At 39.7% G+C, this 144,179-nt stretch overlaps 7 protein-coding genes across 11 annotated transcripts; 5 read left to right on the forward strand and 2 right to left on the reverse strand.

The window, feature by feature from the left end:
• The first annotated feature begins 8,090 nt into the window (after positions 1–8,090).
• s1pr2 (sphingosine-1-phosphate receptor 2) lies at positions 8,091–32,931 on the forward strand. The gene is made up of 2 exons (XM_072443075.1): positions 8,091–8,194; positions 30,168–32,931. Exon 2 carries the CDS (start codon positions 30,283–30,285, stop codon positions 31,399–31,401), a length of 1,119 nt encoding a protein of 372 aa, XP_072299176.1. The 5' UTR covers positions 8,091–8,194; positions 30,168–30,282; the 3' UTR covers positions 31,402–32,931.
• A 1,829-nt stretch (positions 32,932–34,760) lies between these two features.
• Positions 34,761–49,978, forward strand: dnmt1 (DNA (cytosine-5-)-methyltransferase 1). 2 transcript variants are annotated; one of them, XM_072443116.1, is made up of 35 exons: positions 34,761–34,968; positions 35,316–35,352; positions 35,818–35,925; positions 36,155–36,389; positions 36,464–36,536; positions 36,599–36,680; positions 36,750–36,790; positions 36,888–36,942; positions 37,029–37,112; positions 37,193–37,302; positions 37,375–37,493; positions 38,215–38,307; positions 38,381–38,532; positions 38,611–38,798; positions 38,899–38,913; positions 42,067–42,247; positions 42,336–42,433; positions 42,511–42,658; positions 42,815–42,930; positions 43,244–43,445; positions 44,399–44,532; positions 44,611–44,787; positions 44,872–45,096; positions 45,316–45,508; positions 45,595–45,685; positions 45,759–45,899; positions 46,076–46,358; positions 46,596–46,737; positions 46,825–46,991; positions 47,340–47,517; positions 48,479–48,674; positions 48,886–49,049; positions 49,396–49,512; positions 49,582–49,675; positions 49,746–49,978. In XM_072443116.1, the coding sequence occupies exons 1-35, from the start codon at positions 34,922–34,924 to the stop codon at positions 49,781–49,783; spliced, it is 4,524 nt and encodes a 1,507-aa protein (XP_072299217.1). In that variant the 5' UTR covers positions 34,761–34,921; the 3' UTR covers positions 49,784–49,978. The 2 variants fall into 2 exon arrangements, with proteins under 2 accessions (XP_072299217.1, XP_072299218.1); XM_072443117.1 differs by lacking the exon at positions 38,899–38,913.
• Positions 49,979–52,821: 2,843 nt separating this feature from the next.
• eif3g (eukaryotic translation initiation factor 3, subunit G) lies at positions 52,822–54,916 on the reverse strand. Its single transcript, XM_072443076.1, has 10 exons — positions 54,793–54,916; positions 54,665–54,711; positions 54,196–54,281; positions 53,999–54,058; positions 53,832–53,936; positions 53,573–53,768; positions 53,392–53,502; positions 53,178–53,314; positions 52,987–53,093; positions 52,822–52,917 (listed from the first exon to the last, which is right to left on the reverse strand). The coding sequence occupies exons 1-10, from the start codon at positions 54,813–54,815 to the stop codon at positions 52,902–52,904; spliced, it is 888 nt and encodes a 295-aa protein (XP_072299177.1). The 5' UTR covers positions 54,816–54,916; the 3' UTR covers positions 52,822–52,901.
• Positions 54,917–56,504: 1,588 nt separating this feature from the next.
• On the reverse strand, positions 56,505–62,206 carry LOC140358799 (uncharacterized). The gene is made up of 13 exons (XM_072443847.1): positions 62,023–62,206; positions 61,720–61,890; positions 61,548–61,649; positions 61,418–61,468; positions 61,064–61,234; positions 60,808–60,884; positions 60,517–60,624; positions 60,325–60,448; positions 60,122–60,200; positions 59,812–59,941; positions 59,581–59,735; positions 59,097–59,495; positions 56,505–57,649 (listed from the first exon to the last, which is right to left on the reverse strand). Exons 1-13 carry the CDS (start codon positions 62,035–62,037, stop codon positions 56,724–56,726), a joined length of 2,508 nt encoding a protein of 835 aa, XP_072299948.1. The 5' UTR covers positions 62,038–62,206; the 3' UTR covers positions 56,505–56,723.
• Positions 62,207–64,801: 2,595 nt separating this feature from the next.
• On the forward strand, positions 64,802–73,021 carry angptl6 (angiopoietin-like 6). The gene is made up of 6 exons (XM_072443078.1): positions 64,802–65,233; positions 65,590–65,727; positions 65,798–66,011; positions 67,543–67,736; positions 71,814–72,084; positions 72,789–73,021. The coding sequence occupies exons 1-6, from the start codon at positions 64,802–64,804 to the stop codon at positions 72,971–72,973; spliced, it is 1,434 nt and encodes a 477-aa protein (XP_072299179.1). The 3' UTR covers positions 72,974–73,021.
• Positions 73,022–74,370: 1,349 nt separating this feature from the next.
• Positions 74,371–79,986, forward strand: LOC140358800 (neural cell adhesion molecule 2). Its single transcript, XM_072443848.1, has 10 exons — positions 74,371–74,434; positions 74,653–74,913; positions 75,174–75,470; positions 77,074–77,172; positions 77,255–77,506; positions 78,270–78,566; positions 78,644–78,880; positions 78,974–79,201; positions 79,285–79,539; positions 79,630–79,986. The coding sequence occupies exons 1-10, from the start codon at positions 74,386–74,388 to the stop codon at positions 79,800–79,802; spliced, it is 2,148 nt and encodes a 715-aa protein (XP_072299949.1). The 5' UTR covers positions 74,371–74,385; the 3' UTR covers positions 79,803–79,986.
• Positions 79,987–80,568: 582 nt separating this feature from the next.
• trip10a (thyroid hormone receptor interactor 10a) lies at positions 80,569–93,624 on the forward strand. Of its 4 annotated transcripts, XM_072443079.1 has the most exons (16): positions 80,569–80,750; positions 85,209–85,324; positions 86,145–86,201; positions 86,569–86,716; positions 87,120–87,182; positions 87,322–87,426; positions 87,510–87,638; positions 87,715–87,861; positions 87,961–88,149; positions 89,947–90,108; positions 90,333–90,356; positions 90,820–90,929; positions 91,111–91,243; positions 91,400–91,488; positions 91,563–91,696; positions 92,423–93,624. In XM_072443079.1, exons 1-16 carry the CDS (start codon positions 80,727–80,729, stop codon positions 92,572–92,574), a joined length of 1,782 nt encoding a protein of 593 aa, XP_072299180.1. In that variant the 5' UTR covers positions 80,569–80,726; the 3' UTR covers positions 92,575–93,624. The 4 variants fall into 4 exon arrangements, with proteins under 4 accessions (XP_072299180.1, XP_072299181.1, XP_072299182.1 ...); XM_072443080.1 differs by lacking the exon at positions 90,333–90,356; XM_072443081.1 differs by lacking the exon at positions 89,947–90,108.
• Positions 93,625–144,179: the final 50,555 nt, after the last annotated feature.

Here is a 144,179-nt window from a genome sequence, read left to right on the forward strand (position 1 = left end):
GAACAATATATTGGAAAAAATATATATATATTGAGCAAACAGGTTTGATTTGATGTAACTGCATATGGGCTATTTTAGCGTCCAGCCTTAGTCCGTGGGGGTCATGAGAGAGTCTAGTCCCAACAGCCTGGATTAAACGAATGGCCTGCCTCTTAAAGGTCATCTTATCAGATGACCTTTAAGATTGACCTACGTGACCCAATGCCAGTTCACAATAACACGAGGGCTTTGAACAAATACATACGCTTGATGCATTGTCACAAAGTCTCTTATCCAAACAAACTGCACTGACAGCGCCTTCAGGAAAAATACACGCATCCTCTCCTGTCACTTTGTACCTGTCAAAGCAAAAAAAAAAATCGACCCTTGACCGCTTTACGGAAAAGTTGCACGCTTGACCTGGTTACCGTGGGCTTATTTTACCCTCCGTTAGTTACGTTTACTTCCTGTACAATCATCCTCCTTCCTATTTCCTTCTTCGACTCCTTTGCCGACGTGCTTCATTGACTCATTGGCTCGTAAAACGCTCTCAGATCCTGCACGCACGGACAAAGGACGGACCGCTCTGGGTTTTTTTGTGCGCCGGTGTTGAGTGATTATGGCGTGACATCTGGGCTAATTCTCTCGCTTACCTCTGCGACACGTGTAGAAGTCGGTGAAAAAGAGCAGATGTCGCATGCGTTTGACAAATGTAGGAAAGAATATCTCATGCACACATTATCCGACTAGAATATGGCTTGAAATGTAATTAAGCTAATCATAGTATGGGTTCAACCTCATTTCTGTTCCTTTAGTTTACCCCGCTCACACAGCAAAAAACAGTAACCTTTTGAACTTATTTTATGGTTAATGAATTAGCTACAAATGCTAGTGTAGGGTTACTTTTTTCAGTCAGAAGAGGAGACACTGATGGCTGCCATATGGTTCCAGGTCAAAACAACAGATTTTTCTTTTTCTCTTTTGCGTTGGCCTTATGTGCAGGTTAGTGCAGATTAAATGTCGAGGACGCTCTGCTCAATTGAAGACCACAGCATGACAGTTTGACCACAAATTTCACAGAAGTCACATCACTTGTGACTCCAGGAAAGTCTTCTTTGCATCATTCTAAAGAAAATAACATTACACCTATTTGCTTAGTAGTTTAAAATGTCCAGATCAACTAAACACAGGGGCTAAAAATGTCTTGTGAAGTTTTTTCTTTCAGGTTTAAGCCCATAAACTTCAAAGAAAAGAAAAAACATGTTTAAACTCATCTGTACTTGTTAATGATACATTATACAGATGTTGTAACTCACCCTTGTTATACAGATGTTTTAACTTACTGATTAATTTAAGTATTGTGTAATTATTGCCTATAGTCCTGTATAGTCAATTATTAAATGTTCTTGTTTTAATTGTATTGATGTAAGAATAGACCATTTAGATATTCAAATACTGTTCAATTTCACCTTCTTTTAAGATTTTAAACAATTCCAAGTACCCATGGGGTCCCTGTAACCCTGGTTGGGAAACACTGGCCCACACAATGAAACTACAGTATGGGTCTAAACTTGCCATGGTTTCTATAAGTTGCTACGAACTCAAATATACTTTAAGTTTACAAAGTTTGAGACCATTCTTTCCTTCATTTATTTAATTAAATGTTCTGTTTTAAAACGTATTAAACTCTAGCAGTAATAATCCTGTGAGGACAAATATCAACATAATGGGGCTTGTGGCTTCGGTGATGTTTTGCTTTGGCTACTTTAGCAAAGCTCTATAAACACTGGCCTAATCTGGCGGAAGTCATGACTCCCCCAAATGACGAGGACCCCCCTCAACGCTGAAGTATCATCTAACTCTTCTCTATTTATGAATTATACTTTTGCTTTGTAGTGATACCCTGGTTTGCAGAATTCGATCATGGGAACAGAACAGGCCTGGCACCCAGAGTAACACGAACCTGCGCTTGTTTAAGAAACACTGAAGTAAATGGAGGAACTTTAAACAGAGAAGAATCGTGTTATGTTGCATTTTTGTGGAAGTTTGTGAAATAAAATTAGATCAATATTTCACAAGTGGTCTATTGTGTGTTATATGTTTGCTTATATGTGTTACTGAGATAAGCTTGGGCCTTGGGGAAGTAAATGCAGGAAGGATTTGTAAAACCTGTGAACAGCAGACACCAGCCTCACATAAGCCCCATGTTTGGAGTGCAAAGACAGATAAGATTTACTGACTACAACGCAAAGTCATTTTGTCCCTTTGCTTTGTCTAATAATAAGTGACATTTTGGGACGATCAAGCCCCAGAGGATTGCTGTCTGTTCACTGTTTACTCTGCTAAAATTAACAGTCTAACTCAGGACATCAAACTCTCCTGACCAAAATAAACAAGAACATATTGTGAACTATAAATACATTGTACATGCTGTTGATTCCAAAATATAATCAAACATTAGTTATGAGATACTTTGTAGATGGTGTGATGTTCAAAATCTATGATTTGACTCTAAACATTTCTTCCTACTTTATGTTTCACGTTTTTGTTAATTAGAGGCAAAATTGCCTTCCAGTTTTGTTTAGTTGATTACTACAGCTTTTTGACAATATGATTCCAATTTTGGTGACACTTCATAATAAAGATAGTTTTATCAGCCTTAATAAAGCATGAACAAAGACTTTATTCATAATGAACAAATAGATTATTATTCAGGTTTAGTAACTACTTTATTAAGGGGTTAGATTAATTATGTAATAACTTAGCCTAAATCATTGCTAAACTATTCGTTCATTATGAATTGAGTCTTTGCTCTTTAAGGTTATAAAAGGTGTAGTTATTATGAAGTGGTACTCCAACTTTTGAATTGTAAAATGAATTCCACAAGTTGTTTTATTTTTGGAAGCCACAATAGGATTTCATCATTTGCATTTCATATTCTCATAATATTTTGCTACTTTTTATTATATGTAATTATAAACAAACAGGTAGTTTGTTCTTTATCTGATGCACCTTATCCAGTGTCACTTTTTTGCTATGAATCTGGTGCGGGTTTTCATATTGCAAACTGTGCAAAATAGAGGCTCATTTGACAAGTTTATGCAGAAGCAGTAGATGAGACTGATAAACGGAGTGAAGTTCCGAAACAAAAGTCTATATATAACTGCTCTATATCAATACAAGGAGAGCCGTTTTATAGTCTACGAAGATTGTGTTGCCTTTTTTGGTTTCTGCTAAAGTACACGACGCTGCAAATCATCGCAGACACTTCTTCAATATGCTACGTCTGCTGATGCCAGAACTTTTCATTTTAGTTCAGGCCAAGGTCACACCACCACAGTTTGGTTAAAAGCGGTTAAAAGCGCTCTGCAAAGAACACAACCTTTCATTTGTAGAAAGCTCATAGTGATACCTGGTGAGAAGCCGGCGCAAATGCGAAAACGACACGACGGTTAAATGTTTACGTGGGAAAACAATGTGCAGTGTCTTCATGTGGTTTGATTCTGCAGACACCAGAGTCCTGAGAAGGATCATCTGACGCTGACAAAACAAGGCCGACCATAATCACTACAACCTTAAGAGAACATGTGACAACCAGGGGTGAAAAGTGCATCCAGTTACACAAGCGACTGATTTAAAGTATATGCTTGTTATTGTTTTAAAGAATTGTTGGATTTATAGTGGTATTTAACTGTAACAACCAGCAGACTTTCAATGATGTGTTTTTATTACTGTCAAGGTGAAATATGACATTTTCCTGCTATATTTATGACTCAAAGTCTACATTTTTCGAATGATCACAAGTAAGCACTGGAAAGTCTGCAGAACAATACAGGATTATTCAAACATGCATGAATCAATAAATCAAACAATGTTGAGTAAGATAATGATGAGTGAACACTGTTATGTTTAAAAGGTCAAAAGGTTTATTTTATACATGTCCTTTTCAATGATCATTATGTTCAAATAGATGTATTTTGTATAGTGATTGTGATTGCTGAGACGGTAGAAGAGCAATAGAATATTAAATTACCTGAAGTAGTGCTTATAGATTTAGTAGTGGCTGAAAATGTATTAATAGTAACTGTAGTAATGTTTTTCGTAATAAAGTAAGATTGTACTTGTAGAGTTAAAAGTATTTTGCACAGATTTTTATAACTTCATGAGAGGATCTTAAAAAAATGTCCTGATTTTTTTTGGTTAACAAATTTCTCAATGATTCTATACTTTTTATATGTTTATGTTTGTTTGCTCAAAGCCAAATTGTGATCTCAAAACCTTTAGGCAGAATGTCACCTAAACATGCAAAAATATTGTCCATGTAGAAAGCACTTTTTACTTATCAGTCCAGTTAAAAACAAGGTAGACTGAGTACAGATACCTTTTCTTAAACATAGTGAAGTACAATTTAAAAGCATCCACTGTAAAAATAACTTAAAGTACTTTAGATATCTGTTCTTTACTTAACTTTTGTACTAACACTCCTGTAAATCTGTAAAACTGTGACACCTTTAGAAAAGCCAAACCTCTAAATTATAGTCAGAAAGTATAGTCAAGTAAATAAGTCCATATGTCCACATGTAATGATGTATTTATATTTTAGAATGGTTGTTACAGTACAGTGGAGCACAATATCTATTATGTTGAACAATTGAAACAGATGTCTACCTGACGAGCCTTAAATTCACAAATAAACCCACGCATTGTTTGTGGACTGATGCATTGTGGTCCATATGCATTGTAGTTTTCCTCAGAGGCTGCAGTGGGGAACAGGGTACACAGAAGGCTTTGGTAATAACCGCGTCCAGATGTGCAACAGCGTCCCATGAGCCTGTGCACATTCTCACAGACAATGGAATGCTTGTGAGGAGCCCCAACAGGAAGTGAGGTCACAGCTCTTGACCCCTCCCCATTCTGCGGCCTTCTCTCTCACTCTTTCTTTGGGGGGCAACGGCGGCGATAAAACAACTTCTCTCAAAGTGGGGCCATCATAAAGTCGCTGACAGTGGGCAGTCCATAAAAGACAGTCTCTTACGCGTCCATAAAAATGAGTACTTCAGTGGACGGTAAACAAAGCAGACGAGAGCATCCTTTGAATAAGTGCTTCACACCAGGCGAGTGGCACCATAAGATACTGGACTCTCAGCGTACAATAGCGGAAGAAGACATATTATGCTTTTTATTTATTTATTTGATATGGACATTGTAGTTGCATTGGATGAACTGGGTGCATAATTTCAAGTGTTATAGCAAAAAAAGCAAATCTTCAACACCTGCTCATTGGAGGCTTTTAGAACAATTCAATGGAAAAAACATGATACATTAGCAGAGTAAGTAAACAGTATTAAAATAACGACCTGAATTTCACTCAGAATTATCATGTGTGCGACTGCCCTGATTTCAGCCACAGTTTCAGACGTTTATTAAAGATATTCAGCTTAGTCTGCGGTTTAAGGTCGATGGAAAGAAAGATCCACAGGCTGGATCCATAAGAGGAGAAACTGTCCAAAGGATGTTCTGAACTTTGGAACTCCACAGTCTCCACTGATTGTTGAAAAATGGCACTGAATTATTGATGTATTTATTTATGAACCCTTTACATGTATGACCCCGAGTCTGAATTGTTTGAATAAGCACAAATAAGTCCAGAGCAGTGGGTGGAGATGGGGGTGTAGGTGAAAACAGACATTTTCTAAGCACTCAAGCCTCAAATTCAGGACAATACAGGATTACTCAAACCTACCAATCAATCAGAATGCAAACTAATGATAAGGAAACACGTTATAATAAGGGTAAAAGCACATTAAAGCTATTTTTACTTCACATGTCCCCTTTAAAAAAAATGCATTGAGCATTATTGATTAAACTCACATAGACCAATTATTGATCAGGACTGAGACTGGACTAAACACAAGGACAAACAATACGGGACTCCAGATGATGTATGTCTAAAATAATGGGTAACTAAAGGAGTTTGGCAGGACCAGGTCTAATGTAAGTAAATCAGGGCCAAATCAAGTAGAATAATGGAAACGGATGCAGTGACTAAACTAGGAAATAAACTGAAGCTCCACAAATGAATGGAAGCTAGAAAAGAGAAAAGACAAAGTTTTACTCTAAACCGGAACTACAACATTCTCATAATGAAAGCACTCAAAGCCTACGTACGACTCCACCACCTAAGGAAAACTCAATCTTTATACGAAAATCCTCCCCACTGAACTGATTTAGAAGCAAAAGTAAAACGGTATCTGTATTTCCTCATAACAGCTGTTGCGGGGGCTGAGACTAATGTGGTGAGAGTGGGCTGTATTGCACAATAGAGTCTGGCTGCACTTATGCGTGAGTCAAAAACTTGTAAAAGTACAGAGGGAAACTTAAACTTATACATTTCCACTGGCTTTGATTTGAGCGTAAGGTGTGAAGAGTTTCATCCACGCAGAATGTCTGATTCACTCATTTTGCTTGGTAACAAAACAACAAAAAGCCCATGAAGAGTGACGGAAACGAGATGAAAGTTTTTTACTTTGTGCATAATATACTCTTAACTATACACACGTATACACACTTAATCATTGACCTGATTTAAAGATGTATCACCTTTTTCCATTTAGTTTATGCTTAAAGAATTTAACAATTTTAACTTGACAATCGAACAAATTTGCTTTGGATCAACATAAAATAATTACACATAAAAGGCGACATAATACATTTAAACAGACTGTACATTTGGCTTTAAAATAGTCTGATATTTGTTAATGTAAACTTTTTTCCCATCTAATTGTTTTATGTTGATGATGTGCGTGTTTGTTTTTAAAAAAGTCTAAAAGTCTTTGGCCTCTCTGCTGCATCTGTGGTCCGTCTATCACTCCTCAGATTCCATAAGCACTATTTTGTCCATTCCAAAAACGCACTTGGGTAAGTATCTTATCTCCCCTTTCAGAAGCCGGGGACACCCTGAATGTTTAAAGATAACCAACACTAAAACAACATTTGCAGGTTCCCGTGCTTCTCATCACAGACGCTGACTTCATGGCCACTTGGGATGACTCTGACTTTCAATGCAATGACTGTGAAGACATTATTATTACGTCCTCTGGGGATACAAGCTCCTCCACTGATGAGGGAGCACCTGCCCGGGCTTATGCAGCTGACATGTGTCGAGGCGGAGAGGTTTGGATGACTAACAAGCCCTGACTTACCTGCACGTCACCTCCCGTGTGACACCTATGCACCTGGGGAAATGGAGAAATTAAACATGAATCACTTCAGACAAAATAATGGGATCATGGGGTGGACTATAGTTTGAAGTGGGTGAGCTGCAGACATGTCAGCTCTCATCCAACTGCTATGATACTGTAATTAATTTGTTTTTTAAAAAGTTAACAGGTATTACAGATAAAATATAGCTTCTATTTGTGCATGTGACCACCTAAACTGCATACTTTAGCCTTACATTCTTACATTGTTTACTGCTGTCAATTGTTGAGGATTATGTAAGTAGAAGGCACAATAAGACAAAGGGGAATATGCATGAGATCCAACAATAGTCTTAAGGGAAACCGAGGCAGAATGAGCTGAAAAGGCTGAGGACTCTAGTTCACGCTGGGAGGAAGTGAGGAGGAGGAACATCTGGACTTCATTTGCGCGTTCTAGACTGAGCAAAGACTCCAGAAATAGGCTTAACAGTATTTTTCCCCTACTATTAATTGCGGTGCACGTGATCTGCATTATCAGTGAAGGGGCTCGCGGCTCGTTCTGCGCCGTGTGACGTGCGCTGCCGCGGCCGTGCGCGTGTGATGAGACTGTGGGTGTGTGCTTAGTGCGCGTCCACAGCCCCGTGTGGAGCTGTTGTTCCCTCAGACCGCCAGAAGCAGGACAATCGGACAGACCGCGGGGATTAGGGCTTCGACAAAGGAGAAAGTGCTGCCTTTTTTTTTTTTTAACGTGAAATACAAGTTTCTCCGGGCGTTTCGTTTGAATGAGATCGCGGGGCCGCTCGTCTGACGCGGCAGAATGGATTTACCAGTGACGGGACAAGACGCGCCGCCGTGAAGTCCTCCAGCAAAGTTGTGATTGTCACCGCCGCTGCCTCTCGACCCCCGGGAGCCGGAGGACAGTGCGCTGAAGTTTGTGGGGGGCCCCCGCGCACGTGAAGCACTGGGAGACCGGCCGGAGCGTCACTTTTGCCGCTTTTAAAGACACGATTGATGGGGTGAGTATTTATTCTGTTCTGCACGGGCGCGACAAAAGTCATTTAGAAAGTATTGTAACCAACAGTTTGCTTTTCTAGTTTTTGGTCTAGACGGTTACAACTGACTCATATAATAACACATGTGACAACGGCAGAAGTGGTGGAATATTAACCAGAGCAGACTTGCAGGGGGGAGTTGGGGTGTGGTGAACCGAGTAGTACATCTAGGTTATAGCAGTGATGCTCCCACAGCCACCGAGGACCCCCCTCTCTGACCCTCCGATGCTGCTGGGGCTTGTTCATCCGTCACTCTGTAAGAAAGCATTGTTGAGAGGCTGTATTAATTAGACAAAAGGCCATATTATCCCTTTGTGCAGGAGTTAATCTTGCGGGCTTTACACGGGGTTTGCAGCAGCACCAGCGAATAAACTATTGGTGTAGTTTATGCATTTTACCATAATGAGAAGAGCCTACTCTATTCCCACAACGTGCAGAAAGGATGTGCAGGTGTTGGCCAGCTCATCAGAGGCATCCTACTGCAGCTGGACTCTAAAATCACACTCAGATAAGATGATAAGGAGGAGGAACTCATGTTTATTGTCCAGATAAAAGCTTCCATCCATCAAGCTTTATCCTGTGGTCTCTCTCTCTCTTAGTCTATACAGTCATTGCTCATTAGCACTGTGGGAATAGCAGACAAGAAATGTATACAGAGAGGATGGAAACCGGCCTGTTAAACCGGGATGTGCAAACAACTTGATGCAACTGCCACATGGGCCGGGGTGTAAATGAAGTAGCCCGCTTGGCAGCTTTCGGAGAAGACTATCAAGCGTTGGAAGATGCTGTCAGCAGGTTCATTGATGGTGGTGTTGGTCCAGGGTAGCTTGGTTTGTTTTGGGCAAGCCTGTTTATTTGTCCAGCCCTCTCCCGGCAGGGTTAGGGTTAGGAACATTAAGAGTGGCTGGAGAGGAGGCAGACAGAGGATGATGTAGCCAGCTTGCAATCTGTCTTTTCGGACCATATGATCGCATGGGTCATTGCACCAGAACAACGCCAAATTAAATTCAAGCTCACCAAGCCTGATCGCTGCCAGGCGTCTTTCACTCAAAGGAACTGTTTACTTGCCATTACCACCCACAAGTTAATAACCCGACTGAGAAACTTGGAAGGAGATGGGGGCGATTTGATATTGCATGGATAACGGCGGTTGCCACATCTGATTGGCAAGCAGTCAACTTATGGTTAATGTGAAATTGTGCAAAAGCAAGCAAAGTTTTACGGTAACTAGATATTTTTAAAAAAAAGGAAGGAAAAAGAAGAAGAAGTAGGGCGATAGTAAAAAGTGTAAATCATTTGTGAATTAAATCGTTGATGTACCTAGGAATGGGAGACAAAAATGAATATGTCATTAATATTTTGGAGTAACGATATTCAGCTGATATGTCAATCCAACAGAAACATATTATTTGAGGTTTAATTTATGTGAAATGCCTGGAAAATGAATCACAAACGTGCTTAATTTTACACCATTACTCGAACAAGATTTTAATTTTGTAGCTTTTTGTTTTTATTATAAACAAAATACTCGATATTCAAATTGTGCATATGCTCAAAACAAAACACACAATAATATCTGCTTTTTTATATCTGCCCATCACCAGAAGTACTACAATACATTTTCTGAAAGCTCATTCTATCTTTATTTTCTGGCATTACATTTTACAGCGCTACATTCAAGCCCTTTGGTGACGCGAATGTCATCCGTGCATTTCATTTGGATAAAGACCAGGACCATTACACATTTATGATGCATTGCCCCATATACTGTCGAGCAGAATGAAAGTTTACACTATGTGCAGTATTTGGCCTGTACAGTATCTCTCATAGCCAGTGACATCACCAGCCTCAAACCTTTGTGTCAGTGAACCAGCTCCCGCTCTCCTCTTCATGAAATCTTAGCTCTTCCCGTGGATGCTATAGCGTGAGAAACGGAGACAAACTGACGAGCAGGATAAATAAATGCGGCTCAGAAGTTCACCGCGAGTAAATAAATGAATGGTGATTTAGGATTGGGATTTGTGGGACTTTTTTAATAGGTCACAGGGGGTTGAGAGGAAAGCTGGGCTGGGTGGCGGTGGCGATGATGGTTGGTGGGTGTTGTCGCTCCCTCAAGGATGCTCGGGTTTCAGCAGAAGCCTGGGAGCGGTCCACTGATAGGACACGGCGAGGAGGCCTTTTCCTATGGGACGTTTTCTTCTCTTTTGTTGACGATAGACACAGCACTTTATTCAGATCAAGCTGTTTAGGGAGACGCACTACGACACATCAAAGGGGCGTCCAGCTAAAGGTAATGGGCCCGTTCTGTTTAAGGTTAAGTGAAACCAGTTTAAAGAATAGAAAGCAGTGGGTGACAATGCACTTTTTTAGTACCATGTTTTACTCCTACGTGTGTAATATAGTACACAGTGTAACAGTACTCTTATAAAGTAATGGTTTTTGTTACTCTACTCCTCCCACTGTGATAAGTGACGGTATTCATTTTGAACATTTGTGTTTCTTGCATTTGTCCTTCAGATATAGTTTAGTCTTTGAAAATATCTGAATGTTTTGCTGTTTGTTTTGTCCTTTCATTAAACTTCAAATCATAAATGAGATGTTACATATAGACAATTACTCTTACAATTACTTTTACCTGTGTAGTAGCTTTTGTGAATACTTTTTACTCTCCCTTTAGTAATGTCTTGGGCAAATATGTGTAACATTATTTTGAAGTGACAGTACTCTTACTTGAGTAAATGTTGAGGTTACTCTGCCCACTTCTGCTAGTGCATCTTAATTACAGGGTCACACGATAGTAAAAACGTGAATTCGATACTAAGGAATAGACTCAATACCAATTTTGATATCACATTGATAATTTAAAAAAAAAACATTTAAAACATTTTCCTTTACGTTAGTGTGGTGTCTTGCACTTGTAGTTCTGATAATAATCACACACTCATCATGAAACTGGTGGGAAGGTAAAAGACATTTTGTTTTCTTTGAGTATTTAGTTGCAATATTAATTACTATCTGATTTTCAATACTTTTAATAACCCTTGGCCTTGGAAAAAGTGTGCCATGTGAAATTATGCCTATTATTTATCATTTATTCTGGTTACCCCAATCGGCAAAGCAATGCTCACAACTAATTTAAGTCTTCCTGGTCATATTATAGTATTATGCTATCACGCTAACATAACATACAATTTGTGCTAGTCCCAAACCGTCATAAATGGAAAGATTATAATCAGACAGGACATAAGACTATGACTATAGCGAGACGGGGGAGAAGAAGAGCAGTGTCCTAACACCGACATCTGGGATCCACTGCGTGCTCAGACTTTTTGAGACCGAAAAACACTTTCATTGGGGTGTGGCAGCTGGAGCAAAATAAACGCCTTCTGTGCGCAAGCTGCCCAAGTACAAGTCGCAACACACAGCTGACGGCACAGAGCTCAGTGATTCACAGGAAACTTCGGGGAGTGTCTTGGATCAGACAGATGAATATGATCGTCTTCACGCACAGCTAATATTGTAAACACAGTTGAAATCCTTCCTTTTAAAGCACTGTTAGGAAGATGCCATTAGTCCTTTTGTGGTGATTATATAAACATTTACAGTATACTGCTCAGAATTCAAGTCAAATATGAACAACGTAAGTGTTTGGAGAGTTGTATGCTATTGCTTTGGTCCTATCTCATTAAGGTAAAGTGCTGCAGTTCAGTGTTTTTTTCCATACAGGCCTCCAATGAGAATCACAATACTTAATTGTCGTTAAATCAATTATCGCTGGAACAGTATTTTGTGAGGCTCATTATATATCCTGTATACACAAGTGGAGATTTCTTTGGAGTAAGATGTAAGTTTGAGCTGTAGCAGGTCGAATGAGTGACTTCTATGACTAATTACTACTGAATAAGTACTTAAGTGTTTCATTCTGCTATATATTACTGCAGCTTATGTTTTTGCAACGGTTTACAGGGATGATCTGACTTTCGGGTTAATGAGTCAATAACATAAGTAGTTTCAATATTTGTTTTTTATTGTGGCCTAATAGTATCTCTCAATGACAAAACATTGCTATTATCTGTACTTTTTGTAACATGCAAAAAAAAATCAACTTTATCACATGATGCCATTTAAAATCACACACACTTGGGCCTAAGCTATAAAATAACACTGTTTATTGTTCATAACTGAAAAAAAAATTCAATGTTTTTTATTGCAAAGACAAAAATAGTACAAAGCTTGTATGAAAAACACAATTTCGTCTAAATTCTGATTTATTTTCCACTTAAAGTATTTCTTTGCCAGTGAATCCATTTGTTGCATTCCTTCTCCACTTGAGGGACTTGGACAAACTTTGGACCCCGCATGACGAGCCTGTAGCAGCACGCCAGGATTTTCTGACACTTCTTTGGAAACTGATAAGGCCCTTTCTTTTTGGTCGCACACAACCCACAATTCAGCTCTTAAATGGTTCTGCCAGACCTTTTACTGCGCACTAACACTCATAAGGCCCTAAGTAGTTTTTGGAGACTGCAATAAGAGGTTTGCGGTTGCTGCCGTGATCTGAATCGTAGCTCGTCTTTAAGGTTGATTTACAGCGGAGATCGGAGCTGTTTCGTCGGCTTAATCATTGCGGTCGTGTTGTGGTTTTTAAATCAAATCCTGGCCATTCCTTGCGCTCGGTCTCGGAGCAGGTACATATATGAGGCTGATGTGGTTTGCAGATGCCCTGTTGCTTCTCTTTTCTTCCAAGTCACTCTTGGAAGCCTTTGTCATTCACTCAGCTTTGTTTGTGCAGCTGGAAATCTCGCCAGGATTACCTCAACACCCCACCTCCCCATATCCAGGAGTAAACGGCTGGAGACCTTTTTCTTGGATTTCTTGAATTGTCCCGTGCAGCCAGTGGGAGCTTTTTGTGTCAGGAATCCAAGCTGAACCATTCATTTTGTCCGCAATGGAAAGTTGTCTCCTCCCTTTACGAGCACTTTCACACTTAAAGACTGACATTTAATACCCGATGATGAGGGACATGTGCGACATTTCTGTAATTATAGCCATGTGATAAGATAAACATCAATCACTTCACCCTAGGATTATGTTTGATTTAATTTGTCGAAGATAAAGGTGCATCGGCGTAGTTATTTTTGTCAGACATATGCAAGCTGCTTTTCAACCTTTAATATTAAACATATCGATCTCCATCCACAGTAATAAACACTCATATTGAATAAATGCTGAACTTTGGAGCATTTCAAGCAAAGCAAAATTATCTCCATGGAGACAAGAAGGTGCCACCCCTAGTAAATCTTTAACTTTTTTTTTTTTTTTGTATTATATTTAAGTAGAAAAAATTAGAAGATGCCAGTCCTAGATTAATTGCATTTGTTACAGTCGCATGAAAGCTTAAAACAACATACTCCTTTCCCTTTTCTTTAAGCTTATAGACTTTGTTTACACTGTTACGTTTCACATGACTGAATTAACCTCCAGCGATATACATAAGGGGGAGGGTCATTGAGGCCAGACCGTTTCAATTAGAGGAGGACAGATTGAGAGAAAATAGATGCTGTTTACTTGTAACTTTTATGACATGTGCTGCTGCTGCTGCTACACGTCTTGTTTGAGAGAACAAGTCGAGGTCAAAGTCAAGTAACTGCTGTCTCAAGTACGTGTACAAGGCCAAAGCAGCTTTCTTAACTGTGAAACACGCTGTCCAAGCTTTGAATGTGAAGTTGCAAATGAGCAATCTATGGAGACTGTTGGTTTTGAAATTCAAACTTGCCTAATTTGGCTAACGAAATAAAATAGAGGCACAGCATGTGATCCAACTGAAACGTTAAATGCCCCAGGGCCTCTTGTTGGTTCAAATGCAACTCCTAACTATTAAGGCCTTAAGCAAACATTATGAAAATTAACAGTCGCAGCCACCTATAATTTTTAATTCTATAAAATGCTATGGAAACACTTCTAGACTCTGTGGACACAACAGTATTCCCTCTCCAGGCAACAGTGTTTTTCTTCCATGCGGTGGCCATGTTTTAGGGGTCTGTGTTTGCCAGAGTCTAGGCTTGTTTTCTCTACTTTGGACCAGAAGTCGCTGTGGAGACCCTCCATCAATTCATCATCTTATCATGGTCAGTAAGCACAGTGCGCACAAGCAATCAGGGAGGCTTTACTAAAGCCCCCTGCGGAGACGAGAACGTATCATTTACTAGTTTGCCAAACTATCTTTAAAACTGTGTAATGAACACTTGGCACAAGGATGCATTCTTTATAGCAAGTGAAAAATGAAATTAGTAGTTAATCTCACTTAAGTTAGTGTTGCTTTCAAGAAAAAGAAGGAAAATGCTTTGTCATAGCCATGATGAATGATGATGGTAGATGAAGAACCAATGTTAATAATCGTGGCAACAGTAAAAGTACAGTACAGCAGAGTGTCTATGCATTTGTAAAAAAAACTAAACAAAAGCGTTAGAACTCAAGTGGAATTTACATTATTTTTGCATACTTGTATATGAGTAATACTGCCGTTGACTGCTTTCACTCCATCATACTTCCTCTGCAGTGTTGTCATGTTGGGAGAACTTCACAGTTTGGTGTGAGACTGTGGATTCCCTCATTTTCTTTGAAGGCATCAAATAATCTCTCACGACATCCTCACAGATTAGCCATAACATAGCATAACATGAGATGGGGTGGAGTTCAAGGTCTGGCAGAGCTGGAGAATAGGATCAGGACAAAGAGGGTTCAAAGCCTTTCATTAGGGGCGAGTGCTGTAAAGACAGAGCATGGGAAGGTGTGAAGAGGCCGATCTGCAGTGAAACTTTAGCACTCCTCATGGTCTGTGCACTTCTGTGTGTGCACATGTGGTTAACATTTAACTATGTATGCATCTATGCGCGCAGTTATATATATTTGTGGCAAACCAGCGGGCCCTATTCAATTTAGTTCTGATGCAGTGCAAATCAGTTTCAGTGAAACTGTGGAGTGAAGTCTTGAGGAATAAACTTACCTGTGACCCCTTAAGGCCTTATTCATTCCAGCTGTTATTCTTGAACAAAGGTTTCCATCATGTTTTATAATTTGATCTGAACTCTATGGAAGTATTAAAGAAAATCCAGTAATGTTTAAGTTTATCATCATTGTTTTTTTTAGATTGGCTTCACACAATTGCCATTTTAATGTTAACTTGTAGAGGGCTGCTCTTTTCAACATTAAATAACTAATATTTAACAGCCAACAAAGCCAGAAAAGGGGTCACTGTGCACACAACCATTAAATATTTGACATAAATCTACCTATTTTAAATGATATTTTAGGTGTGAGACTTTTCCCTAGTTCTCCATAGAAATGAATGGAATTCCTGCTTAACCGGAAATGCCAACACCAACAAAAATGCAGATTAGTAGTAAAAGTGGGTGGACTAATGTGAATAATGGAACCCAGTTTTGAGACTATTATGCAAATAATATTTAGCATTTGTTCTTTTTTGCCGACCGAGTTGAACATTTTTATTTCGTGTGGATAGGCCCAGTAATTACAGAGCAATGAACCATTAACCAGGTTAACAGTTAACAGCATACACCACCCTCAAATTCTGACCAGCTCATTTATAAACTACAGGGTTTTTAAATTGTTGTAATTTCACTTGAAACCAGCTAGAATCAAATTTGACCTGCATTCAAGAACAGGCGTCTTGACTTCTTTATTGCTGGAGGATTAAGACCTGTTGCTATAATGAACTCCTTAATGGCATCCCATGCTTGTTGCAGAGAAGACACTTAGAGCATAAATCTCGCTTGATGTGCTTTTAATCACCTCTTCGTGGGCTATTCCTTTTGATCTTTGTGGTAAAGTTTAAAGTATACGAGAGGAGGAGGTGGTGGGGCCAGAACGCTGCGGTTTCTCTAGCTTAGGAAGGCGAAATATGCAAAAAGAGAGCTTGAAACATGAATAATTTGCGTGACTTAACTTGACAGTGGTATTACAGTAATTGCATCTCAAACACCCTCCTTTTTGGATTTCCCCCACCCCCTTTCAACGGAGCAGACATGGGAGGAGGGCGAGCGGGGGTGTATGTCTGCTGGTCGTGTGGGTTACGGCTCCTCCAGCTCTTTCTATTACATTCTGGCTCTTTTCACGCTGCCGCACTAAAAGTACACCTCAAAACACCCACTATAAGTAACACTGCGAGAAGTGTGAAGATTTGAACAACAAAAAAAACTAGACAAGAAGTCACCACGATGTACAGAGACGTCAGACAAAGCCGGGACAGGAAACAGACCAGATGCTGAACAAGACGCTGAACCCAGGCTGTCGCCAATGTCTGGGGTAATCCTTTAATTATGTGATGGAGTGTGCGAGTATCGGGGCCACTTGAACCAACATCTCATGGCTTATGCAAGGAAATACTATTATAGAGTTATGAATATGTATGAGATTATTAGAAGCAACTCGGTATAGTTAAGGGTAGAGATGCGCTCTATACGGTATATGTATATATAAATATCTCTTTGCTTTGAAGATATACTCGATAATCAAATGTTGCATGTACTTAACATATGTATATATAAAAAGCTAATTAACAATAAAAATGAATAAAAAGATTTATGTTGTAAGCTTTCAAATAAGTATATACAGTGATTTTTGTGATTTACAGACTTGTTTTGGCATGTTTTTGTTGGACCGGCATAATATCGTCTGACTACCGATATCGGGATACGCCAATGATATTGAATATATACATTTTTGTCAATATTGTCTACCCCTTGTTTTTGGGCAAACCCTTTTTCTGTCTTCCCACTAACACTGTATCTCAAAACCTATTTAAAACTGTACTTCACAGATCACTGCAAATGTATTTTAGGGAACTCCTGATGATAACACGTTAAATGTCACTCAATTAAACTTTGGCACAGCATTGTAAACGTGAAAATAAAGAACAGGATAGGGGAACTTATAATCCAGACACCAACTGTTATGAGACACGATTTATCTGGATGTTTTGGCACCAAATTGGTTTTGTTTTGCCTAACTTCCCTATGTGAAACTGAAATAAAACAGCTCTGTTCTGCTCTTGCTCATGAGAAGTTTTTTATTCTCACTTCCATTTGCCAACTACAGCAATTACTACTCTTAATTTCTGTAACAGGATCCTCAAAGACAGCTGCCTTGGGCTATGTATTTACATGTGTTTTATCTTCAAACTTCATTACATTCTAATTCACCATCTTTGGTTATTTTGGGTAGATTTTTGGGGAAGTTGCGGACTTTCTGGTGCCACTTTGATCCTTTACCTACATGACAATAAATGAAACAGCCTGATGAATAAAAATAGTAATAATAATAATAATAATAACGAATGCAAATTATTATTGAATGCTACTGTTTGTGCCCATATGTTCTGTCTGCCCAAGGTCTTTTAAAGGACATGACGTTACTCTCATGTCATTGTCGCGAAAACGTTTGATTTTTCCTGACAATTGACTCTGACAAATCGATACAAATGTCCCCATGTAGCCGTGGGGCACAGTGACGGTGGAAAACAGCACGACAGCGTGAGACTTTACCACCTGCTGTAACAGTCATTCAGTTTGAGCCTGTGTTCTTTGCTACCGTGCATGACGCTTCTGAGGGCAAGGGAAAGCGTGTCTGCCAGAGGCTTGTTGGATCATGCTAAGACGACAGCGTAAACACAAATGAGCCAAGTCTGACAAGTTATTACACCAAACAAAGCAGGACGAACACTCCGGGATCGTGTCTTCGGTGTAGGTTATGTCACGTTAGGCCACCATTGCAGATCAGGTCTGCTCGATTAGGGCAAAACACATAATCACGAGAAACAATTAAACTTCTATAGGGTCAAACTACACCTGTAGAAAAAAGTATAGTATAATGTATTAGTCATGTTAGTAATAACTAGACAAGACACGTGGCTTCAGGTTTTGCAGGGTAGAACGACCGCACAGAAGTCAAGTAATTGTATTTTCGTTTACAGCATTTTTGTAATTCAATAGAACCCCAATTTAAATCAGAATCGTACATTTTATTAATTGTCCAGCTCTGGCAGATCATGAATAACATGTGTCCTGTTCAAAATAATGTACGTTCATTGTTATTATTAGCACATGATCTTGTATCCATGTCATATCATACTAAATACTGTAATTACTATGTTACAATCCCTTATAAAGAGATTTATACTGTTCATTTTCTTACAGTAATGTGCATATGCTTCGTTTGGATATAATATTGATTAATTTTTTTCATCCATATTCCGGCTTGGGACCAGTACACCAGCAGACAAAGTTAATTAAATCTACCACATGTCCCAATATTTATTTTGTTAAAGCCACACGTTGTATAAAACATTTGTCCTTGTGTCTTGTCTCGTACTGTACAGGCCTGTGGCAGAAGTTCGCATTAGCTGTGCTTTCTCCTCTGTGGTCGACATGTCAACACTTGACTATAGAGGAAACCTTCTGACTTTCTCTGGTGTGCTTTGCATGTGGAATTTTCCTCAGAGGAGCTTCAGTGAGTCTCCACTATGCAGACACCTCACAGTTTACTTAGGTGACTGGAAACATTTGAGTGTGTCTAGAAGGGCACAGAGTGATAGGATCTGCCAGATGGCTCCATTAGTATTAATCTTTGTCAGCCCGGACACTATTAGAGGAACAAGGGGCCTTTCACGCACATATTTGTCAACCACTGATAGTCCTAACAGCCGAGAAGCAGGAAAGAGCAAATCAGAGCATCAAAGCGTAGTATTGGTGACGGATTGCTTTGCAGACATAGGCGCTTTCTGGAGCAAGATTAGGTCGGCGTGGACAAGATGCTGAGTGGAGTCGATTAAAGTGAGAGATGCTGATGATCATCATCATGAATCATATCCTGCTTCCGAAGAGTGCACACGCTTTTTTGCTCGCTCCGCTTGCTATCGCTGCTTTCCTTATTTATTTTGCTTTTTAATCAGTTTTTGTCTTCCAAAAATTTTTGCTTTAGACTTTTTCAAGTAAACCAAGGATTGTAAGAAAATTTTTCCAGTTTTAACGACATATCTGACGCCAGCGACATGTCCGGGAGAAGAAGGGAGAACTGTGAACGCTGTCGGAAATATCAACAAGAAATTAATGAGCTGAAAACACGGATATTTGTTTTGGAATCTGAAAAAGTTCTTCATGATACCATTCCTGTGTCAACCGACGGTAAGAAGAGCACACTTTTTACAAGAAAAACTGCTACTTTCAACCTAAACCGCAGTGACTGTGTCGTTTCCAAAACTGTCTAAAAACCAGAAAGACCAGGCTGTTTCTTGGAACAAACTTGGAGCAAAGCCTAAACGATACAAAGATAACGTGCGGTCACCTAAAATACAGCTCACCAACAGATTTTTACCACTTTCAGAGATGGAATTAAATGAAAAAATGAAAGATGACGTGGCCAAAATACAGCGAGGAGGATCTGTGCCAGGAGCCAAGGTCACGCAGATTGTTTTGGTTGGGGACGGCGCGATAAGTCACGTGACGCATGAAAAGATAAACACACATTCTTTTCCAAGCGCCACTGTGTCTGAGATAACGTCACTCCTTCCAAATATTATGGCTAAGCATGGAGGAGCTAAACAGCTGATTGTGCATGTGGGTGCAGTGGACATGCGGCGGGAACAGACTGAAGTTTTGAAAAAAGACTTCTTGAAGTTATTCGACGTGCTTGATAAAATGGAAATCAAAACATTCATAAGTGGACCTCTTCCAAACATCGACAGGAGGATAAACAAGTTTAGCCGGCTTCTTCAGCTGAACACATGGCTGTCCAAAGAGTGTTCCCCGAGAGGACTACACTACATTGAGAACTTCTATCTATTCTGGAAACGAGAGGACCTGTTTAAGAGAAATGGCCCCCACCTATGCAGAGGTGGAGTGAGGGTGCTGACAGAGAACCTGCTCCACGCTCTGAGGCATTGGACTGGGCCTGGACAGGGTCCTGAGCAGATAGTTAGAGAAGAGAGGAATGAGAGAAGAATTCCTGCTCCATCAGCCAGAGACCGAGCCAATGTTTCAACATCAAAAGCACCACAACCTCAGCCTCCACCAAAGGATTCATCAGCAGCTGCTCCACCACCACCAGCAAAGGATTCAGCTCCAGCTGCTCCACATTCACCTCCACCGCCTCCAGCAAAGGAACAATCTTCAAAGGCCTTGGACCCATCTGTGACAAGCCCAACAACATCCCTGTCATCGCCCCTGCCTTCACACCAGCCCTGGGTTCCCCCTGCAACATCTACTCCCACTAAAGATTCATCATTCTCCTTCTCATCTCCACTCTCACCCATGGGCCTTCCCAGCCATTTTGAAAGTCTGATCAAATCAGGCATTAAGATGGCTCCACTCACGCCCAATATAGCAAGGGCTATGCCAATCAACTCTTCACTGCACAAGCCGACTACACCAATAAAAGCCCCACCACCCATCCCCCCTCGCCTCTCACCTGGTCCCAAACTCTCCTTGGCTACAAAAGCCCCACCACCCATCCAACCTCGCCTTTCACCTGGTATCTCCCATAGCTAGGATGCACTGGGTCTCAGCGTTGCCGGGACTTATTGTCACATTAAAAATCAAACCAACCCGGGGCCCTATGTAAAAAGAGCCCCCCCTAGTGCTATTTCTGTAGTCACATCATCACACAGATGGAAAAACAAAATGCGAGTCAGGCCCAATCTGAGAAATGTGATTCATATTCCCTGTGAAAAGATAAAGCCCAGTCTCACTGAAACTAGTCTGAAACTTGCTGTGCTAAATGTCAGATCCTTATGTAACAAATCTCTCTTAATTAATAATTTTATTTCTTCTTTTAATCTTGATTTTATGTTTTTAACTGAAACATGGCTTGACAAAAACACAGGAAATGTAGTTCTGATAGAATCTGCTCCACCCAACTTTAAGTTTGAATCTGAAACACGGGAAAACAAAAAAGGGGGTGGAGTCTGTGCTGTCTTTAGAGCTTTAGAGATGAAATAATTACCCGCAGGTTGTCTTTTGGGGTGTTTCCATCATTTGAGTATGTATCCTTTAAAATGGAGCTAAAACGGTCTCCATCCATTCTCTTCATTGTTTTATACAAGCCTCCCCAGCACTGCCAAAGTTTTATTGATGATTTTACTGAGATGCTTTCAGTCATATGCACAGACTTTGATGGTTTGGTCATTACAGGTGATTTCAATGTGCATGTTGATAATATTTGTGACAGAAACGCTAAAGAGCTTGATGCTGTCCTTGAAACCTTCAGTCTTACTCAGCATGTGAGAGGCCCCACCCACAGCAGAGGGCACACTCTAGATCTCATAATTACAAAAGGGGTAAATATTTCAAATGTTAATGTGATCGATGTTGCTCTGTCTGATCATTTCTGTGTCTTCTTTGACCTGTCTGTTTCTCCCCAACCTCCGGTTGGTCCTGCAGTTGTTCAGAGGAGACACATAAGTGATGGCACAGGTGCACTGTTTATGGAAATGATAAACTTTGAAAATGTCTCATGTTCTAATGTAAATGATTTGTTGAACTCTGTTACATCTAGTGTTTTGAATGTTCTGGACACCATCGCCCCTATAAAGGCTAAAATGGTTAAAAATAAGCAGAAGGCTCCGTGGAGAAATGATGATTCGGTCAGGGCACAGAAAAGGGAGTGCCGCAGGGCCGAACGGAAATGGCGCAAGTCAAAGCTCCAGGTTCAAAAAGAGATTTACAAAGAAAAGCTGAACATGTACAACCTAATCTTATGTAGAACTAGGGAAAGATATTTTTCTGAAATAATTGGAACCTGCAGTAACAACTCGCGTGTCCTGTTTGCCACAGTAAACAGATTAACAAACCCTCCAGCTCAACTGCCGTTAGAACTCATTTCCACATCCAAGTGTAATGAGTTTGCATTATTCTTTAATGACAAAGTTCAGGCCATTAAAAATGCTATAAATCCCACAATGCAAAAAAATACCCTAAAACCACCAAGACACTTAGAGCTAACTCACTTTGCACCAGTAACTGACAAAACTGTCCATGAGATCATCACCAGTCTGAGTTCATCTACATGCTGCCTCGATGTGTTACCCACCAGATTTCTAAAGTCTGTGCTGAACAGTTTGTTAGCACCATTCACTCACATAGTTAACATGTCGCTTCAATCTGGAACATTCCCAATGTCTTTGAAAACTGCGGTCATAAAGCCTCTCCTAAAAAAGAGCAGTCTTGATGCCGCAGTACTGTGTCATTACCGGCCTATCTCTAATCTGCCATTTTGGGGCAAAGTCCTTGAAAAGGTTGTTTACCAACAGCTCACAGATTTCCTCTTAATAAACAACTCATTTGATGTTTTTCAGTCAGGTTTTAGACCTCATCACAGCACTGAGACTGCTCTTGTCAAGGGGACAAATGACATCCGCCTGAACACTGACACGGGCAAAGCCTCAGTCTTAATTCTGTTAGATCTGAGTGCTGCTTTTGACACTGTCGATCATGGGATCCTCTTACAGAGACTAGAGGACTGGGTGGGCATCACTGGCACTGCCCTAAACTGGTTAAGGTCCTATCTGGAAGACAGGAAGTACTTTGTTGAAATTGGTAGCTGTGTCTCAGACCACATGACCCTGACCTGTGGAGTGCCCCAAGGGTCAGTCCTGGGTCCCCTTCTGTTCAACCTCTACATGCTGCCGTTAGGTCAGCTGATACGCAGTGAAAATGTGTCCTATCACAATTATGCAGACGACACTCAGATCTATGTTTCACTATCGGCAGGTGACTATGGACCAGTAGATTCACTCTGTCACTGCATCCAACAGATCAGTGTGTGGATGCAAAACAACTTTCTCCAGCTGAACTCAAACAAGACTGAAATAATCGTTTTTGGCCCACAGAAACAAAGAGAAAGTGTTAGCGGTCACCTCCAGAGTCTCGCTCTAAAACCTACAAACCAAATTAGAAATCTGGGGGTAATAATGGACTCAGACTTGAACTTTAATAGCCACGTCAAATCAATAACATCAGCAGCTTTTTACCATCTAAAAAACATTGCCAAAATCAAAAATATAGTGTCAAAACCAGATTTAGAGAGACTTATCCATGCGTTTGTCTCCAGTAGATTAGACTACTGTAACGGCCTGCTCACTGGCCTCTCCAAACGAGTTGTAAAACAGCTGCAGTACATCCAGAACGCTGCTGCTCGGGTCCTGACTAGAACCAGGAAGTATGATCACATTAGTCCTGTTCTCAGGTCTCTGCACTGGCTCCCTGTGGCTCAGAGAATAGACTTTAAAGCAGCTCTGCTTGTGTACAAGTCTCTCCATGGCCTAACACCAAAGTACATCTTGGATATGTTAGTGCCATATGAACCATCTCGGACTCTGAGGACCTCAGGGACCGGCCTCCTGCTGGTGCCCAGAGACAGGACAAAACATGGGGAATCTGCGTTTCAGTTTTATGCAGCTAAAATCTGGAACAGTCTTCCTGAAGATGTGAGACAGGCTTCTACTCTGACAATGTTCAAATCTAAGCTAAGAACAGTTTTGTTTAGCTGCGCATATGACTGAAAGGATTTTTTCTTTGCACTCTTCTCTTTTGTTTGTGATTTTATTAGTTTAGAAAATCAGTTGGATTGATAATTTTTAATTTAGTTAATTTTATTGTATTTCTGTTTCTGTAATTTCTTTGTGATTTGAATGCATTTTTCCTGCTGTGTGAAGCACTTTGAATTGCCTTGTGTATGAAATGTGCTCTACAAATAAACTTGCCTTGCCTTGCCTTGCCATGATGGTGTGAAAAAGCTGTGAAATGCAGAAAGGTAGAAAATAAAACACCGGGACTGGTTCTGTCTTGTATATAGGGCTAAGTTAATCGTAACTGTTTATTGACATAATCGCCAACTACTTTAGAGATGGAATGATTGGGAACAGGTCTATACAAAGGTTCCAAAACATGAGAGAATTGACCCGCAGTTGCATGAAAATTACACAAAAAGTTGTACATTTTGTGTATTTGATATCTATAAATATGCTCCACCAGGATCTTCAAACGGCTTCACCTTCAGCTTCACATGGGTCAAGTATAGCAAAAATAATTGACTGATTTTTGTGTTCTAAACTACAAATCGACTAATCAAAAGAATAATCGTTACACTAATCGATTAGCAAAATGAGGTGTTAGTTGCAGCCCTACTTGTATAGTGCTGACACTTAAAGATGTAAACTATGTAACTTTCTGTTGGATGATCCGCCATGTTATTGTTTTGCCTGGAATGTTCCATGGTATGGCATTATTTTTATGGAGACAATAAGAATGTGAGCCCAGTCACAACGCTCCCCCCAAATACCCCCCCCCCCCCCCCCCCTTTATGTCACAATGTTTCAGAATCTTGGTTCCTTTTTTTCTGATTTCTTAATTGCAACAATCTCAATATTGTGCAATCTTTCTTTTGTTTTTTTATTTTTTATTTTCTTCAAACGATTTTTATTGGTCCATCGGCTTTTATTGGATTTAACAGTGTTGTGTGAAATGGGGATGAAATAGGGAAGGACATACAGCAGATTTGATCCACTTGACCACCGAGAAACACACATTGTTGTTTCTAAGTTTTTCTTCTTCTTTTATCAAAGCCCTCAAAGTGTTATATGAAACTGTTGCACTTTACTCAGTGTGGTACGAGAGGTTTCACAGGATGTCAGGCCACAAAATGGTGCTTGACAATGAAATATTCAGTAAAGAATGTACATAAAATAATGCTAGTTTCTTTTAAGTTGCATGTTCGTTGGGGTTTCTTACTGTGTCAGGGTTTACAGAACGTTTTTAAGTAGACCCATGTTGTTTTGTGTGCCAGGAGGCATTGTGGGATGTCATCACCGTGGTTTCTGCTGAACAAATACGCCTAATTGGGACTTATCAGGTTGTTTCTGGTAACAGCACCTCGTCCTTGTCTCTTTGAGGATTAGGAGAAAACAAAGTTCAGATTTCATCATTGGACTTTGAAAAATAATGCTGTTGTTTGTTGCTTTCAGCATTGTATTTCCTGTTATGTCATGTGGACAACGGTTGCCTTATGTCCCCAGTGATGTTTCGCACATATGCGACAGCTCTTTGCAAACTTTGACTTAGTGTAAGGGCCCAGAGGAAGTGTGTCTTTGTGCAAACAGAAACTTTCCATCAATCACTTATAGATTACACAATCTAGTGCCTAATGAAGGATGTTTGAACAATTTACATAGCAAAGTGTGAAAGTCATAGTAGAAAACCTGTCAGTCTCCTCAGTTGGAATGTTCAATCAATCAGATTTTACTCGAGCTTGAGATTTAGTCATTTTTAATTGTCAATTATATGCTTTTTTAATCAAGGTGTCCACAGCCAATCCTCTGTCAGTATAAACATGTGAGTTGTAGTAGAGATCAGACTTGAGAGGAAGAGATTCTACAATGTTTTGGGTTAAATGGCAATGATTAAAAGTCTATATTGTTTATGTGCAGGAAATTCATAATGGAAGCTATTAGACAAAACTTAAAAGTTTTATTGACCACTACAAGGATGTTTTCGTCATATTGCTCAGCCTAATACTCCTCAGGCAGTGTTATGTATTACAGGAGATGTATAATGTCACTTCGTGCATCATCATCTTGACAAACCTTTCACAAGGGAAATGACTTGATCGCAGGAGCGTAAGAACACACTAAGTGTTACAAGTATCTTGTGAGAACGATAAAAATATTCAAGATTTCCATCTTGAACGTTCCATGACAGTTGACATATGCACTATAAGGATGTTAAGAATATTAGGTTAATCAAAAATCATGATTATTCTGGTCACAATATAATCGTAAGAACCAAAACATAATAATCATGACAACTTTACAAGCAAAATCTGTTTTGTTTTTAATCAATATACAGCTTAAAACAAACATAGATGTAAATAACTTTTTTATTTGGCTGTTTTTGTCACATTTAACTTTATTTTGAGGAATAGTAACATGTTAGACCACAAAAATTAAAGAAAAAATGAAGATTTCACTGTTGCTTGGTCGCAGTCTCAATAATTGTGAATGATCGTTAAATTGGGATATTTTTTCTCACAATAATCGTAACACTAAAATATGATACCGTGACATCTTAGCACTATATCAGTTTTATTGTTAAAGTTCAATGTTGATGTTAGTTTATCCCTTAATCTCATCTTCAACCACCAAATCTGTAATGGTTTTCCTTCTGATTTGATTTATCATTTACTTGTTTATTGCCTTTACCAGTCTCACGTGTCTCCTCTTGTTCAACACTGTTATGATGTCATTTCTTTATGGACTTGCTCTGTCACTTGTCGCCGTGACATCTGGGTCGAACTGCGGGCACTGACTGGAGTTGTTAAAACGCAGCTTTCTTTTTGTCTCAGCCAGTCATAAATAATGACACAGAAGAAGAGATAGGTGCAAAGAGCGACACGCCAAAACCTGCCTGTCAGGTTTTCACTGGCAAATACACACACACACACACGACTTATACACACTAATATTGCTGCGGTGACAAAAGAACCTTGAAATGTCAACACAACTTACCATGACCTGAGAAAACCTAGCCAGAGAGAGTTGGAACCAAACAATCTGAGACGATTTTTCTTTGGCCGGAGACAGTGGAGGAAACACAGCTCTGGACAGTATCATCTGGCTTTTTTCAATTTTTAAAAATCATTACACGCCCCTTATGTAGCCTAACGTGATTACACATTGTGCAGCTTCTAGCATGTGCTCAACCTCAAGAACTATTCAATTCTATTACCTGAACAAGAGAGTGGGTCGAGGGGTAATAAATCAGGTTATTCATAGGTTATTCCACTTTACAATGAGCTACAGCAATTTTAAATGATTATTTATTTGTTCAGATGGTGTTGTTTACTGTTTATAATCTCAAGATTGTGTCACGATACTGATACCGATTTCGATACCACAGTGATGGTAAAAATAGAACATAAACACAAAATAAAAGTTGTTTCGTTAATTAATATTACCATGCAGGGTGGTACTAGTTATGATAAAGCTCAAGATAGTTCTAAAACGTTTCAGGAAAGGTTCAACGTTGTCCTCTTTATAAGGCTTTTCAGTAACAATATCAGTAGTTTTGATACTTGTTCTATCATCAATAATGTGGGTTTTGTTACTTTTTACAACCGTAGATCTGGATCCACATCAAAAGAAATGACTTTTTTTCTTGACTCATCTTATCTTTACTTATCCAACTAACACGTATCTTTGCGTTTGTGCTGTTGAAAGATAACAGTGGTATATCATTCAGTACAGACGAGCAGAAAAATGGAAGCGCTCTATCCAGTTATGAAGGAGACTATTGTTCCTTATTGCAGCTTCAGGAAACAGTGTGGCGGTTATTACAGAGCGCCATCAGCTGCAGCGTTGAAGAGAATATGTTTTGTCTCGGTCGTCATGTGAGGACACACTCAAGCATCTGTGTCAGCTCCGACGTCATGTCTCTCAATCCCGTTTTTGTATTGACATGCCATTCCACATGCTTGATCACTGGAGCGGATTGTCGAGCCGAAATAATGCTTTTGATTCATATAGCGACTTATGTTTGGACACTCGATCGCACTGTACATTACGTTATTTCGTCAACCGCCCGCACTTGTGCAGGGACGCATCAGTGGCCGAGGGTTGGACTGATGGAAGTGATGCTGCCTCAAAACGTCTCAAAACGTGCACTTTTCTGACAACTTATTGCAACTGCGATTCGATTTAAGATTCATGTTTTAATCGTAAGAGTCTGTTCCGGGAGAATCGGCTGAAATAGGCTCATGTGAACTGACAAACCAATAAAACAAGCGCATGTTTTAAGTCAGAGCGTGTTTGTACGGATTCAAACTGCATGGTTAGCAGCTTTTATGCAGAATAAGACAAGAATTTTTGTGTTTATTTGTTTGTAGAGGAAATTATTATTAAAAAAAATTGCAGCCCTTGCGATTTTATGATTGAGTCCATTCAATTTGCGATTTCGATTTGATTTCGATTCATCTCGCAGCCCTACCGCCAATCACAGACGCACACAACACATTTGAAAAGGCAAAGTGGGTGTAGTGTCTTGCCCAAGGACACAAAAACAGCAGCGACTGCTCAAAGCTTGGACATTTGTGTAGGAAAACAAAAACTCTTTGACCGCTGAGCCACTCAGTTTTGGAGTTTCACAGTTAATACACTTTATGGTGGCTCCAGAAGTTATCAAACTAGGTGAAGTTGTGCCCTTTGAAACTTTTTATTGCATCGCATATCAGTATCATAAATATCAAATGTCTTTTATAGCAGATTGATAGTTTCAAATAAGAGAAAAACAGCTGCATATTCTTGCAACAACAGTATAGTTCCTGCTTTGTAAAACACATCTCCATCTTTTGTCTCTCGAGTCAAACATTGTCAAACAAATGCAAAGTCCAGGCCCTTGTTTCCACTTCAGATTCTTCACTTTTAGCCGTAATGGTTGTTGTCGCATTTGCACAGCGAGTCGGGGCATCAGTGTTAGATTACCTCCAAGCGTTTAGCCAACAGCAGGGTCCTGTTACTGCACACAGGTTGGAGACATCGGCCCCTGAGCTTAATTAGATTTCCAGAGCCTTAAGTTTTCCTTTGTTTCCAGCTGATGCACATGATTTAGCCTTGTGCAGCAATTTGCCACTGCATTAAAGGTTCTCAAACTGTTACATTCTTTAGTTATTATAGAAATACCATCATGCATCATAACTGTCAAACTGTGCAGTATCTTTAAGAGTCAATACAAGTTTGTTTTCCGACTGACAATCTTGTTTTGAGTAGTTTTAACTTTATTTGACTTTGTTGAGATTGATTTAGTCTACAGAGATTTGCTTCAAGGTTCAATAACAACTCGTCTAATGTATGTATTTCAAGACAAATAGCATAAAACTGCACTGAAATTCATCAAAATAAATCATAAATCTTACTTAATGAGCAGATAATTTAACTTGAACCACAATACAAAATTGCTTAACCTACATTTAACCTACAAATTAAATAAATCAAACATAAATCAACACACAATCTCAAGGAAAGTCGTTGTCATATAATATTCCGTTTTTGCTGTGCACCAGAATCTATAGTGTCTGCTTTGATACACACTTACCTTTGTCCTTAAATGTCAGGGAAGACTCCCACCTTTTCCTCTTGCAATTGTTTATCTATGTTTATATTTAATTCAGTGTTGGCAATGTGAAGTGGCCAGACAGGAAGGTCATCATAGCGGGCCCGGCCTGCCCCACGAGCTATGCTGAAGTTTCAAGAGGTAGATCACTGGGGTGGAATGGTTTGGCTCCCTGCAACAATGCTGTGTGTTGACAAGAACAGAGGAATGTCCCCTTCAGTCTGTCAGTAAAGACTTTTGTGCCTGTATATGCCAGCACTCCGGCACAAAGCCTCTTTGTGCTACCTGAAGATAACCACCTTCCTGTGCGGAAAAAAAAGACATGCGATTCTTGCTTCGTCTGTCTGTTTGTTTGCATTGTTTAAGCAGACGATTGTACTCTGTGTAAGTCACTGGGTTATAATTGTCAACAGTTTAGAGTGTAGAGACAAGAGGTAACACTGTTTTGCTTTCAAACCACCTTCTGGCCTGGAGTGTTGTGTGCTTGGTGTCTTCATTTATATTTGTATATGTGGTATGATGTAAAAAGCAATTTAGTGTTTTTGCTGCAATATATTCTTTTGTTGAATTCCTTTTAGACAATAGATGGATTTTACTGAATCAGAAAAGGCTTTCTACTTTAGTCTCTGGTTCTGGTTGTTCCTTGTATTCTTTATTTGACTTTAGGAGTGGACAGTGGTTTTGTAAAGTGTATGTTCTGCCACAGTGTATTTCTCCAGTTAAACGACATGTGACTAACAGGGTTTCCTCTTGTGTCTCTGCAGGTGACCCACTCTGAGCCTCTGAAACTAAACTCTGGACATGGCCTGGACTTCCCTTGTGTCCTCTCCTATAGGACACTGCCCCACGCCATAGATGCTCCACATGAATCCAGAGTGAATGAATCTTAACGAAAACACAGCTGTGCTCTTCTACCCCACCACCATGAGGAGCAAATATTTGCAGTACTACGACAAGAACCTGGTCAAGTGCTACTATGTCTACGCCAAGAACATGACTGATCTGGAGGTGGACGAGCGCACCTCACAGAAAAATACTGGGTTGAGTACGTTAAACATTGTCATTGTGATACTTTGCACCATTATTATTTTGGAAAATCTCCTGGTGCTTATTGCAGTCTTTCGCAACAAGAAGTTTCACTCAGCAATGTTTTTCTTCATTGGGAACCTGGCATTCTCAGACCTCCTGGCTGGTTCTGCCTTTATAGCTAATATTTTTCTTTCAGGGGCAAAGACATTTGACCTGTTACCTGTACAATGGTTCATCCGGGAAGGAACCGCATTCATAGCTTTGACTGCCTCAGTCTTCAGTCTGTTGGCAATAGCCATTGAGCGCTACATTGCAATCACTAAAGTAAAGGTGTATGGCTCCACTAAAACGTGCCGCATGTTCCTGCTGATAGGGGCATGCTGGGTCACCTCTATCCTGCTCGGAGGACTCCCCATCCTTGGCTGGAATTGCATTGACAATCTGCAGGACTGCTCCGCGGTTTTGCCGCTCTACTCCAAGAAATACATCCTATGTGTTGTCACTGTCTTCAGCATTATTCTGCTTTCTATTGTGATCTTGTACGTGCGGATATATTTGATTGTACGGTCAAGCCACCAAGAGGCCACGAACTCACAGGCCTATGCCCTATTAAAGACAGTGACTATTGTGTTAGGAGTGTTCATCATGTGTTGGCTGCCAGCGTTCACAATCCTCCTACTGGACTCATCCTGCAAGATACAGTTCTGTCCAATCCTAAACAAAGCAGAAATGTTCTTTGGCTTTGCCACTCTAAACTCAGCACTTAACCCCATCATCTACACTCTGCGCAGCAAAGACATGAGGAAGGAGTTCCTGCGCGTGTTGTGCTGCTGGGGTGTGCTTCAAAGTGGACGTCCCTCTGACCGCTGCCTGGTCCCCCTAAAGAGCTCCAGCTCTCTGGAGCACTGCACCCACAAACATGAACACCAGACCACACCCATCATGCAGGACTGCACCACCTGCGTCTAAATCAGTGCACTCATCACAGAAAGTGTTTTTGGGTGAATAAGTATGAGACGATGCACAGTGTGCACAGAGACCAATGGGCTGCTTTTCAGTGCAACAGAGACTGGTCAGAGGCCTGTTAATGTGTGAACAAAGTTGGCTGTTGATTAAGTTATGTCAGCTGTTGAGGCCTATGTACCAAACTGAGAGTAAATCCAAGGTATGGAAGTAAAAGGATCCTCTTGTTAATGGAGTTAAAAGCCATTTCTAGTATAAACTTGTCATCTTATCTTTCTAACATAAACTAATTAACAATAAGTAACAATACAAATGTAACATGCATCCTCTCCATATTTAAGTGGGTTGCTACAGGGTTGCAAATTCACACTTTGTTAATGTGTTTTGCCATTCGGTTAAGACTTTACTTGTAAAATGGCCCAATCATTAATCTCATACTATATTAATCTGGAGCAAAGCAGTGAATTGAAGCCAATTGTGTTGCTCCTTCAACAAACCAGGGCTATATATCCCCATATAACTGCTTGAACTATTTGATTAACCACAGCATACTTACATATTGTGCCTATATGTAATGCATGAATTCTAATTCAATTCTATTGGTGTGTAATGTGTATTCCACTTAAATTTCACCACTAACGGTCTTCCCCTTCTTAAACCTGTAACATGTCCCTGTTGCTTTAACTGTAGTCTTTGTACCTTGACTGTTTCCTTTGAGGAAGGCCTTATCAGAAAGTACATTTCCTTGAATAAGTGGCACTGATCAATTTCACTTAAATTGAGCTGTCCAGCAGCGCTGGTCAATAGGGCTGATGCATTATAAACTGTGTAGCAACTGCAATGTACTGTCGGTGTTGCCTTCCTTTAGGGAAATAAGGCTGAATGTATGTATGAAGTGTTTGGGGCAGGTGCTCCATTGATGACAGTATTATTGTTAATTATCACTGACAAGTTTACTCTCACTGTGAAAAATAACACAAACTTCATAATAACCACTCCTGTCCAAGGCATCTATGTTTCTGTTGTGACCCCATAACCCTCCATTGGAGCAAATCAGTTTTTAAAGACACACAGGGATGTGCTCTTTAGAGGTCACTTTGCTCGCCATCCTCTGCCTACAACACTTCCTTTGACCCGAGGAAGTCCTGTTAAACACTGTCCGGTTCCTGTTTGGGGTTCACTTGACCTCTTCCTCTGGCTTCCTCAGTGTTTTAATTAAAGTAACATTTCAAACTTGCATTTAGAATGATAAAAAGCACTTTGGCAGCTCCAAATATTTGCTTTCCAACAACACAGAAAATTTGATTTCAATGTGTTGCTCAACTTTGTTTTGCCATAAATATGTACTGTTGTACCGTCTTACAGTGTGTGATTGTGTTGTATATTATGTCTTGTGTGCAATAGCCTTGTATGTAGTAGTAGCACGCTGCCTTTGTTAAACTGGTACAATCTGAAACACTAACGTAGGTACATGAATTGTGTTAATTACATTCCGTTTGTTTGCTTTTTTAAATAAAATGAACAAAACATTTTTAATCTTGTGCTACATTATTTGATTTTGTGAGAAAACTGATTTGAGGTGTGCCTGAATCGGAGGAGTCTTCAAAACACAGCCAAAACCAACATGCTCTGACAAAGTCAGAAAATGCCAGCTTCAACATGAAATCCGGAAGTCATCTATGCAAATCCCACTGTTAATCATTATATGTTGACTAATCTAGAAACTCTTTTAAAATATAAACTCTTTTAAGGCTGAGATTTTTAGACGAGTTTGCGGTAACATCTCGAGTAGCCTACAAGTTAAATCAGTACAAGGTCTGTGAAATATTTTGTCCGAAATAAGCATTGAGACAGTCCCCAAGAGAGGCTTTTGCACCGGGGGGAGACTTGGGGTGAAGGGAAAGGATGCCTACAAGTGGCCTTGGGAAAGTTGGGTCTGTTTCCTGTCAGACATCCAGGATTCCTGGGTGGGAACATGGCTGAACCAGCCCCAGGAGGCTGCACTGCTGGGACCCAAGCCAGGCCTCCTCTCCAGAGCACTGCAGGACGTGACAGAGGCTCAGAAATCTGAACGTGTCCATATACAAATCTTTAGGTCTTATAGCACCTAACATGATCATTTTCTACACATCAAACAGGCCTAGATCACATCCCCATCCACAGGCTAATTTAAACGGTTATTTATACAGCTGAAGTAAGAGGTGGCCTTGATTATTGAATGATGGTGATGTGATGGGCCCCATCTGTATAGAAAAAACTCCCCCCTCTGTTAATCTGGAGTTGTTGAGACTCCTCCTGGTGCTGCCCTGAGAAAGTTGTAGCGTCACATATCTTCTGGACAAGGGCGCCCTCGTGTGGTGAAATGTACGCCATTGCGGGTGTGATCGTTCTGTAAAATACCCCAGCAACAGAGCAAGCGAATTGATTTGTGACATTGAAGATTTTCAACACAATCATACTGAATCGTACTGTCCCTTTTGTTTGCAAACACATGACCAGCTGCTCTCTCCTCTGTTCTGGTTCTGCTTTTCAAAACGACAAAACTAGTTAAGATAAGATAAGATATTCCTTTATTATCTCACACATCGGACAATCCACATACAGTCAAAGTAGAGGTTTTCTGGAATTAGGCCTCAAAAAAGTACCTTCTTTAAGTAGCATTTTGTGTAAGCATAAGGAGCATTTAAGTGATTAGCTGTACAAGTGCTCACATAAAATGCTACATGCAGAGATGTTGTTTTGGCTATTATTCACAGAGAGAGACATACGTTAGGGTTGTAGAATAAAAACAAAACAGGAGAGGTTTTTTTTTTAAACAACAACCACAACAAAGGAAAAAGTAAATGCCAACAAATAGCTAGAAAAACAAAACCAATACATTTGAGCCGCACTTTTTATTCAATGTATTCAATATATGGTGCTCGTGAATATGGACTTAAATAAAAATACATTTTAATTAATCGATTTAAGACCACATAGTTCGTCAACTATTTCGTTCGTCGCAGGCTTGCATTCGAAAACAAAAAGTAACTTCATGTTCATATTTCAAATAAACTATTCTTTAGAAATATTTGATGTTTTGCTGGATATTTGCTGACGAAAGAGCTGTCCATTTGTAAACAACACTGTCAAATTAACTACTTCCGCTTTGAACATCAGCGGCAACATACGGGGAAGTACCTTTAGATTTGGACCATTTTATTAAAAATGTATTACATATAACGTTTCATTAATACATGAGGCATTCTAATTAGGTAGCATTGTGAAATGTGTAGCGGTTAGAGTTGAACAACTTGATTAAAGTATGTTTTAATAGTTCAATGTGAAATGGTCTCCCCCTAAAATGGTTCGGTCCACAACACCCGGGAAAAGACGGCCCGCGCCAGAGCGCTTTTAGCATCCATTGTACCAGACGTCAGGACTCATTCAGGCTCGCTGCACGATCTGAGACTCCGCCTGTGGTTTTAACTTTGTTTTTACCCCTTTTATACCGTCTTAGCAGTTTGTCTCTGTGCAATTGTGTACAATGCCAGCCAGCACTTCCTTGTCACTGCCAGAGGATGTCAGGAAAAGGTAACGCTCATTTTGAGGACGTAAATAAAGCTTTCTATGATTCCCGTCGTCACGAGCACATATTTGCTGAAGTTTTAAAGCCGTCTAATGATTTATGTTTATCAGTACATTTGCCTCTGTTTGCCATGTCCCGCTAGCTTTAGCCCGTTCCATGCAGTTAGCCTTCATAACTGTTAGCATGTAGCCTGTCAAAGGAGAAAACGGCGTGGTGGATTTGGCGCCACTCAAGTTGAACTGTTTTGTTGTCAATGGGCAGGAGCGACAATCCGTTTCAGTTCTTAAAATGGCTAATACACGGTGTCTGCTTTCATTCTATCACACTAATTAATTGGTTTCTTTGTCCGCAGGCTACAGGTGCTGGATGAGGATGGAGTTTCAGATGAGGTGTGTTTTGTGCACGTCTTTACTCAGTAAAGTGGTGTAACATGAATCACTGGACTGCAACCTGTTGTATTTCTGATCATTCCAAGCACATTTAAGTTTCACCTTTTTTGTTGTCTGTTCATTGCAGTGTTTCCCGCAATTGAAGTGACATTCATTTTTTAAAAAAAATACATTTTCGGATTTAACTTTTCAGTCTGGGACCCCCTAAATAACTAAACCAACCAAAAGTGGGCTTAAATGTATTTTACTGGTTTATTGTTGCTTGACTCAGTGTCAGTAAAACTTGAATTTAAACTAGTTTTCAATTAAAATGGGGATTAAATACTCAATGGTCCCGACCCCCATTTTGGGAACCACTGTTGTAGACCACTAGGGCAAAAGTTAGACCATCGGGGACAACCGTAGTCTCCATTAATGATAAACTATGCATTTTTAAAGACTTTTTAAATGTATTTTAATTTGTAGGATCAAGTGAAGGAGAAGTTGAGCTTGTTGCAGGACTTTCTGAATGCCAGTGTTTTGGATAAGCTCGAGAACCTGAAGGAGAGAATGACTAGTTCAGAGATCACAAAGGTGAGTGTCAATAAGAAACACTAAAGGCATAACTTATGTCAACGTAAACCTGACCTCAGATGCTTTATTTATATACAAGACGTTACGCACATGTAGTACATTTTTTTCCCTTATGTGAATAAACTACAGGGCAAGTTTCATATTTATTTAAATTGAGATTTTCTCCCTTTCACCTGCAATGTCTCGCCTTGAGGATTTAGATCTAACCTTCTCTTTCCTGGGTCTTTAGGAGGTGTATCTCTCTAAAGTGAAAGCTGTGTTGGGAAAGGAGCTTTCTCCTGAAAATGGCTCTCGAACTGATTGTCTGGAGCAAAATGGAAAATCCAATGGCCTCACAAATGGTTCTCATAAAAATGAAAACAGTGATGCAGCTATGGAGGAAGATGACTCTGAGTCGCTCAAATCTCCCGGAGCTCCCAAAGGAAAGGGTGGCCGCAAGAGCAAGGCAAACTCTGACTCTAAAAGTTTGTATTTTCAGTTAAAAGTATTTTACAATCAAGTCGAAGCCAATTGGTCTCAAAGTGGTTTATATTTGTAGAGTCTCCAGCAAGTTCCAGAGTTACAAGAAATGGCGGCAAACAACCGACAATTATGTCTATGTTTTCTAAAGTGTAAGTATCTGTCATTATAAAAACACCTGCTCTGTCCTTGAATTCTAAAATGTGATCTTTAGTCAAAAACGCAAGTCTGAAGACTTGAATGACGGAGCTGTCAATGGTCATGAAGAAGAAAAGAAGGATGATGATGTTGAAGAGGTGAAGTACATGGGACTATTGTGACGAAAGTTAATGTTTGGGATTAACTTTGATCCTTTTTGGTTTTAGGTTCGTGAGGAAAAGCGGCTCAAAGTGGACATTGATCCAAAGTAAGTTTTTTTTATTTTTATTTTTTTATTTTTTTTAAGTTAAATTTGACTAAATCAAAACATTGTTCCGTTGTATAAATAACACTTGCAAATGCAGAGCAATCCAAGAAGAATCAAAGCCTGATGTTACAAAATCTGTTGCTACTGCAAAGGTAACAAAGTAAATTGGTGCGTTACGAAAAGTAGATGAGACTTTATTTCCATTGAGTTTTGTTTTGTTTTTTTCTTCAATTTTCAGACTCCGCCACCAAAGTGCACAGACTGTCGGCAATACCTGGATGACCCTGATCTGAAATTCTTCCAAGGGGATCCAGACACTGCGGTAAGTGTTTAAATTGAAATTTTTTTTTTTTTATATATATATAAATGGGTGTTTAGTGAATTAAAACTCTGTATTTTTAGCTGGATGAACCAGAAATGTTGACTGATGAAAGACTTTCTCTCTTTGACTCAAATGAGGATGGATTTGAAAGCTACGAGGATCTGCCACAGCACAAAATCACCAATTTCAGGTGTGTGGCCACATATGTTCTTTTGGTGATAAGGAATGTTAACATTTGATCTATAAACTGTTTCCCTTTTAGTGTGTATGACAAGCGAGGCCACCTTTGCCCATTTGACTCTGGATTAATCGAGAAGAATGTGGAGCTCTACTTCAGCTGTGTGGTCAAACCCATCTATGATGACAATCCATGCATGGACGGTGAGACGCCACACAAAGGGATCTCAATGGGTTGAAGCTGAAAAGACTTAATATTCATCTACATTTCGTCTTTTTGTTGCTTCAATACATCGTGGCAATTGTTTTGAAATGCTAAACTCTCACAGCCACGAGCACTAGGCCAACATTAGGCGGCGAGCGCGTACGGGGAGCGCGGGGAGAGGGCGTTGCCGTCAACACAGCTGGTGCAGAAAAGTTGGAAAAGCTTTTTTGCACCAAGACGCAGTGCAGAAAATGATCAAGAGATTTGGCTCTAGTAACGTGCTACGCACTGACCGGAAGAAGGAAACAAAATTAACCCGCATGAGATTTCGGCCAATCACAGAAGACGTGAGTCTTTCAGACGAAGGCGCGTGTACTGCTTCTGTCATTCTGACATGTCTAAGGTCTAAACTCGGGCAATTGGCAATTACAGGTTTTGACAAGAAACACTAGTTTCTCACTCTCTCATCCTCTTGAGACTATCTCAATGTGGTCATCTCAGTTTCGGTTGAAACTTACCAAAGGATGTTCACTAGAGGTGAGCAGGGTCTATCAAGCTACTATCGTTTTATCAACGCATAAAATAGTATGTGAAGCCAGACAAGGTCTTTTGGGAGGGGGTCCAGAGAGACGAGAAATTAAGTCTTTTCAGCTTCAACCCATTTTGAGATGATCCTAAGTGTTTAGTATTTCAGTGTACTGAATTTGATTGCACCTTCAGGTGGTGTTCCAGCTAAAAAACTTGGACCCATCAATTCCTGGTGGATCACAGGCTTTGATGGGGGAGAGAAGGCTCTTATTGGTTTTACCACAGGTATTTTATAAATGGGCTATATTTATTAAGGTATTCTGTAACTTATAATGACACACTATCTTTTTAAATCCAGCTTTTGCTGATTACATCCTCATGCATCCCAGTGAAGAGTATGGCCCCATCTTTGCCGTGATGCAGGAGAAGATCTACATGAGCAAGATAGTTGTGGAATTCCTTCAGAAAAACCCTGATGTCTCTTATGAGGACCTTCTCAACAAGATTGAAGTAAGATTTGTCCTGTATCATGCAGCATGTGGTTTGAATCATCAGTTGATCCTGATTTAACGTTCCATTTGTCCTCAGACCACTGTGCCACCTGCAGGGCTGAACTTTAACTGCTTCACAGAGGACACGCTGCTCCGTCATGCACAGTTTGTGGTGGAGCAGGTGGAAAGTTACGATGAGGCTGGAGACTCTGATGAACAGCCCATCATCGTCACTCCGTGCATGAGGGACCTCATCAAGCTCGCTGGAGTCACTCTGGGGAAAAGGTGGGTCTTTTCGCACATTTTAAATCTGATTTGAACTGAAGTTTCTCTTGAGTAAAGTTGTCTCTTGCTTTACTCTGCTTCTCTAACATTTCCTATGCAGCATGCTGCTGTACTGGTAGGTTTGTCTTGCTACAATTGCTGTTTGTGTGAAGCACGTTACTCTTCATGCAACATGTTTTCTGATGTACGTTATCATTTGTAATCCCGGTCCCATGTTTGTCTTCACATCAGATAAACATGAATGGTCACATTCATAGTGCATGTTGCTCTTAAACTTGACAGTTGATGTAAGTAGGGGCTGGGTACAAGAGGTGTGAATCTTTCAGTTACTGACAATTGGATTCCGTTAAATTAGTATGTGATTTCTTTGGCTGAGATTAAGAAATCTTTAAGGCCATTACTGTCTTACTGTAATTAAAAGTATGTAGGCCTATTTGGCAAAGTAAACTATAATCTGCTTATTGACGAATGGCCCTTAACACTGACCATGTTGTGGCTGTATTTGGCTCATCAGCTTTCCTCCACTGCTGACGACACAATGGTACAAACCATGGAGTAAAGTGATTAAACGTAGCACTGTCATTGCTGCCATTCCTCCGCCTGTGTGTGGAGAGAGAATCCAGCGGCACAAAGCGTTTTGATGAAGTGTTACTGATGGTCGATGACTCGTATGAATGTGTTACACACTATTGCTCTATTGTGCCATCTGGTGGTCTAAAATGGTAGGCCTGCATGTGCCGACGAGTTGAGACAACACTGAGTTCCTAATGAAAAAAGTTTATGTGACAGATGTGTTGGTCACTTGACTTAAAAGAATGAAGTTCTTATCTTAGTGACAAAGCTCAACCCGTGTGTCGGCACCTTGACTCTTTGGTTCATCACTACGAGGTGAAGGTAAAACTGTTAGTAAAATCCTATTTATGTGAAACGCGTGTTTAAAAGGCATTTTACTGTGGCTGATGGTATATGCAGCAGAAACTCTGACTTCATTAAAAATTGATTTTTGGAAAATTTGGAATCAAATGTTTAAGACTCAACTCTCCACTCCCTTTACCGGGTGCATATTCTAATGCCTGGTTATTGAATAAGTAATGTTAAGGAATTTTAATAAGACTAAGTTTAATTTAATGACCAGATTTCTACAAGATCACTTCCATTATGTATCCTCTGTATACATTATTCTGAAATAACTGAACTTTCTCAATCCACAAAGCCCTGCTTTATACCAGCTGAGCCCTATTCTGAATCTTGGTAGTACTTTCCTCGTTAAATAAAGGATTACATACTGAAGGCGCTGATTAATGATTGGCTGAAAGTGCAGAGATTTTGGTTTGAGTTGTGGGATTTGGCCCAAAATATGTGCATTCAGCCTTCTGATATATTTCACTTGAGTATGAAATAGAGCTTTCACTGATTCTTAAAACTATTTAATGCATAACTAAATTATTATTAGTGTTTTTAAATGACTGGTTACATGACACGGTAAATCCTTTAATTAAAGCAACTTTTAAAACATGATTTGGTAAATCTTTTGACAAAAGGTTTTTAAACCAACATTTAAAAAAAAATATTTGAGTTATGAAAAGTAGATTTTAGTAAAATTTCTTTCTGAATTTACAAATGCTTTTAGGAAACCCATTTGCTTCATATTAGCTTTCCTGTGGCTCTCCTGCTAAAGTGACTGATGAATGTGAACTAGTAAAGACCTGATTTGTTAAAGCAACATCTGAGTGTTAATGGTTCTCTTTTTGTAATGTTAGTTTAGCCAGAGGACCTCAGTGACGCTAATTACAGTCATACAAACTGCAAGAATTTGGAAATTAGTTTTTAAAATTTAAATAGATGAGTAAACTTGTTTTAATATAACCTTCAGTTTAAAAAAGACTAGTGTTTATTAAATCTGTTTTTAATTAAAACGTTTGCAAATGTAATAAATTGTCTTTATTAAATCTCGTAATAATTTGAACTTAGCTTGGCGCGCAGGTCCTCCATATTTAAATTTAAACTTTTACATTATAGGCTATTTTTTTGCAAGATTGCAGTTTATCGTTTAACAGTCTAGGTACAGATGATTGAATTAAATTAAACACAAACCCTGTAGTTGGACCAGTAGCGTCTCAAACGTTAGAAGTATTCTTTTATTCTTTTGTCTAAATGATTGCAGACTTTTGTTTTTATTTGGTAGTTGTGCAGCTGCAGATTCCTAGTCACGTGTCAGAGCACGTGACTTAAGTTTCACTTTCATTTTAAAGGGTGCAGTTCAACAAAGACTGCGCGGCACATGTTTGGGAATTATGCTTTAATCTGGACAGAGATGATTATAGCAAAGTTTGGCTCGCGTCCGATTGGCTGCATCTTTGTGAGAAAATACTCCTTTATTAACCACGGCACCCGCGCGCTGCCCACTCTGTGCTGTTTGGGACAGACTCGGCCCGGGGCATGTTCACTCAGCTCTTCTGTTCACCGGTAAGACGCATGTTTAAACTTGTCTTTGTGCAGAGTGCAGTCAAACAAGACATTTTATAGATTTGTACCACATTTAGAATTGGCAAGTGTTTACTATAACCACCTCTAAAAGCTTTGATCCTGCACTTGCAGTCGCTGGATTTGTGTTTTTTAATCATGGATTTTCTAAACATGAAGCAAAAAAGCATGTGAAGAAGCTTGATTTTATTTTGCCTGGTAAGAACTGAACTACTTGACTGTTGCACTGAATAAGGACTCCTTTTCTACAGCTTGTTCTCATTTAGGGTCGTGGGTGACAAGCACCTGTCCCAGTGACTTTCACATTCACTCACTAGTGTTAATTTAGAGTTTGCAATTGTGCATAATTTAAAGTCTTGGATCTGGTTTAAATAACTTGTCTGCATGTTTAAAATCACAAAACAAATTTGGAACCACAAAGACGCCTGTGCTTTTATCACACAGAGCATTGTTATTTGGACAATCATCTAATACTACTTGTTGACGACACGTCTGCTCTTGTTTGAAACTCTCACTTTAGCCAGCAGCAGATTTTAATTCATTTACAAACTTGTGCCTAAATTGCAACGCTGCCAAATGCGGTGCCAAACGATGCTGGTGCCTTTTCAGATGGTGCCCAGCCCTTTGTCAGCTGTGCACAATGACTTAACCTGATCATTTGCACATGTACTGCTTCACTGTGTTGAGTCGCTTGTTTCTTTTTTGCATGTCCCCGTGTGTTGACTCGCTTCATCGAAATGCACCCGAAAGCAACTGAAATGTTTGTGCTGTTTTTTAAACACAGGAGAGCCGCGAGAAGACAAGCCATCCGACACCCCACAAAGATCGAGAAGGACAAAGGCCCGACTAGAGCCACGACCACTAAGCTCGTGTACCAGATCTTCGACACGTTCTTCTCCGACCAGATCGACCAGAATGAAAAGGAGAACGGCACTGCTAAACGTCAGCGCTGCGGCGTCTGCGAGGTTTGTAACTCTTGACGTAATGTAACGAATAATGCTGTTATCGTACATTAACGGCGCTTAAAACACTGGATGGTTCGTGCGTTTTCAGGTTTGCCAGTCGGCCGATTGTGGAAAGTGTCTCGCCTGCAAAGACATGATCAAGTTCGGAGGAAGTGGCAAGAGCAAGCAAGCGTGCAAGCAAAGACGGTGCGTTTGCAGGCTTTTTAAAACATTCTGCGCCGGTAGGCCAAATATTGACTCTGCCTCGAATCTCTGTGATGCAGGTGCCCTAATCTGGCTGTTAAAGAAGCTGAGGATGATGAAACCATCGAGGAGGAGGATGTTCCTGTGGAGAAGGCCAAAAAGCCCTCTACGTCAAAGAGGAAGAAGCAAAGCCAGTCGAAGCTTTCGTGGATTGGCGAGCCCATCAAGGTTTGCATTTAAATGACCAGATTGCTTCGGTGAACACACCTAATGCATAATGTAACGAGTAGTTTATCCGTGAATCGATGATTGTCAATGAGGATTGTGTAAGTAATTTTTGCCTCTGAAGTCCCATAAACCTGTGCATTTCTTTTTGGCGTTCAGACGGAAGGGAAAAAGCAGTACTACAGGAAGGTCTGTGTGAACGAGGAGGAGCTCGAGGTCGGAGACTGCGTTTCAGTTCTGTCAGAAGACTCGTCCACTCCTCAGTTTCTGGCCAGGTAAGTGCGAGTAAAGCGGCAGACAAAGATGTGTATCTGTGAAAGATGTTACTGTTTGGTTCATCATAGGAATCGCAAGAGTATTCAACTGTTTGTCGCAATATAATTAAACTGAAAAGGCTAATAAAATCACTTACCTGGCAACAAAACCTGCTCCAAAGAAGTGCCCCTAAATGTAAAGTTGTCCGGTCATTTAGCCATTTATTTAAAGACCGTTTTAATAATTGTGTTTATTCTCACAAATCTTAACCTTAAAAAATGAGACTTCCCTTGTAGTTGCTCATAATGAAAGCATCGGACACTGTATTTCCAGGATTACGTCGCTGTGGGAGGCGAACGGGGAGAAGATGTTCCATGCTCACTGGTTTTATCGCGGCACCAACACTGTGCTGGGAGAATCCTCGGACCCTCTGGAGCTGGTCATCGTGGACGAGTGTGAAGACATGCAGCTCAGTTACATCCAGGGCAAAGTCGACGTCATGTACAAGGCGCCGTCTGAGAACTGGTTCATGGAGGTAAACTTCTCAAGGGCTCGGCAGTGGAGGCTGTAGAACTGGAATGTTGCAGTGTTTGCCAGATCATTTAATTATTCCTGGTCAGATACTATAAACTTTTGTAAGATTATAATTTGGGCTTTTCTTCAAACTTGAGGTGGGAAATGTTTGAACAAGCTCATCACTGCGCTTTCTCTCCTGATCAGTGTTCAGTTTTTGTGATGTATTCCAGGTTTGGGATGTCAGGATCATGCGCTTAATCATGATTTATAGAATTACAGAAACCTAACCAGTGATTTCTTGGGATGAACAGTATCCGTCACAGATAATGTGGAAACTGAGGGAATTGCTGTATTTTGAGTTTTTGTTCAGATCTAATCATCTGGACAAACATAGTTAGTCCCTCTGCAGACTTTTACGCTTTGGGGAAAGCTCCGCGAAACCGCTTTGAACCAGCCCCACGACTGTAACGTGAGAAGCCTGTGCTGCCAAAGAAATCCCCCAATAGTTTCACCACCACATTGACTGAAAACACGCAGCCCGTGGTATAAAGTATAGAGTTTGCAGTCACGTTATTTTATACTGTCCAATCACAAAAGCAGTTAAGTGTCATTTATATATTGTTTTAATGCTTCAATGAGCCCAGATAATGCATATAGTCACATTTTAGGCCAAAAACTTTTATATAAATTTGTTTTGTCTAGACTTTTAAATCTGGTTCATTTTGAATTTCTTTTTTTTTTAATTCCATAACAAACCTCTAGATTGGATTGAAATTACTATTGATGCGCCATTATTTTCTACCGATACACTCTATATGTAAAGCTGATATCTTGATTCCATTTAGCTGGTCACATGCTGGAAGAATTGTAATGCATTTGAAATCCTTAGTCGTACGTCACTTTTGATGCTCATAAATCATTGCAGAATCTTAAGATCACTAAAGTTGTATATTGTGACTTGTCCGTTTTCAGGGTGGGATGGATGACGAGATCAAGGTCATTGACGACGACGGCAAGAGTTTCTTTTACCAGTTTTGGTACGACACAGACTTCGCCCGCTTTGAGACTCCTCCCACCGCGGTTCCCTCAGAAGACTCCAAGTTCAAGTAGGGACTGATATTGAAGTTGTACCTGGTTTGTCAACGTTTTGGTCTCTAATGGGAATGTGCATAATGTTTGGCCAGGTTCTGCAGCAGCTGCATAAGAAATAAAGAGAAGGAAGAGCAACAGACGCCACGCCCATTTGAGCCTTTGGATAAGGACGACGACACGAAAGCCTTTTACACTCTGGCCCGCTTTAAAGGAGAGCAGTTCAAAGTGGGAGATGGCGTTTACCTCCCGCCAGACGCTTTTAACTTCAGGTAAGCGAATCAACACTGCTCTGTAAAGAGAAACTTGCACTGAGACCAACTATTAAACCCTCCATTTTTTTTTGCATTTGGCAGTGTGAAACCAGCCAGTCCAGTGAAGCGCTCGCACAGGAAAGAGGACGTGGATGAGGACCTGTACCCGGAGTATTACAGGAAGTCTTCAGATTACATCAAGGGCTCAAACCAGGACGCACCTGCGCCTTTCCGCATCGGGCGCATCAAGGAGATCTTCTGTCACCGGCGCAGCAACGGCAAACCGGACAGTACAGAGGTCAAACTTCGACTTTACAAACTCTACAGGTACATGCTTTAAAACTGGAGCTTCTCACTAGTAGCACAAATTAAATCAGACTTAGTAGTATATTATAAAAGTAAAATGGGAAGAAGAAAAATAACTCTGATTGCCATTTGAATAAAACTAATACGATTTCGAGGGTTTTAGAGCTTCAATGCTCTTAAGGTATTGTAAATTGAGAGTTTTGTAGTTGCAGCTTATGTAATGACTCGGTCTTTGTCCAGGCCTGAGAACACTCACAAAGGAGTGAAGGGCAGCTACCACACGGACATAAACCAGCTGTACTGGAGCGACGAGGAGGTGACCGTCAGCATGTCGGAGGTGCTCGGCCGCTGTCAGGTGGAGTACGGAGAGGACCTCACAGAGTCTGTGCAGGACTTCTCCAGCGCAGGGCCCGACCGCTTCTACTTCCTCGAGGTAAACACGATATGAGGAATTAATGTTGTATTTTAGAACCAGCTCTAGCAAAGGGGATATGTTTTTAAATGACGTGTGTTTTTCAGGCCTATAATGCCAAAACTAAAAGCTATGAAGACCCACCTAATCATGCCCGATCTGCTGTTAACAAAGGAAAAGGGAAGGGCAAAGGAAAAGGTAAGTTGCGTTACGTTTGTTTTTTTGAGAATTTCAGTCCTTGTGCACACGTGTAATTTGTCATCTGCTTCAGGTAAAGGTAAAGTAAAGGTGGCTGCAGCACAAGAGACACAAGAGTCTCAGAGTGGACCACAGGAGATCAAGCTGGCCAAATACCGCACCCTGGACGTGTTCTCTGGATGTGGGGGCCTGTCTGAGGGCTTCCATCAAGCAGGTAATGCAGCTGCTCCAATACAAGGTTTCTACAGAGTCCATCAACGCTATCATTTTGCATATAAAATGACTTGACACTGATGCACTTGAACAGAGCCACTTCATGATCACGTCTCAAACTCTCAGTAAAGCTCTCGCAGTGAAAGAACGCTGTAAAACGATGGCCTCTCTCCGCAGGGATCTCTGAGACCATGTGGGCCATAGAGATGTGGGAGCCTGCAGCTCAGGCCTTCAGGCTCAATAACCCGGGCACCACAGTCTTCACCGAGGACTGTAACGTTTTACTGAAGCTGGTCATGTCGGGAGAAAAGACCAACTCTCTGGGCCAGAGGCTGCCGCAGAAGGGGGACGTGGAGATGCTCTGTGGAGGGCCGCCGTGCCAAGGCTTCAGTGGCATGAACCGCTTCAACTCCCGCACCTACTCCAAATTCAAGAACTCTCTCGTCGTCTCCTATCTGAGGTGAGGTGCAGTGCAGTCTACTTAGCCATGGATGGTCCAATTCTTGTTCGGCCCTTATTTATCAACCGTTTTGTAAGTCCTGTGCATGGACTGCTTTTATATTTTAATATTGTCGCCTTTTTCTTAAAATCATAACTTTGAAATTTTACTGTGCAATAACATTTTGGCAGCCGACAGTTATGCTTCAAGTAAGAATTTCATTATGACTCAAACTCTAGGGACGTTCTTGTTTTGCAGTTACTGCGACTACTACAGACCCAGGTTTTTCCTTCTCGAGAACGTGAGAAACTTTGTCTCCTTCAAAAGCTCCATGGTGCTCAAACTGACGCTTCGGTGCCTGGTGCGAATGGGATATCAGTGCACTTTTGGGGTTCTCCAGGTTTGTCTTCAAAACAAATGGACTACACAAAATGTTCCAAAAATATTTAAATCCATGTCTGATTTGTGGCGTGTCTTTGGTGCTCAGGCCGGTCAGTACGGCGTGTCCCAGACTCGTAGAAGGGCCATCATTTTGGCCGCTGCTCCTGGAGAGAAGCTTCCGCGCTACCCCGAGCCGCTGCACGTGTTCGCCCCCAGAGCATGCGCCCTCAATGTGGTCGTGGATGAGAAGAGATATGTCAGCAATGTCACACGGTGAGGTTTTTAAAAGGTAATACAGGCTAGATGCAACATGAAGACAATATAACTTAAGTTTACAGAACTAGTTGAAAAACACCAAATTGAATAATTCTAAAACTAGATTGAATCTTTATATTTTGCATTTTTTACAGGGTTATTGCAATTACTAAGTGTCCAACGTTTGAAAGAGATGGAATGCATTATTGTAATTGTCCATTCGAGTAACTACAATAATGCCTTTGCTTAAATAATGTAGCCACTTTTTCTTTATGTGAAAGGCACTGTTCAAAAAATAAAAACTGATCCAAATGTCTGGATTTTAGCAGAAATCCACAAATGTTACCGTGCCTTGTCTTTTTCCAGGGGTAATGGTGGAATCTACAGAACCATCACGGTGAGGGACGCCATGTCAGATCTGCCAGAGATCAGAAATGGAGCGGCTTCGCTGGAGATCTCCTACAACGGCGAGCCCCAGTCCTGGTTCCAGAGGCAGATCCGAGGCACGCAGTATCAGCCCATCCTCCGAGACCACATCTGCAAGGTGTCTACTCGCGGGCTCGCTCATGAGCACACAGCGCTCAGTTTGTGAATGTGAAAGCCTGTAGACCTACTCTGGTAGACTCCTCTGCATTTGAGCCCATCTCTTGTTTAATCTTATTTTTATAACAGAATTCTTGGCTATTCACCATTTCAGATGTAGGTGGTGAGTAGTAAGATAAGATATTCCTTTATTGTCCCACATGGGGAAATTTCATTGGTGCAACGCAGGTAGATAGAGGTAGATACAGAAGAACAGATCACTTATAGGAAGTCTGAAAAACACTTTCAGTAGAAGATCTCCTATAAATAAAAACTCCCATAGACAAATAAATACCATTGCATGTGATCCCGACAGTAATTGACCATGAATATGTGTCACGACAGCACATAGATTGCACATGAATTTCACAGTAATTACACATGAATTGCACATGAATTCCAACAGCAATTGCACATACGACAGAATTGCACATCAGTATTAGGTTAGGTCAGTATTGCGACGGGATTCAGTTTTAAGATAAAGGAATCAAAATGCAGACTAAGAATTGTAGTAAACGCGTCATAATCGGGTGTCTGGTGTGGGTGAAAAACTTCATTGATTAAATCGGAAACTCCGATTTCCCTCGTAATTTATTGCATTTTAAACTACTCCATTAGGACTATGTGACTGATTGTTTACTTTTCCAAGTAACCCAATGTCAACTAAATTGTTACGAGATGTTAAAATGCAGCAGGTGGTGCTAGCATCACCGTAGCATTTAGCCTGCAGCTGCCAGTCTTGCATATTTATACAAATTTGGGTTGTTGGACGTCCTTTATTTCTATGTATTTGGTACAATGTATATCCTATAGTCTTTTGCTCAGTCACCTACTGTTCAATATTATAGTGAACAGAGGTCTGTTGGTGGGCGGTCTCTCATAATGCCGACTGAACCATGACATAAATGTACGTGTTTTCCCAGGACATGAGCGCTCTGGTGGAAGGGCGAATGCGGCACATCCCCCTGGCCCCCGGCTCTGACTGGAGGGACCTTCCCAACCTGGAGGTGCGTCTGAAGGATGGCACCATGACCAGGAAACTCCGCTACAGTCACCCTGACAAGAAGAATGGACGCAGCGGCACAGGGGCCCTGAGAGGGGTCTGCGCCTGCTCTGGAGGTACAGGCTCAAATGTTCCTTTTGTTGCTCAACTGTTGCCACTGTTCATTAATTCAACTTAAACACTGGGCTATATGAAAAATTGCCTGGATTAGATATTGTCACATTCTAGGTGATTTCTTTCAGTCTGGGATAGTGTCTCCCCTCTACACAATATCGTAATTTTAATCCGAAACATCAATGGAAGCCGTACTAAACCTGTGTTCTCCAGGCAAGCCATGTGACCCTGCAGACCGGCAGTTCAACACTCTGATTCCCTGGTGTCTGCCTCACACGGGAAACCGCCACAACCACTGGGCCGGACTGTACGGCCGACTGGAGTGGGACGGCTTCTTTAGCACAACTGTGACAAATCCTGAGCCTATGGGCAAGCAGGTGCGTGGGCCGTGTTCAGACCCCTATCAGTGGGGGGCAACGAGACTGGTGTACTAAATTGTGTGACATGTTTTGTTTATCTATTATTAGTGTGTGTATAAAACTACTAGAATTTGGGTTTTTCTGGGTCAAAGTTGCTCATTTCATTTTTAGTCAACGGAAACATTTAATAAAACGTTGAAGCCTGTTTTATTGCCTCAAGTGGTCATCAGTGTGACTTTAAATGTATGAGAATGGTGATTGGGGCTCTTAAATTATACAAGAAATACTGTTTTGATGATCGCGAGACAAATGCAGCAGTTGAATCTAGATGTGCCGTGTGTAAGGCTGGTGTGTGTCTCCATAGGGCCGTGTGCTGCACCCGGAGCAGCACAGAGTGGTCAGTGTGAGGGAATGTGCTCGCTCTCAAGGATTCCCCGACACTTATCGCTTCTTTGGAAATGTCCTGGACAAGCACAGACAGGTAACGGCTCAGAATATAAACGTTATAATTTATCTTTACTGGAAACCAGAACTAAATCCCTTGTCACAGGTTGGAAATGCAGTGCCCCCTCCTCTGAGCAAAGCCATTGGTTTGGAGCTCAAAAAGTGCATTTTGGACAGAATGAAGGCGGAACCAAAATCAGGTGAGGTGTAGTTTTGTGTCTTGTCGGCGTCAACTCTGAACTTGTTCTTAAAGACTTTTGTCCTCAACAGAAAATATTAAACAAGAGAAGATGGAAGTTTCTGAATAGTCCCATGTGAAGGACCAAATCAGTTCATTTTAATGCGGCCATTGTTTTATTCCAGTTGGTGTTCGTTGGTCACATTGTGCTGTATCATTCCAGTGTTTTTAAATGTGCTTTTAATCATGTTCAATTGTTTGCCGAAATGTGGAATGAATTCTATTGTATGTAGTTTTTTATATTTCAATTAAAGCTCTTATGAAATGTATTCGTTAAGTGTCGCTTCATTTAGTGTAGGTATAGGGGAATGTAAAATCTATGCTCTTTAAAAACCTTTATGCACTAATATTTACTTGGGTCAAAGTGGAGAGGCCTTCAATGTAGCGCTCTGGAGGAAGCACATGACTCCATGACAAAAAGTTAAAGCAATACTTGGGAACATTCTTCATTGGGTTAGGGTTTATGCCAATCTTGAGTTTTTATAGCAAAAGTAACATTTCCAAGGAAATAAGCAGAATGGGGCTCCAGGCAAAGTTTGTGGGGGTTCAAGTTTGCGTTCAGAAAGGACATGGTTAGTGATGCAATAAACCGAAATTAAAGCGTTTAATCTATGGCTAAAGATGCATACTGGGGCTTAAATGGGTAATTTTAAAGAGATTTTCAGGGAAGAAACTAAATTGACCTGTCTGAATGCAAAACTGAAGAGGCAATTTTACAGCCAAGTAAAATTATTAAGCATCTGCGGCAACACAACATGCACAATAGGTAAAATCCTCCATCCCCCCACTACAGGGACCACTGCTCCTGACCGGTTGCCCCAGCGACATCAGAAGTGACTCATGGGTCAATAACTACGACAATAACCGATCAATAGATTAGACTTGCTGTTTAAGTCTTAAACATTAAAAAAAAAAAACATTCTATCTTGGGTCTATTAAAATGAGTAAAAGGATGTGTCATTTGGATTAATCAAGTAATATAGAAAGGAAGCTTGATGGCTTACATTTTAAACATTCTTTAATCATTAAGAACACTTCAAATCCTCTACACTTTTACCCATGGACTGACTGTTCTGTGTAGAGTATAGTTTATTGGAACAAGTTCTGGAAGCAGTCTGGAACCATGTTTTTACTTTGTACATTAAATACTTACTAGGTTAGATTTTAGAACTTTGGAATTAAACGACTCATGGATATGTTGATGGTACTAGGCTGTTTATGAGACGTCGTTTTAGTAGAGTAAAAATGTGTTTTCTCCCATATCTCAATTGCCTGACCAACCAGTCCCTCCAACATTCTGTTAAAATGCAAAACTTCTTTGTAAATTATTTTCAGAGTGTGTGGTCTTGGCCGGTCAAGGAAATATCTCAGTGCAGTATGTACATACCACTAGAGAATTATATAACAGATGCATGGACTTGGGACTTCAGATGTATTTGACTTTTTGCATTATTCCCAATGGCTCATAATTGTTTTTGTTGGACATTTGATATGTGAGGCAGCACATTTATGATCAAACATGCATTGTCATAGACCTGCTCCAATTGAAAATTGTCTATGCTGATTTTAACTGGCTCACACATTTTCAGTGGCTCCATATGATGAATTTGGTTTTACTAATATTTATGTTGAACTTCCTTAAATTCAGTTTTAGTCGCTCATTTCCTGAACAAAAAAATATTGGTATCTGTATGAAGGTTATTTTGTGTTTTTATCACGATTTTTTTTTACATCGAATTTAGTAAAAATATTCATTAATATTCATATTCATCCAATACGATTAATTTTTTAAAAAATTCGATGTAAAAAAAACATACGATGTCCAAAAATATGAAATTCGATGTAAAAAAACAAACAAATTTGATGTCAAAAAAATACTTCGTAATAAGAACACAGAATAACCTTCATAATCTGCAAATATAATACAATTTAGTTTAGCAGTATTTGCTTTGGTCATTTATATATAATAAAAAAATATTTTGGTCCCAGTATTGATCCCTGTGCTATCTTTTGAAGTTCAGATTTATGATTATGTATTTGAAGATGGTCTTTAATCCAGTTGTTTGCTGTTCTAACTTTTTAATAGTAATAGTCATTGGTGTCAAAGGCCTTTTTCAAGTCAACAAATATCCCAATGGAATGTTCTTGTTTTCTAAGGCTGTGGTTATGTTTTCTGTCATTTCATATATTGTAATTTCGGTACTTGTAGGAACCATATTGATTTTCTATCAAAATGTTGTTCTTCCAGAAAATCTGTTAAGAGTTTTGGAGAATTGGGTTGAGAGAGAAATAGGTCTGGAGTTGAACAACATGTATCCATCACCGGTTTTGTAAATGGAAATTAATGCAATTTTCATTCTTTTAGGAAATTTGCTGGTTTTAAACACAGATTTAATATTTGTTTCAAAATGTAAGTACCATCATTATAGTTAGTTATTTTTTTTTAACTTTTAAATGGTTTCAAAATGTTGAACACCTCTTCTTCGATCCGTTTGATAAATACAGAATTTATATTACTTTCAGTGAGAAGTGGTCCTGCTCCTTTTGTCTTGGGCTCTTTTATAGTTTTTGCAAGCTCAGGTCCCACTTTTGTAAAATAGTTGTCAAATTCATTTACAAAGAAATTTGTTTAAAAAACTGCCTTTTTGAAGTAATTTAGGTATTTTCTTTCTTCCCTGTAATTACATCATTTAACACACCAAGTTTCCTTTGTATTATTTTGTTGTATTATTTTGTTCGAATAGCTTTTTGACAGGAATGTCATGATTTGTTTAAATCATTACTTGATCCAAAGTTGAATTCATAATTCTTAAATGCTTCTATAGCTGTTGGTGATTTATTGCAACAGCCAGAATGTTGACTAATTGTTGCCCATTTAATATTCACAAATATTTTGCAATATTGTAAAAACTGGGAGATGTTCACTTATGTATTTTATCAAGAGCCCACTAATTATTGTACTGTTATGTTAAATATAACAAAATATTAAAATTGCACTTTGTTCAATGCTGGTTGGTTTTAGGAATGTTGGAAATAGAAAAGGCCATACAGAAAGTCCTTATTACTGCCATAGCTACCAACTGACAATTGAAACCCGTAAAAACTAAATGACAATTGATTTTCTTTATTCAGGTCCAAGTAAACTTTTTCCCCAAATAAAATGAATCCAAGAATCATCCAATGACTGTTCAGTTGTTTGAAGGTCTGTAAAAGAAAGATAATTAGTGTCAGACTCCATTGAATACTTTAGCATATCAAACCAGATGCACTCACTTGGCCCATTCAACATTGAGAATAAGATGATCATATCCAAATCCTGACACTCCTGCAATAGCTCTGGCAGCATCCTCTCTGCGGTGAAAACTGATGAAGGCAAATCCCTGAGGCACAATAGTTGGAGTCAATCAAAAACAATTAGACGAAATAACTTGACCAGTTTCAAAGCGAGGTGTCGAGCGACAGACCTTGGACTGCCCAGTGTTCTTGTCCTTGGCAAGATAGATCCTGGAGATGGAGCCAAAGGGTCTGAACAGCTCCTGCAGGTCTGTCTCGCGAGTGTCCTCAGACAAATTTGTCACACGGATTGTTGCATTATCATCAGCTGCAAGTTGCAAATATTACAATGGTGTGAAAATTCAACTTAATTGAGGAGTCCTCGTACAGAGAAGCTAAACCCACCTCTGCGGTTTGGCTGCATGGACTCCCCTCTCCTGGTTCCTCCGTCCCTCAGGCTTGGAGGAACATATTTACCAGTCTTGCTTTGAGCAGGCTGTGCGGTCTCTGGTTCAGCTAAAACAAATTAATTTGACAAATGAGAAAAGTGTAACAAAGAAATACAAGCTCTTCTAAACCATCATACCAGAGCCAGCAGGTTTGTCCTTGTCCGCAGTGGAAAGCCCGAGCTGTTCGGCCAGCTCCTTCTGCATTGGTCCCAAAGTGTCTTTATAGGGGCACCGAGTGGTCCAATGGTCCCCTTTACAGATACGACAGGACACAATCTTCTGTCCCTTCAGTTTGTTCATGGGATCTTCATCTTGGTCTTGGGCATTCAGATCCTGAAACACACAAAACGCTTAAGAACATTTTCTAGAATTAAGCCTTAAAAAGTTTTTTCTTACCTCTTTGTTGGAAACAAAAGTCATAAAAACATCATCGCTGACTGTGGTGGTGGCAACATTAGGGCCTGGGGCATCAAACTCCGAGTTGCCAAACTTCTTCCAGTTCTATAAAGATGGAGGTGTAATATATATTTTGTCTTGATAAAAACCTAGATTTGAACACATACCTTTCTCCTGGCGACAGCTTTGGAAGCTTTTCTGGTCTCAATTTTGAAAGTCCGCACAATCTATTGAAGAAAAACAATATATATATAAAAAAAGGTAAATTCTAATAACTGAGAAGAGTAGCAAGACTAGATAATAAGGGTAATAATAATAAATACATCAGGTATCCAAACGGAGAAACGAAGCCCTCACATCTCACCTTGTACTTCTTCCCATCTTCTATTTTGTATTCAGTCACTGTTTTGACGTTTCCTTTGATAGTTTCCTTTGGAGGTGGAAGTGTACCTGTCAAAAAAGTTCACATTTAAAAACAAATGTTGACAACGTCCAAGAAATTAAATACAACTATCGGAATATCTTCTAGAAGAAACTGGCAGTTACAGCGTCCGCTTATTATCGTGTATTGCAATATGTACAAACACACGTCAATGAATGCGACAAGTACAACACTGTAGCTAACTGTCTTCACCATAAGCGTATAAGTGTTATAACTGGTTATCGCACTCCAGCGTAGACACTAGTCTACACAACAAAATAATGTTTACATAATTGTGTAGCACTGAATATAGAAAATATTAATAAATAACCAAAATGCGGATTAAACGAACACGTGGAGAAAAACAGAGAGATAGCCGGCCTCCGTAGCTGCTAACAGCGGCTAACTGTACCTTCATCGCCTTCCTCCTCGACCTGGTCCGCCCAGCTGGGCTTAGAGCTGAGGACAGAAGGAAATGTGGGATTAGAAGGTGGAGGACGGTCTATGACAAACAACACAATTAGGCAGAGAAATACTCACTCGTCGTATTCAATAGATGGCATCCTTGAAGCTAACTTAGCTTCGAGAGCTCGGAACCGCGATCAGGAACGTGCACCGGAAGTTGTCGTCAACCACTTCCGATGTACTTTCACAAGAAAAGTGACTGTCTTCCTCTTCCATGGTTGTTGTTGTTGTTGTTGTTGTTGTTGTTGTTGTTGTTGTTGTTGTTGTTGTTGTTGTTGTTGTTGTTGTTGTTGTTGTTTTATGGCGGCTGGTATCCAAGTGTTACATATCCAAGTGTTACATATCCAAGTGTTACATTACCGCCAGACTTTATTCTTTAGACTTCATCCCAGACTCCATTCTTCCGTCATGTTCATGTGCAATTACTGTCGTGATTCATGTGCAATTACTGTGCAATTCATGTGCAATTACTGTCGTGATCACATGCAATGGTATTTATTTATTTATTTTATCTTTATTATTTTTCCTCTCCATCTCTTGTTGGGAAATGGGAGGTTTTGTCTATAAGAGATCTTCTGTTGAGAGTGTTTTTCAAAATTCCTTTAAGTTATCTGTTCTTTTCCTCTGTATCTACCTCTATATTTACCTGCGTTGCAACAATGAAATTTCCCCATGTGTGAACAATAAAGGATTATCTTATCTTATCTTATTCTTCAGTTCCAAGCCCACGAATTCCAAGCACGTGAGATCCTCTTCTTCTTCCTCCTCCTCCTCGGCACTCCACAGCGGCCACTGCCACCCACGGATCTATTATAATATCACCACAGCAGCTCAACACACCCCAACTCTATAAAAGTCCACCCAACCTTGTGTTATATAAGTGAGCAACTACAGCTGCGACTGGATCATAGAAGTCTAAAGAATAAAGTCCAAAGAATAAAGAATAAAGTCTACAGCTCAGATCAGGCCTGAATGTGTGATGGAGCAAGAGTCACAGATTGAGCAAATTGGAAATTGACAGACAACTCCCATTTGGTAACACATACAGATGTGTGTGTATGTTTAATTTCCACTGTCCAATCCAGAGCACAGAGACAGCACTGTGCGGCCTGACTTGTTTTCTCATGATAGATGAGGGCTGACCATGGATCTATTATAATATCGGGGCTGACCATGGATCTATTATAATATCGGGGCTGACTACAGGATTCACGCCATATTTGATCCTATAAGAACTCTTTGTTGGCTGGTGCCCTCAATGAATGCTTCCCTCATTTTGTGCATACAAGTCGCATATATGTGCGGGTGCTAGGCAGTCCTTTAAAGAAGATTCCGTTTGTGTCAGAAGTGGGCAGGTCTATTATACTTCCTGTTGATGAAATAACTTCATCAAACTTCATCATTTACACGAGCCAATCACCTGCTGTCAAAAGGGACTGAGTGGGCTCGATAGCTGGCTTCCCTGCTGCTGTTACAGATGATATATTTGATCCAGTGCATTCTTCTTTACAAGCACATGTTTTTCCTTTTATAACTAAGAAATAACTGTAAACCTACACAGTTTATTGCATATACTCAGGCATTACATATCCAAAATGTACGTCCAAACATGTGTGTATATTGTTCTATCCAATATAAATACTTATGATCTTGTGCCGACCAATATAAATAATATACTAGATTTTGAAAAAAACAAACAAACAAACACACACACACACACACACACACACATATATATACATATATTGTTGTCTGTCTATACCCTTGATCAATCATCACAATATACATTAAATTTAGTAAGATTTAATAATAGCTGAAATATTACAAAATGCCATGCAATAAAATCAAGAAAAAAATATAGAGCTTTTTGTAACAACATTTTGATCTCTGTAAAAGTTATGTTCGATTACAATGACCTTATACTTGCTTACTCTTCAGCACTGCAAATTTGAACGTCTGCTCGAGTTGGAATGACTGAGGTTTTTCATAAAAGATCTAAATTATTTCTATATCTTCCCTTGTCTCTCCCCACAACAAGCCACTTTGATACTGTCGAACACAACCATGTAAAGAAGTGGGTGAATGCACATGTTCAGAGTTGCCAGTCCTTTAGTCACTTGGTATAAGTTGTATATAAAGCAGTTAACTTTTTTAACCATTTTCAGGTGAAAGTGGTACATGTTAAACAGATGGTAGGGCAAGAACGAGATGGCATACAACACAACCACTGACATGACCAACAGAGCCACTTTGCGTCTTTCTTGTGTAGTTATGCTTAAGCTTTTCCAAACGACCTGAACAACCACACAATAAGAGGCAAAGGTGATCAAGAATGGAATTAGACATCCAAACACCGACAGAAACATTTTGTAGTTAAAATGTGACAGCTCTGCATTGTGCTGATTACAATTGGAGACGCACACAGTCTTGTTGCTGTGCATATCGGGGCACGTTGAGGCAAATTTCAAAACTGGACTGCAAATGACCCCAACCAAGGCCCAAATGATGACACTGGTGACCTTTGCCTGTCTCGGCCCCAAGTGCGTCCGGCTAAAGAATGGGTATTTCAAAGCCACGCAGCGGTTCACACTTATGGCCGTGATGAAGAAGATGCTGGCGTACAAGTTCAAGCTGAAGAGAAACCGCTCAATTTTGCACGCAGCGTTCCTAAATGTCCAGTGCTTTTGCTGGACATAGTAGACGATGAGCAGAGGCAGGGTGAGGATGTAGAGCAGGTCGCTGATGGCCAAGTTGCAGGATAAGACAATCCCAGCGTGCCAGTTTCTCCTCTCTTTTGTCACAAAGAGATAGAGAGCAAAAATGTTTCCCACTAGAGCAACGGCAAACTCAATCCCATACAACCATGGCAACAGGCTGATTTGAAATGTCTCACAGCCTTTAATATCAGGCTTCATCTTGAGTTTCCAACAATCTAAAAAAGTATTCAAAATTGTTGTTAATATTATTGATCACAGATGTTTATGGAAAAGAAAATAACACATAATAGGGGTAAATTTTACTCACCAAAAGAAGTCAGTTTCTGTGTATCATAGAGTTGTTTGTACTTGAATTTTCTTTATCCTTCTGACACATTGAACCACAGACACGAGAGTGGAGCACTGGCTGTTACACAACCGATCTTACTTCCTCTGGGTGTCTTTGAAGAAGTGAAACTGTCTCGAATTAGCTTACTTTGGTCAACTAACGCAAGTATTATTTTAAATTTTACCTCAATAAAAACCTATAAATGTTCAAGAACTGTAATTTGAACACTCACAATTGAACTTACTAATACATACATATATATACATATATATATATATATACATATATATATATATACATATATATATATATATATATATATATATATATATATATATATATATATATCCCCTACTGTATTTGTTTATTTATTTAACAGGTCAACATAGAATTACATTTTAAAAAAATGCTTGTACCAGATAATAGCTTTGAACGATTATTTCCATCTGCAGGTCTCATATTGAAGATAGGAAATGTTTTATATTATATAAGTGTAGGTTGAGGCACTCCATGTTCCGATTGCCAGTCCTGTTCCTTATCTGTTAAATAGAACAGATAACTCATCTTGTGTTAGAACAAGATCCTTAACATTTCCTGTTAAAACCGTCCTTATCAACAAGTTCATGACACAAATGTCTGCTCTGCACAAGTTTGTAGTAGACATTAGTTTTGTAGAAAAAGGTTCAGTTGTAGTCATCTGGACTCTAGACGTTTTCGACTCTCATCCAAGAGTCACTATTAATAAGCAAATTTAGGCCGGGAACTCAGATATTTATACTATTCTGTGGCAAGTATGAGCGATTACACCGACACACATTAGTTTGTTTTAAGTTTAATTGGTTTCATATTTTGTGCATCTGTGCACTTTGTCACGAGAATAAAAAGCAGTCAACATTAAGTCCCACTCAAGTCTCGAGTCAAGTTAAGTCCTCAGGTCTCCAAGTATGATACTTAATTGGTCAAATCTAAGTAAGAGACCATGAAATGAGATTTAAGCCTGAGTCACTATCATCTAACACCCAAAGCAGAGTCAAAGTCACTTTCAGAGTACAGCCAATTCAAGAAAAGTTCATCATTTTCAGTATCAGAATTACTTTTATTCATTCCCAAGCAGAAACCCTTGTTAGACATGCAGCTGTTAGGAAATATAGTTTTACTCAATTTTAATTTTTCTCTAATCACAAAAAAACAAGGCTGAAGTATCATTGGATTATAACAATATTTATTCAGAACATAAATATAAACAGATTGTCCCAAATTGCTTGAATTTTATTTACAACTGATCAAAACTGTCCCAAATGCTGCTGTCCAAGAAAAGTCCAGGTGTTTTTTTTAGCCAAATTGTTTCCTCGGTTTGAAGCCTCTCTTTCCTCCATCTGGCTTTTTAAAGCCTGGTTTCCCCTTTTGTCCTTTAGGTTTAAATTTGTTGTCCTTGTTCGTATACTTTTTATCTGAATAAAATTTATTTTTGCCAAACTTTTCTGCACCTCCGGGCTTTTTCTTATTGAACGGCTTGCCTCCTGGTGTATACTTCTTTGAAAAAGGCTTCTCCGAATCACCATATTTCTTCCATGGTTTTCCAGTTTTGTCCGCGCGGTCGGCACCTGGACCATATCTTTTCGGCGATTTGTCGTATTTGTCTTTGTTTGAAGGTTTGCCATGAGACGGTTTGCCATGAGACGGTCCATTTGACGTGTCCCTCATTCGCCTCCTCTTGGCTGCAGGAAACATATCTGCACACAAAGGAATAACATGAATGATGAAAAACGACACAGGATTTGAGTAGGCCCAAATATGTGTACAGACAAATCTTTATACCTTCGTCTGGTTCTTGTCCAACGGCTTGTCTGTAATACTCCACCTCGTCGTCTGAAGCTACTTTAACCTTATCGTCCTGTGCGCCGGGATCCTCCACTTCACTGTCACCATCAGCGTCTGCGCTTTTCCTCTTTATACCTTCAAGGCTCTTTAATCTGTTGACCAAGTACAGTTTAAGCAGAATATCTAATTGTGCTTGAAGACTTAAAACAACAAGCTTTAACACATTACTTATGCTTGTCTTTTTGGTCTTTTTTCTGGGCGACATTTTGATCTTGTTTTTTCCGTCGTTCTTGTTTTGCTTTTAACTGAGCCTCTTTTCTCTTCAGGATTTCTTGGATTTCTTCTTCCGTTTTAGTAACTGCAAAACATGTCACTTTTTAAAAAGGTCTGTACATTAAAAATTAAGTCAAAGCCAAGTAAGCCATGCGTGTCAGCAAGCGTTTACTTTAGGAAATGAGTCATAGGAAAATTCATACGAAACTTGTCATCAGATACACAGTTGTGCAAAAAGGCAAAACATTCGAGAGCATTTACTTACTGACAGAATGATACAGGATATTTCCCCCTCCCATGCCTTCTTCAATCTTTGAGAGTTTCAATGTTAAACGAGGGCCAATCTACAACAACAAATTACTGTTATTTTTCATTTATACAGCACTTAAAAAGTAAAATAAAACCACACACACAGAAGGAAGTTTTATGTACAAAAATGCTAGCATTAACATTTTACAATAGCTTTACCTCAGTTAGCCGAACAGCACTTTGTTGAGACGCCATATTGCCTCGACCAGAGTAGGCCTGTGGCAGCTCTGTGATGTTGTGGTCTCCATCTTGTTCAGCTTCACTTTCTGACAGGTTTGCACCCCTTCACAAGCACAGAGAAGTTGGCAGTGTGATCATAACACTCAATCTTACGTCTCAGAAATGCCTTACTTTATCAGGAGTTCACTGATGTCCTCAAACTTGTTCATGTTGGGAAAACGTTCCTGCATCAACTTCTTAACTCCACGGCTCATGCCCACCGGGACCACCTTAAGGCTACTGCAGGTTCAGGAAAAAAAAAAAAAAAAGTTGTCATTGTCAGATTCAACCAAAATAGAAAACTACTCCAAATATACTAAGGCTCATCAGTGCGTTTACTTTGACACATGAATCACTGACCAATCAAGTCAGAATGTGTCATCATTTGAACCATAGTGATCAATTTAGTAATATTACACTTACTAATGCCTGAATTCAATCTCCTCAGATTCTTGATTGTAATTCAACAGCACACACCTCTTGATGTTGTTGAGATTGACCTGCAACATCACAATACCACAAGTTCAAGCCACAATTCCACGTTAATTTTTTTTAAAAATAGCTTTAAAAAATGTCAGAAAGCGTTTACTTTTTTGATATATCGTCAAAGTGAACTCAGCAGACTATACTTTCATCATACAATTAGAGCCTAACCACCAACAGACTTCACATTATTTACCTTATGCACGTTTATGGAGGGGAACATATTCTGAAACATGGTGGCCATTAGCTTGACGTGCATCCCGTTGGACCCAAAGTTGTTGAGAATGAGTAGTGGATGGTGTGTGAACTGCTGCTCGTGCATTCTGTGCTTTTTCAGAGCCGAGACCACGTCTTTGACAAGAGCATACTGGAAAACACAAAAAAGTCCCTTTACAAAACTGGCCACATTCATTTCTCAAAATTGTCCAGTGCCTTGGTTCATCAGTGCGTTTACTTTGAAAAACATCACTTTACAATCAATATTTATAATGTCATCATCATCTGAGCCACAACCTAATTGCACTTTATGTTGACAGATGTGCCATTTTACCTTGACTACTTTGAAATGAAGCGTTGGGCCTTTTGGGAGCCGTGCAACTCTCTGAAACACAAGTTGACTGATTATTTTGAGACAATAGGGGAAAATTAGTCAAAATGAAAAGGGGATTTAATGTACTCACCAGGTTTATAGAGCTAGGCGTCTTGCTGAACATAACAAAGTGTGTGACTCCAAGTGGGCCAGCTATTGCCACAAAATCTTTTAAGACATTCTTTTTTCTAATCTAAAAAGACAAATAAATACATCAAATCAAAACGTTACAGTTATAATTGTGTCTGATACTGAACACTGACCTTTAGGCTTTCTGCAGTGTATGGCTGCATTACTTTTCGGACATCCAAGACGAGCTGGGCCACGTTTTTCCCGATCTGTCCGCGGTTAAACACGAACGTGTGGGGGACTGCACCGTACGTCTCCTCGGCCACATGGTTAGCCGAAGCTCGGGCTTTCTTTTGGTTCTTGGTCTAAAAACAAACACAAACCAACAAATCGGTTTGAACCTGACAGCATTTAGCATTATACATAGCTCATGGCACATGCAAAGTTATTGTACAAAATGAAAATGGCTAGGCACACAAGCTACGAGCATGTTTTACCTTAGATTTCACCATTTTGACATAAATTGGTGTTAACAACCGGATAAAACAATATTCTTCTCACAAGTCCGCAAGCAGCACACTCAATATATTACTAAAAAGATAATTACTCTGTAGATTAAGTGTAAAACGAACTCAAAACTAAAGTCGAACTCCACATGGCTGCAGCGATGTGGTGTGTGTCACACCGTGTCGCGTCCGTGTGCAAGATGAGCGAAAGGAAATAGTTCCTACGCCTGATATTTTTACTAGGTTACAACATTTAAATTATAAAAATAATATATTCTATATTACTCATAAAATATATTTCTGTTAGTTATATTTTTGAAAATGTCCGAACACATTGTCTCTTTATATGTTTCATAATGATACTCAACAATTGGTTCATCCCTAGATTTAGTAATACATAGTTATTACACTTTTCTCTGGCGGCCACTAGAGAGCGATAGAGCTTTTATTTGCAGGATAATGTCAACATTCTTAAAAAAAACTCTTGCTAATTCCTATAAATAGGACAATAGGTAGATAACTTCAGTCAAACAGTTGCATACAACGAGTTTTTGTTTAACAAAATGAAGAATAAACCAATATCAGTCAATCCTAAATTGCACTACCTGCAATACCTGCATAAAGACTATATTTTCCACTAAATATTCAGTGGTAAGTTCCTTTTAGGATCATAACACTATTTTTCAACCCAAAGTTTTGTTGCAGGATCAACAGATTGATGACAAAGGGGCAGACCAGGCTCCCATTCAGCTGAAGGCGGTGTCATTGGCATAGTTGGGAGTCAGTTTGTAATTAGCAGCAGCCTTCTTCTGAGAGATCCAAACAAGAGACATCTCAGACAGACTCTGGAGGGCAGACATGCAGCTCATTTCCACCATGCTTCATCCATTTGATTAATTTACACCAGAAGACATTTTAATGGTCTTGTAATTGTTCGTTTTCACCTCAAATTCAAATTCAGTCAAATTCAAGGATGTAAATTTGAGAAACAGCCCTCTTTTAGGCAGCAGGAGTAAATCACCGCCTGGAAGACAACAACATCAACATTCATCGCCTATTTGCCGAAAGGTAAAGTAGAAAATGCATTTAATTATCTATTTTCTGTCTTTCTTCTCAGTTCCTTCCATGAGAAACCCAAAAGAAACAAGTTGTCAATATTTGGTTAATGGTTTTATGGTGTTGACATTGTGTGATTATGTTGAACTCACTCCAAAGAGCTCAGTTGACCGTGAGATGCAGCTTTGTTGATTCTGACTGGTTTGTATTGACAGTTGTCTCCACATTGTTGACTGGCTAATAAATTCCAGCCACGAACCACCAATGTGTGTTTTAACTTGCCCACACAGAGAGTGCAACAATTGCAACACCATAGTTTTGATATGGATTGTGGTTTTACTTACTTCCTACTTCTCTAACTGCCAGTGTTTTTGTACTTGTAGCAGGAAAGTTACTAGATTACACAAAACATACAATGTAATAAACTTTGATAAAAGTTCCAGTTGTTTCAAAATGTGTGCCTATAAGATTTTAGTTATAAAATAAACACAATTAAAGGTGGAATGGACGATTTTTTGCAGCCAAATCTGAGTCTCATTTCCTCATGGCATGGACTGCGATTAGTCCTGCCACGTATCAATCATAGAACGCACCTACTGCTCGCCTGCAGCCTCGTTCTGGCTCGTCCCCAGGAGAGCAGCATGTTTCCCTGTGTCTAAGCGCATGGATATATCATAATATAGTTCCCTCAGTGTACAGGACAAAATTAAGACAGAGAAAGACAGTTCGAGCTGGCTCAGAAGAGGGGGAAATCTATGGAGACGAGAGATGCGATGCGATCCGTCGTGCTAATAAACAAATTCACGTCTAGCCGCGAGGCTTTTCTCTGCTTCCGCACGGGGCATGCGCACTTCCACTTGAGTTCTCAAATCGGCGATTAATATATGTAAATTTATACCAGGGATGTCCAAACTATGGCCCTGGGCCCAAATGCGGCCCTCAGATGAAATTTTGTTGGCCCTCAGGCTTTCTCTCCTAATTGACCCAATTAACCAAATCAGTACTTTTTACTGTAAAATTAGATACAAGACAATCCTTTATGATAAAATATCTTTTGGCATGTGTTTTAAAGTCTGTAGGTCCAACTAACAACACTTGTTAAAAGAATCAACAATTATTGTTATTCCATTTAATTGTTGCAGCCCCACAAATTTGCAGTGTAATCTTAACGTTTAGAGTTATCCATCATTCCATTAGTGCTTCATTTTACAACCCATTCACTTGAACTCAGTGCCGCCACTCACACAGCGCGTAGGGCATCAAGTGCTCCGAAGGGAACCTCGATCTGTTCTGCAGAAGAGCAGAAGGGACCCTGCAGCAGGGGCGGAGCAAGGAAATGTAGGGACTGTGAGGGGTTATTAATAATATTTGTAATATATGATCTAAAATGCCCCAGAATACAAAAAAATGTTTTTTTTGTTGTTTTGTTTTTAATGTATGCAATATTTACATAAAACCCTTCTGTATGTTGTACACTTTCAAGGTGGGATGGGGCATGGGGACCACTGAGCATTTCTGCTTAGGGCACCACACAAATGGTTAGCAGCGGCCCTGCTTAAACGTGAACATTTCTGAAGTGCAATAACTCCAATTCTAGTGTGGTCTGATTAATCTAAAATAAGGGTCAAAGACATTTTCCTGTTTAGTCAACAAAGTCCAGTTAATATTTACACACCTTTGTTTTTCTTAGAGGTCCAAACATCACAAAAAATTCATGGGGAAGACACTGACCCTCAGCCTAACTCTTTTGGTAACACTTTGCCTGAATATCAATGGCTGCAACGCTCAAAAAGTCCTAAATCGCTCGGATCCCAAAGGTGGACGCTGCGCCTACACCTTCATCGTGCCTCAGCAGAAGTTGACGGGAGCTCTGTGCGTGAACACGGCTGCGGCAAACCAGTCCGAGGTGCAGGCGCTGAGGGCCGAGCTGAAGAGGCAACAGGAGCAGATGGACAGGCTCCGGGCTCAGCTGGAACAAGAGGGGGCCCTGGTGATGGAAGTACGGGCCCTTCGCAAAGAGAGCAACAGCATGAACTCGCGCATCGCCCAGCTCTACACCCAGCTGCTGAACGAAGTCATTACCAAAAAGGACCAGGTGTTGGAGCAGAAAAGGGCGGAGAGCTTGTTGTTGAATGCCACAGCACAGGTAAGAGCTCTGTTTATTTTTCTTATGTCCTTTTTTGTCAATTGATGTGACATTTAGAAGAATTGACAGTGGCAGTGTGAAGCAAAGTAAATAATTAAGAAATCAATCAAGCCAAACATAAATCAACAAGCATCTATTGACTTTTTTGTACAAAAGATTTACTTCAATATCAAAAGTTGATGAAAAAGTGATTTACTTAAGTTATTTAAGTTATTTGATAGTTTAACATTTCTTTCCCATTACATTTTGATTCCAATGTGAGATGTATGTTTATTTATTTATTTCACATTCATTTTACCAAGCAAAGCAGTAAGAACAAGTGATTTAATACACTAAACTTTATCTTGTGAATGTAGACATTGCAGGTGTCTAACAATTACCGGGAGCTTGAAAAGAAATACGGCTCCCTCACTTCCATGCTGAGTGCCCAAAACCAATTAATCTCACGTCTGGAAAAGCAGTGCCAATGCAAAAACGCACCTCACTCCACTGCGGTAAGATCACAATTATATCTTAGTATTGTTCTATCTTGCTTTATGTTTAAATGTCGCTGTTTTTGTGCAGGTCATGACTGAACCGCCCAGCACTCCAAAGCCAAGTGTGCGTCATAATTACAGTTCAGAGGCGAACGAAATGACTAACGACGTTCAAAGGGACCAGAGTCTTCCTGCAGCACAACAGCAGGAAAACGGCATGTCACCGGGGCCCCTCCCCACCGCAGCAACGGACGCGCCCACCGAGCCACCCTTCATTAGCTTCCCTGTCACAAAGACGCCAGGTACAGAGCATGTTATTATTGTTTATTTGTATAATTCACAATCTTCTTTATGAAAATGTATCAAAAGTATTGAGAGGATGTTACTATTACCTCCAGTGATGGAAAAAGCACTCACTTTTAAATACAGGCGCTAGTAAAAGTAAAAGCGTCACATTAAATCACTTAATAACGATCTACTTAAGTACACCTTTAAAAAAAATGAGTTTAAAGAGTGAAAAGTAAAAGTAATTGACACAGGTTTTGGCGAATATGATGAGCATTTGATAGTTTGATAGCGTTTGTGATATATTGTGCACTGCGGCCCTATTGACTTACAAGACACTAGTTCCACTTAACTTTAAACTAGTTCACTTGAAGTAGGTCAGGTGTAAATGCTTCTGTTGTTGCACCAAACATTTTTATTCCATATCTTACTCCAAAGCGAATAATAGCTTTATGCTCTTTGGTTCATACTTAAAAAAATAATAATAATACATTTTATTTGCAATGCACTTTACTTTCAAATGGAATCTCAAAGTGCTAACAGAGGCTAAAAACAACAAGCAAGTTACAGAGTTAAAACAATAAAGCATACACACATATAAAACATGAGAATTTTAAAAGGAAAAAATGTCATGCAAACTACAATTAACTGATATGGATCCACATTAAAATACGTTCTTGGGCCTTGAGTGTTTATTTATCACCCCTGTTAATGTTTTTCACACCTCACCGATGCTTTTTCACAGTTCATCTCATGCTTAACCATCTTCAGCGTTGTGGTTTTCCTCGGTTCGCAAAAAAACAGAAGTGAAGTCGTTGAACTAAATGTAGGACACACCGTATCTCCATGGGAACTTCTAAACAGTGTCAAAAACATCTAGAGGCACTTATCAGAGCTCAGGCCTGCAGATGAGGAGGAGGCACCGTGTCATCTGATCATTTCCAAGGACAAAACATAGTTGAAATACCAACATTTCATCGACCATTCAGAATAATTTACTATTTTATCTGAAATTACGTTTGTATTTTTACAATGTCAGACCGCGTTGCCACCAGTAACTCAAAGAAACAACAGGTTTAGCTTATGTTTTTGTTTATCAGTGTGTTTGCAAAGACCCTACATTCTTCTCGGTGAAGACCATTAGACATTATTGCTGTTGAGCGTGGGAGGCAGCCATAATAATCTACATTCTCAGCTTAAAGTTTATCAGAAAACTTAGATAAAAGGCTGCACAATATAAAAACAAGTTAATGTATTGAAAAAACAATGCCAAGCAAGTTATTGCCACAATCCATTGCTAAACTAACCGGATACTAGCGAAAATAATTGTTTTTTTTATCCCTTGTTCCCTTATCCTCCTGTAAGAATTAAACCTTTATACAATACATATAGAAAGTCACCTCTCACTGTTACTGATAATAAAACATCAAAACATCTGAATAAGTTTTGGAAAGCATTAACTGTTTATGTTGTCACTATTTTAACTTAATTGTAAAACCACTTGTTACACTTTTATATCAACATCCTTCTTCCTTCTTTCTTCCTCAGGGCCGTGGCGTGATTGTCAGCATGTCCTGGACTCGGGGGAGAGAACCAGTGGGATTTACCTGCTGCGTCCTCAGGGCACAAACCGCCTCCTCCAGGCCTGGTGTGAGCAGAGCCGCGCCCAGGGAGGCTGGACCGTCATCCAGAGGAGACAAGATGGATCCGTCAACTTCTTTAGGACGTGGGAGCAATACAAGGTGGATATCACTGACGACGCAGTGTTGTATTTCAGTCAAATCCTCACAGGTTTTATACCAGGACAATGAGAAACTAGTAAGCTTATGATGTCATGTGTTTGTGTTGCTAAAGCTGCATTACCCAACCTTTTTTCTCATAAATTAGTCAATTCTGTTTTTCAAATGAGGCGTGTTCTGTCCATCAAATCAAATCAAATCAATTTATTTTTGTAAGGCCCAAAATCACAACAACAGTTGCCTCTGAGGGCCACAGGGAGAAATGAATCAACAATGTCTGTGGTGGCGATGGAGTCAGACAATGTCTGTGGTGGCGAGGGACGATGTCCCAGGGTCCTCTGTCCTTAGACTCTCCTTCTCGGCCAGGAAAAACTACAAAAAAAACCTCTTTGGGAAAAAAGCGTAGAAACCTGGAGGAGTTCCAGTGAAGGAGAGATCCGACTCTCACAGACGGACAGACGGACACGAGGAGACTGGAGCTGGACCCACTCTTCAGGCAGATGAGGGACCGACTGAGGCGAACTGGACCCACTCTTCAGGCAGATGAGGGACCGACTGAGGCGAACTGGACCCACTCTTCAGGCAGATGAGGGACCGTCGGAGTCGAGCAGGACCCACTCTTCAGGCAGATGAGGGACCGTCGGAGGCGAACTGGACCCACTCCTCAGGCAGATGAGGGACCGTGGGAGGCGAGCTGGACCCACTCTTCAGGTAGATGAGGCACCGTCGGAGGCGAGCTGGACCCACTCTTCAGGCAGATGAGGGACCGACTGAGGCGAACTGGAGCCACTCTTCAGGCAGATGAGGGACCGTCCACATGGGGCAGGGACCACTTCACCAGGAGAGGGACATCTGGGTCCACAGGTCCTCAGGAGTGAGAGAAAGAAAAAGAAGGCGGTGAACAGTTTGCAAGTGGAATTAAAAAATAAATATTGTTTGATAGCATAAGTAGTCAGAAGAAGAGGATAGTGCTCAAGCTGTCATACTTCCCCCAGCACAGTTACTCCTAGGGCAGCGTAGCTGAAGCTGTGGGTTTATCTTTCTGTTCCTAACTACTCTGACCATAAGCGATTTCAAAGAGGAACGTTTTAAGCCTGGACTTAAATGAAGAGACTGTGTCAGCATATTTAACATGGGTCGGGAGCTGATTCCATAACACAGGAGCTTGGTAGCTAAACGCTCTACCTCCTACAGTACTTTTAGAGACTCTTGGCACCACCAGAAGGCCGGCATTCTGAGAGCGAAGAGCTCTGTTTGGATGATATGGTTCTATAGCATCTTTGAGGTAGGATGGGGCCATGTCATTTATGGCTTTGTAGGTCAAGAGTAGAATTTTGAATTTGATTCTGGACTCGACGGGGAGCCAGTGAAGAGACTTCAGCACTGGCGTAATGTGCTCTCTTCTTTTTGTTCCTGTTAGTAATCTTGCTGCTGCATTTTGAACCAGTTGAAAGCTTTTTATGGAGCTTTTAGGACACGCTGCAAGCAGGGAGTTACAGTAGTCTAATCTAGTCGTTACAAATGCATGGATAAGTTTTTCGGCATCACTTTTAGGCAGGATTCTTCTGATTTTGGCGATGTTGCGCAAATGGAAATAGGCTGTTTTACAAGCTTGATTTATATGAGCTTTAAATGAGAGCTCCTGGTCAAATAAGACTCCAAGGTTTCTTACAGTAGAACTGGAGGCTACACTGACATTGTCCAGTGTGACTATCTGCTCAGATAGAGCGTCTCGTAGATGCTTAGGGCCAAGCACAATGACCTCGGTTTTTTCAGGGTTAAGAAGCAGGTAGTTTAGTGTCATCCAGGTTTTTATCTCCTTCACACAAGTACTAAGTCTGTCTACTTGATCGCTCTGATCAGGTTTCATTGATAAATACAGCTGAGTGTCGTCTGCATAGCAGTGGAAGTTAATGTCATGCTTTCTGATAATGTTGCCTAATGGTAGCATATAAAGAGTAAACAGAATTGGACCGAGTACCGAACCCTGTGGCACACCGTGAATTACTTTAGAGCTTGGTGAGGAGCTCTGGTTTACATTAACAAATTGGAACCTATCAGATAGATAGGATTTAAACCAGCTGAGGGCTGTTCCTCCAACACCTACATCACATTCTAACCTCTGCAGTAGAATGTTGTGGTCGATGGTGTCAAACGCTGCGCTGAGGTCCAACAGAACCAGGATTGAGACCAGTCCATCGTCAGCGGCTAATAACAAATCATTTGTGACTTTAACTAGTGCAGTTTCAGTGCTGTGGTGGGCTCTGAACCCTGACTGGAAAACTTCAAATAAGTTATTGTCCTGCAGGTGGCGACAAAGCTGTTTTACTACAACTTTTTCAAGGATTTTAGAGACGAAGGGAAGATTTGAAATAGGTCTGTAGTTTACCAATAGGTCGGGATCTAGATTAGGCTTTTTCAGAAGAGGTTTAATGACTGCATGTTTGAAGGACTGTGGAACATAGCCACTTTCGAGTGAAGTATTTATTATATTAAGAATAGAGTCTATAATTAGGGGAAGAATGTCTTTGAGGAGTCTGCTTGGAATGGGGTCTAGGACACAAGTTGAGCTTTTAGAGGACATAATGGCTGAAGTTATCTCTGCTTGATCAACAGCTGTGAACCTTTCTAGGTTTACAGGTGGATTTATATGGGACGTTAGATTTACAGCTTGGGCTAGTTCAGGGCTAATAGCGGGGGTAATTTCATCTAATTTATCTCTGATTGTTTTTATTTTATTATTAAAAAATAGGAGGAAATCATCAGAGCTAAGTGTAGCTGGGATTGAGGGCTCTACTGCACTGTGACAGTTTGTTAGCCTAGCTACAGTGCTGAAAAGGAATTTAGTGTTACTTTTGTTGACTTCTATTAGATTTGAATAATATCTGGTTTGGGCCTTACGCAGAGCCTGCTTATAGGACAGCAGGCAACTTTTCCATGCTTTTAGGGATTCTTCGGTGTGAGAGCGACGAAATAATCCCTCTAACTTTCTAACTCTTTGTTTATGTGAACGCAGTTCTTGGTTGTACCATGGGGAGGCGCGCTTTGGCCTAATGACCTTCTGTTTTAACGGCGCGACAACGTCAAGAGCAGACTTCAGAGAATTCATGGTCAAGTCGACACATTGATCACTTAAACTGGGACTAAAACTGTTCTCAGCAGGATCACATGACATGTCACTGAATATTGGCTCTATTATTTCTTTGAATTTTGAGATAGATTTTTCAGATATTGTCCTTTTCATTATAACTTTATTTTGTGGGACTGGATGATCTTTAAGAATAAACTGAAAGGTAATTAGGAAATGATCTGACAATATAGGGTTTTGAGGGAGGACACTGAGGTCACTAATCTCTGTTCCATACGTTAGGACAAGATCCAGAGTGTTCTTGTGAGTGTGAGTCGGTTTATTTACATTCTGAGTGAAACCAATGCTGTCTAACAAGGCGCTGAAGGCATTACTGAGAGCGTCATCACTCATGTTCACGTGGATATTAAAGTCTCCAACTATAACTATTTTATCCCAGGCTAACACTAAGTTTGATATAAAGTCAGAAAACTCTGTTAAAAACTCTGAGTAGGGACCAGGAGGTCGGTAGATAACTATGAACAAAACTCCTTTTTGGTTTTTCATATTTGGACATGTGATTGACAGCATAAGGCTTTCAAATGAGTGAAATGCATTGTTAGTTTTAGGGCTCATGAGTAGGCTTGAGTGGGAGATCACTGCCACACCACCACCTCGGCCTGTGCTCCTGGCAGTCTGAAAGTTAACATGGCTGGAAGGAATATTGATAAAGAGCAAACCTGATTGATGCAGTTTAAGGCACTGGAAACTTAGATGAAATTGTGGTTGTATTCATTGTTTTATGTTAACGCCGAGACAAGTTCCTATGTTTGCCAACTTCAATGACAATGGCAGTAAACCTTTTCTGATGCTGATTCTGAAGCTCCTTTTAATCTGTAAGAGCACATCCTACATACGATTCCTCACCTTTAAGGCACTGAGCCCACAAAGGGACTGGTCCTTTCCAGAGTGGATTGTTGCTCATCTGATTCTAAACTAACCTTGTGTTGCAGCAAGGCTTTGGGAACCTGGACGGAGAGTACTGGCTCGGTCTGGAGCACTTGTACTGGCTGACCAAACAGGGCCAGTACAAGCTGCGAGTGTCTCTGGAGGACTGGCAGGGGCGGCAGGTGTTTGCGGAGTACGACAGTTTCCACTTGGCGCCGGAGACGGACTGGTACCGGCTGCATTTGGGTCACTACCAGGGGACGGCCGGGGACTCTCTCTCCTGGCACAACAACAAGGCCTTCACCACTCTGGACCGCGACAAAGACAGCTATTCAGGTTCGTTTTAGGACAATTTAGTCAGAAAATAAGTGAATTACAGTAAAGTGTGAACTCTCAGAGAAAAGGTCGTTGGATAGTTTAAGTTGGGGGGTCGTTACCTGCTTGCCTCAATGGAGATGGTAATGTTTTGCCTGAAATGTTCCACAATGTAAGGCATTAAATGTATCTAGCATTTATTCGATTACACGTCTCTTTCCCGCAACATCAAACCTGCACCTTGGCACGGCGCTTGTCTCCATGGACTTCAAGCAAACAAACTTTATCTACAGAGCGTCTTCCAGGATACTAACAAAAAGAGTGAGATTAAGCACGCCAATAGACCAAAGAACAATAGTGGTCGGCACAAAACAAACTAGGTGTTAGGTTAGTCTGAATAAATGTGATTTTAGCTGGGCTTTGAAGCTTCTGAGATGTTTTGCATATTAAGCATTTTGACTTATTGTCCACCACATTATGGGTTTGTCTGGGTCAGAGTATTGTTTCGAAGTGTACCTGTTCAAACTAAACATGTTTTTGAATTCTTAAGTCCTCATTAAGATCTAGTTATTATAATTTTCTGCTTTTGTTTTATCGTTTGCATTGTTACGATTCAGCCATTTCAGTCAGACAGTATTATCATTTTATACCACGACTTAAGGACTCCTTGGTCTTATAAGGGTTTTGTCAACATGATCTAATAAAACCATGTTGTGTGTTGTCAGGTAACTGTGCTCACTTCCAGAAGGGGGGCTGGTGGTACCACATGTGCGCCCACTCGAATCTGAACGGCGTGTGGTACCGGGGCGGACACTACCGCAGCCGCTACCAGGATGGGGTCTACTGGGCCGAGTTCCACGGAGGGTCCTACTCTCTAAAACGTGTGTCTATGATGGTTAAGCCCATATAACGAGGCGTCTGAGGTGGGTTGACCTCACACAAGTTTATGGGCATAAAACTCAAGCAAAGTTTGGTGCGATTATTTTCAGTGTTGTTTGTAAAGCTGCATTTAAAGTGAATGTTTTTATGTCGTCTTCGTTCATGCAAGGTTTAGGTAAACACAACGACATATTCTTTGGTTTTATTTATTTATTTTAAACATTATTGCAAGTTTATTGTACACCTTGTTTGTATTACAAATGTAGTAAATGCTAGTGGTCTCAACCTCTGTCAGTCACAAACCCCATGATAACAAATGTTGACTTTCACAACCCAAACACCCAAAAAATAGTCTACCTGCAAAATTATAAAGTAGCTTTATGTTTGAGTTTTTTTTATTTTTAGGACATAAGCCAAGATAAATTAGTTTGATTGGACAATAAATAGAAATATAAATTGTCCCCTGCATTCGAGAGAGAGATAAGGCAGTGACTCACCAGTTTTCTGTCAGTTAAACTGAAGAAGCGAAACGACTTCACTCTTAAAACCTTTGTCCAGTTGACAGAATAGAATAGAATTTCTTCTTTTGTGAAAATGGGTCTCAAAAGTGAGTGGAAAATATGGTTAATAAAAAAATAATTAAAAAAAAACACATCTAAATTGACTAAACTGGGACTAAACTGGGACTAAACCTGGACTAGACCTGGACAAACCAAGACTACATGTTCTGAACTCAAACCAGGACTAGAACAGGAGTGTGAACTGATTATTAAGGACATATATATATTTGCTGTATTAAAATATTCTAAACTGGGTTAGCAACATACGGTACTAAAGTACGTAAATGTGCGTAAATGCAGTGTTTCCTTTAATATAGTCTAGTGACACTAATAACACCCACAAAGTCTTCACAAATTATTCTCTTACATTGCTTTAACAAATTAAATTGTATCTACTTAACGCCTTTACCCACCACATTACACTTCACATTACATCACACTATTAAGAGGTTGTGTATGAAATTCTGACTAAAAATAGCATTGATTAAGTATTTTATTTGTTCATTGACCTTTGCCACTATATTCTTGGCAGATCGTTTGGTTGACACTGTGATTGACCTGATCATTATCAATAAATCGTTTTGAAGTACTTTCCGTTGTGTGATTGTTGATTGCTCGAACGTGATGGGAGGTGTGCATGACTTCTGCCCGTGTAGCAGAAGAGGTTGTGGTGACACTTCTTCCGTTCACAGTTTCCTGCTTAGTGGGGCGTGGAGTTTCCCTTTATACACAATTGGCTTTCCCTCCTGAACCTTTCAACTGACAAAAGCCCAGGTCAGTACCATCAAGTCCAGCTTTGAGTCCGGGGCTGCTACCGAACCAGGTCGGACCACGCAGCATCTCGAACATCCGCGCTCCTCCTCTGTCCGTCTAGTGAACCAACATGTTGCATCAGACGACGTGGGTCCCTCTCCTGCTTTTGACTGCCCTGGGTAAGTACCACGTGCCATCAACATGTGCAACAAGTTTCGAAATGTCTTAAAATGGTGTCTTCTCAAACGGACTTTCAGTAGTAAGCGAGGTATTAAATGAAATGAGATGAAACAGGAGGTAAAATGAGGCTTTTTCTCTCACTTATGGCACAGCGACTTCATCATTTTGGATTTTTGTTTTATCCTGACTCGTGTAATTATGTTTTTTTGTTCCACAGATCTGTTCACTGCGTGTCCTCTGATTCTGAACCATCCTGAGCTGATTGAACTCGGTAAAGAAGCGCTTGTGAATTGCACCACCACAGCCGAGGGGCATCGAGGGATGAACTTGACTTCTGGCAATGAAACAAGTTTTGAGGACTCGACTTCATTCGTTTTGCTCTCAATACCTCTCGTTGACTTTGATACAAAGGCCAAGTGCACCATTAAACTCAATGACACCTTTGAGTGCAGTAAAGACCTTCGACTAAACTTGTACAGTAAGTGAGACGCAGACTGAGCGCATAAACTGCATTTATTTAACATTTTGAATATTTTAGTGGTTTAGTTATATACATTTTCCATAGGTAGGTACTATTTTTAAGTTTCTTGTGCAAAAATATAGTGCAAAGATAGATGTATTTTTCCTTTAAATGCTTTTAACATTTGATTGAGTAAAAGATAAATTGACTTGAGCTCAACTCTAGCAACCGTATCCAATTAAATGCAACGAAATTGACTTTTTTTTTTTTTCTCACAGAGGAGGTGCAAATCAATGAAACTGCTCAGGAAAATAATCTGCTCGAGCTCAAGTGTGAAATCCCTGATGTTGCCTCGGTTCAAAACCTGACTGTTACGTGGTTTATGAGAGACCAGATAACACAGACAGACTTCTATAATAATTCAGCATCTGCAGCTATAAAAGTGAATTCTTCTTGGCGGAAAAATGTAAGCAGTGAGTACAATGAAGCCAACATCACCTGCGAAGTACGAATGGACCTGGAACCACAAGGACACGTTTTTATTTCAAAGACGATATGGAATTTATCTGTACAACGTGAGTAAGACTTCCCAAACATTCTTTAGGGGGCTACTGGTGATATTTATAGTTTAGATCAGGGGTGTCCAAACTTTTTTCACCAAGGGCCGCATTTTGAAACTTAAACGGGGCAGAGGGCCACAAACAACTTGACAATGTCGAATTTGTTGAATGACAAAGTGAATCATTTGAAATTTTGCATTTGACGTAATTGCTATGAGGCTCCACACCTTTAAGTAGACCTAGAATATTAATATTAGGTTGGTATAACATCAATATGCCTGAATTTTCCCAATTTCACAGTAAAAAGTACTACTTTTTGTTGTTTGGCCCAACATAGCAGGAAGCTGGAAGGCCAACAAAAATTGATTTAAGGGCCGCATTTGGCCCCCGGGCCCTAGTTTGGACATGCCTGGTCTAGATCAATAATTATGAACTCAATTATTCGTCCCGCTTTGGTTTGGGGTCCTGTTGTCCTGGTCTAGTGTTTTGTTCTAAATGGTTTTGTATTTTGTTTGTTAGTTGTGGTCAATATGTTTGTACTTATTTCGTTAGATAATGGACGGTTCTATTTTGAAAGTGCATTATTTAAAGGTGCACTATGTCACTTTTCTGGTGGAGGATTTGCCACCTGGTTGTCTCCATGGAGATGTTGGTCAGAGAGTCGCACAGCATGGCATTCAACAGGTGGCACAAGAATGTAGGCTGTGTTTTTTTTTTTATTATTAGGTATTTATCAGGTATTTATTTTTACAATACCAACATCTGTATTTGAATAAATGCCTATTGGTGGTGGAAAGAAAGAGTAAGAGTACAAACATTACAGTAAAAGTACTGTACTTGAGTAAAATGTTTTATCTAACAGTACTTTTTACAGTGGATACTTTTTATTTTGTAATTACATTCAGAGGTGGGTAGTTCTGAGTTACATTTACTTCTTCTTCTTCTACATAGACATGATTTAGTTTTTCTCATTTTGTGTCGATCCTTTAAAAAGACCAGATTGTTTTTGCATAATTTAATGTTTCATCCGTCACATTTTAAAAAAAAACTTCAAATTATATAAATCAGATGTTCTGGCCAGACAGTTACTCTTAAAATGACTCTTACTTGAGTAGAAGTTTCCCCAAGTACCTTTTTACTCTTATTTGAGTAATTTCTCGGAGCACTTATTACTTATTAGTACTTAGTAATATTATTTTGAAGTAACTTTACTAGTAACTGCTCTACCCACCTCTGAATACATTTAAGAACATCTGTCTGTACTTTCTACTCCACTACATTCTTGAACTGAAAAGTATTGGTTTGAGGAGTTACTTTTTGCAATTCAAGGTTAAGCTTCACTTTCAGTACATTCATTAATCATAAAGTACATTTTTAAACGAGCACTTCAAAACTTTTACTTAAGTTGATTTTCTAACGTGTTAATTACACCTTTACTTGAGTTTTTTGCTCCTGTATCTGTACTTTTACTTCTTTTTCTACCACTGTGCATGATAGGTAAGTGTAATAACATCTCCATGGAAACCCTCCATCAGAAAAGTCTCATAGTACACCTTTAAGTGTGACAAGTTTACAAACCTCTCCACGTTTAAAGTAATATTCATTCTTGTGTCTGCAGCTGCCACAACAACAACAACAACAACAGCAACACCAACAACAACAACAACAACAACAACACCACCAACAACAACACCAACAACAGCCTCAAAAATCCAAGGTAAGTTTTGCACAATATCTCCACTGAATGCATCTGAAAATGTGCGTCTATTATGTTCACGTTTGTTCGTTTGTTATCACAGGCTGCCCAGTGACAATAACACCACGTAAAGTAGTTGTACATTTTAATAAATCAGCTTCAGCCAACTGCAGCGCGACAGAAGAGCACGATGGCATGGGCTGGGAGGCCACGGCGGGGGGCAGAAGTCTGACAAACGACGTGACTCACTTGGTGTGGACGGTGAAGAATGTGGACTGGTCCGTTAAGGCGGGATGCTATATAAATCCTAAAAAGGGACCCCAGTGTGAGGTGCCATTGGACATTCTCGTTTATAGTGAGTACAAATGTTCAACTAAAATAATGACTGTATGTGAGATTATCAGAGGATAGAGACGGTTGTTTTAAAGTTACATTACAATGTCCTCAAAGGCACGATGTGGGGAAAATATTGACTGAATCTGACAAATTTAGCAGTTTTGTGATTAGATTTTGCAATTTATAAGACTGAAATAAGCCTATGAACTGACAACTAATAACTAATAATGTATTTCAGAATGGAGAGCAGCTTTTACGCAGAATAACACAGAACATTTTGTTGTTTGTGGAGAAAGTCGTGGTCCTAAATCGCAGCCTTTGTGATTTGCTAATCGTGTCCATTCAAACTGTGATTTCAATTTGATTAATCTTGCAGCCCAATCCTTATACGTTTTATACAACAGAATTAGCTGTTTAATTGTCCGTTGGCAGAATTGTTGATCTGTTTTATGGTTGACATTTCTGTAATTACTGAAACAAATAAAAATAATAATAATATCAGTACAAATAAACAAAAGACACATCAAAAGTGGTGCCATTTTTCAACCCCAAATGCGATTGTTGTCTGTTGAAAAGACTTTAAACCACAAGATTAAAATGGAAAGTACATGGATAGCACATTTGGATGTTTCTAGTAAATACAGTGACTCTTCCACAGACTTTATACCGGCCCCTTTGATTTCCTTAGATTTGATTGCGATGATGGATATGTCTATTTCAATTAAAAATATAAATATATAATTCACAAACTAATAAACTAAACTATTGTGTTGCTTTTGCAGGTTTTACGGATACTGTGAAGGTCTCGCCAGATGGGAACGACACGTTAGTCGAGGGCAAACCACAGGAGTTGAAATGTGAATTTTCTAATGTGGTTCCTCGAGAGAAACTCCAAATAAAGTGGTACCGCGAGGACGAACTGATCGCCACAAAAATGTTCAATGGATCTGCAAATCTTGCTCTGATTCCTAAGAAGGAGCACAACAAGGCAAACTTTAAGTGCGAGATAGAGCTACTTCTGGGGCAAAACGGAGAAAACCCAAAGGTTGTGTCGGATCCTTACACAGCCAATGTCCAGTGTATGTTTATTTGATACATGTAATCTACTCTGACAATGACAATGACAGCAATACTCATACTTATGTTTGTGTTGTAGATAAACCTGACATGCAAGCTTGTCAGACTAAGTACGCCGGTAAAGAGGAGGAGTTGAAGTTGGATACAGTGCCATGTAAAGCCAATGGAAATCCTCCACCTGTCATTTACTGGTATTATAACGGCAAACTGGTTAATTCCACTGCACCTCTGACAAGGAACGATTCAGGAATTTACACTGCAAAATTTAGGAACATCATAGGCAATACCAGCACCAATGTTGAAGTCACTGTCGAATGTGAGTCTAATTTGTGTTATTTAACCCAATGCTATTTATTTTAACTTGACTTTATTTACTTCGGTTAAACTTGTTGTTGTATTGTTTTCACAGATAGCCCTTTCTTTGCCTGCCAAGACCACTATAACGTTACAGAAAATGCTCCTTTTGAAGCTACATGTGAACCAGGAGGAATTCCAAAACCAGAATCCGTGTGGATCAAAGGTGCAAAGCAGGTGGATTTTCCAAACTTTTGGCAAAGACGTGATGGTGGATCGTACTTGATAGTTGCAACCAACAAACACGGCCAAGCAAACCGCACACTGAGCATCAATGTTTTGTGTAGGTCGTAAATACTCAAATGCAACACAAACAAATGGCCTTCAAAATCTGATTTGTTTTCGTTGTTTTTTTTTTAATAATAGATGGACCAAGTCTATCAGAAGACATCACTGAAGAATTCCACATGGGGGAAAACCTGACCCTGAACTGTAGCGCTGATGGAAACCCACCGCCTCAGCACCACTGGAATCACCCTCCAGCTGCAAACGTGAACATGACCACCAGGGGGCGCCAGATTTACATCACAGAGGCCACGTCCATCAACGCGGGGGCCTACGTCTGCAGTGCCACGAATGAAATTGGGAGCGTTTCAAGAACTGTCACATTGATAATGAAAGGTATTATTATTACGCGCTGGTGTTGACTACAGAAGAGTACGGCCATGATGTGCACGTTCTCTTACTTTTCTCTCTCTTTTTTCCTTGCAGGAACAACACACAGTGACTTCCCTTTAATATTGATCGTCGTATTACTTGCCTTGTTGCTTGTCTTATTTGTTATTTTTCTGCTTTACCGCAACCACAAGAAGAAGTCTGGAAATTATGATGTTTTAGCCCTGTCTGATAGTGTGCCACTAACTTCAAGAAATAGTGTGATTTAGGAGCTTATTTATTTGATGAAATAAAGTCTGTTGTTGTCACACTATTTATTATAGGTTTACTGCAGGGTTATCAATTGTGAAGTTCACATTATTTTTAGGCTTATTTTATTTTGAAAGTAGGAGCACTGAATGATTATCCTACTGCTTTGTTTACACTTTGTATACTGCTTACATGCAACATCGTGTCTCTTATATGCATTTTTTTGTACAGTGCGCATAGGCTTTAACAATAAACGTGGGCAAAAATGTTTATACAACTTTAAAATGGACAGTGTATTTGTCAGAGCTGTTTGTTTTACGATCGAATCTAGTAAATATATTCATTGCATACAAATACGATTTAAAAAAAAAAAATCGATGCAAAAATAAATAAAAAATTTATTCGATGTAAAAAAAAAAACGATCTAAAAAAAATAAAATTATAATAATAATAATCATAGTAATAAAAACACAAAATAACCTTCATAGTAAAAGTTTAAACACGTGCCTACACCAAAAACAGTAGAATTACACCGTCAGTAGGCTAAACACCGTCAGTAGGCTAAACCGCTCGCGCGCGGTTACGTCACGGACGAATCACCGTTGGCGCAGCGAGCCGCGTGCGCCTGGCCCTTTAAGAATTAGGATTTGAGAGTGACGCGGATATGAAAGCTAGTTTATCCCTCTTTCCTTCGCTATGAAAACATATTTTCGGTGGACTAAACTAAACCGCCACCAGTCCGCGATAACCAGCTAATTAAAATGACGCTTTCCTTGCTGCGTTAAAGAGGCGCGCGCGGTCGTTAAAAGCGGGATTTAGCTCCTCGGGATTACTCGTGTCCGTCCGGGGGCTCCTTCTTCTCCTCTCGCTCTGCTCCTCCTGGATAACTTTGGAGAACTTCTTTGTAGCCGAGATTGCCACTCGGCTTGGCCCGGAGGCTGATCATGGACTGGGGCACGGAGCTTTGGGTGAGTTTGTTGTTTTTTTGGGACGATCGCGGTCGGTCAGAAATGATGACTTTTTCCCTTGACAGCGCAAAACAAAACCCCGGAGTCTTTTCTCTTTTTGAGCGCAGTGTGCGTGCTTCGATGTCTCCTCGCTCCTCATCTCACCTTCGTCCGGCTACATGTTGCATAACGGGACGGGGAGCTTCTTTTTGGGGATGGAAAACTGATACTTGAATAGCCCGTGGAGCGCCAACAACAACAACAACAACAACAACAACGACAACAACCGTATTTGTAGCTGCGCGTAAAGTTTGCCAGCGAAGCAAGAAAAGAGTCACGATAACCGAAAAAAAAAAAATCTGTGGCTACTTGCGCAGACTTTTAAGGTGCTAAAACGCGTACTACGTGGGTGTCTTGTCTTGTGGGATGCTTCATTGTTTACATCCAGTCGCACCTTGCTCCCATAGAGATGAGCCTTGACAACAGCATTATCACTGATGGCTAAATAAAGCTGTTTTATGAGCAAAAGAATCACCAAAACACACAGAGCAGTCCTTTGGTTGCATAAAAGATGTTGTTTTCTGGTGTAAACATGACATATTGATTTGTAGATGGTGCTGTTTATGTTTATATTGAATGGGAGTGTTTCCCAATTAAGATAAATGGGACCCCTGGGGTTACATTACCAGCTATGTAATGTTTTCAGATTTTAAAATAAGCTAAAAGTGTATTGTATATGATTTTTTTTGTGTGTAAATTTTGCACCTTTTAAAAATGTTTTAGATGAAGTTGGTCAACAGAGTAATTTTAAAGCAAGAAAATAGTTTACTAAACACTACAGGAAATGTATTTATCTGCCTTGTGGGGTAGTTGTGGGGACAAAGCTTAAGGGGTCTGTCAAACAAAAAGGTTGGGGAACTTTTGTAATTCATAGATGACAATGTTGCACTTTACAGCAATATTCTTCAGTTCATGCCAATGAGATTCACGTGATCGATGAATTAAGGTCCATCCACAACAGCATTAAGCAGCGATTGTGAATAAAATACTAATTTGTGCTCCATAGCTCATTTGCAGAAGGTCACAATGCCTCTTCAAACTGCTGCAACATCAGTTTTAGTGGGAATTTGGCCTTCAATCTACCCATGCACATCATTAATAGTGACATTTTCCCGGGATAGTAAGTGGCAATGTCGATGGCTCTTTCAATGGTCGTAATTTGTTTCACCCGGTAGAGCTTTAATCACCAGAGAAAGTCCCGCTTGCTTACAGTCCGTACACATTAGCACATATAGCTTTGTTTACAACGGCAATGAAACTGTTTAATCTCTTTCACGTCGATGCCTGGCACTGCTTACGCCCCCTAACAGCAGCAATACGCTCACACATGGCAACAGACATTCTTGGGACACCCTGAATATGTAAACTGGAGCAATGCAAGATGAGGACAGGAAGGTTGCGGCCTCATTACAAACTCTCCCCTCCCCTAGGCCCCCTTCACCGTGTCCCTTTTCCATCCTGCAACAGTCTAATTAGTTTTGCCCTACTTTGATAGAGCCAGTGCTACATGCATCGCCTCGTATTATTCTCATCAGTCATTTTACAATCCTGAGTTGTTCTACTTAAGTCGTTTTACTAGTTTATAGGAACAGCCCAGTCTGCGCTTGCTTTGTGTAGTTTTTAGTCATTGTCAAACCAGAACTCCTCCGTCGGTTTTCTTCCTGTGCTGTTTTCATGTGTTGTTGTTAATTGCTTTTTATTATTTGCTTGCAAATGTCCTCCCTTGGGCCAACTCAACCCTGTGGCATCTGCTCCTTGATTGTTGTTAATCCAAAGGCTATTTTAAGCTCTGTGTATTAGCCTGTGTGTGAGTGACTGAGTGACTGCCGGTGAATGAAAGCTCCGGCGCGGTAGGTTTGGCTTCGTAGTGACTCAGGACCGAAATATCTGTGAGCCTCATAGACCGACTTCTAAGGTAACTCCTTTTTGAAGTTATGTACTGGTTGTGTGACAGCAGTTTTGTCTGTGGGATTACTGGAAGCACTGGGGGATAAATGGAACCAGACTTTCAAGATGTTTAGGCTCAAGATATTGTTACATTGAAGCAGTAACCTTTTGATGAGCCACATGTTGGTTAATATTTACATGAAGATGACAGGGAATCCACTACGTATTAACTATAAAGAATTAATACTTCAATTTGGATGATTTCCCATTGAAGATTCACACAATAAAAAGTTAAGTGTAATGTTTGCTGTTCAATCCCTCTGTCAGACGTGTTGTTTCCTTGAGCAGGATGCTGAATAACCCTGTTTATTTGTTTATTTGTTTATTTGGTTTAGAAACAGACATTGAGTTGCATGTAGAGTGTCTAAAGTTTGCGTGATTGGACCTGTGAAACACAAAATTATTCTACTTTTACTACTTAAAAATGTGGAAAAACAACCGACTGTGTGGCTAGTCATTTGGGGGTTTATTCAGTATTTTTTCCTCAAGACTGTAGTTTGGTAAACAAAGAATCCTCATCATCTGTAACGGGCCTTGTTGTGATGGGAGTCCTTTGGGTCGTTTGAGTTCTGAAACACACAGACTCTATCATGATTTGTTCTGTTTGTTTAAGATTGGACACAGCGGCTGAGGAGTATTTCAGAGTAAATATTGGATGTGGAGTCTGCCGTGGCCCCCCCTGTGTCAAGTGATGTTTGCTGACCAATCCAAATCCCAGAATCTAAAATGCAAATAGTCATGCGAACTATCTGTATTTAAAATAAAGAAATATTTACCGTGATCTGCTTGTGTACGGTGTTTTTAAAATGTGGTTGTATGTGTATTTTTGTTGGATTACAATGAGTTGGTAGAACCATCTGGAGTGTTTCTTCCTTCTTGAACAGACAAATTGTGGTTAAGTGGTTGATTCAAGCCAACTTGTCAAAATGTGATTTATATGAAGACTTTGTTACAGCTTCCTTTTAGAATGCATGAATGAAACCAAATGTGCCTCAGTAAATTACTACGCTCAACTTTTTTAGTCAAATTGACAAAGCCCCCAGTGTTGCTCTTTGTTCTTTTACGTGTGATTGTAGTGACAGATAGCAGACCCCAGACCTGCCCTGAACTGTGTTCTGTAATTAGTCTTTTGTTTTACCTGAAGGGCAGAATACGGCACGTAAAGCATGGCCCGACCTGTCGGGAATACCCCCTTTTAAATACAAAGGCCAACAAGACTCTGCCACAGGGCATAACCTCCAGATCAGGTTTACTATGAAAGCTGTTTGAGCTTAGATATATTTGGATCTAACTGATCCAAGAACAACATTATTTTAAAGTTTAGTAATACAATTTCATATGCTTTACGAGCTACTTTATTGAGCCAAAATTCACAATACTTTGAGAATATCTTGTGAAGTCAAAAAAGTATAATTGTTTATCATACCAGTGTTGCCTAAATTATTAGTTTGTATTTTGTTTTGAATTACTGATGTACACTACTGTATCCTGGTGATGTACTCTACATGAATCAATTTGTAAGCTAGGAAGCTTGTAAGATAAGTTAAAATCAACAGTGGCTCAGTAGTTAGAGCTCTAGTCCACCTGCCCAAAGGTCAGAGGTTCAATCCCTGTCTTCACCCATGTGTGAATGTGGTATGCAGCTCATGAGTGACTGGTCGGAGAGGTTCATTTTATTTATTTATTTAACAGGTACATTGCAATCATACATAGTTACAAAAAAAAGCTTGTAGCCGATGCGATGCATACAGTTTATAGCCAGTGCTCATTTTCAACTCCCGTCCCTGGTTAGGCTTTTCCAATGCTGCAGACATTAGCAGCCTTGCATCTGCCCCAAGGCAGCTATGGCCACAGAAGTAACTTATTATCACCGAGTGTGGAGTGAATGAATAATGCCTACAGTGTAGAGCTTTGAGACAAACCTGTACAGCACATTACAAGTGCAAGTCATAGTTATTATTTTTATTATTTACTTGTATAGGTGGAGAAAGTACTGTTTATCATTGTTATCATCATTGTATTGTTAAGTAATATTCTTACTATTACTATAAAAATCAGGAGAAACCAAACAATAATATTGAAGCTACTTTATGCCACTGACACAATAAATCAAAAGCATAATCCCAAACTAGCCTAATTTACAATCTTACTCTACAACTCATTTTACTACAAAAAATAAAAAAAAGTGCACACAATAAATATTGACGCGCTAGAATACATTAGTTGTGCAGTTCTTTTCCTGACGTGGAGAAGGACACAATATATTTTGGAGGACATCCCTCTCTTGCTGAATATTGCTGTGTTCGCAGTTGAAAAACTGGATCTTGATCAAACGATACGCAGAGCACAGATGTGTGACCTCCATCTGACCAGAGCCACCTCACATTTATGAGTTGGCACACGCTCCGACTCCATCCTGCAGTGTAATGTGTTTTCCTTGTGTCACATGCCTGTTTTTTCCCCTCTCTCCAGGACCAGTGCGACATCATTGAGAAGCACACACAGTCAGGCCTGGAGCTGGTGGAGAAATACGTCAAGTTTGTGAAGGAGAGAACAGAGATCGAACAAAACTATGCCAAACAACTGAGGTACGCACCCCCCCAAATTCCCCCTTCCCCCCTCCGCTGCCCAAGCCTCAGATTCTTGTGTGTTGAATTGTGATGGCACCAGTGCATATTATAACACTGTTTATGAATTGTTTGCTTCGTCTTGTGACCGCTTTGGGACAGAATCAAACTTTTCTGAAACACTAGACTCATTCTCCCGCTGCGGTCCTCTCTCCCTCTCTTTTTCTCTCTCTCTCTCTCTCTCTCTCTCTCTCCCCCCTGTCGTCCCTGTCCTCGCTCGCTCCCACACCAGGCTGCAGGCCCACATCTGCTGTGCTCGGCCGCTGAGTCGTGCTGGAGAGGGGAGGAAGTGGGAGCAGACTGGCACATGATAGACAGGAAGTGGTTAGAAGAACAGTGACTGAGAAGGACAAATGCAAGAAAAAGAAAGTCTTGTTTTGTTTTTTGTGGACTAGGGATGTCAAGAATATGTGGTTAATTGATAATCATGATTATTCAGGTCACAATATAATCTTAAAATTATAAAACTTTTTTAGTAGCAATTATAAGTCTTTTTAATTCAATAGATTGTCCAAAAATACATACACGCTACATGTAAAGTACTTTATTTTGTCATTCAGAAAGTTACATTTCATAAAATTTGTCACAAATTTGAGAAATGGGAACATGTTAGACCATGGGAATGAAAGCATATGAAAGATGTATGTGTTGTTTTGTCATGGTCTCAGTAATTGAGAATAATCGTGATGGTTTTTCTGTCATAATCAAAACACTGTCTTACTTTCTCTCATGTGTTATCTGTTAAATCCACGCTGACATGATTGTATTTTATCATCAACAGGAACATATCAAAGAAATATAATGTGAAAAGGAGCAGCAAAGATGAACAAGATTGCAGGTGAGTCAAGCCTTGTTTAGTTAACCTGCTAACAAGATGAAAAACTGCATTAAAAGAGCTAATTCCTCTTATTTAAAGGGTAAGTTTTCTCAGGTTTCCTCTCAGGTTTACAAGTATATGAACTAGCATACAATCCTTTCTGTCTTCCTCTTTGAGCACATGTAATTACAGAAGCCGGTAGAATAGGTTGAATAATGCAAGACAATATTGGTCCCAAAATGGTACTGTACTAAGGAAGTGCCCATCATGACACTGGCCACTGTAGGCTTCTCTTTGAGTCCGGTCATTTATCATCTTATCAGCTGACCCCTGTTGCTGTGTCCCTTTTATTCTCCACCCTTTCCTCTCTCCTCCCCTCAAACCACAGGCTGTCGAGCTACCAGGCCTTCCTGGACATCCTGAATGAGATGAATGATTACGCGGGCCAGAGAGAGCTGATCGCTGAAAACATGATGATGAACATATGCATCGATCTCACAAAATACCTGCAAGAAATCAAGCTGGAAAGAAAAACGGTATGCTTCAGAGTGTCTCCTTATATCATGTAATGCACTGTACTGTAGCCTAATGAACACTGTCAGTACATCTAGTATTGAATGATATTGTAGGTTTTAGCCATATTAATAACTCCGTAATAAGAGTGTTGAAACAGGAAAAGATCTTCCCCCTTAGGGAGGCGCGCTGTGCCTTTTTATATATTGGGAATGTTTTGGCAATGTGATTGGGCTGCAGAAGCATGCAGCTGTGTACAGACGTGATGTCTCAGACAGACACTCTGGTATTTGTTTTCTGGCCTGTTATATTGTGTGGCTTTTGGAGGTCATTGTTTATTCTATGTCTCCCCCTACACATAGCTGCGTGTCTCCCTGTCATCTGACCCTCCTCCTCCTCTCACTCTATTTTTATGAATGTCTGCAGTATCTTATGGAGGCCAAGAAAGCCCAGCAGAATTTGGAAAGCACATACAAGCAGCTTGATAGTGTAAGTTTAGAAATACTTTGAATTTTGTTTGTTAATCATCAAAGCATATTATTTGTGACCACATATGCAGATATTAATGAAATATTGAGCAGACCATGAAAATGAATTGAGCCTTGTGTACATGTTCTTGAATTCACAGAGTAAAAAGCGCTTTGAGAGGGAATGGCGGGAAGCAGAGCGTGCAGCACAGTATGCAGAAAAGACAGACCAGGATATAAATGCCACAAAGGCAGATGTGGAAAAAGTAGGATTTCATCATCATTAAATATAAAATCCCTGTTTGTACAAATGCATCTGGTTATTGTTTTTATGTCCATGTGTTCCTAGGCAAAGCAGCAGGCTCATATGAGAGCACATGTTGCAGAAGAATGTAAGAATGACTATGCTGCTCAGCTCCAAAAGTACAACAAGGAGCAACAACACTTTTATTTTAATGATATGCCACTAATATTTAATGTAAGTAATCTTGATTCATCACTAAACATAGAAGGATTTATGTTAAGAGCATGCTGTTTTGTATTTTTTTCTCCAGAAATTGCAAGACCTGGATGAGAGACGAGTACGAAAGCTAGCGCAAGGATACAACTTGTTTTCCGATACAGAAAAACATGTGATGCCTATCATTGGAAAGTGCCTTGAAGGCATTACTAAAGCTGGCACTAGTGTTAATGAGAGGAATGTGAGTTGGCCATAAAAATACACTTGAACTTACTGGCCATTTGTTCCAGTACATTCTTTTGAATCTTGATTTGTGATATCTGCCCTGATGTCACTGCAGGACTCCATGGTTGTAATAGAGCAGAACAAGTCTGGCTTTGAGCGTCCAGGAGATCTTGACTTTGAGGACTTCAGCCAAGGCATCAACAGGGCATCGTCTGAGACCAGCCTCAGCACCCCCAAAGGACCCATGGACCTGCTGGGCAAAAACCGGGGCAAAAACTTTTGGCTTTTCAGCAAAAGGAGTAAGGTAAAATCCTGATAAACAATAGGATTACTATTGTTTGCCATTATAATTTTTTACTAAAGTACAGTAAAAGTCTCTTCACTATAAATAAAACAGCATTATTTTTATTTAGTTCACAAGATAATTATAATTATTATTTCACTTTAACCTAATGGCATATATGAAAAGCGTGAGAATGCTTTTTGAGAGCTCTTTTGATGGACGTGTGTGCTGCACACCCAGCACAGACTGGGCCCTCTACAGTGCACCCTAACAAAGCTTGTAGCATGTTTCCCTCTGTGATGTACAGAAACACAGGTTCTTTGCATGGCTCTGTCCTCTGTGAATGAATAGACTGACCCACACCTCCCTCTCCTAGTGTGATTTCCAGTAGGTCACTGAGCAGGCTGCATTCTGCTGTGCTGGTGCTTTCATCAGCATGGGTCTAAACAACACTGTTTTGCTCGACAGCTTTCCCAAACACACTGCTCCTATTATCTCACCTAGAACTAACTAGCATCATGTCCTGCATCACAATTGAATCTCTGTACAAAAAAACTCACAAAGGTTTGGCATTTGACAAAAAAATCTCATCCTATTTTAGTTGTTTTTGCTTCAAAGGTTCTAATAATAATCTGTAATACACATTTCTATATGAGGTGACCCAGTAGAATAATTTTTCTTTAGGTAATAGCTGCTGATCACTAATCTTCTATAAAGCCCCTCTACAACCCACTAGAGGACCCTTCTACATTTCCTGCAGTGTTTGTTCAATGGCTCTTTTCTCTGTGTCTTTGGTCAAACTCTGCTTTCACTGTTGTGTGTATATGTGTGGCACACTGCTCTGTGTCATCAGTCATGCTCTCCCAATTAGGCCTGCAGTCGTATGAATAGGAGTCTGACCAAACTGACTTGAATGGGCTTTTGGTTTATGCCTGGCCCACAAACACTCCAATTTCAGCTACTCTCCTCCACTTAAGAGTCCTATAACTCTGAGCAAAGTGGCACATTTATCTAAGTGTTTATGTAATAATAGTGCTCAGTTTAAGCACCTCCAGTTTGCGCACATGACATGCATCATAGACTTGTAGCCAATTGAATAAAAGTTTATGTTTGCAGTTTACCCAATAGCTCACAAAACATAGTTTGGTTAATACTTTCACCACATACATCTGCTTGGGATAAGTTGTTTTCTTGAAGACCAGTTTATGAACAAGCTATAAAATGTCTACATGCAAGTTTGACTGTTGTATGTTCAGCTCCAGTGATGTATGGTTTCTTATTATAGCTATATAGGTCAGCGTGTGTGCGTACGAGTGGGTTTGGAACTCTGCTGGAGCCTCTGCTACAGTCTCAGAAAGTCATATTTGTGCTAATACAAAACAATGATGTGAAATGTGTTGAAAAGACAGGAAAATAAATTACATTTTGACTAGAGTATTGACTAGAGATATTGGCACTATGTTCTATAGAAAAAAACAACTATGATTAATACATTTAAACCAAGGCCATTAATAGTAAAATGTCATACAAAATAGGAAGAAAATGTAAATTATTTGCAGTTCTTATTGTCTTGGTGTCACAGTGTACCAGGGCGCGCTGTGGGATGCTTGCTATGTTACTGTTGGTTTGCTGTTTTTGCTTTGGGTTTGCTTCAGTGTTGTCTTTCTGGCTTCATGGTGTTGATGGTGTCTTTTTCTTTCCCTTGTCACCTTTTTTGTTTTTCTGTCTGCCCCTCTTCTCTCCCCGGCCTCCACCTATAACCTCCACTCAAACTCTTATCGCTCGGTGGCGGGTGACCTTGGTCTCATTGCGCCCCAGCTTTCACCTTCTTCGTTCCCACCGTTCTCACCCCCTGCCCCCTCACCCGCTAATGGACCCCCTTCCCCCAAGTTTGGCCGGGACACACTGTCATACTGTTTGAAGGAGATCAATAAGACAGTCAAACCCCGAATCTCATCCTTCAGGACTCTCAGGAGATCGGTGAGTCACCAGGCGGGACGGGTCACTTGTTGGATACCTCCATCAGCGGAGCGGGTCTATTCATGTTCATGTGTTATATTTCAGCCACAATAATTGACCCTTAATTGAATTTGATAATAGCTTTTTAAAACAAACTTGACATTAATCATTGAATTGTTTTCAGTTATCTGGAATTAAACAAATTATATAATCATTGTACATTATGCTGTTTCTTTGTCCCACAGAGGTTTACTCCAGAGAGGATTATGGTAAAGTTGAGCTCTATGCCAATGTGGGGTTATTATGGTGATAAAGTGGCTAACTTTTCATTGCAAAGCGTACATTTGAATGCAAATAATAGCACTATGCCATTGCAAGCACCATAATTTCAATGCAATGATAAGTTGGCCACCTAGTGGTTAAAAAGGGAACACACAGATTCTTTTATTTTTTTTCTTTTTTCTTTTAGCCTTTACTATACAAGTATTTGGTATTCACTTGTTTTGACTTTATTGGGCGGTGTTTTGTTATGTTTTGTGTGCTTTATGTAGGTGCAGTTCAATGCAAGTTTTAGGATAAAACTGTTTTAAAATCTGGTGATCGGAAAATTGATACACCTCCATTGAACTGAACCAAGATTCACTGGTGTTTCTTTGAGTTACTATTGGTCACCATGGTTACAGCTGAACTCTGCCCTGAGGTCTGTGTAAACAGTCTTCTGTATCTTCACAGCCCACAGTCACAGAGGACTTCACCCATTTGCCCCCCGAGCAGCGCAGGAAGAGACTGCAGCACAAACTAGATGAGATTGTTAAAGAGTTGCAGAAGGAAGTAGATCAGAGGTACACGCCAATTTATTTTCCTCCTGCGAATTAATAACCATTTCTGTTACATGGCTCTCCCTCTGGAGCAGATCTAATATTCATGCAGCACAGAGCTGCGTGTTTGCGATTTGTTTACACTCCCCGAGCCCCACATGAACTCACTCCACTCAAAGTCACTTTCCTTTTTCTCTTTCCACAGTGAAGCTTTGGGCAAGATGAAGGATGTTTATGAAAAAAACCCTCAAATGGGAGACCCTGCCAGCTTGGCATCCCAAATAACTCAGACGTCTCAGAACATAGAGCGACTAAGGGCAGAGCTTAATAAGTACGAGGTAATCCTGACCTCTGTTATTTACCGAGTAGATGCATGATTATTTCATCACTGTCAACGCAGATTACAATGATACAACAATTTGTAGCATATACTGTGTTTATACCTGCCTAAATCCCCTATCACTGGTCTGCCTCTCATGTTTTTTCTTCTTTAGGCTTGGCTCGCTGAAGCAGGAGGTCGTGGCGACACATTGCGTTTGAGAGCGTTTGCATTTAACAACAATGGGTCACATGACATCCACAGGTGACATTTAATAGTTTCACTGTAATTAAAGCATTACCTGTGGAGATGTTATTGACGCTTGTGTTCCCCCTCAGTCCTGACGGGGCTCACTCTGATGAGAGCACTCCTGACACCTCCCAGGCCATTTACGCAGAGTTTGATGATGACTTTGAGGATGAAGAACTAGCAGCACCTATTGGGACGTGTACTGCGATGTACAACTTCCCCGGTACGCCAAGAGACTCATTTGTCTGAATATGAATTATGTGCTAGAAGAGAGTTATGTTAGACTAATCGTTTTCATGGCAGCAGCTGAGGTTCTTCTAAACTTTATCTCAGACCCTAGAGATGAGCATCGTTTTAGTTCAGAACTGCAGCCAACAGAAAACAGGACTGGGCCAATGTTTAAATATAGCTCTAATTTTTGGGTACACCCAGATACCTATTTAATACCTATTGTCTTCTTTACTAATAGAAAGGGATGTGCAGTTGTTAATTCAATGGTTATTATGATTACAGTTATTGCTTCAATCCAAATGTGGAAAAAACTCAATGAATTAAATTATGTTCTAGATAATCGGGGCACCTGTTCTGCTCTTCTCAAACCACCTAAGAAAATCTAAACCAGGTCTAAAGTGGGACTACACACATGCAATTGTGTACTGGTAGTTCTAAACAAAGATTAACCCAAATAAGGAGATAATCCATCTCACTATCTGAAGGAGCTTTTCGTACCACAGTTTGAGAAACACTGACCCGAAGCAAATTGTGTTGTTTACAAATTACAAAACAAAATAAGTAATGACTTCTGTATTTATTGACGGTGACTACTTTTTTTTTTTTTTTAATATTCATGATTTGTGAGATGAATATCTGCGTTTTTCCCCACAATTGAGCCTCTTTGTGTTCTAATATTTTAAAGCACATTTAAATCTGCCTTATTTTGTCCATTCAGGTGCGAGTGAGGGGACCATCTCGATGCAGGAGGGCGAGGAGCTGGAGGTGGTCGAAGGGGACAAAGGTGACGGTTGGACTCGAGTTCGTCGAAAAAACGGGGACGAAGGCTACATTCCGACTTCCTACGCCACAATCACTCTTTCCAAATGAAAGAGCGCACACGGGCAGCAACACGGACAAGTCCATTGCATTTCCTCCCACCGTGTGAAGCACAAAAACACTGTGCTTTTATTGGGACTTGGAGTTTTACCAAAAGGCATTTCACCAGAGGGAAGCCCCAAATGGCACAGCAGTGATGCGGATGATGCATGTTATGGAAATGAATCCAAGCGGACACTCTTTTTTTTTATCTTTACTAAGATTAAACACAGTTAAATAGCAGGGTTTTGACACAATTCAAGAAGGTAACCATTGAAGTACATTGATGGTGCTGTGGTGGGCCTCGTGCCACTGCTGCATAACGCTACAGTTTGTTTCCAAAAGGAGGAAAAGAGCTGCTTTGCTTTACATTGAGCGTTGGTAATATTATTTTGGACTGTCTTCTTTTCTCATTTATGTTCACAAATAACTGCCCTAACAGACGTCATTTAGCTCTGCAGAAGCACTTGTAAAGAAACTGTTTATGTGGCGTCATGAGCTTTCGCATGGAGCTAAAATCATGCACATTTTAGGATCGACTGAGGTGTGGAAGAGCTTGTGCTATTCTATAAGGAAAATACTAAGAACACACTAAATCTCTGACAATCACCCAGAATCCAATCTTTCTTTTCCATAAAAACAAATGCTATGGAACAAGGAAAATTGTTCTGAAAATAATTTATTACGTACGTTTTTGTTAGTTCTCAAGCTCAGAGGTTTGTTCTCACTTCGCTTCCCAGATGCACAATTACTGGGCTGCCACAAAAGGGAGTAGAATAAGAAGGTGCTAGCTTGTTTTTATGTAAAATATATTTAAGGATCATAACGTCACTTTTAGTTTTTATGATGAATAAAGGAAGTCTAGACGTATGCTTAATCTATAATACTGTTAATCCATGTGGTTTGGATTTTTCACCTTGTCCTGGTAAATGTTTTTTGGAGCCAGCTGTCACTAGTCACGTGTCGACAGTGCCTTATTATTTTTATTGTACATACCACAATTTATACCAGGATATGTTTTGTTTTTCATTGCTTAATAAATGTGCTACACATTTTAAGTTACATTGGCTGGTGATTTCATTGCTTCCGAGATCAGGCACGCTGAGTTTAGCTAATAAATACCATTTTGACGTATTTGTCGATATCTTTTTTCATTTTTGTTTAATTTGTCTCACTCTATTATCCTGTGTCTGCTGTAGTTAAGTGTGAAGAGGCACGCATCTTTTACTGTTCTGTAAAGCACTTTGAATTAGGCCTATTGTGTACAAATTCTGCTCTACAAATAAACTTTGCCTGGTCTTTGAGGAAACCAAAAATACCAAACTGTAAAAGAAACTGTATTTACGTTTAGTTTTTCTCTCCCAGAAAACTCAAATTCAGTCACATTGAGGAATAAATTACATATTTTATTTTGGCCTAAAAAGATACACTTAAGTCTGTTCAGATCCAACAAGAAGTAACACGTCGTCTGGACACTCTTACTTGTTGCACTGCCTTGCTCGATAGATGGCACTATTGCACCACTTTTGGCCCCCCCACTCCATCCACCTTTTACTGCGCATATTGTTCTCAATATAGGTCATGAATTTGCATACCTGATCATACGTCTGCGACTTCAAAACCAGTACAGTGAGCAGCTTCTTAAATAACTTGGCTGCTTGCCCCGCTTTCCTGCTCACCTCATTCGTTAAAGCGGTGAACAACAAAAGCATGACAATTAGAAGTAGATGGGCACTGACATGCTCCCCAAATCCACGGCCCCTGGTGGTGTGCTCGTGCAGAGGGGCCTCATTGACAGCGTGGTGGGTGACTGGTGAAGTCTGGATCATCATTTGTATGCAAAGCCTTGACTCCCAGGATGCGGTAAAGGTCAGCCTCTCAATAAGACAGCATCCTCCTCACACTGTTCACTGCAGGGGACATTTTAGGAGGAGCACAGCACATGGGGTCTGGAAAGGGTGGGAGGCAGAGCTCACCTCCACAAATGTCCACAGGTGAATATAAGATAATAAAGCCTGTATCAGTCCTACACTTAATCCTAGTATGGACAGCCGTAAATGGGAGAGAGTAACATGATGCAGTGATACACAATATATGATCCAGGGCTCTGAATTCTAAACCACACACAAAAAAGGGAAATAATCTAACCCAAAAACTGTGTCAACAACCTTCTAGTGTGGCTAACTTTTTCACGATGTACCAATAGACAATTGTGAAATGTAAAAATGACAGAAGAGCTAATATTGTTCCATTAAAGTTCAAACGTATTAGGGAAGCTATAGAATAAAGAGGAATGATACAGACACATCCTGACAACATTTTGGCTTCGGCTTTTTAAACAAGTGCCATTAACCACGATTAGGTTATCACCTGTCTGTTTGATGTTTCAGCATGAAATACATTAGGAATCCATAAATCTGTTTTTCCGTTTTTTCCATTACTTAGGAGATTTTTCTCTACGTGGTCACAAATGCAGAGCTTTTCCATTTCTATCCTCAGTCTCCCACACACTGTACCACAGTCACTTTTAGGATGTTTTACAAAATATTATTTGTCAGTTAAGGTTAGGTGTAGGAATATATATATTTTTTGAAGTTTGGGCTTTGGGACACGTTTGGGAACCTGGCAGAACTGCTACTGGCAATGGTGTATTCCTAATTTATGGTGTATTCCTAAACCAGGTAAGTTTTTACCTGATGTAGCCCTAATTTAGCCCTAAAATAGCTTTGTTGTAGACCTGATTTAGATCTGGTGTACTCGGGAAGCCAAATCTCTTCATTGGTAGTATTTGGTGTCAAAATTCAAACAACCATTGCTCTGTCTAGGACGAGCACAAACTTTTTATTGCCTCATCGTTACGGGAGTTTAAGTAGATGAAAATCTGCCATGTTTCCCGTGACGGTGAGGCAGGTTTTTTACAAAATGGATCATGAGATAGCAACAGGGAGATATCTTTTGAGGTACAATATTCCAGTTATAGTTGCCTAAATTAAATACTGACGTTAAGCACCGTGGTGGGTTTGTTCTACCTTGATCACACACGGATCAGGCCTGTCCTCTTACACCAAAAGTGTTCCATGTAAATGTTGTGAGTATTTGCCACAGCGCTTTACTTGACCAGCCTGTGTTCACTGATGATAATGAAAACTCTGCTGTTTTTTTGTGATTGGTGCCAGAAACTGTCAAATAGTTTTAAATAAAATAACGCGTTAGCTGGCAAAGCATTAGAGTTGTCAAATTACTTTTTCAAATCAGTTAGCTTTGGTTAGGCGCTTCCCAGCCGCGGAGTAGAGAGAGAACACCATGGATCTATTATAATATTTGTAATGCTGACACATTATCCCTTTCCCCTTCACTTACATCTTCTCTTATTGTGAACCTAGGTAAAAATCAGCAGACCTTTAGCCCATTAGAGTCTTTCACAGTGGCTCTGTCCTGTGGAAAACAAACTCATCAGCCTGTATACGTATTCAGGCAACTGTGGTTCTTGAAAGTATCATTTTAATTCACAAATAAGAAAATCACTCATTCTTAGAGCTAGTTAATTCATATAAGTGCGTGAGAGAAGTTTTCCCGCCTCAGCAGTGATTTCTCCCACAATGCAAAGCTTTTAGTTAAACAATACAGAAAGAGAGACATCCAGGCACATATGGCCACTTTGGCTCGGTGAAAAATATTTTCCATCCTCGACTTATTTTAATGTAAGACATATATTTTTCTTAATCAATCCCTGTCCAGACATATATGTTTAATCAATGTAACACATTATATCTTAAAGGTGCACCATGACCTTTACTCTACTGTACTTTGCCTGGATTGTTTCACAATATAAACTATGCATTTAATCCAGGGGTGTCCAAACTTTTTTCACTGAGGGCCGCATTTTGAAACTTATATGGAGCAAAGGGCCACAAACAACCTGACAATGTCAAATTTGAAAAGTGATTCATTTGAAGTTTTACATTTGACATAGTTTTGATGAGCCTCCACACCTTTCATAAGACTTGGAACATTATTATTAGGTTGGTATAACATCAAAATGCTTGAATTTTTCCAATTTTACAGTAAAAGTACTTCTATTTGTTGTTTGGGCCAACTTAGCAGGAAGCCGGAGGGCCAACACAAATTGGTCTAAGGGCCGCATTTGGCCCCCGGGCCGTAGTTTGGACATGCCTGATTTAATCAGTTACAGGTTCATCTTGCTAAAGAATTACCTGTAGTATTCCACATGTGTTGCCTCTCCACCGATCTGACCTGTAACTTTGACTGGCAGCTTCACCTGTTTTGGAGATGGATACAATTAATCATGTGGAACATTACATGAAAACAAGAAATCCCATTTTTATGTAGACATGCAGATGACAGACCAGAAAAGTGCATCTTTAGACATACTTTATTAGAAATGTAATCACCAAAACATCACAACCATCATATTGGCTATAATCCTAATCAGCTGGTAACTCTGTAAGAAGTAAGGACAATAATACCTGTATCTTTCTTGATAAACCATGGGCGAGTAAAAGAAAGTTGGTTCAGAAAAACAATTTGAAAAAAATACAACTTCAGCTCCTAACGTTAAACATGAATGGCTCTTGCTTCTCGACTCTAAACCACTTTATATGTTAAACGTGGGACATTTGCATCGTCTAAAACTGTTAACGTCTTCTTTTGCACTTATTTTCCAAGGGTAATTATTCTCAATCTTCAACTCGTATATCTCTGCCAAATTGACTTGAGAACAACAAATTAAAAACAATTATTGGGCCCAATTCACTCAATACAATGTGTGTCGGCTTGTTGGCAGGCGGAGACAGTGACATGTAATTGTACTTATATTACGGTGGGCTGCTGTTACAAAATAAGCAATTATTTCTGTGCCTGGTGCAGCACAGGTGATTAAAGATTTAAGAAGTCGATCCTCTGCTGCTGAGACAGAGATGGAGGGAACCGTTTAAGCTCCAGGCAGCTCTTTGCTTCAATGGCATCACATTTCACCACTATGTAAAGCTGCCACATGAGCACAATTAAAGTAATACTAGCTTCAATAATTGAATTCTTAAGTTGAGAATATCTATTGCGCCCACTCAATTGTTTTATAATATGCATATTTTTGAATAAAATGTGAACTTTTGCTATTGCTTTTTTGACCAGAGATGTCATTTTGTTTTTGGACATTTGGAGTATTCAATTCATTTTCCACCGCTTTCTGTTCGGGGTCGTGGGTGACTGGAGCCTATCCCAGTTACTTTGGGCCTTAGGCGGGGTACACCCTGCAAATAATATATATATATATATATATATATATATATATATATATACATATATATATATATACATATATATATATATATACATATATATATATATATATATATGCTGTAAAAGTAAAGAATAGTAAAAGTTTGAATCTTTAGTTGTCGTTCTGTTCATTATATGGAAATTAGTAGTCTTGCGCAAATAGGTCAAAATAAAAAAAAACATCTCACAGCCGAGAGCAAGTTACAGATGGATAATACCTGGCAGCAAGTTAAGACTTTTACGTATGATGTAAATATGCCAGTGGAGAAAACCGACGTGTTTATAAAAGTCCCGGTAAGTGTTTTTTTCCTCAAAGCTATAGGCTTACATACATTACCAGTAACTTAAATATAAACCAACTTCATAAAAGTACATATAATGCAATGTTTTGTACAGGATAGTTCAGTTTGTGGTGTTAACAGTATTACTTACATTTATTGTATGTTAGTGTAAGCCACAAAAAGTATGCGTTCCCGGGGCACAGGCCTTATCTGTGTCTCCTAAAGAGCACCTGTCTGGTTCTTTTAGCCTCGCCTGCGTGGTTCGCTTTATTGGTGGCAGCAGTTTGATAATATAATAGATCCACGTGTGAGACTCTGTCACCACGGCTCTGTTCACCTGGATTTTGCTGGTGGCATCTAGCTGCGTTGCTCGCTTGAAAGCCTCGTGGACTGTGGTCACCTGAGCCGGGGCGCCGTTTACCCAGGCCTATTTTTGCCGCACAGACCGGAGTTTGGGCTCGCCTTGCATGCTCCCGCACAGACTTTGGAGGTGGCAATGTGTTCTGGGAAGCACTGATGATCCGGGCTGTGCCATGGCTGCTGCTGCGGCTGCTTGGATGTTCACTTGGGACCGAACATTAGCCGGGATGCCTGAGTCCAGTGCCGTCCTTCGGGAGCCGCTGTGAGCTCTTGTGCCTTGTGCCTGCGGTTTCTGCGTTTCACTTACTTGGAAATGTAATTCAATCTAGATTTAATACCACACGAACACCACTCCGTTTTTAATAATTGTATCATCCTTAAGTTTGATTAAAGCAACACTGCTTAACATTCCGGAGCTGATTCGATGTAATACAAAGTTATTGTTAAGTTAATTAAACATATCTATCTATCCATGGAGACAAGCAGGTGACAGTTAAAACAGCTCAGATCCGTGGAGTGGCGAGCCTGCTCACAGGAACAATGCAGGTTTTTCAAGGTTTTAGAAATGAAAACATATGTAATTCAAAAATGCATGACAGATACGTTTAATGACAGGCTCCATGGAGACCATCACAAAGAGCATTCATGTATATAAAAAGGGAAATTTACTTCTCTACAGCTGCAGTAGCTCACCTTAAATTGACTATAGTTGTCATGGGAATGAATAATAGTTACCCTCAGTCAAGGACATTGCATATATTCTATAAAATATTGTAGGAAGTCCGTGGTGATGCTTGTAGGGCGTTTGCATGTTTGTTTTGTAGCACACAGTAATATCAATTCTTCACTGGTCAGTGCACAAGCTTTATCAGCTCCAGCAGCATATGTTGGACTTTCTTTTCCCTTTTATTGCTTCACATTGAGCGGTGCATGTCCCCTCACATTACCCACCAACAAGTGGTACTTTAACTTTTTAAGTACTACATATTATGACGTATCACCAGATCTAAACAGTCTAACAGTCTATTGCAGGACCACACGGAACAAAAAGACTATAATGCTAAACCATTATAATAACCTAAATGAACTTCAATAAGGAAAATAAATATGCAAACTGCCAAGGACCCCTCAAGAAGCAGCCACAGCCAATGGTACACAAGCTACAGTCTGAATTTAAAAAAATTACATATTTTATAGAAACTTGAACAAATGGAACTTCTGCTTTGGACTTTTTGTGCCATAACTTTATTTGTTTTATTTGAATGCTGAACCTACCTAAACCATTTTAAACAAATGTTGTTCTTCTTTCTGGTCTCGCTCTGTATAAAATATAATAAAACACTATCTATCTAAGCTTGTGAATATATTCTATATTTTTTGCTGTACTTACTATTAGTATATTTATTATCATTAGTGAATAATTGACCTGTTCAAAAAGATTCATTTTGGCAAAAACATTAACGTCTTGGCTCAGATTCAAACACACAAACAGCCTCTACACACCGTACAGTTTCTACAAGCCATTTGCTTAAGAAAACGAAGCAAAAGTAACAGTCATCTCTTTAAAATCATTAAATATACATCAATGTGCTCCAGGCCTGCTGCAGCTTTTCCCATGCTGCCTGGTATTTAGTTTTACAAATTGATACGTGGATGTTTTTTCCCCCTTTCAGTGTAATATCACAAAAAAGGGAATAGAAAAACATAAGTTACCATTCTGAGATTTCTGCGGAGAAGTAAGAGGCTGTCAAAGGTCAAGGCACCGTGACTGAACAATGACATCGCTGCTAAGAAAGTGAAAAATAGCTGGCTCGTTTTGGTTTATTTTCTGTACGTCGTGTTGCATAGTTTTTCTATTCTACATCATACAGCAATTCCCAATGGCAGTAAATGGTATTCTTATTGTTTTTGACACTTAACTTTAAAAGCTTTCTCATATTTTGGGCACAGGTCTGCAAACATAAAACTGAAACACAGATTCCCCATGTTTAGTCCTGACTCTGGCACCAGCAGGAGGCCAGTCCATGTTTAGTCCTGACTCTGGCACCAGCAGGAGGCCGGCCCATGTTTAGTCCTGACTCTGGCACCAGCAGGAGGCCGGTCCATGTTTAGTCCTGACTCTGGCACCAGCAGGAGGCCAGTCCATGTTTAGTCCTGACTCTGGCACCAGCAGGAGGCCGGCCCATGTTTAGTCCTGACTCTGGCACCAGCAGGAGGCCGGTCCATGTTTAGTCCTGACTCTGGCACCAGCAGGAGGCCAGTCCATGTTTAGTCCTGACTCTGGGCACCAGCAGGAGGCCGGTCCATGTTTAGTCCTGACTCTGGGCACCAGCAGGAGGCCGGTCCATGTTCAGTCCTGACTCTGGCACCAGCAGGAGGCCGGCCCATGTTTAGTCCTGACTCTGGCACCAGCAGGAGGCCGGTTCATGTTTAGTCCTGACTCTGGCACCAGCAGGAGGCCAGTCCATGTTCAGTCCTGACTCTGGCACCAGCAGGAGGCCGGCCCATGTTTAGTCTTGACTCTGGCACCAGCAGGAGGCCGGCCCATGTTTAGTCCTGACTCTGGCACCAGCAGGAGGCCAGTCCATGTTCAGTCCTAACTCTGGCACCAGCGGGAGGTTGGTCCATGTTTAGTCCTGACTCTGGCACCAGCAGGAGGCCAGTTCAGGCAAATTAACCCATGATAAATTGCAAAATGTAATGTAAACTGTCATGGAATGAGACATACACCAATGCTATTCCTTAACACACAGAGAACACAATTCAACTTAGAATATGAAACGAAACAGAAATATCAGACTTTTGTGTGGCATGCATGGGAGAAAACGCCGGGCTGCGTCACCCAGGCTGTTGTAAGCAGCCCGGTGACCCTCCTGCGTCTCACAACGTTTTTTCTCATGCAGGTTGGTTTTATTAGATATTATGGAATAGGCGGGTCACATTTCTCATTGGTCAGCTCCACATCAAGGCACTTGTCTTTTACAACAGTCTGGTATTTTTCCTAGAGATAAAGCCTTGGGTAAACATTACCCAAACTCCCCTGGGGTGTTACACCCTTCCCTAGGGTAAACATCCTTTGCTCCATCTTTACGACACCTTCACAAACAAATGCAGTCACACAGATAATATATCATTATTATGCAGATAAAATACATCACAGAAATATAATCATATATTCACATTTTATCACATAAACATAGAACTAAAATGACCAAGTAGACGTTTTATATAAAAACACACTTTAAAGTTGGAATAGGTAAGTGTGTTAATTAGTGGATCGTCTCGTCTTACCCATTGTGATGGCGAGGCTCCTCTAATTAAGCCGCTCGTGTTTGATTTGAGCTTGACCAGTGTTGGTTACAGCTCTGTAGAGGAGGCTTTCTGCTCTGCCAGTCCCACACAAGAAAGGGGGATTAGTATTCAGCTCCAGAGGAAGTCCTGTCTGCTGAGGGCAACTGCAGCTAATGAGCTCTCTCCACTGTAGCACACAGGCTTCTTGTGTTTCAGTCACAAAACTATCTCTGCCTTAACCCAAAGCCATAACAGAAGCCTGTGTTTATTGTTCTGTATATATCTTATAGCTTGTTTGTTTTCATCGTGATTGTTTTCTCTGCGAAAAAGGTGTAATAGTGTCTGCTGCTCTTTGACATATTGTCAAAATAATAGTCAAGAATTTATCAAAGTTTTTGCTTCATATTGTGTGTTTTTATTAGTTTTAATGTAGGTCTCCATGCACTACCGTTCCAGGACACACAGTTTAAGGATCAAAAGGGTGAAAATCTTCAATTTTGAATGAACAAAAACAACTTTTGCATGCCACACTCTTCTAATCTACGCATTATCTTTGTTTTGTTTTATAAGAGCTTTTCTATTAAGAGTGTTTTTTTTTTTTTTAAAGCTTTCTTTAAGTTATCTGTTCTTTTACCTCTGTCCCTACTTGTGTTGCAAAAGCGCTTTTTTCGTTTGCATGTAAACGCACTGAAATGTCCCCATTGTGTGGACAAATAAAGGCTTATCTTGTTTGGACTGATGCTTCATTTTCAGAATACATTATATTTTCTTTCTAAGTATCCATTGCTATGGCAACTGTCTTAACTTGTCATCCTTGTGAAAGCCGTAGACACATGGTTAGTCCTTTGCCGCTTTCTTTGTGAGCACCATTCTTCTTTAGTGTAATGAACAGCTGCTGCCGTGAAAACAGAGGGGCAATGCCACAGGGTTGCCTACAACAAACATCAGAGGGAAACGCTCTCATTCCACAGGGATAAATGAGCTCCTTTAGCTGAGATTAACTAATTGGTGTAATTTAGAAAGTGGTTACAGAACTTCTTACGTTCGTCTTATTGTATCATTTTTGCTTTTATGTCAAACAAACAAGCACAATCTGGCTGACGGTGAGTTAGTGTCGTTACATTTCCTGTAGGTGCTGCTTTATTTCACACATGCCATAATAACGGCTTGTTTTCTTCCCATTTGCCCTATTTTGGCTCTTTCTAGTGAGTTGCATCACAGCACTGTTCTCTCTGTAGTGCCAATAATTAACCTCCGCCATATTCCCCTCTACTATCCAGTCTTTCATGTTCACTTTCATTGTTTTGCGTCACCATCTGCTCCACTTCAACCACGATCGGTTACGCAACAAGGTGTGACAAGTTCTCTTAGCTGTGTCTTTCTGCAGTAACTGTGATTTTGACTAGTATGACTCTAAGGTACAAAAAAAACTATGAGCGAATGGAAGCAGTAACCTTTTTTGTCTGGAGTATCCCCCAAACACTCGCACTGGGGAACATTTATTTTCAAAAACGCTTCAGTTTCATCAGATGTGTTATTCAAAAAGATATTGCAATTTTCCCCAAACTACTAACTTGATATGAGCCTTTGTTTTTAAATGTTCTTTATATTGTGAGGATGTTTTTCTTGGGAATAGTGGCAAATCTAATCCGTGGGCTTCAAAATGATAAATTAGTAAGACTGTTGATATAGCAATTAAAGCCCTGCCACGTAACATTTAATAAAGCATGTTTTGTTTTTTTTCCTGCTCTGAAAAACCTTCAAAGAACATGCGTATTGACAGTAATCAGACTTGCATATCCTCAACCCTGACCCCTGAAGAATGTTTTATGGTTTTAACTTTCATGGATGATGTGGCACCTCCAGAAAGTTACACAGTGTTGCATTAATAAGCTGCTTTTTAAACTGTTTTCAATAACCACGTGATAAATGCCAGTAAATGCCTTAAAAGTGCTATCAAACAAATAACTAGTGCTTATTACTGCATTATAAACGGAAGAAACCTTATTTTGAATTGTTAGACATTTTATCCCATGAATAGACAATAATTTCCATGTCAATTATGCATCAGATCCTTTCAAGGCTGGTACAGGCACAATAATAAGGCTGTTGATTGGCTTGTGAGGTAGCGGAGGGCTTTGAGTGAAAGTGCTCCGTACAGTATTTTCAGTTGTGTGTATTTACCACACCAGTGCGATTACCGTTCCAGTTGCTCAGGCTCTTGCAGCAGTTGTTGGCCCACAGAGTGACACCGCTTGGGCTCCTGGATTCTGCCTGGCTGTGCTCTCTGGCCTCTGTGATTGATGAGTGGGCAGAGGGAGAGGAAATCTATCCCCAGGTTACAGCGCCGCGTCGGTGATGGATAGACCTTTAAGAGTCTGAGCAGAACGGATGGTCTGGGGTCCCGCGGAGCCGAGAGCGGCGAGCCACAAGACAAAGCTGGAGGCCACGGGAGCAGACAGAGACAGGCCTGGGACGCAGGGAGGAAAAGGAAATTGATTATTTGTATAGTCTTGTTTTTGGCATGAGCTGCAATTGTTTGGAAAGTGTTACCAAAATGACATTTCATTTAGCCTGTACAGCAAGTGGAAAGTGTATTTTAGCTTCATGAAGTTTCTATCCCCCCAAGGAAATATATTGAGATGCAGTGTTGAAATCTCACGTTGACCTTTTGACTGTTGGCTGTTTATAACTGTATTGTCTAGTGTATTATGGACAGATTTTGCTTGAAGGACCTTACGCACAAAACTTAATAAAACCAGTAGGGAAAAAATATAGAAAAGTTAATTTTGTATCGTACTAGCACAATTGACGTTATCAAAACATATTGACTGATATACAGTGAGTGATATTTGATAATATTGATTTAGACCGACAACATTGGTTGCCAGAATGTTAAAAAATTACGGAATAGAGACAAAATGAACAATAATACTTTTCAATACTTCACAGACATCTGATCATAATGCTAATGATGTATAAGTCTTAATAACAAAAATATAAACAACACTGAGGAATTTCGACGGTAGAATTGTCAGTTACTCTGGTTTTCGCTAACAAAGTACAAGAAAAAAGTATTATTTGTGGTGAAGTATGGGATATAGCTGTAGCTGAAATTAACAGTGTGCCCCCTATTGGTCAAAAAAACAGTTTTGCTCTTTTTACTACAACGCTCGTCACACTAAGCTCCTGTGATGGTCAACATTGGAGTATCTGCATGTTCTGGAAGTTATTTTTTCTTTCAGCATTTCTTTAGGCACGATCACACTAACTAAACTAAAACTAAGCATGAAAAATAAAGATTATTGTCCTTCAAAGCTCACATCAACACCAGGCTTCTGTGTCAAAGACATTATTTGTAATCCATCCGTGTCTCACCTTTGTGGGAAGCGTATTTGATCATCCCCAGCGGGAAATTAACTGAGAATCAATCAGGAAGATGCACACGGGCCATGAGTTTGACAGCACATAACACAATAGTTTTCTATTAACACGAGAAATGGAAAAGACGCCCCTGAAAGGTCACGTCAACAACAATTTGGTCTGACATTAAAGCCTGGGAACAAAATTTTGTATTTTTTGTCACAAAATACTCCTACTCAAATGTGCTCAACCAATCCATGGGTGTGATGACATGTTTTACATTAGTAGCATTTAAAATTACTTGGTTCCAAAATAAGTTTTTAATTTGTCTTCACACGGTTTATTCAGGCATCTACACCAACCCAACAATATAAAATCAGAAGTTCAAATAAAACAGTGCTACTTGGTATTATTATTCCATAGGAATTAACAATTCAAAAGGGGGAACTTTGTCAAAATGCTCATGAATGAATTGGCCACTCTAAATAATATGACTTTAAATGTACACCTCATCTTTCTAAAGTGGCTTGCTGAAATAGGCCTATTGCCCAGATGACTGGAGGAGTCGAGTTGTCAAGACTATTTATTGAAAAAAAACAGAATTAAGTTGTTGTAAAACAACTTTGATGAGTTCAATCCAAGTTCCTCAAGTAACTTTAACTTATACATGTATCAAATTCAATTAACCCAGTCAGAACATTGGCTTAAAACCTCATTTTATTTTGTACTCCCTGTGCCTTCAAAAAGATGTATTACTTGACGGTGCCAAAACAAATTTGGCCAAACTATGCATTCATTCTGTATGAGCATCAGTAATGTTTCACCCAAAATGTAATTAAGTTATGCACGGCACAAACCACAAAATGAAGGCACGAACAGCTGCCATCATCAGTCGTTCTCTAAAGCGATATACCACCCCAGCAGTATCGGCTGAGGTGGTCTGCTGTGATGAATTGGCATGGATTAAATGTCAAACTTGGAGAAGATTCACTCTTCATCAGAGCTGGAGTGAATTTCTTCATATTAGGACAAGTCAGCTGTATTGTTGCTGGTGCTTAGGTCAGCAAATAACCTTTCTGAAGGATAGGAATCTACATAAAGTAAAAAGAAACATACCAGACAGATCCCATACTCCAGATCTATATACTGTATGTGTCATTGTGTATGGCAACGAACAGTACATGGATATTCTAATAAAACCATGCAAAATGATGTTATTTTGTTTGCATTGATTTCTCAGGTGGTAATAGAATAGAAAAGTATTGCAGGTTGGGACTGAGTGGACTGAGATGGGAATTCAGTCAGTTGAGATACAAGTCCCCTCTAAAATGTAATCCTAAAATGCCTCAAAATAACAACATGGTTTTTGGGTTTTTGACTGTAGTAAAAGTGAAATTAGTGGTGTTTTTCTGAGCAGTATTTTCACAACCTATTTCAGTGCGGAGGCAGTGACAGCAGTCCAAAAAGGTGCCCAAGGCAAAATTCACAGCAACAACTGGAAATATAGCCGCAAGCGGCAATGATCGGCCCTCGCCACGCCGCCGCCACACCGCTGCCACGCCGCAAGAGGAGGGGGCGCTAACGCGCCCCAATTGTCCTTTTATTACATCTACTGCTGAATCTATGACGCTGTCACATCTTCTCCCCTTTGTTTTACCATCAAAAAGCAATTTTATTTTGAATTCTTGGCAAAATGTGCGGCTTTGCCGCACAGACACCGTGACTCTTTGAATAAAAATGTGAATAACTTTTGATGGTCCACCCCTGAAGATGAGTCTCACCAAATTTCAGGTTAATAGGGCTAACGCCCTGGGAGGAGTTTGTGAAAGTCTAAACTGTAAACATGTTCTGGCGATTTCCCCATTGGAATAACATGGAAGGTTTTGGTCATCGCTACGGCAAAACCATAACAATTATGACATGGGTCTCATTGACTTTTTTGATGGGGATGCCAAAATTGAGTTGGTTTCATGATTCTACGATCCGATTTTTTTTGGGTCATTTCCCATCTCTCAATGCATTTTTGGTACATTTGGGGGCGCTGACGCGCCAATTTTTTCAATTTAGAAAAAGGAAATAGCCAGAATGTAGAGAGGCACGATTTTTAGAGGTGTGCTAATTTTTGTGACTTTTCGTCAATGTTCACTGGGTGAAAAATAGGGGGGTTGGTCCCGAGAAGAAGAAGAAGAAGAAGAAGAAAGAAAGAAAGAATAATATTCCGATGCAAAAACAATGTTTCCCATTTTTCAAATATCATGAACTATACATTTTCGGAAAGCGCTCGCGCTTTCCTACCTCATGGTGTGGGTCCCTGGTCACTGACGGGTACTTTCGTTAATTTTGAGTGGGCCCCGCCCACTTTGTGTTTTTGGCCCTCTATACAGTAATAATGTTCAATTTTTGCATTACATGCTTATATGCACGGAACATGCAAGAGATGGGGAACGTATTTGTGAGCTACTTAGCGCAAATGAGTGCTTTATATGGGGATGACGACCGCTTTATTTAAAGTGCTCGTTTAGTGCGTACTTTTGCACGGGCTTCGCCCGTTTACAACGGTAAAGTTCCATTTTCCTACTACTAATTAGTATGCACGGGGCGTGCGTGAGTGAAGGAGTGCGTTAGTGAGTGTTTGGAAGTGGGCGAGCGCTTCGCGCTCGATTTCGTGCGCACTACGTGTGCACTTTCGCAGCCGTGCTTCGCACGGCCTTACGAGATTAATAGGCCTCTCGCCAGCTTGTGGCGCTCGGGCCTAATAATAATAATATTTTTAGCAAAAACAATGTAGCCGTTTCCACTATAACAACAAATTATACATCGTTTGAAAGCTCTAAGCCTTCCCGATGCCGCCATGGGGTGGAATCATCATTACGAGCGCTTACGCGCTCGTCACTCCCTTTCCCGTCGGGGTGCCCCACCCACTCCCCATAGACTTCCATTGATTTGAGCAGATACAAGCATGGCCCATGCCTGCGGCATGGATTCTCGCGTACGGGACGATGCCAGGAGTGATTTTGGAGGAATGCAGCGCTTCGCGCTGCTGTTGTCAACAATGAGTGAATGGACTACGCCCATTCACTCATTGTTGACTATTTCTGTCATAGCAGGAGTAAGTATGCATGATCCATGCCTTCGGCATGGGCTAGTTCACTGTACTTGCCAGGGGCGACGGGGTACCAAACATGCGGGCGCAGACAGTTGCAACGCTGCGGGAGCAATAGGCCCTCCGCCCTGCTGGGGCTCGGGCCTAATAATATTCCGATGCGAAAACAATGTTTCCCATTTTTCAAATATCATAAACTATACATTTTCGGAAAGCGCTCGCGCTTTCCTACCTCATGGTGTGGGTCCCTGGTCACTGACGGGCACTTTCGTTAATTTTCGTTTAATTTTGAGTGGGCTCCGCCCACTTTGTGTTTTTGGCCCTCTATACAGTAATAATGTTAAATTTTTGCATTACATGCTTATATGCACGGAACATGCAAGAGATGGGGAACGCATTTGTGAGCTACTTAGGGCAAATGAGTGCTTTATATGGGGATGACGCCAATGTAAAGTGCTCGTTTAGTGCGCACTTTTGCACGGGCTTCGCCCGTTTACAACGGTAATGTTCCATTTTCCTACTACTAATTAGTATGCACGGAGCGTGCGTGAGTGAAGGAGTGCGTTAGTGAGTGTTTGGAAGTGGGCGAGCGCTTCACGCGGCCTTACGAGATTAATAGGCCTCTCGCCAGCTTGTGGCGCTCGGGCCTAACTAGACTGAGAAAATAATCAACGAAAACAATGTAATTTCTCTGCCAACAAAAGAAAGCTGTGAAGAGATGGTTCATAATATTTGCAAGAAGTTATTTAAATTAAATCGATAAGAGACAATTCTTTACTCTGCACTGATGAATCAACAAATTGTGACTAGCCGACTATAAAAGTAATAGTATATTGATGATTAACAAACTCAACGCCGTTAGTTTCCATGCAAATTCCACAGCGCCACCACTGCTAGTGTGGAGATGGTGCATGCTGGGATACTGTGACGACATGTGCAGGAGCTCTGTACAAAAAGGAGCTAAAACATATTTGAAAAGATCTTTTACGATTTTTGGAACTAAAAATGTCAGAAAAGAACAAACTTTCTTATTTTCATCAATAAAACACTTAATTTGTAAATATTCTCTATCTGGAACTTCCCTCATCACCATAATTTAACCTTTGAGTGGTTAAACATGTATTTCAAATGTGCAAATGTGCAATAGACTTTTCGGCGTTTGACCTACTGTTATATGTCAGCAATTTGGAATCTCATTGCAAGAATTTGTACAGATTTTCATAAATTAACTGGTTGAACAATTTATCTGAAAATTAGGCTCCCACAAACAGACACCATAACTGATATACAGAAAATTTAAAAAATCACATATGGACTTGAAAATGGACAAATTTGACAGAAGCTGGACTAAATGGCACTTTTATTTTGGATCTTGTTTACCTTAAATTGATTTTTCTTCTGATGCCTTACTTTCCCAAATTCTTCTTCTCAATTTTACCCAATTTGTTTCCCACTCTCTGTCTTGTTTGTTTTTGTTGTTTTATGTTATTTTAATTTTTGAAATGAAATGAAAAGAAAATTAGGCTCCAGGCTGGCACCATGCCGGATGGAGAAATTGTGCTGAATTGGTATCAGTCTCAAATTGGGCAGATTCGTACACAGTTCATCCATTCGTCTGCACTCGCATTTACTGTCCTTTCTCTAGCAAAACTTTTCACCCAGTTATCCACCTAAGTGCCGATAACAAGACAGAATTCCAATGGCAAAGCGAGTAGACATTATTTTGGTAACTGCCGACAAATCAGCAAACAAATCTTACAAGCTCGATACCTCAGCAGGGAGACCACTGGAGGATTTAGGTGTGTGCAAGATTGCGATAAAAACGTATATTGTTCCCGCTTCTTCACCTGAGGACACAATGATTTCCCCAGTGAACGGCAATTAAACAGAAGTCTCAAGTGAAAGAAACTGAGCAAACCCCACAATGTGAAACTCTAAACCGAGCCACATTTTTAGAGCCAGCGGCTGCACAAGGTGTCTCAGGAGTTTAAAATAACCTCTCATCATTAATAATGTTTTCTTTTTGCAGTGCTATGTGCATGACTGAAAGCAGCGATGGCATTTAAAGTACCCCAGACCCATTTGGTAAGTTTGCTTTTTTATTTAAAGGGCCTTTGTTGTGCAAAAGTGGCATTTTGTCCTTGTTATTATGTTGTATCCTCATCAAAAACATACCTAATGCTGTGTGTACATATAATCCTGCATCTCTCAAGATTTCGCATAGCCTGACATTGTTTTCAGATAAGTTATATTACGGTTCAGGAAATATCAAAGCTAAGATGGTCTAAAGTGCTTTTTTTTGGCATTATTGGACAGGTCAGTATAGCATGAAAATTGAGAGCAGGGAGGACATTCCCTGTCGGCGCTGAGATTCAAACTTTCAATGCTAAGGCCGGTCACACAGAGCCTGGCAAAAGTGCTGCTGATTTAACCACTCAACCACTGGTCCAAAGTACTTTCTAAATTATTATCGATGCACAATAACTTTAAAAGTCCGCTTCTATACTCTCACTAAGCACAACATTTGGCATTCGCGATGTGTTACAAATGGCTGCGTGTGAGGACAAAAAGCTAATTACCCTAAGTAAGGGCCAATTTGTGATTAGAGGACTACTGGATCAAAGCATGTCCAAAAGTGCTGCTCTGATGGGTTGTTCCTGGTCTTTTGTGGTCGGACATCCATAACCCAAGCACTTTATGTGGCCCAAAGTGGCAATACAGATCTTTTCCAAATGACACAGAAACCAACTTTGAATATTTTTAGTCCTCTTCAATCATTTACCTCCTCTCTCTATTCCAGTTGTTTCAGAGATGACTGCATTTTATGTTTGGCCCATTTTTTGCCCATTTTTGAGTCCAAATTGCCCTCTGTGCCTGGCAGTCTAACACAAAGCGGTTGAGGGGGGTTTGGGAATTGAACGAGCTGGACAAAATGTCGGTGTGTGTTCGGACTGGGATGGACCACGGCCCAGAACCATGTTGTCTATGGGAACTGGGGTATTCAAAGTGTGAGCACTGTGCTTGTTCTGCTCAATCGAGGTCCTTTATTATGTTGTATAAGTGAACACAGAAAACAGAGGCCATTTTCGCAGCTATGGTACAACAAGGATATAAAAAACTAAACAAAAAGCTTTTCATTAACACCTGTTGACTTTGAATTCAATTTGCACTCATGTTTTACATAATTACTCCCTTCATTTTTAAAGATACTCTGGAAGTAATTGCAAGTTGGTTCCTGTCTTTTATAAACCAGGTAAACTAAGACTGGAGAAAACAAAAGCTGCCAACCTGTCAATCACAGTCCTGTTCTGTAACAGAGATCGCAACGTGTCAGGTGTTTTGTTCCGAGTAGAGGCAAAGGAAAGAAAAGAACAAAACAACATCTGAGTCAGAGGTTGCAAAACTGCAGGTTACCTTTAGGGGATGTTAGATTTGTTAGATGTGCATTAGACATTCATAACAAGTTCATTCTGACGCTCAATTACAGTAGTGGATTCATACATATCGGCACAATACGGCGGATGTGTTTTTCTCAGGGAACAAAGAGAGCGGGTATGGAACTGTCGACCTTCAGGTTACAGGACTAGATACTGTAGTAACGTAGATAGATAAGTAGATACTTTATTCTACCTCAAATGAGAGCAGAGTTTGCAGAGGAAGAGTAGTTCTGAGGAGGAAAACGGTATAAACAGAAAGAGCAGTTATTGCAATTGAATATGTTTGGTATAAGACTAAGCCGTAGAAATAAATCTGATATAATATTTTGACCCCCTCATATTTATCAATCACACATTTCAATTCAGTCTTATTTTTTCTCCTTAAAAACTATTAAATATCTCCTTTTATACCGTGACAGAAACAAGACAGACATTTAATCCGCAACATTTAGCAACAAAAAATAGTCACGTTTCTTCCTCCAACGATTTACCTTTTTATCTGACAGTCGATTTGTGAAAATGTAAGCTTTAAATACATATTATATCAGGACGAGGCTTTGAAAAATAGAAACGTTGACAGTTTAATTTCTTAACCAAGGGAACAGTAAGGCAAGGCAAGGCAAGGCAAGTTTATTTGTAGAGCACATTTCATACACAAGGCAATTCAAAGTGCTTCACAGCAGGAAAAATGCATTCAAATCACAAAGAAATTACAGAAACAGAAATACAATAAAATTAACTAAATTAAAAATTATCAATCCAACTGATTTTCTAAACTAATAAAATCACAAACAAAAGAGAAGAGTGCAAAGAAAAAATCCTTTCAGTCGTATGCGCAGCTAAACAAAACTGTTTTTAGCTTAGATTTGAACATTGTCAGAGTAGAAGCCTGTCTCACATCTTCAGGAAGACTGTTCCAGATTTTAGCTGCATAAAACTGAAACGCAGATTCCCCATGTTTTGTCCTGACTCTGGGCACCAGCAGGAGGCCGGTCCCTGAGGTCAGTACAGTTTTAGACCCGACAGGTCAAAGATACAATGCGAGGTGAAGTCGTTTATCGGCCTCAGCAATGGAAGAGGGAGAGCGAGTGCAGTTTATCTATTCAGGGCGAGTTGATAAGATTGAATGTCTTTACGTCGTTCTAGCGGAGATTAAGCACATTTTTAAAGCTTATGTTTATCACACTATGAAGACATTTGACCCCGAGCTGATCCTTGTCCAAATACGCCTTTGATTAACTGCATTGCCCTGGTTTGGCATCTTTTATTCCTTGCATATAAATCTTAAAATGTTGACTTTGACCACTTTCCCACTTAGCACTAGGTGATTTTGCAGTGATTCTAGAAGGCTGTAGCAGACGTTGAGTGCTGCGTCTCAGAGAGGCCACTTCTGCGTGAAACTACGGCAGCGCTGCAGTGGTGAAGATGCTCCGCAGAGACAGCTCGTAATTGATATATGACTCGAGCCATGTCAGTGCCGTGTGCCGCAGAGGAGCAATTTGTGGCATGGATTGGGGGCGGGCGGCCCTCTCTTTTCAGTAAGCACTCCAATTTCCCTTTCTTTCCGTTCACCACCTTTTTCCGTGGATGAAGCGTGCATTTCCCCCAATCACATCATCTACCTGTGCTCTCTTTCAGATGGATGGGGTTTATGGCCTTTTTTGAAGCCTCTTTGCCAGGGTATGAATGGATTTCTCCAAGTCTGAACGGAGATTGGAGACAGGAGAGTATGGCTGAAATGAGTAGGTGATTGGTCTGACAAAGGAGGGTAGTTTATTTGCAATATTTGGGCTTTGGGCTGTATTTTCATTACTCCACGCCGCATGTACAGCTCACACACTTTCATTTGTCTGCGGAAAATGAATCACTCCTGAGCTGGGAACAGTTTTATTAAGTTTGTTAAGAGACGCTGTAAATATTCTTTGCCAATTACCTATTAGATGGCACCATTAACTGAAAGACGGAAAAATGATTTCATATGCTTTGATTTTATGTTGTTGTTTCTCATCAGCATTTTGATTGATGGAGATTGTTAAAACTGCTTATTCACTGTGGTCTCATTTCTTTTCCATCCATCCCATCTTCTATATCTTAGTTGATTCGGCTTTGGTCACTGGTTGTAAAACTGGTGGTAGTTTACTACTTTCTCCAGTGGAATTATTTTAGTCCTGACTTCAAATTAGAGATAGTCACATTTAGAAGTGGGACACATAGATAATGTTGTGCGTAATGAGAAAAATGCAACAGAATGTGAGGAAAAAAAGTTGTGAATTTTGCAGTCTGTTCACATTTGTGTGATATTTACACCTCAACCAATACATTTACAGGCATGTTTTAGCACTTTTCTGTTGTTTTAAAAAAATATTATACGAAAATTGGACACAGTGTTATAACTGATAACTGAACTTTATTAATATCACCTACCCCTTGTTATATTTTTGGACTATAGCAGTCAATTCTGCATTCACACTGGGGACTAAACCTTGAATTAAACCTTGTCTAGGTCTGAACTGGACTAGGACAAGACCAAACCAAGTCTAAAACAGGACTAAACTGAACTCAAATCAGGACCAAACCTGGACACACCCTTAGTTACCAAACATAACATATCCATCCATCCATCGTTCATCTTCTTCTGCTTATGCGGGACCAGGTCGCGGGGGCAACATTCTAGGCAGGGACTCCCAGACTTCCCTCTCCCCAGGCACATCCTACAACTCTTCCGGGGATCAAGAGGTGTTCCCTGAGAGACAGAAGTGGTCTGAAATATAAACAATAATTACAGGAGGGCAATATGTTGTGAATGTTGTTTTGAAGATATACAAAATCTCTGTATTGAGTATATTGTTTATAGTAAAATGAATGCTACAAAAAGAGCAAAATTAAAATTAAAATTAAAACAACTTACATTGTAACTTAAATAAGGATATAAAGTGATATTCTGCACTTTTGTGATTCAGTTTACAGAGATTTCACATGAAACCTCCCCTATGTTTAAAGACATGTTTTAAAACATTTCTTTTGGATTGACATTATATCGTCTGAATATTGTTATCGGGATACTCGGGATGGATAGATATCGGGATACAAAAAATAGAGACGTTCATTTTTGTAATACCTCCAATAACTAACTCTTTCCATTCATCCAGGCTTGGGACCAACCCAATCAGACTTTGTCACGTGGCCTCTTGAGGCTAGATTGGAGAGGCAGTTTTCTTTTTTTTGGAAATGCACCAGCGTTGCCAAGGACAACAGAAAAGATAGGCTCATAGTTGTTCACAGCAATGGACTTTGCCCGAGGTTGATCCTATAAGAACGGTTTGCCTTGCTGTGACAAATTAGTATAATGGATGTGGGCTGGATGGAGGAAAGTGCAAAAAATGCAGTGCACTTTTGGTATTTCAAGATATAGTTGGGAAAAAAAAACAATAAACAAAACCTCCCCATAAAGCACAGCAAAATGTTAATGTTACTGCGGCCCTTGCAAATGCAAATGTGTTCCTCGGGTTGATGGTTTATCATCAGCACTTACAGTAGCTGAAAGGTCTTGTCAGGGTTTATACATTATGTTCTGTATTCGTTTATTGCGGGGAAATTAAACACGCTTGTCAGTTTGGGTTTCCCGCTCAGTCCATCACGTTATGACACAGTCGGGCATTTCTCTCCCTCGTGGATTACACAGCACACAGGATATGATTACACCGCATCTTTGTGGGGACATCTTCACGCTCTATTAGGTTTAACCCTTAAATAACATAGATATTAGACGACTGTACGGTTGACATTATGTTAATCAATTTGCTGGTCTTGTTTCAAATCAAAATGACACGTTTTTTGAACATGGTTTATGGCGAATTCCTCTGTATTTACTGGACATGAAACAAATCTGTCTTCTGTGATAGAAATGTATTGCAAGTTATGTTCTGACAAAGAAATGAATCTGTGTTTTTGTAAATGCATGTGAGTCTGGCAGAAAAACCACATTTTCAACCACAACACAGCGAAATAAAGGATTTTTTATCAGTTAAAAAGACCAAACAACAATAAATGTGTGCATCCAATCTGTAACAAATAAAACTAACAAAGATAAATTAGCTTTATTTTATGTTTTTGGAGTGATTAGAAAAACAATAACGTTAGTGTTTTATTGGCCCCTGATCTCCGTCTGAGAACGTTTAGCAGACTGTGGACTACACTGTAGTTTGATTTATGTATATTGCGGTAGTAAATGAAACATAATTAAAACATATGTTGAATCAGTTTTACTCACTTTATCTATTTTCCATGTATATATTCCTGTTCTGCACGATTATTCAGGCTCTTTCATTTCTGTGGTTCGTTTAGAAAATGCACACTCGATGTTCAGAAATGAGGTGAAGAGAGGAGAGTGAACCAACGCTTTTGGGAGTAGAACTGCTGTCTACTAAACGCTCCACTGGAAATCACGTGAATTATTGTGGCACATCTGTGAAAAAACTCTTGACATTAATTAAACAACCCTCTGTTGCAAGTAACTCCTGATTACACCATGAATTTATCTATAAAAGTAAATGCAAATAGGGATCCTCTTCTCCAGCTTTTAGCGTTTAGCACAGCTTTGGTGCACTGTGAGATCTTTGTACAGTGTCAATGCAGAGGGAGAATTCATAAAGCTTGACCTGCTCCAAGTCTGTTTTGATGACACATTGATTAATAGATCATATGTTTCTGAAGGTTACCGGTATTTGCAATTTAGCCAATGTGCTTGCCCTTTTCACACTCAGTTCTTGTGCCAACCCTCATTTGTACAAGATGCAATGTGGCGGGACGTGCCCTCATTGAAAGTCCATCGCTGACGAGTTGTTGAGTTTCAGATGTTCAGTTATACACATTCTAGCTTTATGTTGAGTCACACATTGTGTTTTGTGTGCCACACCTTCAAATGGTTGTGGTCTATTTCTATTTGGTCTACTTTCTATTTGAAAGTACCAGATTTTGCAGTACCAGAGCTGAATTCATTGAGTGCCAATTATAAATCAGATTGCTGGAACAAAACATCATTAAGAGCCAAAAAACACCATCTGACATCAAGAGGATTAGTTCAGGATCAATTCATTTGAAGTACGCAGGGTCTTTGTTAGAGCAGACAGATGATGACATTTATCAAATCAGTCAGCTTGAAATAATTCAACCGTTCGTCCATCTTTACCAGTTGGTTCATCACAGTTCATCCTTTATCCAGATGAAAATAATCTTGTTCATGACGTTGCTGCAGATAGAGGAGGTTTTATGGAGGTAAGGCAAAGGCAAGACGGCAAAAACAAGTACGCTGCGGAGCGAACTCATCCGGCGCAGCCACAAACATCCTGCAGCACATAATATCCCCGTGACACATGGAAGTGCAGCGAGCGAGGAACAACAGCACGTGGAGACCGGAAGAAGGCGAGATCAGAAGAGAATGACGTGAGTAACCTGCTCAAACTGACTGACCACTGGCACTGACCAGATATATCCACAGAGTCATTCTTACAGGTACAGTTACTTAAGTTTCCTTTACATACTTTCATTCTTGGATCAATACTTGAATTAATGTTACTCTTGCTTAAGTACATTTGGCTACTCTAATCACCATTTTTTAAAGTAAGTGTATAAATGAAGATAAGTTTGTTATCTTAAGTTCAGGAGCAGGACCACGCCCCTTCCTGCGGCTACACTATTCAACCATCCAGATCACATACAATTGTGTTCATGACGTCAGGCCCCTCCCACACACCCTCTTTTTAATTGTTCTAATTGTTCTAAGGCTACCCCAAATAAATTGTCTGTTTGCTGTAACCCGAGCCAACATTTTTCAAGTGGGTCGGACGGTAGGCAAATTCGTATTTTTTTACTTTGAAGGCAAAAAAAAGATCAAAATTTTGCCATTTTTTGAGTCGGAGTGACCACCAGGGGTCAGACTTCAACAGTCAATGACGGAAAACGTCTCGATCAACCCGATCGGGAGACTAAATCTCACAATTTTAAGATATTTCAATCGGCCTTTTGTATGTCGTTATCCTTTATTTTGGCAGTGAAGGCGAGCGGGGGGAACATGCGCCGCCATGTTTGTTGTGATGACGCTGCTGGGCGTGTTTTAATCCCAGAATGCATTGTGTAAGACACCGTGATAGAGCGTGACATATACTATGGACAAGTCAGTGGCGCAGACAGAGGCAAACCAACATGTTAAAGGCAATTTAACATTACTCCATCGCGTTGTGTTTTGTTACAGACGCATGTGGAGGACTGAATATGTCAACGCACATGCATTGCGCAGTGTGTTATCAGTCCTTTGGAATGAAAGCGTGATGAAAATATTTGACGGCATTTAGGTCGGCAAAATTATTGAAAAATAAAAGATTTTGAAGTTTTTTCAACAAAATGCTGATAATTTTTTTTCAGTCAGCTAGTTTCATACCGGGTCGGTCGGGTTACGGCAAACAGGCATATTATTTTGCTCAGCCTAATTTATCTCCTAGATGGGGGTATAGAGGCCCAGGAGCCTTCAGCCCTCATCGCAAGCATCCCCAAAACGCCATCAACTTCTGTACATTTGTGTTCATGTTTCTCGCCTGCCAATAAACACTTTGCATCGTTGCTGGGGTTACGGTCCTTTGCAAGTGAAGATTTAGTATTTAACATAATCTCATAATTAAAAGTGCGATAAGGAAAGGATCATCTACAGCAAAACACATTTAGACCCAGAAGTTTACATCAACATCTTACAAAATCAAGGGCAATAATGTGACCTCAAATTGGAAAAACTTGTTCAATCTGTCTGAAAGTAATTGAAAAAGCACGAAGCACTAAGTGTTTACTGATCTACAATATCAAACCATTTCATCATTTGCTTTGTCATTGAGCAAAAAATGAGAAGGTGACATCTTTTTTCCGCTCGCTGTGCTTTTAAGTGGCTCCTGTGAATACGCAGGGCTGTTAAGCAGACATGTACCATTCTGTCTGAGCTGCTGCGGCTGTTGTAAAAAAGACTTAGACTGCGAGTGGCTGTGTAGGATGTACAAGGGGTGGGAATCATAACTCTCTTCACTTCACCGGTGGCCATAGTTTCTCGAGAGCCAGCCACAATTCCTCCTTTTTTGCCGACAAAGCGCTTTGCCACAGGGAGGAGACAAAAAAATGAGCGTTGGCTTGGAGCTTTGTCTCATTCAAAAGATTGTAGAAGATGTATTGTTCTCCGTCTTCCACAGCTCACTTATCAAGCCGCTCTTGTGACAGTGTTTATCCAAATATACAGCCCTATTCAAAACACTGTGTTGTTACATTGGCAATTTACTGCGGCTCAGTCTGTTGCTTGGCCTGAAATGGCTACATGTTATGCCCATTTTTTATCTGGCCACCCTTATGCTTTGGAAAGGCTTTGGTTAGATAAACATCCTCTTCTACTTTCTCTATTTTGGTTTTCTCCAAAAGCTATTATGTGCTTTTAGAGCTAATTAGAGTGCCGTTTGAAATATGAATACAGTTTGAAAAATACAGACAAAAGGCAGGCACTCTAAACTAACAATGGCAAATATTTTCTCATTTTCTGCTTCATGTTTGGGTTGTGTTGATCAGAGGCTGGTACACATCAATTATGTTTTAAGTTGCCTAAAATAAGCATTTTTAGAAGTTCATTTTTTATGTGGATCTCACCCAATGATTAGCTTTAATGGATAAATTGTGAAAAAATAAATACAATATTCTATTTACCGTATTTTCCTGACTATTAGTCGCACCTTTTTTCATAGTTTTGGCCGGGGTGCAACTTATATTTATACTTATATACATATACTTATACTCTGGAGCGACTTATATGTGATATTGTTTGTTATTTTAACACTTGCAACCACATTTCATACTCCAGTGCAACTTATATATGTTTTTTTCTTCTCTATTATGCACTTTTTGGCTGGTGCGACTTATGGTCCAGAAAATATGGTAGCTAATATTTACGCTTACTTGTTACTATTATATTCTATACTAGACTTGACTTGGCAAGATTCAAGATTTGTATCGTCATTGTCATAGAAAACTATGGAATTTCATTTACAATATTTAACTTTGCATAGTTTTGATGTAAAGTACAAAGGTGCACCACTGTATAATATGTGGCGTTTCTTGGAAGAGATCTATACTTTTTATTGGCACCAATTGTTTTTATTTAGATGAGACCAGACTAAGTTGTAGTAAAGACAGATATTTGTTGCGCACTGTCCCGCGGTAACCTTGAGATAATTGCTAAAATATTTCCAATCATATATAATCATCGTCTTTCTGCACTAAAAACATACAAACAGCCTTAAGTCGCTCCAACAGCTGCTCAATCACAGCGAGGAGAGAGTGCGGAGTAATCGTTCCTTTTATGAGTCAGCGTTTCAGCCCGTTCTCAACACTAGTAGTTTGTGGCAATTAATCTTTGCTGTTTCTCACTTTGGACCCATAGCTCTCCCTGTGCGCTCTGTACATCATGCCTATAGGATGCAGCACTCGGGGAACAAATGCTCTTGGACCCCGTACGCTCTGGGTGAATTATGCTTCCCCCTCGTTCTTTTGTGTCACAAGTGCTCAGAATGGAATGACTCACGTTTATTGAATCAGCCCCCTCAGATGCTGGCCTACAGTTCTGATCCTGTGGATTTTCAAAAGTATTTCTGCTTTTAAATGCAATGTTTAGTTGTTAGACAAAATGTTTGTTTTGAATGTCCTTTCAGGTGAAAGTTGTGGTGATTTAGTGACATTTAATTGGCCTAATTAAACCTTGCTGAAGCGAAATTCAAATAGGAGGACTTTGCTGAGGATTCATCACTTTCTCAGTTCTTTTTATTTTTTAAAGTACGATCAGAGCTGAACCTGGGTGGCCAGTGCCTGAACCTGCATATATGTAGAGGACGTATACAAGTTTTTCTCATTCCATGTTTATTGTACCTGGACAGAACCTCCAGATGTCCAGACTCACTGAGCTGCAGAGACTGCACTAGCTCTGTCTGCAGATGCTGGAGTTTAGCTAAAGAATATTCAGATCAGAGCGAGGACGCATAGGTTCAAACTGGATTAAGGAATTTAAACTGGCAAACCAGATGAGAGACTCATGTGATGCCCATCATTTTAAGAAACAAAAAACAAAATTATAACATCAACAACTTGGAATTCACATCTAATGTCTCTGGGATTAATAATAAATCAGCATTATTACTGTTATCAGCAAAAGCTGTATTCATTTTTTTCCTCCTGTCTAAACAAGATGTAACTGTCTCGTCTGCAGATGGTCCAGGACTCTGAAGTGAGGATCTTACCCTGCACATTTTTCAAGAAAACAATCATTTATATCGGCAAAGAGCCGATTGAATGCGACCCAGTGCACTTAAAATATGTGGAAGAAAATCTGATTTGATTCTGATCTTTTGCAGAGTGACTGCAGTCTGAACAGTCACATTAATCTGACTGCTACTGCGCTGAAAGGCAACAGTGCCACACTTTTTTCTTTAGATGTGAATTAACCAGATTCAACCTTCAATGCCAGTCAAGCAACAGCAGCAAAGCTAGTAAGTGCAATTTATATGTAACTCAATTGGTTTTTAAAACATAAAGATAAAATATCAACAATTTAAGACAAAAGATAAAGATGACTGTGGCTTGTTTTGACCAACGATGCCTCCTTCTTTCCTAGTTTGTCTCATAATGTCTCATGACTCTTGGTTTTGACCTGTTTCTTCTCCACCTCAGGTCACTTCAGGGCTGTGGGGTTCACACATGAAAACTGATCTCAGTCACATTGTATTTGTAATGTGAACCTCTCCAGAAAATCTGATTTGGGAAGAAATTTGAATTGAGCATCAAGAGTTGCAGTGTGAATGTAGCCTAGCCTCTGTTGATGATACGACTGCCATGTGCATATAGACTATCATTTATATATTTATATTTCATTTGTGATTCATTTGTTATGACTCCTTTATGTGTCTTTCCAGATTGAAATAGAATGACTCGATTTTAATTAATTTTGTGTAATTTGTGTCTGTCCTCCTGAACTGGTTAAGAGTTGATAGCTGATTCCACGGCTGGAATTTGAAATGACTTCTGAACTATATTTCTGGTCTTAAAGCTGTGGTTTGTCTTATTTTTTATTTTTCTAGATCAGTGGTAAATGTTCTGATTGTGTCAACCAAAAGACATTGTCATTTTACAAATTTGTCTATCCAGGCCAAACCCCCTGTTCTTGTTTGTGTTGTGTTTCTGGACATTGTTTGGTCATAACGCTGGTGTACTATGACTTCACCGATTTAGTTTAGTCCTAAGTTTAAAATCATTGCCCTGTATTCTCCTGCTACTGTTTCTATAGTGACCTTTAGTTCAGCTCTTCGCACACGTCATAGACCCCTAGGGCCCCTGCATCTGCATCATGCCACTAACAAGCTGCTATAACTCATCCTCCAGTGACATACCCAGTCTAGGCCTCCAATGAACCTGTTGCACTCAGAGACTTTCTTGTATTTGATTAAAAACTAATATAAGAGAATCAGTTAGTAAAAGTAAAAGAAACATTAATAAACTAAATAATGACCATTTCGTTTTTTTGCATAAGCCATAAAGCAAAATAAACCTTAACTATGAAACAAGAGTACAAAGGGATATTATTGCACTTTTATGATTACCCTTATTTTCCGGACAATAAGTTGCACCTTTTTTCATAGTTTTGGTCGGGGTGCGACTTAAACTTATATTTATACTTATATACTTATACTTATATGTATACTCCGGAGCGACTTATATGTGATATTATTTGGTTTTTTCACACTTGCATCCGCATATCATACTCCAGTGCAAAATATATGTTTTTTTCTTCTCTATTATGCATTTTTTGGCTTGTGCGACTTATACTCCGGAAAATACGGTCGATTTTTACGGACATTTCCCACTTTACTAATACTTTTCAAGACATATTTTTACACATTCGATTGACATGATATTGTCTGATTATCGTTATCGGGAGATCAAGATATTAAGTCAGTTTCACCCCTAATACTTTTATATAACACTGAGACACAAGTGAAAGAGTCTAGTTCGTCTTGTTTCTTAATATGTTTCCTGCGTGTCATCCGTGGTGCTCATTTGTTGGCCGTGTTCTCCTGTCGTTGGTTCAATACAAATTCTTTCTGGGGAACATTTTATTCACGTTCCCACTTGGCTTTCTTGATGCAGTGTAAAGAGAAATAAATCGATACTCGCGGTGCTGCAAAGCAAACAGTTAAAGAATAATTGAATGAGTGCCTCTCCGACTGAGACAAATTACTCTGATCTATGAGGGATTGAACACCCTGCGCTTTGCCCTTTGCTGTTTACCTTACATTTCCACCTCTGGTCCCTTTTCTAATTTCTTTCCTCAAAGCAAAATTGAAATTCAAATGAGCCCCGGTGGCACAACAACAAATTATTTTTCACTGACAAACGTTTATAGATGGAAGTACTTTACACCACCTGTTTAGTTGCTGTTGTGCTCTTGAGAGCCTTTGGAGCACGACAGAAGCCTCGATATTCATCATTTTCATCACATAGAGTTTAAAGTGAAATATTTAGAGTTTAAAGTTTGATGGGGCAAATCAATAAACTCATGACCGTAAAACGTAATGTTTTAAAATCCAATCATTCTGAAACCTTTCACTATTAACGAAACCAGTTTGCAAAGTTTCTTGTACTTTGCTTGGACTGGAAATGTTCACTCCTAGAACCAGAACACAGAGATTTCAACTATCCAACTTTGGGACCCCAAGGACCAGCCTTTGATTCACTGCACCGACTGTTGCAACTCACCCACAGCCTTGTGACGCTTTCTCTCCTACAGCAGCAGTTTCCCCCTCTAACCACGGCACAAGTCCTTGTCAAACTCAAATTACATATAATCCTGCTTCTACTTTTTGCATTTCTTTTGCATTCTTTTGACCTTTCCTCTAGTGCTTCCTCTTTCTCTGAATGTGTCTAAGTGGTGCCTATGGAATGCTGAAAATAAGTATATATAGTGTATATAAAAATAAAGAATTGAATTGAAAAGCAAGATTGATCAATATAGTTGGAAAAAAGATGATTTATCGCCCCATCCCTAGTTATCAGCCATCACAGTGAGACATAATTGGAATTGGCTGAATAAATCCATCCCTAATCAGTGTTATGTATATATTTTGAAACATACACTTACTGAGCAGTTTGTACGTTGATAAGAATTCAAGTAGTTGGCGCTCTTACTGTGGATACTTGAGCGTTCAGGCGGGTTTGTGCTTCATCACGCTGTATTCCCCATCGACATCGGAGCGAATGCTGGCACGAATCGCCCCGTAGCAGCATGAATCTGGCTGTGGCTGACGACTGATTCAGAAATTACAGAGGAATGAAAACATGCTCCAACAATTGATGAAGATGTCGAGGTTTAACAGTGAGCAATATAAATCACCGTAATTAGTTTTAAAGGCTGTTGTCAAAAGGTTTCACGTTCTATAGAGTTATGAGATGAGATAAGATAAGATAAGCCTTTATTGTCTACACATGGGGAGATTTCGGTGTTACAACGCAGTAGATACAGAGGGACAGATAACTTATAGGAAGAAGGAAAAAAACACTCTTAATAGAAGAACTCTTATAAACAAAACAAAAAACTCTTATTAACAAAACTCCTCTCATATCTTAAAAGGGAATGGAGGGACAAAATAATAATAAATAAAATTAAATATAAAAATAAAATGATAATAAAATAAAGTGAATAATAATAAAGTAAAGTAAAAATAGCTAGCATAAGACTAAATAATACTAATACTAATGGTAAGTAAAAACTCTTATTTACATCAGTTATATGCACCTGAATATGGCCTTAATTGCTTGTGAGTATGACAGTAATTGCACATGAATATGACTGTATTGCACATGGTTAAGTCAGTATTGCACATGAATATGACGGTATTGCACATGGTTAAGTCAGTATTGCACATGAATATGACGGTATTGCACATGATAAAGTCAATATTGCACATGAATATGACGGTATTGCACACAGTTAAGTCAGTATTGCACATGAATATGACGGTATTGCACATGGTTAAGTCAGTATTGCACATGAATATGACGGTATTGCACATGATAAAGTCAATATTGCACATGAATATGACGGTATTGCACATGGTTAAGTCAGTATTGCACATGAATATGACGGTGTTGCACATGGTTAAGTTAGTATTGCACATGAATATGACGGTATTGCACATGATAAAGTCAGTATTGCACATGAATATGACGGTATTGCACACAGTTAAGTCAGTATTGCACATGAATATGACGGTATTGCACATGGTTAAGTCAGTATTGCACATGAATATGACGGTATTGCACATGATAAAGTCAGTATTGCACATGAATATGACGGTATTGCACATGGTTAAGTCAGTATTGCATATGGTTAAGTCAGTATTGCACATGAATATGACGGTATTGCACATGGTTAAGTCAGTATTGCACATGAATATGACGTATTGCACATGATAAAGTCAGTATTGCACATGAATATGACGGTATTGCACATGGTTAAGTCAGTATTGCACATGAATATGATATATTGCACATGGTTAAGTCAGTATTGCACATGAATATGACGTATTGCACATGATAAAGTCAGTATTGCACATGAATATGACGGTATTGCACATGGTTAAGTCAGTATTGCACATGAATATGATATATTGCACATGATAAAGTCAATATTGCACATGAATATGATGGTATTGCACATGGTTAAGTCAGGATTGCACATGAATATGATATATTGCACATGATAAAGTCAATATTGCACATGAATATGATGGTATTGCACATGGTTAAGTCAGTATTGCACATGAATATGATATATTGCACATGGTTAAGTCAGTATTGCAAATGAATATGACGTATTGCACATGATAAAGTCAGTATTGCACATGAATATGACGGTATTGCACATGATAAAGTCAGTTCTGCACATGAATATGATGGTATTGCACATGGTTTAAGTCAGTATTGCACATGAATATGATGGTATTGCACATTATAAAGTCAGTCAAGTGTTGCACGTGAGGGCCTTAATATTGTGTCTACTCATACTGATGTGCAGATTTAACTTTAAAAACGTTCTTGAAGTATAGGCTTCAATTATGATTAATGCGCTCTGCAGCAAAGGTACATTCAGTCTTTTTCTGACTCATTTTGAAAACTATGAAATAAAAAGCCACCTATATATGATGGATGTCATTTATTTTTCCAACGTTCCAGTGTTTCATATTCATTATTGTTAATTTTCTACGTTTAATTAAGAGACCCGCTGAGTTTGTTCCAACTATACTTGCCTTTAATTATTTCCTACTTTTAATCTGTGCTTTTTCTCTTTGATCAGATGCACATTTTAATAGCTGCCGAGATAACAGGAGTCAATTTCTTCCTCTCCTTTAGCGCACGATAAAAGTTGAATGCGTCGTGTCGTAGGAAGCACAATATCTTTGAAGCACAAATGTTTCTCTGACATAAAAGACTTCCGCTGCCAAAAGTGGGACGGATTTATTCAAAGACATGTTAATCACAGCATTCTATAATCAGCAGTTTCTTTTTGATGTGTAAGTTGTGTGAATGAGGCATGCATTATTACTGAAAAGAAAAAAATCCAAACAACTCCAAATGCTCCTTTTGAATGTCTGACTTGCACTCTCTTTTGGGATTTAACCGCGGCGCGCGCTGTGTGAGTGATGAACGCCGTTATACTGAGCAGTGTTTCCTCACGCCGGCTCGCTTCATGTAATTTTTAAACTGGCCTATGTTTTTATCAGCCGCTGTCCCAATAACGTCATCGCTCTTTGTGTGGGAGATCTTCACCATCTGCAGCAAAAGATCTGATGGCCCCAATTTCTCTTCCCCAGGAGCATAGGCGTTATTATCACCGGCTATATTTACTTCAGCTTATCTGCATAATTTTGAGCTTTATAATCTTTGAATCGTCTCATAATTTGCTGAATGTATAAAGAGAAAAAAGATCTTGAACTAAAATGTACACGGAGAACTGGATCGGAACATCCTCCAAATTTAGGCCCATCTGTGACAGTCAAAATGAATGAGAAATCCTCTTAAATAGTGTTTTTTATACATTTTTCATAAGTTTTTTATAAGTTATCTGTTTTTTATTATTTACTTCTGTACCTACTTTGTGTTGCAACGCTAGAATTTTTTCCCCATTGTGGGACAAATAAAGGCTTAGCTTATCTTAACTATTGACATTTTTAATAATTCTTAGTTTTTTCTCTCTCACATCTTGATCTAGGGGTAAAAAGATATTTGAAAGAAAAAGCAAACAAACACATTTGACGACTTTTTGATGGTGTGAGGTTTAGTTATGCGTAGACAAAGTTCATTTCAGGGTTTGAGCTAAATGTAACGGCTTTATAAACAAAGAGGATTTCATCAAAAAGTAAAGACGATTCTTGTTAAATGAATACATATTGCGGCTCGGGAGTTTCTGTGAGGCTTAAGCCGAAAGAAGACTGTACATTTTTTAATGCTTTTAATAAAACATCGTGCTTTGAGATTGTTTGTTTGTCATGAGGCAACTTTAAAAAAAAAAAATATATATATACCAGGGAAAAGGCTTGATAGTTTTATACCACAATGATTAAAAAGACAACACACTTTTTATGATAATAGTATTTTTTATAATGTTTACACGTTCTGATACAGGTTCAAGACCATCTTCGCAAACTATTCAGAGTATCCTGTTTTGATTTCACTTTTAGAATCGATTTCGTATCTGGGCATGGATTTCTTTTTGACAGCCCTACTATAGCCACGTGTTAAATTAGTAATGAAGGGACAGAGTACACACACAGACTGTATATAGAAGTGGACAGCGCTAGCCCGCGAGACGCTGCATTCCAAGAGGAAAGTGTGAGCATGGCCGTAAATTGGCTCATTCAGGTCTGGTTCCCATTCACTTTCTATTGAAACACCGGCTCCTCTTTCTCTGCACATGATCGTCATTTTTATTTCTCTATTGTCTTTGTAAATCAAGATGTTAACAATAATAACTGACCAAACGGGTGCCTTCTGTCAGAGAGGTCCGCACCAGTTTGCGTTAGCGTTAGTGGTTTGATTGACCGCTATGGTGCGTTCCAGTCGCCCTCAGAGCTTGGATTTTTTTTTTGAGCTTTTCACTGGAACATATTACGTTACAACCTGGCTCCTGATTGGCTCTGTGGTTGCTTTGAAAACGTCTGACGTCCAGATATGGGATATTCTCCCCTTTGCCCCAGGTCACCGTTGAAAAAGAGGTCTAAATCTTAATTGGTCCTTTCCCTGGTTAAGGTAATAATAATAATAATAATAATAATAAATAAATAAATAAATAAATAAATAAATAAATAAATAAATAAATAAATAAATAAATAAATAAATAAATAAATAAATAAATATATATATATATATATATATATATATATATAATAAAATATAATAGAATATAATAAAATACAATAAATACAAAACATACAAAACATAAATAAAATAAATAAAATGAACAAAATAAATAAAATAAATAAAATAAATAAAATAAATAAAATAAATAAAATAAATAAAATAAATAAAATAAATAAAATAAATAACTGCTAGCCGCTATTGGCCCTTTGTCCACTTATATATACAGTCTATGAGTACTCTCAAAAGCAGTTTCTTGTCACTCACTGCATATTTCAGTGCATTTCTTTGGTGGTTCCAAAAGTGTTCTCGTTCCCTCCAAGGAGCTGGGTGCATGTTCTGCTGCTGGCTCGACATACGCCAGACTGACAAGCTTTGGAGGAGCAGGACACTTTCCCCCTTCTGTCCCCAATCTTCCTCACCGTCGAACATCCAGCTGCCATTATTCCCTTTCTCCGCCAGCTATTTCAACTTCAAAGCAGTGAAGCCATGGTGTAACTGCAATGCTCTTGCACAAAAAGGGGGCAAAGATAAGCTAGGCTACAGCTAAACAAAGGTAGCAGACAAAGGTGAGATATGCAGACACAATATATGTATGGAGTGTATGCAGGGATTCTAAATAAAAGCATGTACATAAAGTTGTTTTTTGCAGAGCTGGAGATTTGCTGTTAAAATATAATCCTCCTTTGGTGCTTGACTTATATTTCCTCGTCCTCACAATAGCTTTCCTCCTGTAGAAGAAGTACAAAATCTGATCTGTTTTTTGAATAGGTGAAAAGACCTTTCTCCATAAATGGGTTGTAAATATCAAATCTTTCAGAAAGGAAATTACTGATCACTTATCTTACTTATGCTTGTCTTTCAATGTAATGCCAAACAAAAGAGAATAATGACCTATGATTTACCTTCCTTTCCAGAATCAATCCATTATCCAATTCAAACCCCTGCTCAATTATTACTATGCTATTCTACTTCCTGTACTCGGGAATGGGGAACATTGTTTATTAGTTGGTGACGCAAAACTACTAAAACAAAACGCGTCATGCAAAGTGATTACTTTGCATCCATATTTTAAGAACACAGGATTGTCAGAGCCCAGTCTCCATCCTTCACCAGTTTTGTGAAATATATAACTGAAGTTTCTTTGAAGTTTTCTCTGCACATATGCAATCTTTCAAAGTAAGGAAGTTCAACAATTAAAGTACAGTACCTGGAATTTTTATGTATCTGTCCTTTACTTAAGTAATTTTAAAGTGGACACATTAAAATCATTCATTTTTAACTTCCTGGATAGTTTCAGGTGTTATTTTTACCACTTTCTTGGTGATAATCAAGCAAAGCAATTTTTTTTAGCGAAGAGCACCACATTTAATGCTTTTATTAGTTCTCAAAGTATATATTCTATAAAATACTTACGCTTAAAGTTCATTTTTAAAATGGTACCTCAAAACATTTACTTAAGTAGATGTTTGTATGCTACTTTTACCTGAGTAATTTCTGCTCCTGTATCTGTACTTTTACCTAAGTTACAAAACTGAGTACTTCTTCCACCACTGCATATTATGTAAATGTATTTTTTAATCAATTGCCAATTATTTAAGAACAATATGCTCATTGCTGTTGCTTTTGTGCCCTCTATCACAGTCATGTTTGAATGTTTGAATGACGCAATCACTTCATCAGTCTCCTTCTTCTGCTCGATGGCTCATCAACACTTCTTCATATCGCTATACAGTACGCACACGACTCCATAGCCATAAAGATTGAGTTTCTTTGCTGGTTAATTTTTGACATTTACATTTATAGTGTAATCGTACAGAATACAAACACAGTATTTCGTGCTTTGTCAAGTCCTTTGCCAACAGGAGACATGTCTGCGGGTGTTTTCTATGTAAATGAGCAGCCAAAATCCAATTGTAGAGCCCCACATCTCCATACTTTTGTACTAAAATAATGACCTTCAAGCACAAACCACTGCCATTTTTGACTGTCGCTCACAAGACGAGACATTTACACAGTCTGATTTTCTTTCCTTTTAAAAGACAACCTTCCATTGAATATGTATTTTTCACATTTTCACTTTTTCCTCGAACATTTGGTGTTATTGCTGACGATACTTTGTGAATGAAAAAGCACCTGGTAGATTTGAATAATAAAAAAGTTGAAGCCTTCACTGTTGTGTGGGTTTTCCTTTTATAAATCTGTGTATCTGTCACTTCTGCCAATATGTAAACAAACCTTATATATTTAGCTTTTCAAATCTTCTTCTGTGGCAGTGAGCACGACTGTTGACTGTTTTGGCTGTAGGTGGGCAGAGGAAGTTAAAAAGTTGTATTTAGCTCAGGTCTGTGGGTGTCTGCAGGCATCTCTTTTAACTTGCTGCCGATAATATACCTTTCCTTCCTCCCCCCTTCCTCACTCACTCCTCTCTCCTTCTGAGGACGTTTGTGTCTTTGTCGTGGTTCTTGTGTTGCAGAGTCTGATCCTCTGGGTGGCCTGTGTGCGACTGTTCCACTCTGTACTGAAAGTCAAGCGCTTGCTGATATGAATAATTAAAGTGCTGGGGAAGGAAGAGGCATCTTCTCTTTTTTACGAGTCAACATCCCGACAGCACCAGCCTGTTTGTCTAAAGTTTGGCCGGTGTTGTTTGTGAATGTGTTTTGTGTCGTTGTACGCTTTTCTTTCCTTTCATAGTGCAATCATTCAGTACAGTAAATGCAAATTAAACATTTGGGGGCATTGCAGCTGCATCAACCTCCAGGTCTGCCGAGACGGAATTGAACTGTATAGTGTCATTTTGTGTGAGCTTTAAATGTTGCTGAATTGGATCAGTACATTTATGGATACAATTGTTTAAAGTTTTTATTAAAGATTTGATTAAAGATTTGTTGTTCTTTGTTTGTTCTTCTTCTTTTTTTTTATTTTCTTCTTCCTTTTTCCTCTTTAGTATCGAATTCTATTTATTTCTATATTTATAATATACAAAATCTCAACACAATCTAAACAATGTTCATAGGAAATGATGGACTGAGAAGAGACTGTGTCGGCCTCTTTTACATGGACAGGAGCTGATTCCATAACACAGGAGCTTGGGAGTTAAACGCTCTACTTCCTACTGTGCTTTTAGAGACTTTGAGGTAGGATGGGGCCATGTCATTTATTACTTTGAAGGTCAGGAGGAGGATTTTAAATTTGACGATGACATACATTTTTGGCATTATTACTTTAAATTACTTTATCCTCAACTATTTTGCCCTGTTCACAATAGTTAGACATACCCAAATTGCTGATTAAAAGAAGATCGTACAGCCCACATGCTAGTGTGATACATCATTAGAAAGCTTTTAGTTTCACTGTCGGGGCTTCAGAACTTACACTACAGAAGCCCAAACATAAACGAAAAATCCTTTTTCTAGTCTCGCCTGGATATTGTCAATGTGTTAAGGTCTTAAGCAAGACATACTTCATTGTGTGCTTATGCTATTCACTGTACATGCAGTTTATCTCTTGGAATAGGCATTTTGATGCTGTTGACCTTTTTGTATCAAAAAGTATATTCAGAACAAGTTATCCAAAAGTGCCAACTTTGCCAAACTGTTTTACTACAGTTTTAACTCCTCTTTGACAATAAAAAAATATATTTTGATGATTTGGAGACTACAAGAGAACGCTTGGTTTAACTAAAGGGCAATGCCAGACGAACTCGTGAATGGAAAAACTCCTGGATGGTCTCATTCTGTAGCTGAGAGTGTGGAGAAAACAAACATACCCAGTACCATAATATTATTAATATTACATTTGGAGCCGGTCTTTTGATATGCACAGAGTATCAGAAGAGCTTTATTTGTGAGTTTTTTCACCAAAGAAAACGCTGTTTACTGGACTATTTCTACAAATGGGATTACTTCAGGAAAAATACGAGCAGAGATTGTTTTTCTGTGGATTATTATGGACAGAATGAGTACAGCGACTGATGGATTGAACTCCCTTTAGTCCGTCAGAATCGGAATACAGGTAAGAAATGTGAAATGAAAAGTAGATTTTCATCACAAACTATTGGTAATTGCTTATTGGGGCATATTATTCAATGCAAATCCATGACATTTGTTTTGTTGAGAAAATAATGTTCAAAATAATGTATAGCTTGCTGGTATTGACATTGAAAATAAGAGAGAAAATTGTACGTCTTAAGTCCGGTTTTACCCCATGGTTAGTCTGAAGAACAAAAATTATGTAATATAATATATATAATATATATTTTTCTCAGTGCACAACACTTTTTAGAAAGTACACATAGTTGTAGACTTGAGTCATTCTTCGGAATTTAAACAAAAAACACTAAAATGTGTGACTGTAACAAAAACAAGTGTTGGCACAGAGATGACAATGTATCCACTCTTTGATAAAATTACATGATTATGTCTATTTGAAATATACATTTCTAATTGTTCCTTACATTTTGCGCTGATTTGTTCAGATAGCAAATGTCAGGTATCCATATTCTTTTTTCTTTACCAATGACACATTCAGGAAACACGTGAAACACCGACATTGGATAAAGATGCATTGAAACAGTTTTGTAGTGAGCCTTCAAAACATTAATACTTGTCCTACATTTCATTATTTATAGTACATAAGTGCAGACAGATCTTTTGAGATGAAAGTAGCTCTGTATTTAAACCAGTGATTATGTAATGTTATTATTAGCCTGAAACATCTTGAGACACAATGGAATGACAATGAGCAATATTTTTTAATCCATATCTCCCTCTCGCAGTCCGTACCGCTGGCGTGACATTTGTTTTTAATGCTCACTTGCTGCTTCACCTTCCTCCAGCAACAGAGAGGGAAAGGCCAAGGCAGAGGTCCAGTTGTGATATGAAATGTTCTGATTGCCGCCCAGACTCCGATATCTTTAAGAAAATTGAATTGACCAGCGGTTACGTCCCTGTACAGTGGGCAGAGTGACCTCCTCCACCTCTGCCTTATCTCCTGGGCCACAGACTGTCCTGTCCATGTCGCCTGGGCTCTGCGTCCCCTCTTACATCCAACAAAGTGAGCCACAATCCACAAGCCACATTTTGAAATACATGCCTCAGAGGCTCAAAAATGCTGAATGCTGAACTGTAGCAGAAACTCATAACTCGAGTCCTTTTTTGCCTTTCATCTTCATCTGACCCTACTATTAAGTATTTATTTTTATTATATTACACTTTTTTTTCTTAATCACATCTCTATACAATGCAGTTCCTCTGCAGCATATATGCATTGCTTCAGTTTCTGTATTCATCAGTGATCCATTTTCTTGCAGGGTTTTAAACTCAAAGCACATGATTGCTCCCTGTGGCCCCTTGATTTTCTAGTAATTGCTATCAATGGTTCTGAGAGCCTGCTAATGTCCCTCTGCTCTAGTTTTTAACCCGTGGTCATGTCCCATACAAATAAGATGAAATAGACTAGGATCATTCCCACAGCTCTGAAAAGGAACACTGTATTCATAATTTTGACAGTTGATGTTCCTCACAGCAGGAGCGGGGTGTGACTGTTCTACACATTGTTTCGGGTTGTCACTGGAAAAGTTGATCTACTCCTCTCCAGTTGATTGTTTACTGTCAGGGGCTTCTCTCTCTTGTTTATCAACAGAAACATGTTGTATCCAATCTCCAGCTCTGCAGCCTCTCTCTGAGCAGCCACAGCTACTGTGTGACACCACTGCTCCTCAGAGACTGCAGCATTTTGGCTTCACCTCTTGTTGTCACTGAATAAGTTGATGATGCCACTGAGCGGCTGTGGAGCACTGCAGGAGACGTGGCTGGCTCAAGCGGTGCGAAGACTGCCCAATAGTCTTCAAGATAACAAGAAAAGACAACATTTTTATTTTGGTAGACAATTTTACTGATCCTACATTTATTACGTCACATGAGGGTGCTAAAATGTTCCCTTCTCCCCCTGACGCAAACCTTATTGGACTGCCTTTGTGATGGAGTACTTAGCAAAAGGCTGTTAGTGCAGCAGGGGCCTGGCACTGAGATGGCACTGCCAGTGTGGTCCGCTGTCTCTTGTGATGAATTTTGAAATGAATAAAAACACATTCATATGCATAGATAGAGGAAAAGCCCTCTGACTACCTCAGCAGCTCCCGCTGCTTGTTTTGGGGAAATTAATTTAATAAGTGGATCAGTAAAGCACTGTGATGGCCGCCCAAGCTCTAATTTGCATATTAATGTAGCATGGAGCCTGCAGCCTGCAGTGTTTATAGATGCAGGGCTGAGGTGACTGTCTTTAATTACCTTTATTTTGTACGCCGTTGGAGGTGACAGAAGGGTGCACTTTTGAAGCAGACAGATGGCAATACTGACAATAAATATTTTATAATACATTTGCATATTTGTTTTAAATGACACTGGTCAACTGTCTAGATGATACTGGTATTACAATTCAAACAACTAACTCATCATGCATTTGAATCATTTGATTCTGAGGCTGCTACACATCAGTGTGTAATTGTTTGTGCGTTTAAACGGTTTCAATATAAAGTGGATGCAATGCAACAACCCAAGGCCAAGTATGTTGTTGATCATAATTATGAAAACAGTTTTGTGCATTAACTTAAGAACAGTTGAGCAAACAGAAAGACAATGAAACCACATTGTATGAAATCCCATGCAAATGTACTTTATAAGTCGAACTCAAGCTACACCTACATACTATTTAGCGGTTTAGTGTGCGAACAACACTTCCTTCATTTCCCCTGTGTTTCTGTCACATGTTTACTGACCCTGCTATTTCTGACAACCATTTCCTCTCCGTGAAGCTGAGATCCAAGTGGATGTCTCTGTCAGCGTCGGTGCTTTGATCTGCAGCGTCTCGTCACAGCGACATACAGTCAGAGCAGAGCTGTGATCTGACACAGTCTTCTTCAAAACATCTCACTTCACCTGTCACATGCTCAGTCGTTCATGTCTACGTTTCTCCATACCTCTCTTTTAATTTCACACTAGAATGCAGTGATTTTTTACACAACCTGATGTGTTGAAACATTTGACATACTTAGAAATAAGAGTAAATATAGTGGCCCTGCGATGAGTTGGCCACTGTCCAGGGTGTACCCCGCCTAACGCCCAAAGTCACTGGGATAGGCTCCAGTCACCCGCGACCCCAAACGGGAACAAGCGTTAGAAAATGAATGAATGAATGAATAGTGCCCGAGTGGTTAAGACACGTCCAAGTGCAGCTGACCACAGTGTGTTGAGTTCAATTCCTGACTTTGCTGTATGTCCTCCCTTCTCTATCATCCCCCATACATAATGGTAAATCTTGAATTCATTGAGCCGTTGTTTTAATTTAAACTGTTTAGATTACCGTATTTTGAAGTATAAGTTGCACCAGCCAAAAAAAAAAGCATAATACAGACATATCTTTGGGGGACGTTTATTTGATGAAATCCAAGACCAAGAACAGACATTTCATACTGAAATGCAATTTAAAATAATAACAGATAGATAGAGAACATGGTGAATAGGTGTGCGTATGCAAGAGCGCCGCCATCTTGGATTTCGTCACTTCCTGTCCAATTCCCTATATGACCTAGTGCCAACCGAGGTGGAAGTGCTGATTCTTTTTCTGCGTCGCTTAGAGTCTAGAGCGCCCTCTTGCGGTTGTCAGTGTGAAAACAATCAACATGTGAAATATGGTCTGAAAATAACGGATAATATCACATATAAGTCGCCCGGCCAAACTATGAAAAAAGGTGCGACTTATGGTCTGGAAAATACACCAAACACTTAAACTACTCACAACTAAAATGACTTTGACCGAGGAAAATTGTGTTTTATGACCTCTAGTCTGGTACACAGCCCCTTTTGCCATTTCCGTATGCATCACTGTTCTCAGCCAGATGCAAGTGTGATATTGGGTGAAGAGTGGGTTGAGACAGTCATCAAACTCTCAAAGTCGGAAATCAATCTCTTTAAGATTTTAACCTTGTTACAACTGTGTTTCCTCATCATTAGTGTACACAAATTTGTATTTAGTCTGATTCATGTATATTGGATCAATCCTGTATTGTCCAACTGAGGCTCGATTCTTCAGAAATGTCCTGCTTTCACCTACCCCCTATGGAATATAAAGACTCCGGGTATTACATGTAGGGTTTTTAATAATAAAAACATATAAATGACAGTCTGCGGCTTGTTACAGTGAAACTCCACAATGTCTACATTGGGCTTATCAGTTCTGCAGTTTTGAACAGGAAGTTAATGGATCCGTTTCTATCACTAAACCATTTTAGATCAATATTGTGGTTTGCAATGAACAACATGTAAAACTAGATCATGTGCAATGGCTGAAGCCATTGCGAGTGTCTGCGTTCTTGCGTAAAAGTACTACATGTGTGTAGTAAAGACTTTATTCTTCCCCTGGTTTCTTATTCCTATTATTCCTATTCTTCATGTTCATACTCGGGCATTTTTGACCCCCTGAACATCGATGAAAGTCACACATGGGGAAATAGACGCCATCGGCGTGTGGGTCCACACGGCCCGGCGCCGTGCCCCCAGGGGAAGAACAATAGACTCGAGTATTCCATGGAATGAACGTTCCATTCCATGGCTCGAGCCTAACAAGAATAAAGTCTTTGCAAGAATGCACACACTCGCAATGGCCTCAGCTGAAAATACTTCCCCTCCTCCCTGTAGAGACGCTAATGCTAATGCTTAGTGTTAGCTTAGCATTAGCATTAGCGATAGCATTAGCAATTTACTTTTGCAAATACTGAAAAAAAGTACGGTATGTAAAAACGCTAAAAGTAATAGACGTGAAAGCGATTGTAAAGAGGTATAGCTTGTTGAAAATGGTGAAAGTGTTAAGGAGTTGAAAAAATATAAGCAAATACTGAAAAAAGTACAAATGTCAAAAGCAACAGCAGCAATACAATGGTGAAAGCGATCGTAAAGAGGTATAGCTTGTTGAAATCGGTTAAGGAGTGGAAACGCGTAAAAAATCCTACAATCCTAAAATACAAGAACACATAGTGTCTGCTATAACATAAGCAGACACTCAATTATGATCTACTTATGTTATAGTTTAATTCAAAGTACCTGGGAAAAGCACAGTATCTCTCCCTTAAGAGTCACAAAAGCCAAAGTAGCTTATTTTTGTTCTAATTTCCACTTTCAATGCCATTCAATGTTTGCACTCCTGACACGCATTTGACACCATTTCTATGCAGCACGCCTCCTCTTTTTACTTTGTTTTCATTACAAGATTACGAGATGTTGTTAGAGATATCCTGCCGCGCGGTGCTTTGATAAACACAATCCTACTGTTTGTGTCTAGTTTGTAGTTGACACTCAGGACACTGGCGCAGAGGGTGGGACGTGGAGGGCAAATAAACTCTTCCTTTATAAGCCCCCGGGTCACCACTTCATCTGTATTCTACCAGGCTTGTCCTCAGCTCACCTTGCTCTCTCATCCCAGTATATGCCTGAAGGAACTACTGTCTTACCTGCAGTATTCATCATCAACTTTTAATTGCATGGTTAAGTAGAATGTATTAATTTGGATAATTTATGGATATCCCTCTTCCAGTTATCTCATTTTGGAAGTAAGTTAATAGTGCTAGGAATGGTGCTCACGGAAAATGTGATTTGTAGGTAATTTTATTTAAATTTTCTCATTTCTCACCTTGAAGTGCATATGATAGGGTTAGACTTCACATTTAACTAAAATATATTGATCATGATTATATATATATATATATATATATATATATATATATATATATATATATATATATATATATATATATATATATATATATAGTATTACAAGAAATATTGCCAATTTTCCCCCAGTTTGACAATTTTGGTGATGTTTATAAAGTTACTTCCTGGTTGGACATAAGCAGCAGATGTGACATAGGTTGTGGTAATTCCAACAGTTACCTAGCAACCATATTGTGAAGAAGGGCAAAAATAACATGAATTACACACTATATAAGCAGTGGCATCACGTCCGACTGCGACAGCCTCGTGGTACGCAGAAAACACAACACCGCCGAGGGGAGATAATAAACTGTCAAATGGCTCGATTTTGAGGTCACTATCTAACGTTTTCTCGATTATGGTTGTGGGCAAAGACATCAAGGTTTGCGTAAAAGTTTTAAAACATTTCAGGGAAGTTTTAACATTCAAATTCACTTCAGTATGAGTGGAATAAGAGAGGCCACAGCATAATCTCACATTAGCCTCTCTCTGTCGGACTTTACATTCAACAATGTCCCTAAAAAAACTTTTAAAACACACTAAGCACAGGTTTGCTTACATTAATAATTGCTGTGGCTCTGCGATAGATCACTGGTAATGTAAAGCTGAGTTTAACATTGGAGCCATACACTGCCTACCCAAAGAAAAGTTGTCACAGAAAAATATTTCGTAGCACCGCCTTTAGCTTTGATTACAGTTTCAATAAACGTTTGAAAGATAATCACCCACGCAGCAGTTATCCTGTAGGAGGCTCGGACCTACTGCGTTTGCTGAGCCTCCTACTGGATAACTGCTGCTCACTTTTACATTTTCTTTCCTATATTTTTTGACACAGTTCCAGCAACAAATAGTTGTTAATAAGCTCTATTATATAAAGCAAGATCATAGAACGGCAAATAGCGTCCAAAACAGACCTCGCGCTCGCCTGCTGCACTCACTTTCTGCCTATAGGGGGCGAGCCAAAAGTCCGGGAAGAATGCAATATCAGCCATCGTATAGGTATGATTTAACAAATAAGAATAACACTTATTTAGATCAATTATAGTTTAAACAGTCAAATAATGTTGTCCGTTGTGTGTAAACTGCTCCTTCATTTTGGATGTAATGCCTCTTCCTGTATTTTCCCCTTTTATTTTCAAATTTTCCGCACAAACTGTCACTCGACTGATGTAAAACTATGATAAATATCTACCACTGGGACTATCTCTCGAAACTAAATTAGAAAAAAAAAACACTCGAAGTCACTCGAAAATTACCATCAATCAATTTAATCCAAGGCTGTGGTCGTGCCAATTTAATTTACAATTCAGGTTCATACTTTTAAAGATGTTGGCAGAGAACAGAACTATTTGGCATTCTTAAGAATCCAGCCCAAGAAGGTGCTTAAAATTCCCACATCACGACCGTGGGCGACTCCTCTCAGTCAGTCAAAGCCGTCCCTGACATGTGACCTCTGTTTCATTCATTCGTTTGTTTTACTGTGGTGAGAACCTGATACCTCGCAAATATACAATGTAGTCACTGAATATATTTGCTGTATACTTAAAATGAGCCCTGGCCTGAATACACTTACCACTGGCGAATGTAATCCTGTATTCTATATTGTGAGTGATTGCATCTTGTGCGCTCCTGACCAGCCGTTGCTTCAGCCTCCTGCAAAACCTTCACAAAGCAAGAACAATGAACAGGAATAAATAACTTCAGTTAAATAAAACGCATTACATGTCCCCCCCTCTCCTCAATGTAACAGCTGGACTTACTTCCACACAAAGAAGAATAGCTGTTTTTGCCTCTGCCATTTACTAATACACTCCAACTCTAATTACATGTGCGCATTACATATTGACTTTCATAATGCTATTTTTAGCTCTATTTCTGCTTTTGCCAAACCCCTCTGCATATGAAATGGCCTGAACTTGAATAACTCTTCCTAAGCCGCGCCCGATAACCTTGAATTGAGAGCCGAATCTCTTGAGCCTGGTTTATTGCCCAAGAGTTTGATTGTCCTCATCACCGGAGCTGGATGGAAATATCATTGGTTTGAAGGGGAAAGATAATGCCCCATGTCACAGCCAATCGCTCTGACGTTTTAAAGCCTTCGAAGGGAAAGAACAGGGGCTGTGTTTTGGCACACGACAACACAAAATAAGTAATATGAATTATGAATCAACAGGAGAAGATTGTCCCCCTATTTTGAGAAAGCTGGTACAAGTGTGATCCATGAAAAATGCATTTGAACATCTTATTTTATGGCTGCAACTATTAACTATCTGTGGTTTTCAGATTTTACAATAAGATTCTCAGCCATTTTTCCCTTTTATAAGCAGCTTTTATGATGTATCTGCACTGGGGCAAGACCATTGTTATTTTACTACATGGACAAAGTTTAACAAAAGTCCTTTTAGCTGCCCCCCAGGTGTGTTAAATATTTTAGACCCAGTTTACAGTAGCGTTGCTTCTGTTATTGACTTTATTAATTGGTTTGGCTGTTGCACCTCTGTGGATGCACACGGTGGATTTTTCCAATGGCGTTTGTTTTTTGACCTTCATTCTCGTGCTAAATTTGCCCGTTAAATGTTGCGATGTCGTCCGAAACCCAGTGTTTTTCACGATGAACTATTTGATAAACAATTCACAGTTGATCCCTGGAATGTCTGCGAGTTCATCTCTGTCCCGTTCTGCGTTGCTTTCGTTTTCCCCTTTAATGTACGATCCATTTTGCTAAACTGTACAACGAGGCAAAAAGGACATTAGCCTCGATAACTTATTGGCTAATTGTGATGACTTTGTTGTAATTACACTTTGAATGGAAATATTCAGCCCTATAAAGCCGAGCATTAGATAGTTCTTCACAAATAGGACTGGAAAGGACTATTAGACATAATTAACTTGAAAGTGCAGAGTTGCTGCCTTTGATTCTTCTCAGCTTTTGAGTTCATACAAGCTTGTTAGATAAAGGAAGATAATTATAGAGCTGAAGCATGTTCTTGTTTGCTTTTGCTCTTTGAAACAGGCTTGTTCATGGACGAACCCATGACCCAAATAAAACCTTGAAGCATAATCAACCATTAGTTATTTAACGCGAGTATCAGGTAGAAAAGGTGACAGATGAAAAAGGGCCGCAAATACGACATTTTGTCCAGCCTCCAGGAACTGCTCTTGTTCTTTTTCACTACCTTTTTCAATCTGAGCGAGCCTCTTCTGTGTCTTACTGCTGTCTTTATGCGTGTCAGAGTTGTCTCTAGGCGAATATGTACTTCCAATAAAAATCCTATATTTCAAAATTATTCAGTCCATATTTGAAAGAAAATATGCTTTATTCCTGTGACTTGAATCTCAATTACTGCAACATATAAGATGCTGCTGACCTCCAAGTTATTGAAAGGAATATTGAATTTGAAGAGTCTAAATTAAAAAAAGAAGGAGGAAAAAAGCACTTCAGATATTGTACTGTCTTGGGTTAGAGCTGGACTATATGGACTATATATGAAAATCGAATCACAATCTCATTCCTGCAACAAAGTACTATTTTTGCAAGAATTACCATATTGTAATTCACTCATTTTCCTTTGATTCACTCATTTTGAGCCTTGTGGGACTCGGTATATGCAAGATATTATAAAAATGTGTTCATTGACCGATAAGCGTCATCATAGTGACATTTCATCATTGTGAGCAGAGGATTCTCATGTATGTTTTATTTTTGAGATAACATTTTAGATCCCCCTATGTGTCAATCGGAGTGTTCATTTTTAATTGCAAATGATACAGGGATGTCAGCGGGGATAGGAGGAGAAAAAATTAAATAAAAATAATTCTGTGCACTCAAGCCTCAGTTTTAAGCCTATACAGATTAGTCAAACATGTATGAATCAATCAACAAAAAAATACAACTTTGAGTAAACTAATGATGAAGAAACACTTTTAAGGTGAAAAACTTTTATTTCCAGGGCAACGCTTGGATTACTGCCTCTGTACACTTGTGCTTGTGTTATATTCTTTACCAGCAAACAATCAGCTGTTGCTCTTGGTTACTTTCGCTCACAGAGCTGGGGAGGAAAGCCTTTGTCAGTTAGTTACTGAGTTACTGTCCTTAAATGCCTTTAAAACCAGGCTGAAAACATTAGAGACTTCCTCAATAATGTGCAATTGTTTCTCATAACCTGTGTTACTTTTATATGTTCATTTGTCTGTTGTAACTGTATTAAATGTTGTTGCCTCTTTGAAAAGAGGTTTTTAATCTCAACTCTCCTGGTTAAATAAAGGTTAAAGAATATTTTTTTAAAAGCTCACTAAAGTAAATGTTGCATAATCTTTCTCCTTTAAAGGCAATATAATATACATTGACATGAATTGTGATAAAAAAAATAAATGGTGATCTGGCTTCAAGAAAATCTTAATATTAATTTAAGGCTATTTTTAAGATATGTGATAAAAAGCATTGATTTACTTTTATAGATCCATCGGGTTTGCAAAATCTTCTTCTGCTGATCCAGGGCCGGGTCGCAAGGGCAGCAGTTTAAGCAGGGACTCTCAGTCTCCCTTCTCCCCAGACACTTCATCCAACTCCTCCGGGGGGATCCCGAGGCGTTCCCAGGCCAGCCGAGAGACATAATCCCTCCAGTGTGTCCTGGGTCTTCCCTGGAGCCTCTTCCCAGTGGGACATTGTCATGGAATCAGACATACACCAGATGCTATTCCTTAACACATAGAGAACACAATTCAACTTAGAATATGAAACGACACAGAAACGTCAGACATTTGTGTGGCATGCATGGGAGAAAACGCGGGGACTGATCACGCAAGCTGTGGTAAGCAGCCTGCGTGATCCTCCTGCGTCTCACCCTGTTTTTTCCCATGATTAGATATTCTGGAATAGGCGGGTCACATTTCTCATTGGTCAGCTTCACATCAAGGCACTTGGTATTTTTCCGTAGAGATCAAGCCTGCAAGGGGGGGTGCAACTCCCTGGGGCAACATTCTTTGGCCCATCTTTACGACCCCTTCACAAATGCAGTTTGTCACACACCCGTTCTTCTCTTAGAGTAATGATGCAGATAAAATATCACTATTATGCAGATAAAATACATCACAGAAATATAATCATATATTCACATTTTATCACAGACATGCCTGAAACACCTCCCGAGGGAGGCGCCCAGGAGGCATCCGGAACAGATGCCCGAGCCACCTCAGCTGGCTCCTCTCAACGTGGAGGAGCAGCGGCTCTACTCCGAGCTCCTCCAGTGTGACTGAACTAATCACCCTATCTCTAAGTGAGCGCCCAGCCACCCTACGGAGGAAACTCATTTTGACCGCTTTTATCCGTGATCTTGTCCTTTTGGTCATTACCCAAAGTTCATGACCATAGGTGAGGGTAGGAACGTAAATTGACCGATAAATCGAGGGCTTTGCCTTTCGACTCAGCTCCTTCTTCACCACAACAGTCCGATGCAGCGACTCCATCACAGCGCCCGCTGCACCGATCCAGCTGTCAATCTCGGGAACAAGACCCCGAGATACTTGAACTCCACCACTTGGGACAAGGACTCCCCTCCCACCTGGAGAGGGCAAGCCAAATGTGTCCTTTCGTATAAGAAAATTTGCCTTTGGGTAAAATATTACTTCTTGTAGGCTCCAACTGAGTATTGGCTTTCTACATATTGTCTATCTAACTTCACCTTTTGACTCTAAAGTAGCTTCACCTCTCTTCTGTCCTTTAACATTTTTGACTGAATGTGCAGAATGTGTTCCGAAGTGTTCTGAAGAGCAGAATGTGTTCTTTTTACACGCTTAAATCTTTACTCTTTTCCCCTGTTCACGTCAAGTTTTAGAAAAAGTTAAAATGTCCAAAAGTTGTGCCTTATTTTGTTGCCCAATCCTTGTAATTCTATTCTATGACTTGTATTTTTTGGAACTGAAATAAAACTTGTTGAAAAGGGAATCTGTATAAAAACATCCTTACTGTCTCACCTTATAAAAATTCAGAACTTGAAATCTTCTTATGGCCGGAACACACTGGAGGCAATGCCACGTTGCACAAAGCAGAAATAGGTAATGTCAACAATGTCTTTTTCCTTCCTTTGACACAGTGTTATTTACAAAACCTGAAATGACTGATTTAGTCATTACAATATAGTGACGTTTTAATATGTTTGTGTGATGAAACGCTCTTCCTTTATCTGTGCACGCTCATTATTTTACCATTGCCTTTTAGTTTAAGTGAGAAAGTCATTAGTGG

The sequence above is a fragment of the Eucyclogobius newberryi genome, unplaced genomic scaffold (genome assembly GCF_026437365.1).
Source record: "Eucyclogobius newberryi isolate DKJ021-1_F unplaced genomic scaffold, fEucNew1.0.hap1 SCAF_13, whole genome shotgun sequence".
Lineage (NCBI taxonomy): Eukaryota > Metazoa > Chordata > Actinopteri > Gobiiformes > Gobiidae > Eucyclogobius > Eucyclogobius newberryi.

Coding starts and splice junctions, on each gene's coding strand:
- s1pr2 (XM_072443075.1), top strand. CDS start 30,283: ATGAATCTTAACGAAAACACAGCTGTGCTCTTCTACCCCACCACCATG.
- dnmt1 (XM_072443116.1), top strand. CDS start 34,922: ATGCCAGCCAGCACTTCCTTGTCACTGCCAGAGGATGTCAGGAAAAG. Junction 36,681..36,749: donor AGGATGATGATGTTGAAGAG/GTGAAGTACATG, acceptor TTTTGGTTTTAG/GTTCGTGAGGAAAAGCGGCT. Junction 42,659..42,814: donor GGATTGGCGAGCCCATCAAG/GTTTGCATTTAA, acceptor TTTGGCGTTCAG/ACGGAAGGGAAAAAGCAGTA.
- eif3g (XM_072443076.1), bottom strand. CDS start 54,815: ATGCCATCTATTGAATACGACGA. Junction 53,937..53,998: donor AAGCTGTCGCCAGGAGAAAG/GTATGTGTTCAA, acceptor CCATCTTTATAG/AACTGGAAGAAGTTTGGCAA. Junction 53,503..53,572: donor GGACAAACCTGCTGGCTCTG/GTATGATGGTTT, acceptor AATTTGTTTTAG/CTGAACCAGAGACCGCACAG.
- LOC140358799 (XM_072443847.1), bottom strand. Junction 61,650..61,719: donor ACACTGCAGAAAGCCTAAAG/GTCAGTGTTCAG, acceptor TTGTCTTTTTAG/ATTAGAAAAAAGAATGTCTT. Junction 60,625..60,807: donor GAGATTGAATTCAGGCATTA/GTAAGTGTAATA, acceptor CTGAACCTGCAG/TAGCCTTAAGGTGGTCCCGG.
- angptl6 (XM_072443078.1), top strand. CDS start 64,802: ATGGGGAAGACACTGACCCTCAGCCTAACTCTTTTGGTAACACTTTGC. Junction 65,728..65,797: donor ACGCACCTCACTCCACTGCG/GTAAGATCACAA, acceptor GTTTTTGTGCAG/GTCATGACTGAACCGCCCAG. Junction 67,737..71,813: donor GGACGTGGGAGCAATACAAG/GTGGATATCACT, acceptor CTTGTGTTGCAG/CAAGGCTTTGGGAACCTGGA.
- LOC140358800 (XM_072443848.1), top strand. CDS start 74,386: ATGTTGCATCAGACGACGTGGGTCCCTCTCCTGCTTTTGACTGCCCTG. Junction 75,471..77,073: donor ATGGAATTTATCTGTACAAC/GTGAGTAAGACT, acceptor TTGTGTCTGCAG/CTGCCACAACAACAACAACA. Junction 79,540..79,629: donor TGTCACATTGATAATGAAAG/GTATTATTATTA, acceptor TTTTCCTTGCAG/GAACAACACACAGTGACTTC.
- trip10a (XM_072443079.1), top strand. CDS start 80,727: ATGGACTGGGGCACGGAGCTTTGG. Junction 85,325..86,144: donor AACTATGCCAAACAACTGAG/GTACGCACCCCC, acceptor TATCATCAACAG/GAACATATCAAAGAAATATA. Junction 90,109..90,332: donor TCAGGACTCTCAGGAGATCG/GTGAGTCACCAG, acceptor TTTGTCCCACAG/AGGTTTACTCCAGAGAGGAT.